This window comes from Paroedura picta, chromosome 13 (genome assembly GCF_049243985.1).
Source record: "Paroedura picta isolate Pp20150507F chromosome 13, Ppicta_v3.0, whole genome shotgun sequence".
Taxonomy (NCBI): Eukaryota; Metazoa; Chordata; class Lepidosauria; order Squamata; family Gekkonidae; genus Paroedura; species Paroedura picta.
In genome coordinates, this window is record NC_135381.1 from 46,272,542 (window position 1) to 46,408,582 (window position 136,041).

The window sequence follows — 136,041 nt, forward strand, 5'->3', positions numbered from 1 at the left end:
AGGCGAGGATTTTTACAAAATTAGACCTGAGGGAAGCTTACTACCAGGTCCGCATTAAGAAGGGTCACGAGTACCTGACGGCGTTCAACACCCCCCTGGGCCAATTTGAGTACACCACTATGCCGTTCGGCCTCGCTGGCACTCCGGACGTGTTCATGAATATGATAAACGAAATTATGCATGATTTGCTGTACCAGGGGGTGTTGGTGTACATTGATGACATTTTGGTGTATTCAGACAAACCTGCTGAACACGTGAAACTAGTCCAGGAGGTGCTTGGTCGGTTGCGGAAGCACCAGTTGTTTGCCAAACTGTCGAAATGCGAGTTCCACCGAGAGGCGGTGGAGTTCCTGGGGTTCAGAGTCTCCAAGGCAGGGATTGAGATGGACCCGGGGAAAGTCAGGGACCTGTTGGCCTGGGAGGCGCCCAAGACGCGGAGACAACTCCAGAGTTTCTTGGGGCTCGCTAACTTTTACAGGACATTCATCCCCAACTTTGCCAAAGTGGCCCTTCCCCTAACAGACTTGTTAAAGACCAAGGAGGGGGGGAAAGCGGCGAGTCGGCCGAGCGCCCCACTCCGGTGGTCCCCGCTCTGCCAGGAGGCGTTTGAGAAACTGAAGCGCCTGTTTACGTCTGAACCGGTGCTAGCCCACGCTGACCCAGCCAAGCAATTTACGGTGCAAGTAGACTCTTCAGATGTAGCCATGGGGGCCGTGATCCTCCAGGAAGGGGAGGACAGGAAATTGCACCCGCTTGCCTATTTATCAAAAAAACTTTCTGTTCCCGAATGCAACTGGGCGATCTGGGAAAAGGAAGCGGCAGCGGTGAAACTAGCCCTCGCTACCTGGAGGCATTGGCTGGAGGGGTCTGCGGTGCCGTTTGTGGTGTGGACGGATCACAAAAACCTGCAAGCACTCAAACAACCCCGCTCCTTGTCCGCGAAACAGATGCGGTGGGCGGAGTTTTTCTCCCGGTTCGACTTCTCCCTCAAGCATCTGCCCGGCAAACTGAACTTTTTAGCGGACACCCTTTCGCGCTTGCCACAGTACAATAGCAAGCGAGACCCATTGGTGGACACGGTGTTCACGCCCGCTCAATTGGGGTTGGCTGCCGTCACTCGCAGCCAAACGAAAGGGGGCAGTTCGTTGCCTGGTGGGTGGGTCCAGAAGGAAGTTCTACAGGACAAGGGATTTGCCTCGCTTCAGCCCGCCCTGGTCGACAAGGGGGGCCTGTTTTTCAAAGACGAGCGCCTTTATGTCCCCGCAGCGGCAAGGGGGGAGGTTTTGAAGTTGTGCCACGATGCAAGGACCGCAGGGCACTTTGGTTTTGTAAAAACTCTGCACTTGGTCAGGAGACACTACTGGTGGCCATCCCTGAGGGGGGATGTGGAAAAATATGTGCAAGGGTTCCCCATCTGCCTCTCGTCCAAACCACTGGGGGGCAGAAAGAAGGGGTTGCTGCAGCCCCTGCCCACCCCCTCTTGTCCCTGGTCCAACGTGACAATGGACTTTATAACGGACTTGCCTCTCAGCCAAGGGAAAAACGTGATTTGGGTCGTGGTGGATGCTTTTTCGAAACAGGCTCATTTCATCCCCTGCGTGGGTTTGCCTTCAGCATCCAAACTTGCCTCCATGTTCATTGCACACGTTTTTAGACTACATGGTATCCCTAGGAGATTGCTCTCAGATCGGGGCCCCCAGTTCGTTGCCAAGTTCTGGCGGGAGTTTCAGCGATTGCTGGGGGTGGAACAGGCCCTTACCTCAGGCTACCATCCAGAATCCAATGGGCAGACTGAACGGGTGAATCAAATCCTGGAACAATATGTGCGCTGCTTTATCAACCACCAGCAGAACGATTGGGTCTCCCTCCTGCCTTTGGCCGAGTTTGCCTATAATAACGGGGTCCATGCTTCCACTGGGGTGTCCCTGTTCAAGGTGGTCTATGGGACGGATCTACTCGCGGCTCCCACCTGGGAGCTGGTTTCCCCCCAGGCCCCTGAGGTGACCAAATGGGCTAAGGACATTCGTGAAGCCTGGCCATCGATTGTCTCCAGCCTGGAAGAGGCTAAACGTTCTTATAAATCCCACGCGGACAAACGCCGTGCTCCTGCTCCAGCATGGGTGGTGGGTGACCAGGTCTACCTCTCTACAAAAAACTTGCGTTGTCAGCAAAAGTCCCGCAAACTGGGACCCAAATTCGTGGAGCCTTTCCCTGTTACCAAAGTGATCAATGCTGTGACTGTTGAATTGGGGCTACCAAAAACTTACAGGAATGTACATCCGGTTTTTCATTCCAGCTTGCTGCGACGAGCCCCCCTGCCGGACGCCTGGCACCCTCCGCACTCAACACCTGTCCCAGTCTTTATTGACAAAGACACCCACTACGAGGTCAACCAAATCTTGGACTCTCGCATGCATAAAGGGCGGCTTCAATACCTAGTGGACTGGAAGGATTTCCCCTCGGGGGAACGGGAGTGGGTGGAGGCTAATTATGTAAAGGCCCCTCGCCTGCTTCGTGCTTTCCATCGTGACTTCCCGCTGTGCCCTCGACCAGTTGATGCAGGGTGAGGGGTGGGGGCTAATTTTAATGCGGAGGAATGTCAGGATTGCTGTTGTATCCTGCCATGAGTTAGCATAACTCTCTCCATGATTGTTTGTTTAACCTTTTTCCCTTGCTTTGTACTTTAGGCCACAGGCCCATATATTATGCTTGCATGCTTGCTTGAAACGGAAACTATGTTGTGCGCCCTGTTATCTCAGAGAGCTGTGAATTATTTGTCTTTTGAACCTCTTGGTCGAGTCTGCCTTTTGTAACCATAATACCTTATCTTGTCTCCGGAGAAGACCAAGGACGTGCGAATTGTAACACTGTTTTTTATGGCACCTGTTGACTCTTTTCCCCCTCCCTTGGGAACTTTCAAGTTTTAGGCGGGAGAACTGCCTTGATAAAGAAAGGCAAATCTGTTCTCAGGCAGATTTGACTTTTCCAGTTTAGGTGTATGAAGTAACTCCTCAATAAACGCTTTCTTTACAAAGAAGCTTGTTGTGAGTTCTTGCAACGCTTGACACATAGTCCCGTTGTATACAGCACTGGTCAGACCACACCTGGAGTACTGTGTGCAGTTCTGGAGGCCTCACTTCAAGAAGGACGTAGATAAAATTGAAAGGGTACAGAGGAGAGTGACGAAGATGATCTGGGGCCAAGGGACCAAGCCCTATGAAGATAGGTTGAGGGACCTGGGAATGTTCAGCCTGGAGAAAAGGAGGTTGAGAGGGGACATGATAGCCCTCTTTAAGTATTTGAAAGGTTGTCATTTGGAGGAGGGCAGGATGTTCACATTGGCTGCAGAGGAAGGGACACGCAGTAATGGGTTTAATGGGCCATACAGGCCATCTAGTCCAACCCCCTGCTCAACGCAGGATCAGCCCAAAGCATCCTAAAGCATCCAAGAAAAGTGTGCATCCAACCTTTGCTTGAAGACTACCAGTGAGGGGGAGCCCACCACCTCCTTAGGCAGCCTATTCCACTGCTGAACTACTCTGACCGCGAATTTTTCCCCTCTGATATCTAGCCTATATCGTTGTACTTGAAGCTTAAACCCATTCTATGATTCTATAACTTCTGGGGTTCCTTGAAGCCTGGGAAATGTTTCTGGGGCTTCTCAACAGTAACAATGTGGAGAAAGGCTGGCCTATGTAAATGCTCCTTCTGGCAAATTTTCAGCATCTAGCAATGTTTTGACGTTTCAGAAATGTACAGCATGCATGCAGGCCCCCCATCCAGGAAGTATTTCAGAGAAGCCTGAGAAAAGCACTCCCCACCCAGAACTGACATGATGAAGTTATTAGTGATGACCTTCAAGCTGCATCCAAGCGCTCTTTTGATATTTCTTCTCGCTCTTTCAGAAATGAAGTCTTTATTGGGCTCAGCATCTGGTTGCCTGCAACAGACAGACACATCAAGATGAGTTTGTTCAGGCAGGGCCAAAACCTCTTCAGTAGCAAAAGTAGCATCTTCTCTAAGCACAGAGAAGCATTAATTGGAAAGCAAAATCAAGCACGGCAGAAAGAACCCTGTTCCTGTGGGCTCTGTTCCGGTCAATGGATGAAAACAGAAATCCATGAGAGGGAACGAAAAACACACAACCGCCTGGTTTTCAAAGTGAGGATTGTGCCACCGGTGGCAGCAGAGCCATTAGCTATAATTTTATGGGTGAAACCATTTACTAAGCAATGAGAATGTGGCCACAGAGGGCCAAATTGCATGATGTCTCCTACTCGCAATAGCAGGATAGTAAATTGCGCCATTTCTCCCCTCCACACTTTAAAGTCTTCCTGCCACTGCATCTCACCTTTCCCCCTCCTCACTAGCAGCGAATAAAGCACAGAAGAGAGCAACGTTCTCTTTTACTCAACGCTCTTCGGCCTGTCAATCAATCTTTTGAGAGGACTGCCCTGTACCTGTGAGCCAAAGGCCACATATATAGTATTTAAATCCTACCAGGAAGAATTGTGTTATTTTATTTTAGATCCTATTGAAGGACTTCACTAGCAAACATTAAGTTGAAAAACAACCACTGATGAAAACTCACTTGAAAACAGTTATAATCTGGAGGCCGTTTTTGTTGTTCAATTAAAAGAAGAGATTAGACACACTTGTTGCACATTGTGAAATTGTTTATTATAGCCTATGGGAGGTTCTTTTTTCTGTTATTATATTCATTTTGAACCGTCCTTTTTTCCGTAGTGTACTGTCAATCAATCGAGGCAATCAGTCGGCGGTTTGAGGGTTTAAAAAAAAATGGAAACCTATGCGTGGCAATGTGTATTTGTTGCTATGCACACACATTGCCACAGAAGGTAAAACACACACACACACAAATATCTAAACACAACTGGAGATGCCTGGAAATGAACCTGGGACTTTTCACACACCAAGCAAATGCTTTACCCTTGAACTTCACCTACATCCCAGGGTATCTGTTGTGAGGAATGGAAAGGAAGGCAATCATACGCCCTTTGAGACCTGCTGAGTGACCTTGGACCAGTCACAGTTCTTTCAGAGCTCTCTGAGCCTCACCTACCCCACAGGGTATCTGTTGTGGGGAGAGGAAGGGAAGGCGCTTTGAGACTCCTTCAGGTAGTGAAAAGCGGAATATAAAAACCAACTTTTCTTCTTCTGCCCTATGAACATCCTACAACTGAGCAAAAGGTTTATATCTCAAAACCAACTGGGTTTCTCAAATTCATCAGAGGGCCTGTGTGGGTCTCCTCAGGTTCAAGAAAGGGGTCTTGGGCCAGTCATTCTCCCTCAGCCTGAACTACTTCACAGGCTGTTGTAAGAATAAAACAGGTGAGGCCAAACATGCAGCAGCCAACTTAATAACAGGAGGGATGACACTGAGGGCCGTTCCACATTCCTCCAAAATAGCACAATGGTTACTAATTGAAATCGCTACAGTTTTGCCGTTATGCACAACGTCGTTGACAATCTGCAACACTCCTGAAACCGATCCGCAAAAAGCGCTTTGTTGTAGCACTTTCAGGGAAATCCCAAAAAGTGGATTCACCCTCCGGAAAGCGCTACACTCCTGCAACCAATCTGCAACACTAGCGGAAAAGTTCTGTGCGTTACCATTGTTGTGGTTTCTGCAAAGTCCCTCCCCCTGGCTCTCTCCTCTGATCTTCCGGCGAATCGATCGCCATTTTTTTTTTCTCTGAGCGAGCGGAGATCAACGCACCGGCAAGCCTTCATTTACCCAGCGAGGCTTCCCTGGCTGCAGTCCTTCCCCAGAGCTGTTTTAAGTCACCAAACACCAAGCACCACACAGCCCCAGAGACATCTGTTTATCCTGCTTGTTCTCAAAAGGCCAAAGAGCACATAGCTCTAAACATGTTGTCAACTACCTCAAGCCCTATGGGGAGAGGTGGGTAAATAATAATAACAACAAGAAGAAAGTATCAGCTTACGAGAGGTCATTACAGTGAAACAATCCCAAAATACCCACTAGAAAACAGCTAATAAGTTTCCATAGCATTTACAGGTTCCTAAATGTGGCCAAATAGCCTCCAAACAAGTTTGCTTGGATCTTCTGTTTAGTACCTCTTGAGAATAACTGGGCTTGGATTTTTAACCCAGTGCAAGTTTTGACCTCTGTGTAATATATGTTGATTAGAGAAGAGGAGTTGGGTATTTTGTAGCCTGCTTTCCACTTCCCAAAGGAGTCCCAATGTGACTCACAACCACCTTTCCCTTTTTCTCCCTACATCAGAAACCCTGTAAAGTAGGTATGCCTGAGAGAGCTCTGAGAGAACTGCTCTGTAAGAATATCTCTAAGACAACAGTGACCAGCTCAAGGTCACCTAGCTTGCCACATGTGGAGGAGGAGGACTGGGGAATCAAATCTACTTCTGCAGATTAGAGACTGCTGCTCTTAATCACTACACCATGCTTGTGATCCTAAATACTACACTTTTTCAGCCTGTGGGCACCTTTGGGATGCTGAAGCCCAAAATGGCTGCCATAGGAGGAGGAGCTAACCACAAAATATCCCCTCATGTTCCAGCTGTCGGCAGCCCTGCCCTGAAATACTCTCAGAAAACGTTTCAGAGAGTTTAAAAAATATCCTTGTTACAAACCATTCATCATTCTGGTTACGCAGCATACATGATATGGTTGGGGAGCTCAGCTGTGTCCACACCCACCTGGGGCCCCTCACCTTCCCACCCCCTCCAGGTTCATCACTGGCCATTTTGGGAAAGGGGAATGAATTGACATGACCATATATGATCATAAAGGTAAAAGTAAAGGTATCTCCTGTGCAAGCACCAGGTCATGTCTGACCCTTGGGGTGACGCCCTCCAGCGTTTTCTTGTTAGACTCAATATGGGGTGGTTTGCCAGTGCCTTCCCCAGTCATTACTGTTTTACCCCCCAGCAAGCTGGGTACTCATTTTAATGACCTCAGAAGGATGGAAGGCTGAGTCAACCTTGAGCCGGCTGCTGGGATTTAACTCCCAGCATCATGGGCAGAGCTTCAGACTGCATTTCTCCTGCCTTACCACTCTGCGCCACAAGAAGCTCTGTGATATGATCATATCACCAGCTAAAAGGGCAGTCAAGACCACCCCCCTGGGGTTTCATAAAACCCTGACTGAGAAACCTGCTGTAGGTGGTACCTTAGTTAGGACAGAAATCCATTTGAAAGGTGGGCTAACTGAATCATGAAACCCTGAAGACAGAGGCAGGAAAGCCCAGGAGATCAGAAATGCAGTTACGTGGAGCAGACCTAGCGATTACACTCGCAAACAGAAAGAAGACTAAGTATTTATTTGATAAAAGATTCAATTGGAAAGCAGCTGAGCTTAACAAATCTGCCAATAACAACCTCAGGCAGCAGGAAGCTTTCTGCAGCCTCCTTCAGTGAACCAAACACAGTGGCGGTTTAATATCGGAGGTTCATAACGCACAAAACACATCAGCTGCCTCATCTGCTGCGGGTGAGTTGGATGAGTTGAGTGATACGGGAACTCACCGTAATCCTAGCTGAACCCAAAGCAGAATCAAATGAGGCCTCCCTGAGAGCGAATTCACCCTTTAGGGTAGAATGGGGATTTGAAGCCAAGATGCTCAAGTGTCAGTCCCACAGTGGAATCCCTCAGCTGCAAAGAGAAGGAGCAGCTTGGCCCTGGCCAGTTTCCCTTGACTTGGGAAGGGTGACATTCTGCCCCACCTTGGCCATGCTCCCTGCAGGGACTCTTTAAGTACACAAAGCCAGAGCCACGAATTTGGGCAGGTGGGGGAGATTGGCCAGCTCAGGGTTGGGAGCTATTTGGAGGTTTTCAGGGTGGAGCCTGGAAGTTGGCAACCAAGCGTGGGCGGTATAACCCTGGCCATGAGCTTGGCTGCAGTCAGTATCACTGCCTTTCATCCTCCTGGTTGTTCCCAGGGGTTCCAACTCCACGTTGAGCAATTCCCAGGTAATTGAGGGTTCTGGGGAGGGTGGCCTTTGAGGAGAGGAAGGAATTCAGCACAGGTGAGACCTCATGAAGGCCCCAAGTGGAGGGTGGGCACCCAGAAGGCTCAGATGCTTCATGGCTGCAGGGAGTCTTGAACTAGCAATCCCACTCAGCCCAGCCCAAAGACAGAAGGGTAGGTGGGGCAGCTGGACATGCCTGCCAAGGAAGACCTCCTCCCTGCCATGCAGACCGGGCAAAACAAAAAATGAAGACCAGTCAGCTGAAGAAGCCAAAGAGGGAAAAGCCAAAGGGAAAACAGGGCCAGAAATACTTCCTGAGCCACCCTCCCGCAAACATCTAGGTGGGCAGGCAGCAGAAGAACAGCTGGTTCTTTGTGCCCGGCTTTTCATTACCTGAAGGAGTCTCAGAGCAGCTTATAAACACCTTTTCCTTCGTCTCCCCACAACAGACCCCCTGTGAGGCAGGTAGGGTTGAAAGAGCTCAGAGAGAACTGGGGCTGGCCCGAGGTCACCCAACTGGCTGCTTGTGGAGGAGGAGCGGGGAATCAAACCCGATTCTCCAGATTAGAGGCTGCCACTCTTAACCACTACACTAAACTATTATTCCTTAATAAATAATGTTATTTAATTATTAAAGTATGTATAGGACCCTGCCCTACAGACTGGCACACTGTCTTCCACAATCAGTGGCACTTTCCAATAGTGTAGGCTTGTGCCAAAGCCAGACACTGTTAAAATCTGCCAAGACCTTGCTGGACCAGACTCCAACTTGGTGAACGCCTCACCCCACCACCCAGCTTGTCCTTCACTGCGGTTAGGAATGACAGCCTGAGACCTGTATTGCTCTCCTCCATCTCCTCCTCACCCCCTTGGATTGCTGATTAAGTGATTAAGTGAGCGGCAGAGCTGTGTTTGCCTAGGGGCTCCTAGGCAATCTCTTGTCTACTGCATACTCACTCTTGGCCCCTCTGCCAGGGGAAATCTCTCCCCCCCCCCAAACTAATAGCTAAACCCATTAACATGATTCTTTTTAAACATGGAGCTTCCATATCCATACCATAGTAGTAATAAATGTGGGGAGGGCATGAAAGGAAGGTAAAGGTTCAAGGTGGTGATGTCACTTCCAGTGACATGTCATTTCCGGGGGGCATGACAGGGAGGCATGGCTAGAAGACATCGCCAGTGGTCCTCAAAGCTTGAGAATTCATTTCAGGGGCTCCTCCATAGGCAAAATATATAAAAAAAGGCTGCTCTCTTTCCTTCCTTTCCCCAGACAGGTACCTTGTGGGGTAGATGGGGTTGAGAGAACTCTGAGGGAACCGTGTCTGGACCAAACCCACTCAGCAGACTTCATGTGAAGGAGGAGTAGAGAATCAAAACTTCTGGTTCTCCAGGGCAGAGTCTGCACTTATTCTGTTTATTCCACTGTCAATCCTGTTGAATTCAGATCGCTTTGAACTCAGGTCTCTTTCTTTCTTTTCTTGAAGGGAGGGGGAGAGGAGCCAGGCAGGGAGCCTCTTTCTTTTCTCGGTGGGGGGGGGGGAGATGATGGGAAAAGGCAGAGGAGGGAGAAAAAATCCAGGACCGACAGAAGATGAGAGAAATTAGGGGCTTCTCCTTTAAGGCTAGTTTGTCACATAACCACCTGTGGCCAATCACGGGTCTTCTACCACAGAGGAGAGCCCAGATTCAAAACAGCCTTTAAATATTGAGGGTTAAAAGCACTCTAAGATATCGTCACTCCAGATCGATTCTTCTTGCTACAGAAGGAAAATTTAAATCGTCCCAAATCCAAATGGAAATCGCATTCTGTGTAGAGGGCAGGGACTGAATCGATCAGGGGTTGGAATAAAAGCTCCGTGCAGTTTACACCCAGGTTAGCCTGCCGCTTCCATGCCCTGCTGGAAGGTGGGCAGTTTAGTTGAAAGGACTTCTGCAAACAGCCCAGCCAGATCTGGTTGTGGTCCATCAACTGTTCCTGTGATAGGACGGGAAGAATTCACAGAAAAGCTCTCACAGTCACAGTCCTGCTGAGGCAGCTTGCCACTAAGGAGGGACAAGGTGGCAGGCAGGTCTACCCTTGGACAGATGGTTGATCGTCTCCATGCGAAAATTATGGATAATTTATGGATAATAGCAAGGGGGTAGCTAGTGGTTTGAATTACACTGTACCAATGATTAAATTATATATATATATATATATATATATATATATATATATATATATATATATATATATATATATATATATATATATATATATATATATATATATATATATATATATATATATATATATATATATATATATATATATATATATATATATATATATATATATATATATATATATATATATATATATATATATACTGACCCACTGAGTGGTACCCAGGGTGGTTTACACAATATAAAATCCAATAAACCAAAATAATTAGCAATCAAGATTAAAATAGTTTAAAGCAATTTAAAACTTACAATTATCACTGTCGCATCAGCAAACAACAATGACTCGTAGCCAGTTAGATATTAAATTGGATATTAAATTGGGGTGACCAGGAACCCTCTCTTTTCTCTCCTGCTTGACCATGATGTGGGCCCTCCTGAGGCTTCTGTTAGCTGTTCAAGTCTTCTCAGAGGATGTGCTCGGGGCTTCTTCATGTCTTGTGTGTTTTGTCCCCCACAATCCCCCTGCATGAGAACTGTCTATTTAGAGAACCACCCCGGCATAAACACGCTAATAGTAACTGTGTGCATCTTCCCAGCTTGTGGAAGGTACATGAGCTGTCCTCATGCTGCTTCTTGAGTCTGCAAACTTCTGCTGCTTGACTCATGGGCAGGAAAAACAAGTCCATGCCTCACTGGCTGTCATGCTCCGAGAGGCAGAGGTGCATCTCCCACCCCTCTTCAAAATAAATGTCTCACTCAGAGTCCAGAAGCTGGTGGGGGGCTTTCAAGATGACCAAACAAAGCATCATTTCTCAGAATTAACAACATAGTTATTTTATGGCCAATTTTGTGGGTTTCTTGGTACAGTGCAACAGACCTGATACATCAGAAAGATTCACACTTGCTATTTAAAGTTGTTAATGCAGGCCCATTCCACACAGGAGGAAAAGGCTGAGAGGGTAGTCATGGAGGGTAGTCCACGCTTCCACATGACAGAGCCACTGGGACTGCCGCGGATCGGGCCCTAAGTTGGCCTGGGCTATTTCAGTTTTGAGTCCACCATCATAACCGAGTTTACAAATTTACAATACAGGTAGGGAGTGGGCTTTGAGAGATATAATTCCATGCATTGATAATGTTGTAATGCCCGCCATATGGAGAACTTCACCCTCCCTACATAGAGAACTATCTTGACAAGGAGGAGGAGACATGATTTAATTTGGGATTGTCATACCTACAGTTGGAGGGAAGGACAGAGCTCTAAAGATGAGTACCTACAGGTTACTAGGCACTGTAGATCAATCATCAGAAAGGCCAAAGCTGAGAGTGAGCTAAGATTGGCCAGGGAAGCCCATTGTAACAAGAAAAGATTTTTCAGTTATGTGAGGAGCAAACGTAAAGTAAAGGAGGCAATAGGCCCACTGTTGGGTGCAGATGGACAAACTCTAACGGAAGATGCAGAGAAAGCAGAAAGGCTTAGTACCTATTTTACATCTGTTTTTTCCCACAGGTCAAAGTGTTTAGGCACATCTAGAGATGGCCATAGCTAAAGGACAGTGTCTGGGTGGCAGGTTAACATGGATAGAGAGGTTGTCGAGAGGCATTTAGCTGCACTGGATGAGTTCAAATCCCCTGGGCCGGATGAAATGCACCCGAGAGTACTCAAAGAACTTTCCAGGGAACTTGCACAGCCCTTGTCCATCATCTTCGGAACCTCTTTAAGGACTGGAGATGTCCCGGAGGACTGGAAGAGAGCAAATGTTATTCCGATCTTCAAAAAAGGAAGGAAGGATGACCCGGGAAACTACAGACCAGTGAGTCTGACCTCTGTTGTGGGGAAGATAATGGAGCAGATATTAAAGGGAGCGATCTGCAAACATCTGGAGGACAATTTGGTGATCCAAGGAAGTCAGCATGGATTTGTCTCCAACAGGTCCTGCCAGACCAACCTGGTTTCCTTTTTTGACCAAGTAACAGGTTTGCTGGATCGGGGAAATTCGGTTGATGTCATTTACTTGGATTTTAGTAAAGCTTTTGACAAGGTTCCCCATGATGTTCTGATGGATAAATTGAAGGACTGCAATCTGGATTTTCAGATAGTCAGGTGGATAGGGAATTGGTTAGAGAACCGCACTCAAAGAGTTGTTGTCAATGGTGTTTCATCAGACTGGAGAGAGGTGAGTAGCGGGGTACCTAAGGGCTCGGTGCTTGGCCCGGTACTTTTTAACATATTTCTTAATGATCTAGATGAGGGGGTGGAGGGACTACTCATCAAGTTTGCAGATGACACCAAATTGGGAGGACTGGCAAATACTCCGGAAGATAGAGACAGAGTTCAACGAGATCTGAACACAATGGAAAAATGGGCAAATGAGAACAAGATGCAATTTAATAAAGATAAGTGTAAAGTTCTGCATCTGGGTCACAAAAATGAAAAGCATGCCTACTGGATGGGGGATACGCTTCTAGGTAACACTGTGTGTGAACGAGACCTTGGGGTACTTGTGGATTGTAAACTAAACATGAGCAGGCAGTGTGATGCAGCGGTAAAAAAGGCAAATGCCATTTTGGGCTGTATCAACAGAGGCATCACATCAAGATCCCAAGATGTCATAGTCCCATTGTATACGGCACTGGTCAGACCACACCTTGAGTACTGTGTGCAGTTCTGGAGGCCTCACTTCAAGAAGGACATAGATAAAATTGAAAGGGTACAGAGGAGAGCGACAAGGATGATCTGGGGCCAAGGTACCAAGCCCTATGAAGATAGCTTGAGGGACTTGGGAATGTTCAGCCTGGAGAAAAGGAGGTTGAGAGGGGACATTATAGCCCTCTAAGTATTTGAAAGGTTGTCACTTGGAGGAGGGCAGGATGCTGTTTCTGTTGGCTGCAGAGGAGAGGACACGCAGTAATGGGTTTAAACTTCAAGGACAACGATATAGGCTAGATATCAGGAAAAAGTTTTTCACAGTCAGAGTAGTTCAGCAGTGGAATAGGCTGCCTAAGGAGGTGGTGAGCTCCCCCTCACTGGAAGTCTTCAAGCAAAGGCTGGATACACACTTTTCTTGGATGCTTTAGGATGCTTAGGGCTAATCCTGCGTTGAGCAGGGGGTTGGACTAGATGGCCTGTATGGCCCCTTCCAACTCTATGATTCTATGATTCTATGATTGGGGAAGGCACTGGCAAACCACCCCCGTATTGAGTCTGCCATGAAAACGCTAGAGGGCGTCACCCCAAGGGTCAGACATGACTCAGTGCTTGCACAGGGGATACCTTTACCTTTACCCCTACAGTAACCTGTGATTTTGGCTTGCTGTAGGGATTAGTCAGGATATGCACAAGTGTTTGCACACAGCCACTGAGTCAACGCATCAGCATAATTGTGTCTGTGTCAAGGCATCAGCATAATTGACATTTGCTAAATGAGTCTTCCTCAGTTCAATCAATTTTACTTTCCAGTGGATGTTTAAACCATCACAGTTTGTCTCTTTCAGCCTATTTTCTTGAAATATCAGTATTTTTATCCTGTGGAAATTTAGAGAGGGAGACGTTAAAAATTACACTGAACAGAAAGGGTTAACTAAAATGAAATGTGAAGTCCCTTGAGAGGCATGAAAGTAAGACCACCCTCATCAGGAGATCTCCTAAATCTGACTAGGGAAGCGGGCAAACTTCCAGGGTAACCATAGATCAACTGCTTCTTAATGGCACTGTATACCCAGAGACCTTTTCTGGACTTTCAAGAGCGGCAGCTTCTAATTTGGCGATTCCCAGTTCCGCTGCATGCAGCCAGCAAGGTGACCTTGGGCATATCACAGCCCTGATACAGCTGTTCTCACAGAGCAGTTCTGTCAGAGTTCTCTCAGCCCCATCTAACACACAGAATGTCTGTTTTGGGGAGAGGAAGGGAAGGAGGTTGGAAGCCACTTTGAGACTCCTTCGGGTAGTGAAAAGTGGGGTATAAAAACAGCTCTTCTTCTTTGATGGAACTGTGGCTTTGCTTCTGTTCAGTGAAAACATGGACCAATTTAATGTCCTGTATCTAATTACCTGAATTCTAACCCTTAAAACTATAAGCTATCTTAAGATGGATGGCAGAAAGCATTTATGTTGGTAATTAATGAAGGTTCCTCCCCCCACTGCTAAAAGGGCAGCCGTACTTCCTTTGCAGCGCAGGAATGGGAACCTGTGTGTCCTAGATCCCCCCTCAGCACTTTAGCCCACTGCATCACACTGTCTCTCCACATGCCCTGGAATTCCCTGTGTCCTCCTCCCCATTGCACATACACTACCCTGCAAATCTCTGGAGCTGCACCACCCCTCCCCCCAATCTTCTGACAAATCTGGGTAAATGTAAAGGTATAATTGGGAGAGAAGACAAGGCAGGGAGGAAAGTCAGAGGACATGCAGACGGGGGGGGGGGGGACCTCTTGTTCTGCTGCCCTTACTCATCTCTAGCGGCTCCCTGCGTTGAACTCAGTGGGAAACGTTCTTGAGTCGATAGCAGCTCCAACAAGAAATTGCTGGGCTGGAGTGCCTGGAGATAATTTCCCAATGTGCAGAAGTAGAATGCAGACCCCAGATAGCCCCATCACATACAAAGGAGTATGCATTGAATCCCCACTTGGCTTAGCATATTGGACACCTGCTGAATAATGAATCACAAACATACAAAAAGGCAAAAGGGAACCCAGCAAAATTGATTTCCTGCCCATGCAGTAAGGGTGACTAATGGAGTCCTACGTAGTTTAATTTCCATGTAAAACTTATTTTTATCAAATGGCTCAGAATTAGTGTTCTCACATCCTTCTGAACAGTCAGGGGAGGTTAGGACATAATTGTTTTTGAGGCCAAAATTTGAGTGTTTGTTTCTGCATTATTTGTTCCTTTCCCCCCTTGCAACCTAATTATGTAGCAACACAGTTGCCCAGTTGTTCCTATGGTCATAATGGGATTAGGAGTCACATACAGCTTGTTTCCCATGTGTGCTCCATAGCATCTGCTTCCATATTTATGATCTGACCAGGTCTCCCTCCAGGAAGTTCCTTCATTACTGGAGAAAATTCAATCAAATGCCAAAGGGCTTTATTTTAATATTGGCTTGAGTGATAAATGAATGAGAAAATGGTGGAGACCTATGATGGCAAGCACATTGGTGCATAACACAGCACTCAGCTAGCAAATACCATGATCTCTGCTGAATGCCGTCTGGGCAAACAGCAGCAGTTCCTGTCCGCCTGCTCTTTCACAATTACTCAATCTGGTCTGCATTTACTGGACCCGAGGCCTGCGGGATCCGGGGCTGACCTGGGTATTTAATCCGAGGTCTCTCCATTCCTGCATCAGCAAAAGAGCCCAACTTGCAAGATGTGAGCTATTGGCTAAGATGGCAAAGTTGCACAGACACCGTTTGGGATTGCATGCAGTCAATAACCTCCAAATAAATCTGTTGCAAAAATAAGTTCACATTTATCAAGGTGGATTCTAGCCACATCCATGAAGATAGTTTTGGAGGTAGCCAGTTTTGGAGGTAGTCTGCAGTAAAGAAGCGATTATTATTTATAATATTACTAGCTTCAAAGCCCGTTCCTAAGAACGGGCCCTGAAAGGATCCCCTCCCCTGGCCAGGCAGCTTAAGGTGGCCTTAGGCGGCAGCTGGCCAGCTTGTTAGCAGGAGAGACAGAGCTCCTTAGCAGGCAGTCAGCAGGCCCAGCCTAGCAGGCCAAGAGGCCCTTGTTAGCAAGCCCTCCACCACGACCCTTTTCCCAGGGCCTCTCCCCTTACCTGCTGCTGGCTCCAGGTACTGAGGCATCTAAGAGCAAAGAGGCTAGAGTTCAGGGCCGGAGGGCAGGAGCTGCAGGGGCAGGGCCAGTCAGGGCAAAGATGGTTGCACCCTGATTGGCCCTTTTCCAACTTGGACAGCTGGTCACCTCCCACCCCCTAGGCTGTTTCAGAAATATATAGAGGAATAACAATGGATAAGGATTAGTACTATCATCATTATTATTAGTATTTTATTATTATTACTAGAAATGAAGCCCATTTTAGCCAGGCATAAAATGGGCGCTAGGCCCCCGTTGCCCGGGGAAGCCTTCACAGAGTGAAGGCTTCCCAGGGGCTGGGGCAGCGCGGCAAGTCACGGGCAAGCAGGGGCGTTCTGTCGGCAGCTGGAACAGGCTGGGCGTGTCACAGAGGCGGCCAGGCTGTTCCCGGGGGCGGGAGAACAGGAGGGAGCCCGCACCGAGTGAGGAAGGATGCGGGGACTTCAGGGAGGGCTGGGAGTAGGTTCAGGGCGGCAGTGAGACGGCAATCGTTGGGGGCAGAAGGGGAGCGGCGAGATGGGGACGCCGCACCTACCGGGCAGGAGGTCCGGGCATCGGGCAGCGTAGAAGAGCGTTGGCGCTGGGGGAGCAGCGTTCGGCAGCGGCAACGTGCGCCTAATGGCGGTGGCGGCAGGCGACCTCCAGGAGGCAGCGGCCATGTGCGGGGAAGGAGGCGATGCTGGAGGAGCAGCGGTCAGCAGCGGCAACGGGCGGGAAGCGGCGGTGGGGAGGGAAAGCTCCGGTCGGCATCAGTGAGCGGCGGCGGCGGCAAAGAGCGGTGATGGCCATTTCTGGCATCAAAGTCCCTGCTCCTTTCCCTGCATCAAGGCGTTGTGTATGGCGGCCAAGGAGGCAATGGGGAGGCGTGCTTCGCGCACCTCCCCATTGCCTCTTTGGTCCAGGATTGACAACCGGAGGAGCGAATCAGGAGCTACTTTGCGGCTCCTGATTTGCCCCTCCGAGTTTTTATCCTGGACAGAGCCCGCCCTAACTCTTCCCAACTTTCCCTTACTCTTTTATTTAATAATCGTGGAGCGGTTTACAGATTACGATCATGATTATTGTTTGCCTGCCCTTCTTCTTTGGACTCAGAGCAGGGTACATCATGATAAAAATGTATGGAATAATAACATACACAAATGTGTACAATAAATGAAACAATTCCACAAATAGTTGCCTGTTCTAGATTTCAGTGGTAAGGGAGGAAATATGGGGAAGAGGAGTCTTATCAAAAATGAGAGGCCAGCTGAGCTCAGCTTGGTGGAAGAGTTGTTTTACAGAGCAGAATCGTTCAAGGTCCCTCAGGGCTCTGATCAAGCTTGGATTTTAGTGCAGGAACATCTTAGAAACCAGCAGGAGTTTTAAGAGCCACAGCTCCTTTTTTCTTGTGTCCTTTTGTCTGACCAAGCTGTGACTCTCGAAAGCTTACACCAGGCTTTCTCAACCAGAGTTTTGTGAAACCCTGGGGTTTCTTCACAGCCCTGGAAGGGTTTTCTGAATGGGTTAATAAGTATTTTATATATTTTTAAATGCCATCTCCATCTCAAGATCAGCCTCAGGGCATTGATCAGGTGGGTGATAGGACACCCCCACTTTTAAGTAACCCCAGAGACTGTCCCCAGGTGCAACCTGTGTGCAGGCCCTCCCTTGGCCTTGACTCTGGTTCCTGACCCACCCCTGCTTCAGGAAAGCTCTGCCCGACTGACCTCTGTTTCTGACTTTTGCTTATGGCTTCTTGAACTACCACTCTGGTATTTTGAACTTTGTTTTGGCTCTTACCCTGTCTCCCCAGTTCCCAATTTCAGCTGACTATTCGACTATCTGTTTGTCTCTCCCTTGGGCTTTGTTTTGACCCATCAATGCTAAGACCCAGACTGCGTTGAGCAGGGGGTTGGACTAGATGGCCTGTATGGCCCCTTCCAACTCTATAATTCTATAATTCTATGATTCTATTACTTTCTCCTTTCTTAGATTTATTGTCTGTGTGCCATCTTGTTCTATTCTGTCCTTTGATGGCGTTAGCTTATTTGTCTACTTCCGTGTGCTTTATCGTTCTCCTGCACAGAACAGGGTTTTGTTTTTAACATCTCTGTGTGTGTATTTTTTCCTTTCCCTAGAGGGTTAAGCTCCAGCCAAGTGACATCTCAAGCTGCTCTGATTAACTCTCTCTGTCTCTGACTAGCTGATTGACCGCAAACCAGCACAGCTGCCCTTTGCAACAAGCCAAGAGCAGAAGGTCTCTCATCCCTGCTCTTGTGGCAGCCACAACCAGTGTGTTTCAGGGAGGGATCATTTCCCAGTTCCTGATTTCAGCTCCCATCCAGAGGTCCTTGACTTGAAAAATGCCAGGACACTTCAAGTGATCCAAATCACCGAAGCACTCCCAAGAAGGCCCACCCCTTCTGTTGAAAACACGCAAAGCAAATCCATGCTGTGGTCTTAAAGTTGTCATTGCCTCCCTCCAGGAACTCTGCCCTTGTCATGACTGGGGTGGCAGCGACCTAAAACAGACTACGGCCCCTGGGATCCTTTGGGGGCAAGCCAGGATAGTAAAGATCAACATTGAGCCAAAGGCTACACTTCTAATGGCCTCCAAGGACACTTCACACATGACATTGCCCTTTGGAACAACAAGTGTGTTAAGTGCTGTCTAAACCACCAAAACATCCTATCATTGCTTGAGTCTCCCAAACCGAAAGCTTCCTTTATGGATGCTTTAGGCTGATCCTGGATGGAGCAGGAGGCTAGACTAATGGCCTGTTTGGCCCCTTCGGACTCTGTGATTCTATGAGTCTATCCACATGGACCCACACCGGAATATGGACAATCTGGGTACGCAACTGCACACTTAGCTCCTTCTGACAATTAACAGCAAGCATCTTTCCACTGGCAATCCAACATGAGTAGCTTAACATGGCGGAGCTCAAACAGTTCCGCAGGGCCTGCAAAAAGGAGCTCTTCCGCCAGGCATTTGGTTGAGACCAGGCATAACCAATAACCAACAGCGACTGAAGGGCCCCTGCTCCCCCCTCCCCCTCAGAGCTCCACCAGAGCACTCTGGACCTGTTTGCACTGCTGCATTGTTGCACTGTTTATACTGTTATATTGTTATACTGTTATATTGTTACAACTATTAGTTATTAATATTATTGTATGGTTATTCATATGTTATAGACTGTTTCATGTATTGTTCTTATGTTCTATGTAAACCACCCTGAGCCTCGGGGGAGGGCAGTATATAAATATAATAAATTAAAAAAAATGAATATTGAATTAAAACAATAGTGTGATATACTGAAATGTGCATAGGGGTGTTTCTTTCCCCATTTGGGAGTCCTTTCTGTTTTGAAAATTGCTATTCATGTTCTTTATTGTATTACTCTTATTCACTTTCTTCATTCTTTATTCATTTCAGTTGGTTCCAATGGGAAATACATTTCCCAATGTAACTTTAGATTGCTTGTTTTCCACCCAGCTAGGATGAAAGTCATAGGGACTATATTACTTATCCAAGAGTGTCCCCCCGCCAAATTTCAGGAAAAGGTCCTTGTTTTATAGGCAATTAAAATTCTCAGCTGCAGAACCAATTGAATCCCAAGAAAGCCGGAAGTGTGATTGAATAATATATAATTCTAGGGTCAAAAATCCTGTGTTTTAACAGAAGAATTATAAATTAATCTGTTCCAAATAACACGGAAGTTGTAAAATAAACCAAAGCTTAAATTCCTCATCCTGTAAGCGGCAAACTCTTTGTCAGATTTGGGTGCAGCATTTGGACTCCTTTATCTTTTCGCTATATCTCCAGTGTGTGGGGAATTTCTGCCAGATGCCTTTGCTCCAACAAGACCCAACACAAAAATGATAAGGCTACTTATACACAGGTTATTTGCCCTGTTTTCAGTGCTGTTGGGAAGCAGATCTAACACGATTGCTAAACCGATATAACATTTTAATTATGTGCTTAACAGATTCTCTGAATTTTCCCTTTTGTTGTTTAAAAAAATGTCTCCATCCCCCTTTGTTGGCAGAGATCTAAGGGGAAAGGCACATTTCTGCAACGGAGGAGGATAGAGAAATACCATTCTAAAAACCCACCCAAAAGCTGGAAATTCAGAGAACCCCCAAGGGAGACTGGAGCTGCTATGCAGAAGCAGGCAATGGCACCCCCCCCCCCACTCATCCTTTGCCTTTAAAACCCTCCCGCGTCCTGCGGCTGCCATGAGTTGGTTGCAGCTGGAGGGCGCACAGTGCCTTTGTTCATGTTTTACAAAGGGGATGGTTGCTACCTGAGGACTGGGACAGGGAAACTGCACGGCACTCAGACATGGGGAAGCCCCCTTGCTGTGTCCTGTGTCGGCACCCGCAGCAGCACTTATTTATTTATATTTATAACTGGATTTGTATGGCCGCCACTCCCAAAGCTGGCTTGTGGTGCAAAACCATGCATGCCTATCTACTTGTGGAAACCGGCTGGTTCGTGACTTGGGTCCCATGGGCCCCCTAGCCCCACCCCAGTTGCCCCATTCAGGGGACCCAGTCCTGATCTCTCTGATTAATCATCCCAGCCATTCAGTGGGACAATGGACCCCGGCCATGAGACATGCTAGCTAGTGGGCAAGGCTCTTCTGACATTCCCTTTGGTTCCTACGTGAAGCAAAATAGGCACAAATCAGGCATTAAGACCTCCCTGGATATTTTGCAACAGACTCCAACTTCTCCAGCAAGAATTCCTTGGAAGCCAAACTCCAGGATAAAGTTGCTCTGCTAGCATGAAAGCACCAATGTGAAGCTATCAGTCATGGACACAACAGGAAAATTAGCTCTTTAATTAGTACGTTTCTTGGGAATTTTTATTTGTCACATGAACATCAAAATTATGCAGACTAGTAAACAGATTACAGATCATGGTCCAATTTGCATAATTTTCCAGCTTTGAGGGAGTAAGATAGTATCTCCTCTTTTGCCCCTACAACTGTGGGAAACCTAACTAGGGATATCATGCTTCTGGAGGACCCACACAAGTCAATTATAATTAGACAGTTGGATCTTTAACTTTATTTAGGATACTGAAAGCATAAATCTTATGTGGGTATCCAGTAGGCCTAAGAATTAGGCAGGTGACCCTTCCTTTATTCAAAATAAATAATAAATACTGCTTCTGGTACTCAGCAAGAATATTATCCAAGCTGGGCTCATGTTGGCAGGATGTGGTTTTACATCCTTGTAAAGAAGTCAGTTTCGGGCCAAACCAACCTTTCCCCATGCTTCTTCCCCTTAATTAACGCGAGGAAATGTTGGCAGTCACATTCTCTTTAGACATTTGATCCCTGTTCTACTAGTGAAGCTCTCCTGCTTCAGTTGTTTATGTACATAATTTGCTTTGCCAATTTGTAACCATTTCAGAGTAAGTGTCTTGATCACATTCACTATACAGATCCTTCAAGGAGCTCAGGGGACATCCTTGCTTCCCCACTTCCTCTTCGAGGGCAGGTGAGGCTGAGAGGGAACAACTGGTCCAGGGTCGCCCAATATGCTTTGTGTCTGAGCAGGAATCAGAATGCATGTTTTCCTAACTCTAGTATAACACACTAACCAGAGTCCACGCTGTCTGTATCAACCTTGCAACCACAACCTAATGAGTTTGAGACTGGGGGTGGGTCTTTTTTCCTCATGCAGGAGTTTTATTTAATTTTTTTACTTTTGAAAATCACATGTTTTTAAAATGGTGTATTTTTAAAACATGAGCTGTTCAAAAGCAAAACAAATAAAATCTACTTGGGGAAAAAAGGCTCACAGCCAGCCTTGAACTTATATAGCTATGGTTTCAAGGCAAGTGCTTTATAACTGAGCTATCTTGGTGCTGGCTGGCTGTAGCCCTATTCAGAATATTCACTGACTTTTTGCAAGCATCCCCCCCCCAAGTATGTACAGGAGATTGGGAGAAGAGACAGCAGCCGAAGATAACCATGGGTTTGTCTTTAACTCCTGATAGGAGTGATTATTGCATTATTTAAGGGGCCAGGAAAGGCATAAAAATACTTACACAGCACAGAAGTTTAGACCCAATCCAGTCAAAGCTGAAATGGAGGAAAAGAACAAAGTTTGACTCCAGGGTCAATACTCACCTGTGCAGATGAGGGGAAAAATCCTGACTAGAAATGTATCAAGTGTAGAAGGCTTTCGTTTATCTTAACCCAACCAGCTTTAAAAGCCCAGTGCAGATAAGCCCCTGGTCAGCAGGGCCTGTAGCACGAGGGCCAGTTTAAGGATTCACGGGTCCTTAGTAAAGCACTGTCCCTAGCACTGCACCAGGAACAGTGGGTCACCCTTCCTTGTGATAGCTGGAACTCTGGAAGCAACTGGCAGCTTTACTTTGCTGAAAACATTTCTCAAACCTTGGAGGGACACACAAGTGCAATGCCCCAATACCTGAAGGCATCATCATACTTATGTGTCTTGTGGTTCACACACATGCTCAATGAGTGACTTGTTTGCTCAGTGATCAACAGAGCATGTGTATCAACATTTTTTTGTTCTAGTGGTCCACAAGCTGCGCAAGTATGAAGACCCCCAATGGGAAGACTGTACAGATCCACAGGGCCCCTGGAACCATGGTACATGTGCCACTATGATAAACTGCTCCTGCAGGTCACCTCACCTAAGAGGATAAGGTATTCAGTAGTCTTGAGATTTTGCTCTCCTACCCCCCCCCCCCTTTGCCTCAAGAGACGCTCCACGATGTTTCCATGCGTATGGCTTTAAAGCCCTCTTCTAAATGCTGTTCTTTTTTGTTGCCATCAGCTGGAATCCTTCATCCAGGATGGACCGCCTGTTCCGCCTCAGCCTCCTCTGCCTCTGGAGGTAAATGATCCCTCCCAGGAGGCCGCTGGCGACGAGGAGCAGCACAACCCCTGTGATGGTGAGGAGGAGGAGGGCGGCCTCCACCTGCCCGGGGGCCACTTTCGTGCCAAACAAAAGGATCTGGCTGGAGTTGTCTTCAGAGTCAAGAGGAATTTCTGGGAACAAAAGTTGGCAGGAGAGAGAGGGAAATTTTAGGAAGCAGCATGGAGTACCGGGGGGGGGGGGGTTGTGGAGGAGCAAAAGGCCTCCTGGCACTTTAAGAGGAATGATTAGGAGAGAGCCTGTTACACTCCAGCCTGCTCAGGGATTACCTGACCGCTTCAGATGCCAGGCTGGGGGGGGGGGGAAGGCATGCCCACAGGTTCTAAACCTAAGCCATTAAAAGGCGGCTAAGATACAGGTCTCCTTGATGAAGCCCGTTTTCCAAATACAGGAAGTGCTTGACAAACAAGAATAACATTTCTAGGACCTCCCCCTCCCAAAAAAACCCAGACCTTTAGTGGTGAGGGTGGAATAGAAATATACCTAATAACAGCTAACAACCCAAGTTTATTGATTTCAGAATATGAAATGTAGGACTTGGGTAAAACGGGATATTTCTCTGGGATATTTCTGAAATTTAAAATTAAAGAAGCCTTAATGTTACTCAGGCCATTATTGCTAATCTTCTAATACTTAGCAATGGAACTCTAATTTGAATCACCCTTTAAGGGCTCCTAACAGATTTTTCCAGCTGGGAAATCAAAAAAACAGAAAGCGGAAATGGGTTTTAAAATGTACACAGACTTCAGCATTTCTTTGAAAAAAATACTTAAATGTTCTTCTGATGAATTGAATTGGGGCAATAAGACTGGATGACACGCAGGCCGCAGTCTCAGGTATGTTTAATTGGGATTGTGCCCCAATGAACACAGCAAGGCTTGTTTCTGAGGAACAGTGCCATCCTAAACAGAGTTACGCCCTTCTGAATCCACTGACTTTAAAGCGCTTAAAAGAGTATAAATCTGTTTAGGATTGCACAGTCAGTCTGCACTGGAGCTGGCTCTGAGTAATTGTAGGTAAAATATGGTGTTTGCTTTCTATTCCCCATTGAATCTCGTTAAATAATAGACTTCTGAAATAGTCGTATAGCAATGTTTATTTCTCTAACTGCTGTCTGATGGATTCTCAGTTTGCAGCTCTGCACTTTTACACGGAGCTTTATGAGCTTCAGCAAGTGGAAAGGTTTGTGAAGAGGGCATGGAGGTCACCTGAGGCAGAGGCTGCAATAGGATGTGCTCAGCAAGCCCCTAATTTGGGTGACAGTCTGGAGCAGGGGTAGTCAAACTGTGGCCCTCCAGATGTCCATGGACTACAATTCCCATGAGCTCCTGCCAGCATTCTGTTCTGGAGTCTGCAAAGCCCTTTTCTAGCATCAGTCCGGAAGTGTCATCGCAGCTGCATGGACGGGCTGGGATAATTTTTTTAAAGTGTATTTCATTTGTTATTCTGGACCAAAGAACGGTCGCATAAGAGATTCCCCTCAACCCCATAACCCCTCCCCCCAAAAATGTCCAGTGTCTTCCATTAGGTTAACTTATCCCCTCCCTTATCTTCCCAGTGGGGGACTCAAAGTGGCTTTCATCACTGAACTCTCCTCCGTTTTACCCTCACAACAACACTGTGAAGTAGGCTATGCTGAGAGGGAGAGGGAGAGAGAGAGAGAGGGTGCTGGGCCAACTTCCGTTGACCCTGTCTGACCCCCTGGCTGCTACAGCACAGTAGCCCATTCTGACGCTCGGAAGAGAAACATTCTTCACCATCAGGGACCCTTGAGACGCACATGGACTTGTGAGGAAAAGGAAGTCTCCAGTTCTTACCTGCACTGGAATCCGCATCCAAGAGCTTTGGACCTGCCAAGAAATAAGTTTACAGAATGAGCAGCAGCTTCCTGGAAAGCAAGAAAGGAGGAGGTTTAAAAGATGCCCCTTGGCCCCGCTGCAGGAGAGCCAGGTCTGGAGCCAGACAGGGATGTGCTCGGGGGCCCTTGGGTGCTTCTATGAGACTTGGACTGGGGCAGATCTCCCTACCGGGGACTCTGATGGAATGAGCAGGAAGGGGTGGCACACAGTGTTGTGGAGCGTGTCCAGGCCCTAGCCCTCCCCCTGCACCTCCCAAGGTGCTGACTCCAGCTCTGCCTCCCTCCAGAAGCTCAAGCGCCTGCCCACCTCTTTAAGAGGAGCAGGCCCACTTGCTTGGTGGCGGATTCCCTGCCTTGATTTACCCCGGGGACACGCATTCCTGAGGGCAGATGGGGCACACTGCTCTGCCATCTGGGCCTTTGCCCCTTCTCAGCCCCATCCTCTTCATGCTCTCTGTTCTGCTCATTCCTGGGCAGCAGAGTCTGTGTGTGTGTGTGTGTGTGTGTGTGTGTGCGTGTAGGAGCTTTTGTAGTCTCTGACACAGGGATGGTGTCAGCATAACCTGGGGTGGGGTATTGGTCAGGGCCCAGAGCTCCTGGCGGGGCCCATTGCTGCCGAACCCTGAACATACACCCTCCTGCAATCTGTCTGTTTGCCCTTCTCCATCTGTTTGCCTGTGGTGGTCTGCCACTCACCCACCCACTTGCCCAGCATCACTGGATAAGGACGGCGGAACACTGTAGTGATGCTGCAGGTTGCCACGGCTCTGAGCCGCATGTGCCAGCCACTGCCACTGAGGAAAGGGCATGCAGACACATCATGCAAGTGAGCTTGGGCAGTGGGAGGGTTCCGGAGAAGGATAGGGTGGGGGACACACGGGGGGGGGGGGAGGCACGGCTGGATCTGGAACTGGCCCTGCCCTGAGGGCCTGCATGGCAGAGTCACGAGCAAGCAGCTGAGCCCAGCAAGCTCTGTAGAGTTGGCATCTGTGTGAGTCGCCCAGCTTCTGGCAGTTGGATCGAGCCCCTTGCATGACAGAGGCAGCCACCCTACCTGGCCTGGGCAAGACAGTGAAGAGGGTCTCCATGCCGGCGTGGATGTGGTCAGCCACATGGCAGTGTAGCAGCCACGTACCAGGGTTGCCCACCACCATTTCCACCATTTCAAAGGTCCCAGGAAAGAGGTCCGCAACGTCTGCCCGGTAGCTCTTTCCTCTCTGCCACAAGGAGAAGGAGGAGAGGGAGTGTTAGTTTGGAGCACATCTGTGCAAACGCAGGGAACTGACGGCCTGAATCGCATTGAAGGGTGCCTGGTATTTGCTTGCTCATGGTGGGAGGCCTCCAAGTAATGAGGCCCTGGTCACAGAGCTCTTGGCAATTCCTAGAGCTAACCAGAAGTGACCAACGGTGGTTCCAGAAATTGCCAGAAGCTCTATGGTTAGAACTTGCTATAACTTGATGAGGCTCACTTTTGCCTTTTGAATCTTCTCCCTGGATGCTGCCCCCCCCCCCAACCTCCCACCATTTGCCAGGGCCTGTCAGGCAACACTGTGGTCAGGACCTCTCATGGGTCCAGCTTGGATCCATAAATGGGCTCCTTTTCTGACCAGGATGAACCAGTAACTCCCTCAGGGGAGAGCAGCGTCTCAGGGGACACCTGGGACCACTGTACTTCACCCACACCCGGAGCCCCTAGATCCTGAGATCTTCTTGGTCAAAGGAGCCCAAAGCCGTAGCTCCAGATGGTACTGCCAGCTGGCAGGGGCTCATGGGAATTGTAGTCCATGGACATCTGGAGAGCCCCATTCGGCCACCCCTGCCACAGAGCTTGGAGTCTGTCACCTTGGGCTGAAGGCTCATCCAAGGTCTTGTGCTTGTCAACTGCAATGAAAAGCTCTGCCATCCCCATGAGGCATACACAGACGTGTGATCAACTAGCAGAGAGTCTTACTCGATACAGGAATGTCTCCGCATGAAAGTGAACGGTGTGGACATCGATTTCCTGGCCCATCCCCAGCAGGTACCAGTTGACCCAGTCTCCTTCGTACATGGTCAGCCCGGGCAAGTTTGCATAGAGTTTACCATTGATGGCTGTGAAAGGAAGAAAGGAAATTCAGTCTGTTTATGGCAGGGTTTGTGTGGTACTCCAGAGGACAGGAGATGAGCATTTGTGTGGGCTAAAGTCTTAGCAGTGATGGAGAAAGCTTGGCTGGCTAAATGCGCAAAGAAGGCGGACACACTGCCCAGTGCCCAACCCCTGCAGCAAAAGCCAGAGATGATGGTGGGATTCCAATGCTTCCAGTCACATAAGTACAATATAACAAATTGCCTTCGTGCAACGAAAAAAAAGCTAGAGAATTCAGAGGGATAAGCAGACTGGGTTCCTGACATGGCAGCTTTGGTGTTCACCATCACTTCCCTGCTGTCTGCAGAAATGTGGTGGGGCCGAAGAGTTTTGCAAATCCTAGAGTGTTTCAGGACTTTTCGTTTTCACCAGAGGCGATGCCAACACGGTGCCAGTATCTGCCCCCTGAATGCTTGCAGGGCAAGCCTAAGAGGAAAGCAGCTTCGTGGTTTTAACGGAACTAGCAGATTTGGTGAGAACATCCATTGCTTGGCGGCGCCCTTCCCCCCATTCATCTCCATCTCCTCTGGAAAGCAGCCTTGCTTGTTTAGTTATTGAGGCTGTTTTGGCTGTTTGAAGACTTCCCTCATTTCACAGGCTCTCAGAGGGGGGAGCTGGTGGAGAGGTTATAAGCCTGTGCCTGGTTTACTCTGCCTCAGTTACGTCAAGGAATTGTCGGGTTAACTTGCTTGCTTTCAATAAACTCCATCTCTTACACCAAGTCCAGGAGTTGTGTTTTTGAGCAAACTGAAGAAATCTCACAGATATCTGAAATATTTTTGGTCTGCCACACATACCTCTTCAGAGACACCAGGGTGTTGGGGTGGCATGGAGATGCACCCAGTTATGTCTCTTCTGGTAGGCTCCTGCCAGTTGGATCTTGTCACATTTGGGGTGCAGTCAAGAAAGGGGTTTTTACTGCAAGACGGATCAGATTTGTTTTGTTTGCCTTTCTCTGCAGCCTGGCTCGGTTGTCTGAGTCACCTCTGTCCCCTCGCTTTGTACATCTGCTTGTGTCTGCTGCCAGCCCACTCTGTGCTCCCAGCTCTTGATCTGAGAAGGGTTGGCCGTGCTTTCCAGCAGGGCTCTGAGCTCAACCACCGCTTTGTTTGTCTGAGTGCTGTTATTTTATTCAGAAACTGGAAGCCCAGCTGCAGCTGAGAAGCCAATTTGAACATTCTCTGAATTTCTCACCAATTACTTTCAGGAATTAACCATGTGTCAATCACCGACGGTAGGAGTTCATTTCCTACTCAGCAACAATTAGAGTCAAGCTTTGCTGGCAAATGAGCAAATGAAGTGTAGGCGGAGGCAGCAGCATGCTCCCAGGGAAAGGGACTGCTGGGACAAGGCGCTTCCCGAGGCAGATGTGGACGCTGCAGCTCCATGCCTACTCTTGTGTCGGATGGGTGTCCTGAGAGGGGCAAGAGAGCTGCTGGGGGAGGAGGGAGATATGCCCTGACTCCCAAGCCAGCACTCGGTCTGAGGACGCAGTTAACCACCTAGGGGAGCCTTTCGCAACTTTCTTACCACTGAGAAACCCTGGAAACATTCTTCAGTCTTCAAGAAACCCCAGAAGCGATGCAATCGTGCAGAATAAGGGAAGCAGAGCTGTGTCCATGCCCATCCTGGGACCCTCTCCTCCCCAACCCCTCCAGGCCCATCCTTGGCCATTTGGGGAGGGGTGCCAGGTTGCCATGACACACAGACAAAAGGCTGCCTCATGCTGCACCGGAGTAATGGTCCATCAAGGTCAGCGTTGTTTACCCAGACTGGTAGCCGCTTTCCAGGACTTCAGGCAGACATTTCAGGCCTTTCCTGTCAACTACTACCTGGCCTTTCATAACTTGATTAGATCTGTAAATACAATAGGCCCTAGCCTCTCCTTTTCCCCCACCCCAGGGCAGCCCTCCTGCCAGCTCTCCCCCCTGACCCAAAAAGGCCTGCCGCAGCCTCTCCAAGGCTTGGTGGGCGTTTTCGGGCCAGGGAACTCCCTTCTCTCCCCCCCCCCCCCACTGGCCTCCGCTCCTGGCAGCATTTTAATGCTTACGCTTTTCCCCAGCTCTGGTTAGCTTTCTGGTTGGTTCCATGTCTCTGCAATCCATACTCTGTTACATTGTTTATTATTTATTTGTTTGTTTGTTAATTTATATTTATATACCGCCCTCCCTGAAGGCTGTGTTTTGATGCCCCATTCCTGTCGACTGCATTTATGTGATCTGCCTGGAGACCCAGTGAGAAAATCGCTAAACCAGTAAGCCTGACTTGTGTCCAGCCATCCTTGCATTGTGTGCTGCCCCAGCGCCTGAGGTTTCAAGAGGCAACTGCGCCCACACCTGCAAGCCTATTCCACAGTCATTAGGGGCAGAAACTTGACCTTTCAAAAAACAACTCACAATGCTGAATTCCATTTGTGGCCACATAGCCTTGTATTTAGCAGATGGGGGTAAAATAAGGATTCTCTTTTTAGCCATTGCTTTACTTTTAGTACTTAAGTGTCAGATTTCTTTCTGTAACATCTTTATACCCATTCTGGAGTCCTTTCAAAAAGAAACCTAAAGGAATAAATATGAGCATTTTCTTCCCCCAGCAAGGAACGAAAGCAAACACTGTTTTTTTTTTTTCCAGCCAGCCCTGTCTGGGGACAATTCTAGGATATTCTTTGCCAAGAATAAGGGCACCAGTGTGTGGATCTGAGACCAGAGACCAAAACGGGGCCAAGTACCGTGCATCTTGTTGCTTTCCACGAATTCCTCATCCTGCCGTTGCACATGGGATGAGTCTCCCTGAGCAGCATGACTCTTCACGTTCTCTTGCAGATACCAGGACTGGTTTTCATCAAAAACCAAGAAGAGGAGGGCGAACTCCTTGTTTACACCATTAATTCTCCCATCGAAATCCAGCATCCCTTTACGGCAGACTTTCAAAGGCCCAATGAGGCCACTAAAGAGATCCTGAGGGAAAAGAGCAGGGAGTGAAGGACTGGAGGAGACACCGTTTCCTGGAAGAGTGATGAAGGTGGGCGTCCCGAGGCTATGCAAGGGGGTCGACCCCCATCTCCATTGCCCCAGGCCACAGCTACAGATTCCCACTGAAAATCCTGTCAGAATCCTGTCAGAATGGCTCTACATTCTTCAAGGACTAATTTGCTGGTCATTCCTGGCCCCATGGAGGTGCGCTTGGCCTCAACCAGGGCCAGGGTCTTTTTGGTCCTGGCCCCGACCTGGTGGAATGAGTTCCTGGAGGAGCTGCAGGCCCTGTTTGGTGCAGTGGTTAGGAGAGCCAGTTTGGTGCAGTGGTTAGGAGTACGGACTTCTAATCTGGCATGCCAGGTTCGATTTTGCGCTCCTCCACATGCAACCAGCTGGGTGACCTTGGGCTCGCCACAGCACTGATAAAACTGTTCTGACCGGGCAGTGATATCAGGGCTCTCTCAGCCTCACCCACCTCACAGGGTGTCTGTTGTGGGGAGAGAATGGGAAGGCGACTGTAAGCCGCTTTGAGCCTCCTTCGGATAGGGAAAAGCGGCATATAAGAACTAACTCTTCTTCTTCTTTCGGCATTCTGCAGGGCCTGCAAAACGGAGCTCTTCCGCCAGGTTTATGGTTGAGGCTGGTGCGGTGAGAAAGAGCTGACGGGCCCCCCAGCATTCGGAGCGTGGCATCCACCATATGATCTGTGCTCCCTCCTCCCACTCCTACATTCGATTTCTGAGGGGCTAGTGGGGTAATGACCGCCATGTTTTTTAATTGTTAGGAGTCTGTTTTTAGGAGTTTGTATCACTGTATGTCCAGATAGTTTTAATAGACTGTGTAACCCGCCATGAGTCTACTACAACAGTGACGGGCAATAAACAAGCAAGCAAACAAATAAATACTTTGTCTGCCACCCCCCATGAGTCAATATTCCATATTTCCTCCATATAGAGCCAAACATGCCTCATGCAAAAGGGGAGGGGAGCAGACAGGTGGAATCCTCTTTAAAAGGGTTCACAGACTTTCACGTGCTTTTTCCCCTCCCTTTCTTTATTATGTGGTCAGAAGTTTGTGAGCTAAGATCTTCTGGTTCCATAATAGCAACTAGTATCAACACAGGCTTGATTTGACCATCTTGATGGTCAATTCAACTTTGGCTGAAGCCCACCCACCCCACCCACCCAAATCTAACCTTTACTGGATCGACTTTGGAATAATAGGCCCAAGAAACACAGGCAGAATCATTTGGTCCTGGACCAGATCTTTCAGGAACGTCCCAGCGGTATGTTGCAATTTCCCCTAAGAATTAACAGAAAAAAGCATTTTACTATTTCTGTAAAGAATTTCCTCTCAGACTCCGAAGAGCTGAAGGGCTCATATGGTGTTCTCTTCTTAATGTTTGACTATGTATCTTATATTAGTGCAGCTAGATATGAAATTCCTGCCTTGGGCATTTCCCAAACAAGACTTTACAACAACCAGTCAGTTGAAGCTGCAGCTGGGTTCCACTGTGCCTACTTAGGCGAATGTTGTGAGACTAGAGCAGGTGCGCATGGGACAGCCCCACCTCCTGAAAGACCTGCTACTGTGTTGTTGACACATACCGTGTGCATTGCACAAAGGGCAGGAGAGCAAGGGTATGACCTTGTTACAACCACTAGCAACGGGCTGTTGTTGACTTAGTTGTGGGCGCTCAGCATTGATGGGCATCCGATGATGGAGTTCAGAGGGAAAATGGCGGAGGAGACTCACCGGGCATTGCCACTTCTGGCTCGGTCATGCTCTTCTCCACTATTCCATGGGCATGAATGGAATAAGGCCGCGTGGCGTTGTTCTTGAACACAATGTTGAGGATGTCCCCCACTTCCGCCCAAATGAAAGGCCCTGGAGATTGGAAGGCAGTGCTTTAGCTCACAAAGGCAATAGAGACAGCCTGAAAACCACCCAGGAATGGACCAGAATGACAGCAAAACTCCACGTGCAAAGGGAAAACCAAAAAAAAAAAAGGAAAAAATATCAATGCAATCGCAAAGCCAGATTTGCACACAGCATTACTGGGAAGCCTGAAGGGAGAATTGGGTGTTCCTTGATAGAACGACAACTCCACAACCCAAACTCAGTTGCAAATCCTTTGCCAGTGGTGGTACCTGTTCATATTTTTCTGAGGCTGAAATCCTAGATGAATTTACTTGGAAGAAACTCCATAGGCCCTGGCCAGGTTCCATGGAGCCTGTAAAACGGAGCTCTTCTGCCAGGTCTATGGTTGAGGACGGTAAAAAAAGTTGAGAAAGGGAACTCTTAAGGTGTGCAAGATCAAGGACTTAGGGTCAGTCTATACTCTGCCTGTAGATCTGGTGGTCACTGCGTCTCCCAGAAATGGCCCCACAGGGGAGTCTGATGAAGTAAAAATGGCACCAGGGAAAGATGAGGCCACATCTGTCCTGGTCCTGCAGGTGTGAATTGGGGAGGCACAATAGTCCCATTGAATGTCACCATCCTGCAGGAGTTTTCTGCCATGTGCTGACTAGCTCTATGAAGACACCCTCATTTCATGGATGCCTCAGAGGGCTTCCTGATCCTTAGCAATTTTCCATGCACAGAGATTTGCTGCTGCAGGCCAGCACTTTCTGCATTCCTCTGCAAGGTTGTCCAGACACTTCTCATTGTTACTGTGTGAGTTCTTACACAGACACCACAAAGGTTGCCTGCCTTCAACACAAGGAAATTTCCAAGGAAGCTCCTGGTAGGAACTGCGGAAACCAAATTCCCATTCAAGTTTGACACTATCATAATCACCTGCTTCAGGAGTTTCATGTGCACACTTCTCACTTTGCCAGTTAATCAGCATTTGACATTGGCCAATCATTCTGCAATCATTTTCCACCTTACAAAAGAACAGAACTTACTTTCTTTGGGCATTACGGCATCTTCAGGCCTCATTTCGTAACAGCCCCCCAACTCATTTCTGCCCTTCCTCTCCTTGTGGCGGGAATATCAGCAACCAATCAATGGTGACTTACCTCATACCTCACCTCCCAGCGGGCTGACCTGTGGGAGGCCCGGGGTTTTCAAACCCTATATATGTCCCAACACGCAGCCCCACTGTGTGCTGTGCTCTCTACACACCCAACGCGTTGCTTTGAGCTTAGGTGCTGGTCATCTAAGTCTCCTTTCCTTGCTCGCCTGGAAACCATCCTTGCTTCAGGATCAGTTGCAGTATAATTTCTTTCCCCACTTGCTAGCATTCCCCCTTTAGAAGTTTGTGTGTCATATTGTATGTGTGCCTGTGTGTTTAATAAATAGCTCATATTCAGAGAATCAAGGTCTGGTTTAATTCAAGGTGTCTAAGGAGTTCCCATCTCCTGTATACAAACGGTGTGACGATCCTGGTTGCTCCTCCTCTTGCAAGCTAAATTCCCCTTCTAAATTTATAATTCCCCAGCAATTCGAGTAACAACTGAGGAAAATTTCACGTACCTGTTGAGGTGTTCCCTGACCGATGAAACCTTGTGACAATAAATTTGTTAAAGTGCCACAAGAATCTGTCTTGTTTTGGCTACAACAGGCTAATAAAATCCCCCCTCTGGAGTTTCCAAGTCTGGACTCTGGACTGCATTGCTGGTTATCTAGGTATCCTTAGATCCTAATGGAACCATTTAAAGGGCTAAAAACTGCAATTGGCGTAAGGCCTAAGGCCTGGTTTACACAGGCTACATAATGAGGAAGAAAAGCGGCCAAGGGGCTAGAATGTACCATGTCAGACAACAGGTGTGTGTGGGGGTTCAGTTTAATGACTTTTCCATAAATAACAACAAAAAATTACTGGGCTTGAATTTTGTTCATGATGTGTTCACTGTACTTCCAGACATTACTGTGGGAAATGATTCAAAATGGCATCGCCCACAGTCTGTTTTGCCCCCTCAAAATTCTAACAGGCCAGACTCATATACTAGAGAAGCCCCACGGAGCCAGAAAGAAAGCAGCTGGCCATTCTTACCCAAAATGCCTAAATGTTCTTCACCGCTGCTCCTCTTCCTCGGGGTCCTAAACGTCCCATCCGTGTATTCCCTGTAAATGGCTTTCTTGTACTTTGAGCCAAGGAGTCCGTCCCCACGACTGAGAAATATGTTGCCATAGCTGTGAACATCAAAGGTCCTCGTTGCATTACTAATGTCTTGTGGATATTAATAAAACAACACACATCTGCACGCAAGAGAGGTCATGGCGATGAGTGGATTTCTCCTCTGAGGACCTGAGCTTCCACAAAGGAAAGGCTGCAGGGAATGTGAGAAGAAAATGTGAGAGATCTTGGGCTGAGGACTGGCCTTTTATGCCTCGCTATCTGAGATCCTGCAAGGCAAAGGATTGAACTTGGTCAACTGCTAAACTGATAAATATCTGTAACCGTTCCCGCGGAGCGGTCTAAATAAAACACTAAGGTTAAGTTGGGAGGAGAAAGAGGAGGGCCGAGTCCGGGATAAAAACTCGGAGGAGCCAATCAGGAGCGGCAAAGCGGCTCCCCATTGGCCACTTGGTCCACCCTAGACTGGCCACTCAGAGGGTTTGCCGACAGGAAAGGAGCAGGGCCGCCGCGTCAAAGACGCTCCTTTCTTGCCGCCTTTCTCCCTTCCTTCCTTTCTCCCTTCTATCCATCCCTTCACCCACCCCTTGCCCTCCTTTCTCACTCCCATCCCTCCTTCCCTCTTCTACCTTCCTTTTGTTCCTTATTCCTCCCTATCCACTAGCGCCTGCTGTATTTTACCTACAGCGGGCTTAATTTCTAGTATATATAAAATTACATAATGGATAAAATTAAACAATCTAGGCATAGACCAGCATCTACTCTTTCTACTAAAACAGCTCCATCATAACAACCACTGCCAAGTCAAATATTTTGCTGAGGGAAATTTAACACCAAAAATCCAAATAAACATAGGAGTGAAACAAGGCTGCATCCTTGCCCCTCAGTTATTTAACCTTTTCTTAAGTGACTTACCCCTCTATTTTAACAAAGTTAATGGCCATCCCCCCATTCTTGGCAAAAGACCCACTCCACTTCTTTTATATGCAGATGACACAGTTATCTTATCTAGAACTCGAGTTGGCCTAATACGCTATCTCCGGTCATTCGGAGATTACTGTAGTGACAATCAACTAAAAATAAACCTTGAAAAAATGACGATCATGGTATTTGCAAAGACCCGATATAAGTTTCCCTGGATAATAAATGGTAAACATATAGAACAGGTCAATCACTACAAGTATTTAGGCATAAACTTTACTTATAATAACAGTTGGGCCAACCATAGAGAAAAAACAATCAAATATGCAAAAGGCCAGTTGTCCCTTTTAGCCAAGTTTTATCATCAAAAAGGCAACAAAAACCTTCAAGCAGCCATTAAAATCTACAATGCCAAAATAATTCCTCAGATACTTTATGGAATCCCAATATGGATGGATGCATTTAATAATAAATTAGAGAACATCCAATCTTTCTTTTTCAGAAATCTGCTAGGAGTCCCAAACTGTGTGGCCAATCATACACTTGTAGCAGAACTTGGCCAACAGAGTCTAGAAGCCCGGGCTCAGTCCTTTAAATACTGGTTAAAAATTCATTTCCATGCTCAAACGGGTAGTTTGTTAATTAACCTTTTGAGTGACCCTTATTCTTTCAGCTGGCTGGGCAAAATGTCAAAAAAACTTCAAATTATGGGTCTGGACATCTCATCCTTTAGCATGCAAGACGAACGGACGATACTAAAGCTAATATCATAGAGACTAGAAGATCAGGATACACAGATTCTGGGCTCCTCTAACAACAGTGTATGTTCTCCCCGCTTCTGGGATATTCCGTTATCTTACAAATCCATGCCCATGTATCTCCAAATTTTGGAGACACACCAGTTAAGAAGAGCATTTCTAGTAGCTCGCTTAAACATCTTTCCTTCAAATGTCACCTGAGGTAGATTTTTGAAGATCCCTCCTCAGGAGAGATACTGTTTACATGGATGTAGTGTCCCTGACACGTTGCACCATATACTTCTGGTGTGTCCTAAGTTTGAAGTATTTCGTCGCCCGTTAGCTAAACATCTGAAGAAATTGAAATTGAGCTGTGTTAATGAGAAACACTGTATTAAAATGATATTAAATGTGAGGGACAGAGCAAATATTATAAAAGTAGCAAAGTTTTTACTGGCAATTTTATATGAATATCTTTTACGATAGATTTTACATCTGAAACTGTTTGAAAATTTCATTTTATGCTTTGCAATTGTATGCCAATAAAGGTATTCTGATTCTGATTCTACATAATCTGTACACCGCCCGTGGCGCCGCGGGCGCCACGGACTAAATAAAACAGTAAGGGGTTCTGGGGCGGGATGTGTCCGGGATGAGGAAGGGTCCGGATTGGACCCTTCCTCATGACAGACAACCGGAGGGACCAAACGGCAGGCGCGAAGCGCCTGCCGATTGGTCCCTCCGATTCCCAGCCCCAGCAACTGCGAGCCGTGCTCAGCGCGGCTCGCAGTTGCTCCCGGCCTGACGTGGTGAGAGGCGCGAAGCGTCTCTCACCGCGTCAGGCCGGCCCCAAGGAAGCCCCCGCCGCAAACACAACACAAGACTCCAGCCGCCGAGAAGCTGCAGAAAAAAAAAAAACACCCCCGGAGGAGCCTTTCGCCGCTAGCGCGACGAGAGGCAGCAGAAAAAAAAACCCCTGTAGGAGCCTTTCGCAGATCCAACCAGCAGAAAAAAAAACCCCTGTAGGAGCTCCAAGCCGCCGCGCCGACGAGAGGCAGCAGAAAAAAATTAACCCTGTAGGAGCCTTTCACAGCTCCAAGCAGCAGGAAAAAAAACCCCTGTAGGAGCTCCAAGCCGGCACGCCCACGAGAGCTAGCAGAAAAAAAAAACCCTGCAGGAGCCTTTCACAGCTCCAAGCAGCAGAAAAAAAAACCCTGTAGGAGCCTTTCCCAGCTCCAAGCAGCAGAAAAAAAAACCCTGTAGGAGCCTTTCGCAGATCCAAGCAGCAGAAAACAAAACCCTGAAGGAGCCTTTTGCAGATCCAAGCAGCAGAAAACAAAACCCTGAAGGAGCCTTTTGCAGATCCAAGCAGCAGAAAACAAAACCCTGAAGGAGCCTTTTGCAGATCCAAGCAGCAGAAAAAAAAACCCTGTAGGAGCCTTTTGCAGATCCAAGCAGCAGAAAACAAAACCCTGAAGGAGCCTTTTGCAGATCCAAGCAGCAGAAAAAAAAACCCTGAAGGAGCCTTTCCCAGCTCCAAGCAGCAGGAAAAAAAACCCCTGTAGGAGCTCCAAGCCGGCACGCCCACGAGAGCTAGCAGAAAAAAAAAACCCTGCAGGAGCCTTTCACAGCAGCAGAAAAAAAAAACCCTGTAGGAGCCTTTCACAGCTCCACGCAGCAGAAAAAAAAAGCACCTCCTGGTGTCCCCTGGGTCCTAGCGCCCATTGCATTCCTGGTTGCAATGGGCTTTCTTGCTAGTTATATTATAATACTATATGACATGTAAAAATTAATCACAATAAATTCTACTGTGTTTGTTGTTGTTTCACAATTTAACCTTGACAATATGCATCAGTAAGTGGGGCTTTGAACTTTTCCTGTTCCCACTGAAATGTCTCCTCCATCTCATTTCTTGCCTAAATGGTTCCTCTAGATTTTCTCACACTCTTCCAGGAAGCAGTTTGCTTCCCATCTGTTGAATCTTCTCACAAGCAGGAGTAACCCAACTATTAGCCACCTAAAAATAATGACTAAAAGTCCCCACTTTTGGTCCACAGGGATACTCTTACCAAAAATAATTTTTTGCCTGGCAATATATGGAAACGAGGCAACCAAAGCTCATTCACTTCCAAATCGACCTTGTTACCTTTCCTCACCAGAGCCGTTGTGCCTTTCCAGCTCCCAACTGCGGTCTGGGGCGTAGTCCCAATCCACCTCCTCTGCCATGATATAGACAGTCCTTGCTCTCTCATATCGCCCACCAAGAAAAAGGTCCTTCTTCCCACACTGCTGAACTGAATAATGTCCCCTCATCCCCGATTGGTAATGGTTGCTTGTTTGACAGTAGACCTCAGAAGTCCCTAGAAGGCAGTATGAAGAGGAACTCCATGGGATCACTGAGAGCCTTGACCAGATGTAAGACAGGACTGATATTTAAAGAAATCAAGTTATCTCCATCTACTGTGGAAGCCCAGCTGCCAAATGATTTTGCAGTTTGCATGACAAATGCACATTCTCTCAAATCAAAGAAGGGGCTATTCTCAACCCACCTGTGAGGTTTCAAGCCAGAGATTTTTTTAAATTTCTGCATGTGGAGTATTCTGCACATATTTTTGATTCTGCATGGCATTCCCCACTCATAGCAGCCACTATGTCTTTTCAGTGCAACATTTAAAACTACCTTTAAAATGACTTATCTTTTACAACAGTTATGAAAACACTTGGTTTTGCATGCATAAACACTTGTGTGTTTTTGACCTCCTCCCCTGTGTCACTGTTTACCAGTAGGGGAAAGGCCAGCCTCTAGTCCCTCATCTACCAATGGGAGCTTGAGGTAACCTTTGTTTGGTGCAGACCCTCCCACCTCTGCTATGACAACATTACACCAGCAGAAATTAATCTATCCATTCCCTCAGAGGCATTTGCAAACATTTCAATCCACTCTATATGACGAACAGCATACCTCTGAGAGGGAAAGGCTGTAGTGTTTTCAAAAAACTGTGCACCTACAGAAATATCTCGTTGAGGTCCCTTGCCCATGACCTACAATTCCCATAAAGCCCTGCCAGTAAATGTGCCAAAGTGGCAGGCATGTCACATTGCAGCTGATCATGGCCTGCCAATGAGCATCTAGCACAATGAGGTGTCTTTCAAATGGATTATCCTTGCAGAAAAACACGACTGTTTTAAAAAATGATGATTTAATGCAGTCAGCGTGCTGTCTTCAGTGAAAACCTTTACATACATAATAGCTCTTTATTTGTTTGTTTTCTTAGATTTTTATACTGTCCTCCTATATGGCAGAGGAGGCACTTGATGGCACTTGCAAACGCCACTGATCATAAAACAAACTCAGCTCTGTTAAGAAAACCACAGATATCAGTACTGCATGGATGGTTTGAGTACTCACCTCCATTGTCTGTCTGCATGACTGCTGTGGCAAAAGTGTGAGGGAAGAGACTGGCTGTGTCTCGCCTCATCCCATCTATCAAGACAGTATTTCCTTGGAAGACCACTCCATGTACGTCAGCTTCAGAGCCCAACCCCAGGAGGTGCCAGGAAACCTTTTCTCCTTTACATACATCAAGACTAGGCAAGTTACTGAACATGAATCCATTGATAGCTTCAGGGAGGGAAGGGGAAAAAAACACACATCACATTAATACAAACTTAATGTTTAACCTGTCTCTTTTGAGGGTAAAGGGAAAGAGGGAACTGAATCTTTTACTGTATTTGTCACACTGATATCCTGCTTTTCTTCTGCAGAATATATAGAGCAGGGATTCCCAACCACGGGTCTGCAGACCCACAGGAATCAGTGGCTTTCTCCTCTTGCCTTAATGGACTTGCTAGGGAATTGGCCACTTCCATAGTTCCCCTCCTCTCTTACCAAGCATGAGTGAGTTCTCATGTAGTTTCTGTTCATTGGAGGGGGAGCAGCTTGCCTGCCTACTCCTGCCTTAAACCATCTCTTGTCTCTCCTCCCCAGTCCTCCTTGAACCTGCCTGTTAACATGGGTGGTGATGCCACGTCCGGGAAGGTGGGGGTAGGCATGGCCAGCTGGTATCACTTTTGGGGCTCCTTGAAGCTTGAAAAATTATTTCAGGGACTCCCCCATGGTCAAAAGGCTGAAAAAGGCTGGTATAGAGACAGTCTGGGTCCCTGGACTTCAAGGTAAGAGCCAGACCTAGATCTGCAGAGTTGCACAACTTCCTTCAGACAACACCCTCAGAGCAGATGTGCCCTAACTGTTTCTACCCACTCAGAAAATAGGCAAGTGTTTGAATGTTATTTGCTCTTGTTTGAAGTGTTGGGGGAGGGGAGAAATCTTTCCTTGAAACACTTCAGATAGGATGCTCATGCAACCTAGCTGGTTGTGATATTATCACCTAATTTAAGGAAAATTCTGAGTTGCATCTGGGTGTCTCAGTTTCCCAAAACCTGATCGATATGCTTGAAATGATAGATACTTTTTGACTGGAACTTAGTCTCTGGATTGCAAGGTGACAATTTTGGTCAGAACAGGATGAGTTCTGCATTATAGGAACCCCTATAAGTTAAGATACCTACAAATCCACTGTAATGTTCCCTTACTCTCCAGGAACAGATGTCGACATACCATGCATCCTGTTGGACTCTTGGAAGCCGGGATCATCCAAAGCCTCTTCTTTCCTCAAGTAATATTTTAGATTTACATCCAGATACCAGCTAAGGTTTTCATCAAACACACCAAACAAAAGATAAAACTCTCTGTCAACTCCTTTCTAGAAAAATAATAACACATGGGATTCACTGAATTTCTGAAACATCCAGATTTCAACATGTTAACAACCCATGGGCTATAATTCACCCTGACAGCACCGTAGCACTCAACGGTGGGGAGAGAGAAGCAGGTTGTGGCTCTGGAGCCACATGCAGGTTGATGGGGACTTCAAGGAAAAAATGCAGACTCCTTTAGAGAATGCTAACACATCTCACCTAGAGTTCAGCTGCCTGTTCAACTGGGGGGGGGGGGAGTGCATTGCCCAAACTGAACTACTGAATAAAAATATGTTTCCTTCATTTTAAAACAACTACAGCTGCTCTCTGTGCATTGAGTTAGCCTCATAATTATGTTTTAACAGCTGTGGAAGGTTCCAGGAAAGCATCAGAGGTGGCGAGTGGTTCTAGAATTGTTGCTCCAAATCCGGTCACATGCTCCACTAAGTTCTGCCCAGAGAGAGCATTTTTTAAAGACTCTTCTTGTCCTGACATGAATGCCCAGGTGAGCGCCCTGCCCCGCCCTTTGATGTTAAGAATGGTTGGCCCTGGTTAGCAACCACCAAGGAAGGCCAGGGTCACTCCACAGGTGCAGGCCACGTTAAGCCATGTCTTTTGCCTTGAAAACCGCAGGAGGGGCTCCCATAAGTCCACTGCAACAATGATACTTTCCATCATGACCTCACATTATGCTAGGTGGTTATTAAACCCACACGCTCCTATTGCAGTTATAAGATTCACTGTGAAATTCACTCTGAACGATGGTGGAATAACTCAAGGAGGTTATTTAGTGTTCACAAAAACTGCCCAGCTGGCTATAAGCCCTGAAGGTTTTTGAAAGCGAATTCAGATTATGTTAAGGGGTTCACAGATAGCTAAGCTATGGGCAGGCACGTCATCTCAGGGATAGGGAAATCAGAAATCCCCCATTCACTGATCTGAAGCTCCAGCTAATTAGGAAAGCTGGTTATAGCCTTGCTCCCACCAAGGCCTCACAGATGGGGCATGAGAGCGGTGGTCCTTCTGCATGTTGCTCAAGATGGCCTGCATGCAAATCCCCCCTGATTGCATGCATTTCTGCATGGGGCAGTCCTGAATTAGACCCTGCTTGAAAAGATGAAATCTGGGGCCATTCCGCACCAGGATCTATGTGGCACATTGGTTACGGGATGAAAAAACGCCATTTTAAATAGTGGAATTCGTCGTTATGCATACCTGGCTTTGTAGTGGAATCCAGTTGCGTTTCTATCGTTTCCCACAGGTTTCCGGTCTCAGCAAAAATCGCTAGCCAGGAAGCGCTATTGCTGAGCTGTGTTCCGCCCCTGGCCGTCAAGCAGCCAATGGGCGGCCGTTATCATGCTCCCAAACAGCCTCTTTCCCTTTAAGGAAGTTTAAAAAAAAAACAAACACACACACACCTGTTGCAACGAATATGCGTTGATTCGTTGCAACGGAGAGACCCATCCAGCTAGCAGGTGGTGTTTGAGCTGCCGTTTCATCGTTGCCACACTCCCCCCGAGTGAACCCCCCCCCCCTCACGGGCGCGATTTTCGGCCGAAAACAGTGTGAAAAATAAAGGGAAAATAAACCAGCAAATAGGCCTCTGTGTTGCTTGTGCTTGGTGACTTTAAACAGAGGGACTGCAGCCGGGGAAGCCTCACTGGGTAAACGAAGGCTTGCCGGTGCGTTGATCTCCGCTCGCTCGGAGAAAAAAAATGGCGATTGCTTTGCCGGAAGATCAGAGGAGAGAGCTAGGGGGAGGGACTTTGCAGAAACTGCAACAATGGTAATGCACAGAACTTTCCCGTTAGTGTTACAGATTGGTTGCAAGAGTGTAGCGCTTTCCGGAGGGTGAATCCACTTTTTGGGATTTCCCTGAAAGCGCTACAACAAAGCGCTTTTTGCGGATCGGTTTCAGGAGTGTTGCAGATTGTCAACGACGTTGTGCATAACAGCAAAACAGTAGCGATTTCAATTTGTAACCATTGTGCTATTTTGGACGAGTGCGGAATGGCCCCTGGTTTTCTGGGGATTCCTTTGCTGCGGGGCAAGTGAGGGGGCAATTCAGGTATGCGCCTGAAGAAGCAGATTTTAGTGCAGAACCGGACGAAAAAGTCAACTCTTTAAAAATGCAAATCAGAAACATATCGCTAGTGCAGAAACAGACACTGCCTTGCGGCAATGAGAGGGGGGTCTTTATAACCTAGGGATGCTACCCTCCAGGTGATCCCTGGAGATCTCCCAGCATTACAACTAATCTCCAGTTGACAGAGATCAGATCCTCTGGAGAAAAATCAGAGTCCAGTAGCACCTTTAAGATCAACAAAGATTAATTCAAGGCCTGAGCTTTCGAGTGCAAGGCTCACACCATGAATAAATCTTTGTTGGTCTTAAAGGTGCCTGACTGGACTCTGATTTTATTGTGCTGCTTCAGACCAACACGGCTACTCATTTGAATCTATCCTTCTGGAGAAAAGGGCGGCTTTGGCAGGTGGACAACGGCATTCCATCTGTTGACCTCTCTCCCTTCCCCAAACTCCAGTCTCTTGAGCCACCCGCACCCAAATCTCCAGGTATTTTCCAATGCAGAATAGGCAAGGCTATTGTAAACCCTGCGATTGGAGAGTGAGACCCAAAAGCAGAAGCAGCCCCATATTTCATAGGCAAAGCTCATAAGGAGACATCCACCCACCATGTGCTAAGTCCCTTGCCCAACTGCCCGGCAGGCGGAGACATTGAGGCTGGAGGGGGTGCTCCAGGGCAGCCAAGTGCCTCTGCCTTGCCTCAGCAAGTGCCCATCTCCTCGTGCTCCTGCTGAGACAGTGTCCTGGCCTAGAATGCTGACAGACGGTACCTGCTTGCTCTCTTCGGTCAGGGCTCCGGGCTGACAGACCAGCAAAGGGCCCACCAAGCCAGAGCTGGCGTCTCTGGTGGCATCTACTGCAGATGAGTACATCGCAGTCAGGCACGGAGGGTCTGTGGCTGTAGGCCCCACGTGTTGTGGGACTGTCCAGCGGTACGTGAAACTCTCCAGAGGTTTCACAGCAGCCCCATTATGGGAGAAGCCTGTGGAAACGCAAACAGAAAGAGTACAGCTCAGACTTGTATTGTAAAGATGGAACAAGCCTTTCTGAGGGAAGACGGCAGAAACACTCGGTTCACAAGCCCTAAGATAATTCGGGTCACAGCATGGTGCTTGGGTCACAATCTGGCTCCCCAGACTGGTTTCCAGGGATGGCCAAACTATGGATCTCCAGATGTCCATGGACTACAATTCCAGGGGCTCATGGGAATTGTAGTCCATGGACATCTGGAGAACCATAGTTTAGCCACTCCTGGACTGGACTATGACCTCCTTAGCAATCCTCATATGAGAGCAAAAGACTGGAGCAGTGGTCCCCAACCATTGTGAGTCTGTGGGCACCTTTGGAATTCTGGCACAGCGTACTGGGTGAGGCCACAAGATGGCTGCCACAGGAGGTAAAACCAACCACAAAATGGCTGCCACAGGAAGCAAGGCCAGCTACAAAAAATCTACCACAGGAAGCAAGGCCAGCCACAAACTGGCTGAAGCAGCTTACCTCAGCAGATTCTTGCACTGTGGTAGCAGTTGCTGCAAAATCAATTAAAAAAAAATCCACACAGTCAAGTCAGAAATCTTTCTGGGCAAAATCCCCACCTAAATGTATATCATGTTCTCCCACTATTTAAAGTAAAAAGAATACACAAAAACATTTAATCCTTCACCTCAATCATTCCCCTTCTCTATGCACGAGGTCTTTGTACATAGTATCTTTAATGTTGATTCATGTACCTAACCAAGAGAGCTTTGACTCTTAAAAGCTCCTTTTTCCAAAATATTGTTGGTCTTTACATTGCTACGAGGCTCAACTCAAGCTCTTAGAATCTGACCAACAGAGCTACCCTCTGTGGAAACTGTGGAAGAAGAAGAAGAAGAAGAGTTGGTTCTTATATGCAGCTTTTCTCTACCCAAAGGAGTCTCAAAGTGGCTTCCAATCACCTTCCCTTCCTCTCCCCACAACAGACACCCTGTGAGGGAGGTGGGGCTGAGAGAGCCTTTTGCAGAAGAAGAATAGTTGGTTATTTGTGCTCGGTCAGAACAGCTTTTTCAGTGCTGTGGTGAGCCCAAGGTCACTCAGCTGGCTGCATGTGCAAGAGGACCGGAGAATCAAACCTGGCTTGCCAGATTAGAAGTCCGCACTCCTAAGTACTACACCAAGCTGGCTCTCCATAAAGGTATTGTGATACTTAGCTTCTTATTTTCAGCCATTTTCCTAATACTGAGTTTTTCATCCCAAGTATTCCTCTTGTATAATTATGTTTAGAGAAGGAGAATCATTTCTATGTGACGGGGATTTTCACAACAGATCCTATCATAAGCACACACCCACCGTCATGGTAGGGGGTTCCCTCCCACTTCTTTCCATAAAATACGCCGTGGGGCTGGATGCTGAAAGGCCAGGAGGCTTTGTTTGCAAAGGTGACCTGGATGGTGTCTCCTACTTCAGCTTTGATGACAGGTCCTGGAGGAGAGAGAAAAGGAGACTGAGAGGGCTAGGATATGGTTTGGTGTCCAAAATGACCAAGGAAGACTGTTCAACTCAAGAGTGCATTCACTTGAAAGGCCACGCCTTGAATAAATCTTTGTTGGTCTTAAAGGTGCCACTGGACTCCATTTTTGCTGTTCAACTCAAGGCCACTGAATGATTTCCAGAAGGCTCAGAGTTAAGAAGAGTTGTTTTTTATACTCTGCTTTTCACTGCCCAAAGGAGTCTCAAAGTGGCTCACAATTGCATTCCCTTCCTTTCTCCAAATAAGTTAGGTGGGGCTGAGAGAGGTCTGACAGAACTGCTCTGTGAGAACAGCACTATCAGGACTGTGATGAGCCTAAGGTCACCCAGCTGGCTGCACATGTAGGAGTGGGAAATCAAGCCTGGTTCACCAGATTAGATTCTGCCCCTTTTAACCACTACACCAGGAGGAGAGACTTGGAAAGAAACTAAGTTGCCCAAATCTTCGATGTATTTTGTTCTTAGCCAGCTTGATGTAGTGCAGGAGTGGCCAAACTGTGGCTCTCCAGATGTCCACGGACTACATTTTGGCCACTCCTACACTACATCAAGCTGGCTAAGAACAAGAGACATCGAAGATTTGGGCAACTTAGTTCCTTTCCAAGTCTCTCCTCCTTATTTGGGGTTTATTTATTTATTTATCATACTTCTATACTGCCCTCCCCGGAGGCTCAGGGCGGTTTACATTATAACAGAGAACCATACATAAAAGGGTTGGAAGGGCTGAAATGAAAGAGAGATCACAGTACAAAATTATCAATTAAAAGGGGGGGGGAGGAAGCCGTGCCTACACAAAAGTAGCACTTTACTAATCCGGTGTGGAGGACAAATAGAAATAAACAAATCTTGGGGGTTTCAGTAAGCAGCAGATTTGGAGGGATGACCCCTTATTAAGTGTTTAATCTCTGGCAGAAAAAACAGAACAGCAGCAAAGACTCCAGGGAGAAAAATAATTTAAAAAAATATATAGTTTCTTCCCACCCTAGGTGCTAATTTAACTTTCCAACCAGTGCAGTTGACATATAAATGGCATCAACAGTACCAAGGAAACCCTGCCATTTTCAAAAAAAGAAAGAAAAGGGGGTTGAAATGCAAGAGGGCCACTGAATTCCTTGAGGTTAGGGAATATAATAAGGCACAGAAGACTGAAAGCAAAACTGTATCACTTTTCCCCACTTCTCAGGGTCAGCTTGACCCTGCATTTTGGTCAAGGTTTGTAAACGCTTGATTCTAGCTCACACCATGTGAGCCTGAGTCTTAAAAAAAAAAAAAAAATCACCCACCCCCCAAAACATATCACTATGGTAATAAATGTGTGCATGTAAAAATTCTTGCTAACATATTAAATTAAATCCCTACACACTTTTAGTTTATAATGACTTCCCTTAGGCACCTCAACTCTTGTTCATGACAGCTACTGATAATCCTTTTGAAAGCACTGTTTTGCAGTATTACCAAGTATGCCAAGGTGCTTTTCTTCTTCTGGCCGTTCTTTCTCCACCCGAAAAGTTTCATCTGCGTACTCCACAAATCTGGCCTTCCAGTACGTTCCCCCAATCCGAGTGGAATTCTGCTTAAAGAAAAGCTCTGAAAAGCTGAGCAGGGACAATTACAAGTCTTACGATGCACGAACAGCCTTTTGCAACAGCTGAATTTTTAAAAATTTGCAGCTATTTAAAGTGGTTTATGATGTGCTGATGGAGATCCAGCTATGTCAAAGCTCAAAGCATTCTGCACCCTGAGTTGACAAACAAATGCAGTCAATGCTTAAAATGACAATTCTTAAAATTATCAGTATTATATCAAAATTATTAGAAAAAAGAAGAAAAAACCAGACCTACACCCAATTGGCTGAGCACATCTAACCTGAAATCAGAACTCTAAATGTTGACCATTGTCAGTATTTTCATTTGATCTGTTGCTCTTGTACAGAAAATCACCCTTGGAAGAGCTTTGACAGCAGTTATTCCAAGCCTCTCCCTTCCCTTCCCCCCTTCTTTTTCAGTAATTTTCCCTATAAAAATGTGGAATATGATTATTAAGTAATTAATTTATATTTATATACCACCCTCCCCTGAGGCTCAGGGTGGGTACATAAAATGTAGAAACGGTACATAGAACTTAGTTTACATAACAACTTTCATATAGCAGTAATAATATTAACATTAAGCTGTAGCCCAGGTGCAAACTATAACAATGTGAAGAGGTCCAGAGCAGAACACATGGGTGGACTTTTTAGGAGGGAAGGGAGCAGGGGCCCGCTAGATGTTGTTGGTCACTTGGTCTCAACCCAATGCCTGGTGGAAGAGCTCCCTTTTGCAGGCCCTGCGGAACTGTTTTAGCTCCATCAGCGCCCTGATCTCCTCCGGGAGCTCATTCCACCAGGTGGAAGCCAGGACAAAGAAGGCTCTGGCCCTGATCGAGCCTAGGCAGGCTTCTTTAGGGCCAGGGACCATGAGCCGGTTGGTGGTGGCAGAGTGTAGAGCTCTTTGAGGGGCATAGGCAGGGTGGCGGTCCCTCAGGTTTTCCTCTTCATTCCCTCTAAGGAAGTGACATCAGACACATGAACACTCATGCTGGAATAAATACTAGTTCAAGATGCCACTGGACTCCTGTTTTCTTTGAGTCAGAAACTGGAGCTCTGCAAGAGCTTGGGGAGAAATTAGGAAACAGAAGAGCCTTTGGTACTTTGGTGGTGGGAGGTATGGAAATCTCACCTGTCGGGCTTGGTGAACTCACTTCATCCTACTCCCTCTGAGGTAATTTCCACTTGGCCTTCACAGAACGGTTCAAACAGCTCAGACAACTCCAGGGGAGAATAAAGGGCTAAAAACCCCTCACACCACAATGCTATCTGCTTTCTCCACCACTTATTTATCCTGCCTTCATCTCAGGGGTCCAAGGTAGCGTACGATAACCTTTTCCTCCGTGTGGTCCTTGGAACTACCTTATTCATGTGCACATGGGTCCAAATTATAGTAACTACTTTGCTAGATTAGACCAACGCTCACCTAGGGTGGTTGTTATCTTGATTTTTGTTCTCTGCAGGTGGCATTCAGAGGTAGAGTGCCTCTGAACATGAAGGTTCTATTGAGCTGCCACAGCCAATCCTATACTGAGTTGCTTTTCAATGTTGCATCTTGCATGTTGCTCATGCTGCATCTTGTGGAATTCACAGTATTGTAAATTCCAGAAAAGAAGTACGCATCTAATGGAGAAGTACTCAAACCTGAGTCCCGATCCCTTCCCTCAATAGTTTTGATTGGGCTTCCCTGAATAATTGCATTCCGGGGAAGGGAGAAAGTGCTTTCTCCGTACTGTAGCGGAGCAGCGGGGCCACGCACAGATATCCCCTGCCACCCTGTGTCTAGCCGGGGATTTGCTCCTCAGAAGCACTGCTCCCGTCTCCATGAACTTGACTCTGGCAGAGGCCGGTGAGAGACATATGGGGGTTTCCATGAGAACTGAAAATGGTGAAACAGAGCCAGCATTGCTTCAGGTGCTTATGAGCTTTTCTTGGGTCACTGTCGTGTCTGTTCAAACAGGCTTTACTGTTTTTAAGAGTTTGTTTGTTTGTTTTAATTTCTGCAACAGAAATTTGCAATAGTAGGAAGAATATGCACACTGTGGTTAACAGGGCCTCATAAATTCCACTCCCAACACTACAGCCCACCTCTCGACAGAGTAAGTGGGGGGGTCCATGAAGCCCTGGCCAGCAGCGGGTGTGGGTAGGAACTCTTTGAAGCAATCCCTGGGGCTTCGAGGGAAGCAGCAAAACAGCTAAGGAGGGGCGGCAGTGCAAGCAAGGAACAGCAGTGTAATTTCTTTTAATTAGGAACAACCAAAATACGACAAAGTAGGAAGCAAGCCTGCATGTTCCCCAGAATTCTTCAGCAGACTGGAGAATAAGGAATAAAATAAATTTTAAAAAGGGTTTTTTGAGGGGGGACAGAGTTCTTGATGGAGAAGCCTCAGTCTGTTGCATGGGGATGCCAGGCTGCAGCTCAGTACAGTTGTCAATTATGGGTTTGGAAATCCCTGGAGCTTTGGGGCAGGAGTCTGGAAAGTGTGAGTTGGGGGGGGGGACCCCACATAGTAGAATGCCTCAGCCCACCCTCCAAAGCAGCCATGTTCTCCAGGAGAGCTGACCTATGCCATCTGGCGTTAAAATTCCAGGCAATTTCCAGATCCTACCTGGAGGTTGGCAAACTTACTCTGGAGATGGATTGATGCCCAGCTCACTGGGAAATGGGATCATTTTGCATTCTAGTTACTTATTTACAAGTTACTTATTTACTAGTCACTTATCCCCTCCCTTTATTTATTTATTTATTTATTTAGATTTCTATACCGCCCATTTCTTTGCAGCTCTGGGTGGTTTACATTGAACATTATATAATACAAATTACATGGAACGGTATATAGTAATAACAGTATGTAACATCAACTTTCAAATAAGGCATCAGAACATTGCAAAACCACATTATAAATAACAATTAACAGTAACATTGGGGGTTGATTTCATGGGTTGATTCTTTCAGTCATGGGTTGGTTATTTCAGTCTGGGGGTTCAGCAGCTGTTCTACGTCAGTCGGCCTCAAGCAAATGCCCGGTGGAGGAGCTCCCTCTCGCAGGCCCTGCAGAATTGTGGGAGTTCAGGCAGGGCCCTGATCTCCTCGGGGAGCTTGTTCCACCAGGTGGGGGACAGGACCGAGAAGGCTCTGGCCCTGGTTGAGGTCCAACGTGCTTCTCTGGGGTCAGGGATCCGCAGCCAGTTGGAGGTGGCGGAACGTAGGGCTCTTTTGGGGGTATAGGCAGGGAGGAGGTCTCTCAGATACACTGGGCCCAAACCATGTACGGCCTTAAAGGTGATTACCAGAACCTTGAGCTTGATCCGGAATTCAACTGGGAGCCAGTCAAGTTGTTGGAGTGCCGGCCGGATATGAGATCTCTACGATGTTTTCGTGAGAATCCAGGCCGCAGCATTCTGCATCAGTTGTAGTTTCCGGATCAAGAATAAGGGTAGGCCTGCATAGAGTGAGTTGCAGAAGTCCAGCCTAGAGGTGACCATCACATGAATCACTGTGGCTAGGTGTTCTGGGTCCAGGTAGGGCGCTAGTAGCTTGGCTTGGCGGAGGTGGTAGAATGCCAGCCTTTGTGACCTGGGCTTCCATTGTAAGGGACGCATCCAGGATCACGCCCAGGTTCCTGGCGGAGTGCGTTGGTGAGAGGTGCACACTGTCTAGGGTGTGCAGACACACTTCCTCCCATGGTCCCTTCCTACCCAACCACAAGACCTCCATCTTTGCAGGGTTGAGGTTCAGGCAACTCTGCTTGATCCATTTTGTCACTGCTTCCAGACATCTGGCTAAGGATTCGGAGGGGGGGGGAGTCTGGGCGGTCATCCATCAGGAGGAAGAGCTGGGTGTCATCTGCATATTGGTGGCAACCCAGCCCAAACCTCCGCACCAGCTGAGCCAGAGGGCACATAAAGATGTTAAATAAGATAGGAGAGAGGACTGCTCCTTGTGGGACTCCACATGTGAGCTGGTGTTGGTTAGATATTCTCTCTCCTATCACTACCCTCTGTCCACGGCCCCGGAGGAAGGAATTCCGCCATTTGGGGGCAGTTCCCTGTATTCCGGTGTCAGCGAGGCAGTGATCTAGGAGCTCATGGTCTACTGTGTCAGATGCTGCCGATAGGTCTAATAGTATGAGCTGCGCTGACCTGCCCTGGTCTAGCTGGCGTCGGAGGTCATCCATCAGGGCGACTAGCGCTCTCTCCACCCCACGTCCAGCCCGACTGAAATGGGTCAAGGGCTGAAGTTTCCTCCAGGAATGCTGATATTTGGTCCACAGCAGCCCTTTGTTTGTTTGTTTGCTTGTTATATTTATATACCACCCTCCCCAGAGGCTCAGGGCGGTTACATGGAACATAAGAACAGTACATGAAACAGTCTATAACATATGAATAACCGTGCAATAATATTAATAACTAATAGTTGTAACTATATAACAATATAGCAGTATAAGCAGTATAAGCAATATAAACAGTGCAACAATGTTTCCCAACGCAGAGCTGCAGCCCTAGATTTGAATGGTGCCAAACCCAAACTTGATGCTTTGTGAGTTTCAGATCCTGGTATTCTATTGAAAACTGCATCTCTCTCCTGCTAAGTCCCATTCAATAATATGGGAAATGGTCCCAAACAAAGGCTCAAACTTCCAAACTCCCCCTCATCAATTCCCCCCTTCCTTACCTGTGTGGCTCCCGTAGGCTTTTCCCAGTGCTCTGGTCTAATCCGGAAGGTGCATAATTCCACTGAACTTCCTTTGCTGCAATGTAATATTTCCGTAGTTTGCCTCTCAGGGCAGGCTCTGGGTCTTGAGGGGAACAGCTCCTGACCTCGTAGAAAGCCTCCATCCCTGCTGTAGAAAGCACAGAGGAGACTCACACTCGTGACTAGGAGTTGGCCCAAGAGGCAGACATACCAAGCGGGGCATTGTCAAGGCAGGGTGGAAAACAGAGATGTGGGAAGGGGTCGCTTAGGCTTAAAGGCACAAGGAGGAGGTTGGAAGCCCCCCCCCCCCCCTCACACACAAAGGCTGCAATTTGGTCAAGGCCAGGCAAACCTCCCTGGGGCCAGGGACCACTAACACATTAGTACCTGCAAAGTGAAGAGCTCTGCGGGGAGCATAAGCAGATAAGTTGTCCCTCAGATAGGCAGGGCCCAAGCCAGGTATGAACTTAAAGGTCAGAACCAAAACCCTGAACTTGATCTGGGCCATAACTAGTAATCAATGCAGCTGCCTCACCACAGGCTGGATGTGGGTCCTCCAACATGAACCAGTGAGGACCCTAACAGCTGCATTCTGCACCAGCTGGAGTTTCCGGGTCAAGGGAAAGGGTGGGCCAGCATAGAGCCAGTTGAAGAAGTCCAGCCAAGAGGTGACCATCAAAGGGATCACTGTGGCCAGGCAGTCTACAGGTAGGTAGGGCGCTAGTAGTGCCTGGTGAAGATAGTAAAATGCCATGTGTAAAATGCCCTATGTCCTGTGCCTCCATCTATAGGGAGGCATGCAGCATCATGCCCAAATTCCTTGCCATAGGCAAGATGTTAAGCTGCGCCCCTGCAAAGGTGGGCAGAGGCACTTCCTGTCCCGCCCGTTTCCTGCTCAGCCACAGAACCTCCATCTTGGAAGGGTTCAGTTTCAGGCAGTTCTGCTCTAACCACCCAGCTTCCAAATATTTGGCAGGGGGGATCCCTCTGAGGGGGGGATCTGTGTGGCTGTCCATGAGGATATAGAGTTGGGTGTCATCTGCATATTGATAGCAACCCAGCCCATAACTCCAGACCAGACTACCCTAGAGGGTGAATAAAGAAGTTAAATAACGTGAGGGAGAGTATTGGTGTAGTGGTTAGGAGAGAGCCAGTTTGGTGTAGTGGTTAGGAGTGCAGACTTCTAATCTGGCATGCTGGGTTCGATTCTGCGCTCCCCCACATGCAACCAACTGGGTGACCTTGGGCTCACCATGGCACTGATAAAAGTGTTCTGACCGAGCAGTGATATCAGGGCTCTCTCAGCCTCACCCACCCCACAGGGTGTCTGTTGTGGGGAGAGGAATGGGAAGGCGACTGTAAGCCGCTTTGAGCCTCCTTCGGGTAGGGAAAAGCGGCATATAAGAACCAACTCTTCTTCTTCTTCTTCTATTGCGCCCTGTGGCACCCCACAAAGGAGTTCATATGGACGTGACAAAGCCTCCCCCACTGCCACCCTCTGCATCTGGTTCCAGAAAAAGGAGCACAGCCATTGAAGGGCTGCCCCCTGAATCCCAGTCCCAGTGAGGTGGTGGGCCAATACCTCATGGTTGACCACGTCAAACGCAGCCATCAGATCAAGTAGTATGAGTATGGCCATTCCAGTCCAGCTGGCACCGGGGGTCATCCGCCAAGGTGATCAACACTGTCTTCACCCTGTGGCCAGGATGGAAGCCCGACTAACACAGATCGAACACGGAAGTATCTCCCAAGTATGCCAGGAGCGGGACTGCTGCGGCCCTTTCAACTACCTTTCCCAGGAACGCAAGATGCAAAACCGGGTGGTAGCTAGCCGCGTCCCACGGATCCAGCAATGTTTTTTTCATCAAGGGATGAATCACTGCCTCCTTTAGCACCTCTGGGAATTCCCCTAAACCAGGGAGAGGTTGACAATCTCTCCCGGAGGGCCTCCAATCCGCCAGTCAATCCTTTTTCTTCATCAGTTCTCACCACTAGCATGTGCCAGTCAAAAACCCGGAGAAGCTTTCTGACCCCCAAAACTATTAGATGAAGAGAGTTGGCTAAGACAGTCGGCTTTCTCTCTAACCTGGAAAGACAGTGGGGTACTGGAGAGACAATGTTTCAGGAGCCTGTCAAAGGTTGCCAATCTCTCATATCATTGTGGAACAAATTGAGTATACAGAGCACACAGTAAAACCCTGGCATTGCAAGCTTTGATTGCTGGCAACGTGTTTGTGTGCCTCTGTGTAAAGTTGACTGCAACTCCACCGTGCTTTGAACACGGCTGCAATTTGTATGGAGGAGAAGTCCTTAGACAGAAATTCTGGGAAGTGTTTTAGTCTTATGCAACTAAATTGAAAAACAAACAAACCTTTTTGGTATTATCACCAAAGCCCTAGCACAGTTGCTCAGTAATGCTAATTTCCTGCTCTTACTTGAAAATGTGCATGGTTTTCTCCTTGTGATTCCCTCATTTGATCCTCCACACTGGTCGTGATCTTGGCAGTTTTTAAAAGCCTCTCCCTTGCCAATTGCACTATTTTATCCAAATGGATCAATCTCAAATGCATCTTAAATTTGCAAACTGTCTATGTGGCTCAGCTGCCATTTTAATGTGGGTCTTCCAAAGACTGCCTAGATGGTTCCCCTCAAAAAACTTTGTTCACTAAAGCATCAAAGGGAAAATTTCCCCCAAAGCTTTAGACGTTCCATCTCAATGTCTCTGTCTTTATATCTCATGACAGTTTCATTCCACACTGATAATCGCCTCTCCTTTATTTCATTGGCATGGAGCGCTGAACTCTTTTCCCCCCTTTCTACCCTTGAGACGCTGCCATTTGCCTCTCTGATCTCCTTTTCAAGTCAATGCCAGCAGCTCCTTTTAAACTTTTACTACATTGTTAAAAAACTATTTAGTGATCTGAAGCTAGTGATAATTTGAAATTGTTAGACTCATGCTGCTTGTGCAATAATTTAAATTTAAATATTTAAAACAAGGAAGGGAAAAGTAATCAATGGAGCTTGTACACTGATGAAGGGGGAGGATGGTGAAAGAGGCAGTGTGGGAAGAATGACCTTGAGGTGGACGGGGGAGTGACCAAGGGATGGCAAAGAGGTGACATGGAAGAGGAAAACCAAGGAGATTACACAGCAGAGGGCAATTCCATTTTGTCTACATTAACCAGCAGGACAATTTAGGTGCTCAACCGGAAGGAGGAAAGTGTGGCAGCGAGTGGGTGAAAGCCACCTGGCTCCCCCTGTTCCCCCAAGAGTCAGCTCACATGGCTGAATGGCTGTAGAGCGTTTATGTAGGTGGTTCTGTTAGCGCTTCTACTGAGATCCGAGCTTGCGGTCCAAGGTAGGATCGACATGGGCACTGTAAGTGACCAATGCCTGCTAGATCCCCATCTCGGGTTTAAACACAAACTGACCAATAGAGCGCATTGGCAGGAAGTTCATGCATGTCTATATGTCTGGGCTCTTGAGGGGCTTCTCGGTTCAGTTTTGTCTCTTGAACCACCGTGCTGAGATCACAATAAAGAGCTGATTACACTCCTGGTGCGCCTGGCTTCCTTCGAACCCACGGATTGGACAATAGCCTTGGTAGCTCCATCTTTGTTACAGGCTAGTGTTTGCCTTGAATTTTGAATAGGGCCACTCCCAAGAGAACTTTCCCTCTCTCTCATGCTTGTTATCAGCCCTTATTTTCAAGGCTTGGGTTATTTCTTCTCACCACTGGATGCCAAGTGCCAGAAGGCCTGACTCATCCTAGTGCTTCCGAACGTTCTAGCTCCTCTTCACTAATGATTTCTTCATCTAGAGTAGAAGAGGCCTAGTTTTAATGATGCCTGCTGTCTCAGATTCTGGCAGGCTTTGCTGGGTGTGTGCCCACACTTGAGTCCCAGCAGACACGAGCTTAGCTTGCTATTTCTCTAAGCTGAATCGCTGCCTATGAAGATCTCCTTGTAAGCAAACCTGGACATCACATGTAGTTTCCTTGGTCTTTCTCGGAGCCCCAAGCAATGGCCGAGTAGTTTCTCTGTGCAGCAGGTAGAAGGAAGAGCACATTGCCTGAATGGAAGAGACTTTTAACGGCCCAGGCTGCGTGAAGAGGAGACGGAGCAGTAGCTGTTCTGCCTGCGAGTTAATGTGATTTTAAGGGCAGCCTGCAAAACCGTTGGAGTCGGAGAGGCGGGTGCTCTCAATCCTTCAGCCATAGACAAGGTTGATCAGGCAGCAGCGGAAGAATATGAAGGTGGGGGGGGGGCGATTTCTTGAGGGTGGAAGGCAAAAACTCTATCATCTTGCCACTTCTGTGAGTGAAGACAGCTTAATCAATAAACATATTGGCCTAAGTGCCAGTGAGAGAATGCATTTTCAAACAGTTATTACAGCAGGACAGGGCTAAGAGCACAACTAGACACGATAGCATTGCTATTTCAGAGCCTCAGGGATAACCAGTTGGAGGGGCCTAGCGGAGAGACAACCCAGTTCTTTGTGCCAGCATCACAGGATCCAGGGCCGGAAACCCCGTCCAGACCTAAAGGCTCACAAGAGAAAGTACAGGTGAGCCAGCTTGACAGCTCGCCAGCAAAATGCAAGGTTGTCGGTGTGCTGTAGACCAGTGGTCCCCAACCCACGGGCTGCGAAGGCCTCGGCGCTGGGCTGCGGCTCCCTCTTCCCGCCCCCACCACAGCGAGAAGCTCACCAGGCTGCGAGCAAATCGCCCGCTGAAGCGGCTGATCAGCTTGCGGCCCGGCAAGCTTCTTGCTTTGGGAGGGGGTGGGAAGAGAAGCTTGCCGGGCCGCAAGCTAATCGGCCACTTTGGCGGCCGATTTCCTTGCGGCCTGGAGTGGTGGGGAGAGGGAGCCGCGGCCGCCGGCAGCGCAAACGCGCATGCGCAGACTTGCCGCGCGTGCGCGTTTGCGTCTGGTGGGGGCGCAAACACGCATGCACGGCAAGTCTGCGCATGCTCATTTGCGCCGGGGCTGCCGCGCATGTGCGGGGTCCCGGGTCACCCTCTCCCCGCACCCCAGCGCAGCGGTCCGCAGCCTGACAAAGGTTGCGGACCACTGCTGTAGACCTTCCACTGGATGAGGACTGAGTCCAGCTGCAGGTAGTTTGGGCTGCACTACAACCGTCACCCAGAGATGTATATAAGGTGACGCCTTAGAGCCAGGGCTTCTCCAGTGGGTGCAATGGGAGCATCCCCTGCCCATCTGCCTGCACGCTCAATTCCTCCGCTTCCTTGAGAGACTGTCGGTTTGCTTCCCGGTTCCTGACCTTGACTTGGCTTCTAGACCTGCTTCTGTGATGACTTGGTAACCTTGACCTTACTCTAGCCTTGCTCCCAACTTGCTCCTGCCTCATTCAGCCCTGCTGTTGGACTGCCTACACCAGCTATGACCCTGGACTGCTTACAGACAAATTATTTGCCCCACCTTCCTACCCGGACTGCTCTTCTCTCAGTTCAACCCCGGTCTGGCTCTGGCTGTGTTTTGGTTTTGGCCTCCTGGTCAAGGGTGTAGCTCCTTCAACCTTGAGTGCGGCCTGCTAGGGCAACATAGTCCCACTTTGCAGGCCCAACTGAAGCACTTTTAATGTAAAAAGCTAGTGGCCCTGGATTTGGCTGGGGACGGGGGTGGGATTCCATAATGTCCTAAGGGCCAACCTAGAGGCCATGTTTACATAACTTTGGAGCAGCATGTGGTCAGAACAGTCCACTATACTGTTCCAACTCCAAGCCTGTGTAAATATCTTCCTGGCGGGGCCTGTTTCAGCTTCCCAAAATGCTGGGGGGGGCAACTCTCTACCCCCTATGCCATTTTCCAAGGAGAAAAGGGCCACTCCTGACCTCTAAAATGACTCCTCTCTCATTGATGAGAGACTGCAGGGAATGCCGGAGTTGCAGGGAAACCCAGACACCATTAGACAAAGGAACATCACCCCTAGCTGGAGTCAGTGGCCCATCTAGGTGGACGTTGGTGAAGCTGTGAGATCTTGGGAAGACATCTGTCAAGCGGAAAGCCACTGATTAAATGTTTTCTTGGTGTTTGAGCTGTCTATTGTTAATAAGTTGTATTTACAGTACATTACCTTTATTGGCATAATAAAAATTTTGTAGTCACAATAAGATTGAATAATAGATACCAGTTATTGCCAAGTTCCGGTAACTTACACAAATATAGTGGAATAAAAAGGTTTTAAAATTTCCCTCCTGTAAATGATGTGAGCAGAATATACAAGTTGCATTGATAAAATGAATATGACATTTTCAAAAACAAGAATGGCCCCTAAAAAGGTAGGGAAAAATGTAACTACTCAGTGGAAAATACTCTGTTTGGCACGCAGAAGGTCTCGTGTTCAACTCCCACCATCTCCAGTTGAAAGGAACAGTCGGGAGGTGAAAGACCTGAGATCCCAGCGAGCCACGGCCAGTCTGAGCAGAGAAGTCTGGCTCTGGTGGGGTTTGCCATTTTATTTTGGCTTGAACTGAATTTTCAGAATCAGAAGGCCTCTATTGGCATACGGAACTCAGTTAAAAGAAAACTATTACACTGCCTTGAAGCATGAGAAAAGCCAATTAATTAACAGGGGGTATTTCTAAATTTATTTATTTATTTATTATTTGATTTATTTCCCGCCACTCCCTGGGTAGGCTCGTAGCGGATGACAGTTGTCTTAAAAACCCCAATTAAAACCCCATTAAAAGACATTAAAATCATAACATAACATGGAGGCAGCCAATCACAATCTACTCCCATCTACCAAGGCGATAGAGAATGGGGGGAGGTGATGTATACTTCAGACCCCCTCAGGGGAGGGCAACACTCTACCTCGCAGACCCCAGCCTCAACCATAGACCTGGCGGAAGAGCTCCATTTTACCGGCCCTGCGGAAAGCCGACAAGTCCCGCAGGGCCTGCAGCTCACCCAGGAGCTCATTCCACCAGGTGGGGCCAGGACAGAGAGAGCCCAGGCCCTGGCTGAGGCTAGGCGCGCTTCTCTAGGGCCGGGAACGACCAAGAGATTTTCCCCCGCAGAGCGTAGCTCTCTGCGGGGGACATAGGGTGATAGGCAGTCCCTCAAGTATGTGAGTACCAACTTACATAAAGTCTTAAAGGTTAATACCAAAACCTTGAACCGGATCCGGGCAGCAATTGGCAACCAGTGCAGCTGCCTCAGCACAGGCTGGATGTGGGCCCTCCAAGATGTACCAGTGAGGACCCAAGCAGCTGCATTTTGCACTAGCTGAAGTTTCCGGATCAAGGACAAGGGAAGGCCCGCGTAGAGCGAGTTACAGAAATCTAGTCTGGAGGTGACTGTCGCATGGATCACTGTGGCTAAGTGATCAGAGGACAGGAAGGGCGCTAGTAGCCGGGCTTGGTGAAGATGGAAAAATGCCTGGCCTCCGTAGTCAGGGAGGCGTCAAGGGTCACGCCCAAATTCCTGGCCTGGGATGCAATGTTAAGTTGCGCCCCTGCCAGGGTGGGCAAACGCACTTCCTGATCCCGCCCCTTGCCTTCCAGCACCTCCGTCTTGGAAGGGTCGAGTTTCAGGCGACTCTGCTCGAACCCTTCTGTCCCTGCTGCCAAACATCTCGCAAAGGGTTCTGGGGGGGAGTCCGGGCGGCCGCCCATGAGGAGATAGAGCTGTTAGGTAAATAGGTAGGTAGGTAGGTAGGTAGATGGGGCTTGCAAGGCATTGGAATGGTTTGATTCTCTTTAAGGCACCTTAAAATTGTTTTCATGGGGGAGAAAGATGATGTTGAGTCTATGTTACTACTTATTAAAGACCTTTTGGATTAAAGATTTAAAACAACCAGAAGAAAGAATTCATCAAATGGTTAGAGAAAGAAATGAACAGCTAATGACTCTCCAAAAGCACGATAAACACTGAGTCCACTGATAAGAAAACGGCAAGTTCAGTGTAAAAAATCTGGAACGCAAGTGTATGACGGTAACATTGAATTGTTAAATGTTGAGCTCAGAAAGGACAAAAACATAATTTGAAATTGATAGCATGAGACAATAAAATTAGCATGAGGCAACTAAATTCAACTTTTCTGTTTTTACAACAACCTAAAAGAAATCAAAAGAAATGCTGGTCTAATCAGAAACATCTCAATGACTTTGCTATAAAATATGTGGGCTGGCTGATAAGAGAGGAAGGATTCAGGGAATCTATAAAGGGCACCACAGAAGAGATGACTACATGCTGGTGGGTCGCTTCAAGAAAACCCCATTAGCTGAAAGACTATAATAGCTGAAAGACTGTAATTCCGGGGAGATAGAGTCAATCGAACACGTCCTCTTAAGGTGCCCTACTTTTAGCTCTGCGAGAAATAAATTCATCCTCCCATTACTCAGGAATTCCTCTACCAGCTCAAACAAAAGAAAAGTCAAATTTCTCCTGTGGAATAGGAGGGGCCATATTATTAAGCAAGTTGCCAAATTTTGTGCTCATGTGCTTAGCACACGGGAAAGACAATTTAAACTTAAGTAAAGGTGTTTTAGAGGAATTTTACTATGCATTTTTTATAATGTACCTATCAATTATGCGATTTAAAAATTTTTAAATTTTGTATTAGTTCCCTGATTATGTAATTTCTGCTGTGAATTTTTTTCTTTTTTGCCATCTGTTTTATCTGGCCGCAGTGCTGGGTTAAATAAATTTGATTTCATTACAGGGACGATTAAAGGAAGGGAACTCTTGAAAGAGAACACTGAGATTAAAGAAAAGGCTTCATTTGAGAGGACAAGAATAGAAGGTTGACCATTTATGCAAGCAGACTGACCAGGCAGCTATCACAAAGGAGGTAGGTACGATATGAAGAAAAGCTTTTACCCAATGTTTTGAAAGCACAAACAATACATGGAAATACTACAAAGATATTTACAAGCTGCAGGAATGCCAAAGGAAATTCCAGATCCAAATAAGGAAATGGTGAATCCTCAGTGGACCCCAAGCATCCACCCAGGGCTGTACTTTCCTTACAGCCTTTTATAGTTCTAGGAGTAGTCCCTCTGCAATTAAACTATGAAGAAATCCATTAGCTGTGACTTTTAACTTCTACACTGCCAAACCACCCTGTATTGAGTCTGCCAAGAAAACGCTGGAGGGCGTCACCCCAAGGGTCAGACACGACTCGGTGCTTGCACAGGGGATATCTTTACCTTTACCTTTTTATTAACTTCTAGAGGCCTCCAGGCACTTGTGCGGTAAAGTTTTTGTTGGGGTCCACTGAGGAAGCATCCATGAGAGGGATGCAGGACTTACCGGTTCCTCATTTGGATTTGGGATTTCCTGTGGCCTTCCTACAGCTTCTTAATATCTGTGCGGTATTTCTATGAATTGCTTGTGCTTTCAAAGCATTGCATAAAAGCTTAGTTAGAATCATAGAATCATAGAGTTGGAAGGGGCCATGCAGGCCATCTAGTCCAACCCCCTGCTCAACGCAGGATCAGCCCTAAGCATCCTAAAGCATCCAAGATCCCTTAGATCCCTAAGCATCCTAAAGCATCCACTTCATATCATACTGATTCTTGTTGTGTTGTCTTTACATGGTGGAGTTTGTTCTTTTGTATAACTGTCACACACTGTGTATCCCATTTTGTTTTTTGTTGTTGTTTTTTGGGGGGGTCACAGAGGAGGTGGCATTTTTAAAAATACCAAATTTCAAAAGTAAAATTTTAAAATACTAGAAAGTCAAACTCTGGACTTTTTTCAAAATGTGAATTGAAGCTGAACATTCTTTCAACGCTCCTTCAAAGGTGGTTATGGTGTTGTCCATCATTTCCTGGGAAAGTAACATGTGAAGTCCTTGTCCAAGGTGGCTGCAGTGGACAATCACGACCCCCGAGGCCCAGGTGCCATGCCTCCTTACCTTGCAGGTGCTTGTGAACCTGGCAGTCCAGCAGCCATTTCCCAATGTTATGAGGGGTCATTTCAGCTGTGACAAAAGTGGCTGGGAAGAGGCTGACCACATCGGTTCTGTGGCCTCGGACAGTCAGGGTCTGTCCATGGAAGAAGGCAGTGTGGACGTCCATCTCATTGCCCATCCCAAAGAGGTGCCAAGAGACACGATCCCCAGAGCACATGGTCATCACGGGCAGGTTACCAAACACGTAACCATTAATAGCTGTAGAATCAAAGGTCAAGATGGCATTCATTCAATAGTAGAAGGGTGTTGATTTTATAGACATGAGTTTTGCTATATTTGTAACTGTTGCTAGCTGCTCTTGAGCTTGGGAGAGGAGAAGTGATAGATTTTGAAATGGACTAGGGTAAGTGTTCAGGTGAAGGCCCGTATCCACTGCCTCCTCCATTCTATCCTGTTCCCAATATGGAAGAGATCCCTTTCCATCATGGATCACATTCTGGATCACCGCTTTACCCTTTGAAGGCAGAAGCTGAAGGCAGCTGGGTGTGGGTGCTGGTGGCTTTGACAATGACCTTAGCGAGAAAGATGGGCTAAAATGAAGACAATAATGAGAATAACTATTGCTGCCGGTGGAATAGTCAACACTCACATCCTGCCATCAAATGCAAGAGTAATTCAAGAAGTTAAAAGGGGTTGAGTCCAGTGGCGGCTTTAAGATCCAACAAAATTCGATTCAAGGTGCGAGCTTTCCTGTGCACACACAGTTCTCGGATACAATGAAATGGGAATTATGAATCTACAGATATAGCTAGAGAATTCGTACACAGCATAATGAAGATGTTTAATGGACACAAGGACCTTAGAGGAATAACAAGCTAAGTTAATAAGATCATCATTCACGTGGGTTCAACCTTGGGAGGGGGGGGGACATTATTAAAAGAAAATTAAAGCCTTGAATAAAACTTGGTTGGTCTTAAAGGTGCTCTTGGACTCAAGCTTTGTTCTACTGCTTCAGAATAAAATGGCTGCCCACCTAAATCTATCAATTAGATGTTTTACTCAATTTTTCTGGCCACTGGCAGTGATTTTATAACCTGACTTCAACTCTGAGGTAAACTGTGAACCAGTTCACACATTCCAGTGCTACAGTCTTCATGAATATACTGTGTGGGGATTGGCTATTTGGACATACTCAGAGAAGAGAAATTATGATGTGGACACTCGAGTCTAATTAAAAATGAAATAATGAATATCGACTCTTCAGTATGTTGCTGATATGTTAATATGAAACCGTTTTGGTTGAATATAAGATGAATCAATGAGGAAAAAATATTTTTGACAGCATTACAATTGAGCATTTCTCATAACTGAGTTTATCAGATTTATGGATATCAGTCCTTTCTCCTTGGGCTATCAGATGGAGGGGGGACAAGGGGGCACTTACCATGCATCCGATTGCTCTCCCTGAACTCCTCATCTTCCTCATCAATGGATTCTGGTTCTCCACAGAAAGTCACAATATTTTCCCTCAGGTGCCAGCTTTGGTTCTCATCAACCACACTGAACATCAGGAAGAAACTGAGATCCATGTTGTGGCGTCTTTGAGAAACACTTTTCAGAGTTCCTGTGCCAGGAAAGAACACGCATGAGCGAAGGCAGGAATCTGCTGAATGGAGACCAACATGAAGCAGTAGAACAGGTTTAGAGTCCAGTCAGGCACCTTTAAGGCCAACAAAGTTTTATTCCAGGTATACCTTGAATAAAACTTTGTTGGTCTTAAAGGTGCTAGTGGACTCAAACTTTTATTATGACTATAAAACAGAAGTGAGAAAATTAACTTCTGAATGCTTGCGGGGAGACCAGCTAATGGACCATTCTTGGTGACCAGGAATATCTTACTATGGCGGCCATGTTTCTCTTGGCCTCATTCACCTGTTACCTTTAGGCGTAGCACTGCTGCAGTGTAGACCCCTTTGGAAGATGCTGTGATGTGGGAGAAGCCTGAACAATGGCCCTATCCCAAGTCAACACTGTCTTTCTTACTGAGGGGAGCAACATTGGTGTGGGAGGAGCTGCAGCATGTGCCAGAGCTTCTGGCATGACTGGTACACTTGAAGAAGGAACTTCAGCCTTCTCCCCACACATTCCTGACCTGGAACAGTCCAGGAAGGGGGTGCATTCGCCCACTAGTGCATGTGTGTATTTCCAGGGCAGCTGCAATTCTGGAAAACAGCATAGGAAGGAATGCTGAAGTTCCTTCTACACATGCATTGAGGCCATGGAAGAAAAGTTTTGTTACTTATCATATCATTTGAATGATTATTTCAGATGTTAGCCCAGTTTTATCAGATTTCAGAAGCTAAACAGGGTCAACCTTAGATGGGAGATCACCAAGGAAGTCCACAGCCATGACACAGAGGTAAGCAAAACACCTCCAAACGCTGCTTGCCTTGAAAACATTACAGGTGGCCAGAGGTTGGCTGGGACTCAACAATACTTTCTACCACCAAGCTAATTTCTAGGTAGGCTACAAAACCTAGGGAAGCCTTACCTTCTTTACATATAAGTAATGGCCCAATTAGGCCAGTGGCAATATCTTTTGGCGCGTCAATGTGAGAATGATAGATCCAAGTCAAGCATGTTGGATCGTCAGCTGTTGGGCCATGATCCTCAGGGACAGTCCAAGTATAGGTGTGGTTCCCTCCAGGCAGGACAGCATCATCTTTCTTGAGATCCTGCGAGGACATGTCTGGATAGTGAGACCCTGCAAAATGTAAGCATGTGGTTGGGAAGTTTTGTTATCTGAACGGTAGAGAAGCAGCTTCCTTGGTGCTGTTTTGCTGATAGAAGGGTCTTAAATAAAACTTCTGCAGAATCAGTATATATTGGGAGTCTGGGACAGAAAATAGGGCCTGACCATGGATCATGGCCTGCCTGATACTCAGCTTCCTGAGTTTCACAGGTGCCTGCCTAGGTACTGCAGAATCAGCTGACAATGAGGGCTGACCTATGGATGGGACCACTTCCAACAATAGGGAGATGCAGAGCTGCTAACCAGAAGCAAACACTCCTTTTCTCCAACAGACTAGAAAAGAATGACAATTCGCATTTCCAAAGGGAAGTCTTTAGATAAGATGGATACTGTAGGGTGACTGTGTATTACATGAAAAGCCAAGTTAAAATTCACTTTCCAAAAGTTATTCATTTCATCGTTCAGTGAGAATGACCATAAACTACAAGATGGGCTTGGTCTAATAGGGTCCCTTGGGCAGGTTTCCTGGCAGGATCTGCACAAGAGTGGTTACAAATTACATGCTCAGAGGGACAAGGGCAACCAAGGAACTCTCTGCTTACTTTTACATCCTTTTAGTTAGTTAGGAGAAGGCACATATTCCAGTACAAAGAGAAAAGAGTGCCCTCAAGTGTCCACAGGATACAAAGCTGCCTTTACTCTACATTGTCATGCAGCACTTTTGTGTACCTTCGGAGTTTTTCTCATAAAAGACACCATGAGGATGAATGGTGAATGGCCGAGAGGCAAAGTTTTTCAGGTGTACTGTGATGGTATCACCCACTTCAGCCTGGATAACAGGACCAAGGAATCCCAGCCAGGCAGGCTGTGGTACTTCTCTCGTGTAGGTGGGATCGGAATACTGCCTATAGACAGACTTCCTGTACGTGCTGCCGACTCTGTTCTTTGCAGCCTGGAGGAATTTAGAGGCCGCTCTGTGGGGAGGAAAGACAATAGAGGTAAAATACAAGATTTCTATCCTCATGTATTCTCAATTCAATGTTTAATCCTGTACACTTGATAATGAAACACTCCAGCTGCGGCAGGAGTCAGAGTCTGCCACAAAATGGTTGTCGCCAAAGCAGCATTTTCTTAAAATCTGTACAGCTAATCCAATCTCCAGCGGCCAACCAGGAGGCTTGCTGGGTCAAAGCCCCATCTGGCCCCACCCATCTCCCACAAACACTTTGCAGGTGTCAGGAAAGTAGGCTTGCCAGCCTCCAGGCATGGCCTGGAGATCTCCTGGGAGTACAACTGGTACCCAGATTTCACTGCAGAGATCAATTTCCCTGGAGAAAATGGTAGCTCTGGAGGGAGGACTTGATGGCATCATGCTGCGCTGAGCTCCCTCCCTCAATCTCCACCCCCTCAGGCACCACCCCAGGGTTCAAAGAACAAGCACAGGAGAAATGTTTCAGAGATGAGAAAACAAAAAACCTAACTGGAATGTTTAAAACGTTGAATGTCTGTGTGAACTAGACAAGAAGTTATAAAAATATGCTCTCCTTCATTTTTATTCATTTGTTTTTTGCATTTATACCTCCTGGAGACTCAGGAGACTTTACTGGACATTCCCCTTCACTGCAGAGCAGCTCTTTAAAAACAGCTTGACTGTTGGGCCCCAAGATCATCTCTGCAAAGGGTGCTTTGAATACTGCAAGAATGCCATGAATTGGATTAACAGGTGACGGTATTACATATGGAAGTAAAGTACTTTCCACATTCCCCGTGGCATAGGTCTCTCAAGGCACTACGAATGTTCTGCTATCTATCACAGCACAAAAATGCCTGAGATATAAAAAGTTACACATTTAGTCAGCCAACATGAGGTCCATGTATCATCCAGATCCCAAGCAACCTCCTCTTTTTGAAGAGATGTGGCACCTACAGGTTGTTTGTAATGCTCTGTCCCTTGACTTCGTCCTTTTGCAGTGGAGCGTAATTCCATTCCACCTCGCGTATCCCCAGATAGTAGACTCTGGTGGTGGTGCCTCCTGCCAGAACAAGCAAGAGGAAATGCATGGGGATTATGGTGCACTGAAAGGATCCCATCTCACCTCCCGGAAGGTCTTCTGGAGATCTTTGAAAAAAAGGAAACAACGATCTTAGCGTGAGTCGTAAGAACCAGAAGGACCAACAGGGCAGCACCCCAATCCTTCGACTGTCATGAAGGGCTCAGCAGGACCTGCTATGGAGGCACAGTAGGGTTGCCAGTCTCCAGGTGGTGACTGGAGAATTCCTGGAATTACAACTGGTCTCCAGGTAGAAGAGATCAATTCATGTGGAGAAAGTGATTGATTTGCAAGGTGTATTCTGTGGTATTATACCCCGCTGAGGTCTTTCTCCATATCTAACTCTGCCCTCCACAGGCTCCACCCCCAAAAGCTCCTGGAATTTCACTGTCCGGAGCTGGCAACCTTAAAGCCAAGAAAAATTGGCCCAGTGGCACAGTGCATCCTTGCTCAGGTAGGGGATGTGTCAAGATCAGGAGGGACCTGAAAAGGATGGTGGCAAACTTCCATGTGCAGGGATACCTCTTCAGATACAATGAAATGGGAATTACCACCAGGCTCGAGAAGTGGGCTAAACTGAATAAAATGAAGTTCAATAGGGACAAATGTAAAGTTCTGCATTTAGGTAGGAAAAACCAAGTACACCAATATAGGATGGGGGAGACTTGTCTTGGCAGTAGCATGTGCGAAAAGGATCTAGGAGTCTTAGTAGACCATACACTGAACATGAGTCAGCAGTGTGACTCAGTGGCTAAAAAGGCAAATGGGATTTGGGGCTGTATCAAACGGAGTATTCTTCACATAGTTAGAGCTTTATATAGTCCCCCTTCAAGGATCGCTGCCTTGTTGTGGCAAGGGAGCTTGCGTAGTTCAGTGAAGCTATGAGCTATACCGTGCAGGGCCACCCAAGACAGACAGGTCATAGCTGAGAGCTCAGACAAAAGGTGATCCACTGGAGAAGGAAATGGCAAACCACTCCAGTATCTTTGCCATGAAAACTCTATGGACAGTTCCAATAGGCATAACGATATGACGCCGGAAGATGAGCCCCTCAGGTCGGAAGGTGTCCAATATGCTACTGGGGATGAGCAGACGGCTAGTACGAGTAGCGCCAGAATGAATGAAGCGACTGGGCCAAAGCCGAAAGGACGCTCAGTTGTGGAAGTAACTGGTGGCGAAAAGACAGTCCAATGCTGTAAAGATTTTTATTCCATAGGAACCTGGAACGTCAGATCCATGAATCAAGGTAAGCTGGACGTGGTCAAACAAGAAATGACAAGACTGAACATCGACATTTTAGGAATCAGTGAACTAAAATGGACAGGAATGGGTGAATTTAATTCAGATGACCATCAGGTATACTACTGTGGACAAGAATCTCGCAGAAGAAATGGAGTAGCCTTCATAATCAATAAGAGAGTAGGAAAAGCAGTCTTGGGATACAATCCCCAAAATGACAGAATGATCTCAGTTCGAATCCAAGGCAAACCATTCAACATCACAGTGATCCAGGTCTATGCCCCAACCACTGCTGCTGAAGAGGATGAAGTTGATCAGTTCTATGAAGCCCTACAACACCTTCTAGAAGCAACGCCAAAAAATGATGTGCTTATCATCATGGGGGATTGGAATGCTAAAGTAGGAAGCCAAAAGATAACCAGGATAACAGGCAAGTTTGGCCTTGGAGTACAAAATGAAGCAGGGCACAGGCTGGTAGAATTTTGTCAAGAGAATACAATGGTTATAGCAAACACTCTTTTCCAACAACCCAAGAGACGACTCTACACATGGACATCACCAGACGGTCAACACAGAAATCAGATTGACTATGTGCTCTGCAGCCAAAGATGGAAAAGTTCTATCCAGTCAATAAAAACAAGACCAGGAGCTGACTGTGGTTCAGATCATGAGCTTCTTGTTGCAAAATTTAGGCTTAAATTGAAGAAAGTAGGGAAAAGCACTAGGCCACTCAGGTATGAACTAAATCATATCCCCGACGAATACACAGTAGAGGTGACAAATAGATTTAAGGAATTAGATCTGATAGATAGAGTGCCTGAAGAACTATGGACTGAGGTTCGCAACATTGTACAAGAGGTAGCAACTAAAACCATCCCAAAGAAAAAGAAATGCAAGAAATCAAAATGGCTGCCTGAGGAAGCTTTACAAATAGCTAAGGAGAGAAGGGAAGTGAAAGGCAAGGGAGAAAGAGAAAGATACACCCAAATGAATGCAGAATTCCAGAGAAAAGCTAGAAGAGATAAGAATGCCTTCTTAAATGAACAGTGCAAACAAATAGAAGAAAACAATAGAATGGGGAGGACCAGAGATCTTTTCAAGAAAATTGGAGATATGAAGAGAACGTTTCATGCAAAGTTGGGTATGATAAGGGGCCAAAATGGTAGGGACCTCACAGAAGCAGAAGAGATTAAACAAAGGTGGCAAAATTATACAGAACAACTATACAAGAGCGAGCTTAACATCCCTGATGACCACAGTGGGGTAGTTACTGACCTGGAGCCAGACATCCTGGAATGTGAAGTCAAATGGGCCTTAGGAAGTCTGAGCAACAATAAAGCTAGTGGTGGTGACAGCATTCCAGTTGAACTATTCAAAATCTTAAAGGACGATGCAGTAAAAGTGCTACACTCAATATGCCAGCAAATTTGGAAAACTCAACAATGGCCACAGGATTGGAAAAGGTCAGTTTACATTCCAATCCCAAAGAAGGGCAATGCCAAAGAATGCTCAAACTACCGCACCATTGCACTAATTTCTCATGCTAGCAAAGTTATGCTCAAAATCCTACAAGCTAGGCTCCAGCAATATGTGGACCGAGAACTTCCAGAAGTACAGGCAGGATTTCGAAGAGGCAGAGGAACTAGAGATCAAATTGCCAACATACGCTGGATCATGGAGAAAGCTAGGGAGTACCAGAAGAACGTCTACTTCTGCTTCATTGACTATGCTAAAGCCTTTGATTGTGTGGAGCACAACAAATTGTGGCAAGTTCTTAAAGAGATGGGAATACCAGAGCATCTTATTTGTCTCTTGAGAAATTTATATGCAGGTCAAGAAGCAACAATGAGAACTGAACATGGAATCACTGACTGGTTCAAAATTGAGAAAGGAGTTCGGCAAGGCTGTATACTGTCGCCTTGCCTATTTAACTTATATGCAGAGCACATCATGAGAAATGCGGGATTAGAGGAGTCACAAATTGGGATCAAGATTGCAGGGAGAAATATCAACAACCTCAGATATGCAGATGATACCACTCTAATGGCAGAAAGTGAAGAGGAACTAAAGAGCCTGTTGATGCGGGTGAAGGAGGAGAGTGCAAAAGTTGTCTTGGAACTCAACATCAAGAAAACAAAGATCATGGCATCCGGCCCTCACCCTGCCAACAAAAGTGCGTTTAGTCAAGGCTATGGTATTCCCAGTTGCAATGTATGGCTGCGAAAGTGGACCATAAGGAAGGCCGAACGTCAAAGAATTGAGGCTTTTGAACTCTGGTGCTGGAGAAGACTCCTGCGAGTCCCTTGGACTGCAAGGCGAACAAACCGGTCAGTCCTAGAGGAGATCAACCCTGACTGCTCTTTAGAAGGCCAGATCCTGAAGATGAAACTCAAATACTTTGGCCACCTCATGAGAAGGAAGGACTCCCTGGAGAAGAGCCTAATGCTGGGAGCGATCGAGGGCAAAAGAAGAAGGGGACGACAGAGAATGAGGTGGCTGGATGGAGTCATTGAAGCAGTAGGTGCAAACTTAAATGGACTCCGGGGAATGGTAGAGGACAGGAAGGCCTGGAGGATCATTGTCCATGGGGTCGCGATGGGTCGGACACGACTTCGCACATAACAACAACAAACGGAGTATCGTGTCCAGATCACGGGAGGTGATGGTACCGCTTTACTCTGCTCTAGTTCGGCCTCACTTGGAGTCCTGTGTTCAGTTTTGGGCACCCCAATTGAAGAGGGATGTTGACAAACTGGAACGTGTCCAGAGGAGGGCAACAAACATGGTGAGAGAGTTGGAGACCAAGACGTATGAAGAAAGGTTGGGGGAGCTTGGTCTGTTTAGCCTGGAGAGGAGACGACTGAGAGGGGATCTGATAACCATCTTCAAGTATTTAAAAGAGGGCCACATGGAGGATGGAGCAGAATTCTCTCTTGCCCTAGAGGGACAGACCAGAATGAATGGGATGAAATTAATTGAAAAGAAATTCCATCTAAACATCCAGAAGAAATTCCTGACAGTTAGAGCGGTTTCTCAGTGGAATAGGCTTCCTCGGGAGGTGGTGGGTTCTCCATCTTTGGAAATTTTTAAACAGAGGCTAGATAGCCATCTGATGGAGAGGCTGATTCTGTGAAGGCTTAAGGGTATGGTAGGTTACAGTAGATGAGAGATAGGGATGTGAGTGTCCTGCATAGTGCAGGGGGTTGGACTAGATGACCCATGAGGGCCCTTCAACTCTATTATTCTATGATTCAGGCATAGGGTGAGCAGTAAATTGGCATCTTTAACTGCTCCTAGCAGAGCGGAAGAAATAAAACAGTAAGGGCCCCGAGGGCAGGCCCTGTCCGGGATGAGGAAGGTGTGGTGGTATATCCTGGGTGTGGTGGTATATAAATACAATTATAAATAAAATAAATAAATAATGAAGATAGATTCCAGGACCACGCAGTAATAATGAGTTTAGGTTAAATTCCCAGCTGAAAACATATCAGTCTCAGTTAATTATCCTCAGCATTCAACAATTAAGAATACATCTGCCCATTAATCTCCAATTCTGACATATATATTTCCTTCACTCTGTATGCTAATCTACTGCTCACCCACTCTCTATATGTATGGACTGGTAATTCCCATTTAACTGTAGCTAAGGAAGTGTCCCTGCACACAAAAGCTTATATCCAGAATAATACTTTGTTAGTCTATAAAGTGCCCTTAGAATCAGACTTGGTTCTGCTGCTTCAGACCAACGTGGCTCCCCGCTTGAAGCCTTGCAACCCGTTTGCTTCAAGGCCAGTCAGGCCATTGGCCAAAGTCTAGCAGCCCCATCCCCAACACTCCGTTCCCAGACGCAGCTGGAGACTAGAAATCGGCCATTTGCCATTGAGCTTTCCTCTACAGTCAAACACTCAAGTGGCAGGTTTCCAGCCTGGAATGATAAAGGCGGGCCTCACTTGCCCTCCTGACTGCGCGCTCTGTTCAGAGAAATATCTCCTTTCCAAAGTTCATCCAGGACAATCCAGGGTTGTTCATAGACAAAGGAGGCTGCCTTATACTGAATCTGACCCTTGGAACATTAAATTCAGTACTGTCTACTCTGGCTGGCTGGGACTCTCCAGGGCCCCACGGTGAGGTCCTTCACATTGTGTTGAGTGGGGCTGACTCCCAAGGCTACAGGCAGAGGACTGCCATCTTAACAGGAAACAAGCTGAAGAAAGACCATTCCTGGTCCATCCCGTGATGAAACCCCATCCCATCAAAGTGGGTCACATTGCCACAGGAGAAATCACACCTACCACAAGTTATTAATGAGACATGCTTAAAATACCATCATTCTTAGCCTTCCGCTCAACCCCCCCACCCGTTTAGATTCTCCCCACCACTAACCCCACCGTTTGCACATCCATGGAGAAGAAAGTCCCAATTGGACTTCCACAGTTCAGTGTGCCTAGCACCGTAGCTGGTGCAGAAAACATCCAATTAATTCAGGGCACAGATGTCCCTCTTACTTTGCTGAGGAAGAAAGATGGTGATCAGCAGGAAGGGCTTGAGAAATATCACATTTTCTTCTAGCACCTGAAGCACCAACGAACCCTCAGCAGATCAGCAGCAGCTGAGCAGGGTCAAAGTCTGGCCCATAAAACAGGGTGATGCCTGAGCTGGAGGGCCGGTCCGCCAGGGACAGTCAGTGCCTTGGGAGTGTGCGATTGGCTGCTTTTCCTGCAGAACTATCAGATCAGCAGAGAGACCCAGCAGCCTCCATTCACTTATCATTCTGGGTTTCAGGGGCAAGGGATAAGCAGGGTGTATGGCGCTCCTAATGAGGCCTGGCCACAGGGAATGTACTCGGTGACAATGTGGATCAGAACAAAGTGCAAACAATTAGGACCCCATCAAGTAAAGAGGCTCTGACCTCAGTGGCCCAGTTTAGAACAAGTTGGTTCTTAGATGCCACTTTTCTCTACCAGGAGTCTCAAATCAGCTTCCATTCGCCTTCCCTTTCCTCTCCCCACAACAAACACCCTGTGAGGGAGGGGAGGGGAGGCTGAGGAGCCCTGAGATTCCTGCTCCATCAGAACAGCTTTATAACTGCCACGGTAAGCCGAAGGTCACCTAGTTGGCTGCATGTGGGGCAGGTTTGGGGAATCAAACCTGGCTGCTAGATTAGAAGTATGCACTCCTAACCATGACACCAAGCTGGCTCTTCGCTGGATTTCTTCAGATCTTGGAAGCTAAGCAGGATTAACTCTGGTTAGTAAATGGATGGTAGACCATGAGGGAAAGGCAAAGCATCTTTGAGCTTCTGGCCTTACCTGCTAGCTTGCACTCAGAAGATCTCAGAAGCTAAGAGGGGAGCAGGAGGGGTACCCGGCCAAGCTGTTGGAGGGAAGGCTGAAGCCCAAAATGTCACAGCACATCTTGGATGATGGCTGGAGAGAGAGTGACCTTGGGTCACTTACACACATCCACAGCCTAAACTACCTCACTGGGCTGGTTTGAGGATACAATGGAGAGGAGGAGAGTAATGTAAGCCACAGGGTAGGAAGGTGGGGGGGGGGGTAAAGGATAGAACAATCCATAGCCAGGCAGAGTGGAAATCCCAGGGTTGCTGTATGGAGCTCGGGGGGTCTTTTGACCCATGGTTGGAAGACAGAGGTCGGCTTGGAAAAGGAACAGCGTTGCACCCGAACCTTTCGCGATGCGTACCAAAGCCAGAACTCTGGGCCATTCTGCACTCGTTCAAAATTGCACAATGGTTGCAAATTGAAATCGCTACTGATTTGCTGTTATGCACAACGTCGCTGACAATCTGCAACACTCCTGAAACCGATCCGCAAAAAGCGCTTCGTTGTAGTGCTTCCAGGGAAATCCCAAAAAGTGGATTCACCCTCCGGAAAGCGCTACACTCTTGCAACCAATCTGCAACACTAGCGGGAAAGTTCTGTGCGTTACCATTGTTGTGGTTTCTGCAAAATCCCTCCCCCTGGCTCTCTCCTCTGATCTTCCGGCAAAGCGATCACCATTTTTTTTTCTCGGAGCGAGCGGAGATCAACGCACCGGCGAGCCTTCGTTTACCCAGCGAGGCTTCCCTGGCTGCAGTCCTTCCCCAGAGCTGTTTTAAATCACCAAGCACCAAGCAACATACAGCTCCGTTTGCTGGTTTATTTTCCCTTTATTTTTAACTCTATTTTCGGCCAAAAATCGCACCCGTGTGTGTGTGGGGGGGGGTATTTTTTTTTCACTCGGGGGGAGCATGGCAACAATGAAACGCCAGCTCAAACATTGCAATGAATCAATGCAGATTCGTTGCAACCTGTGTGTGTTTTTTTAAACCTTCCTTAAGGGGAAAGGGGCTTTTCAGGAGCATAATAACGGCCACCCATTGGCTGCTTGACGGCCAGGGGTGGGACAAAGCTCGGCAATATCGCTTCCTGGCTAGCGATTTTTGCCGAGACCGGAAACCTGTGGGAAACGATAGAAACGCAACTGGATTCCACTACAAATGCAACACGATGAATTCCACTATTTAAAATGGCGTTTTTTCCTTCCGCAACCAATTTGCTACATAGATCCTGGTGCGAAATGGCCCTCTCTATTCGCCTCGTTTCCCCAGTTGGACTAACAAAGGTAGATACTAGATTCAAGTGGCTGGCTGTGTTGGTCTGAAGGAGCACGAGGCAAATAGCGTCCTTCAGACCCACGAAGATTTATTCAAGGCGTGAGCTTTCGAGTGCGAGCACTCTGTGCATGCTCTGGAAAGCTCACGCCTTGAATAAATCTTCGTGGGTCTGAAGGGCGCTCTTGGACTCTTTGTCTGTAGAACCAGACGCCGTGGCACTCGACAGCAGCAGAGCCACGCAATTCAGCCGGACTCCACCGGGACCTGAAGCGGCCTCCGACGCAAACCCACCTCCCCTTCTGGAGCCACTGCGGCTGCACGGAGCCCAAAGGGTTAAAGGACTCGAGCGGCTCTGCGACGGGCGAAAGGAATTTTTCACCGCGCGTCTTTTAGGGGTTATACGGGAGTGACGAAACCGAGGCGCCGCCGCTCATTGGCTATCCTCAGCCTCCCAGCCTTGCCCCCGGTCTGACGTCACGCTGGCCGGGCGAAGCGGGAGGTGGGCGGGGCTCGCAGGGCGTTTTTCCGTGTCGCGCTGCGTCGCGTCGGAACGAGCCGGGGATGAAGAAGGCGGAAGCCGCGGGGGTCGCGCCTAGCGACGGGGGGGCCACAACGACCCCCGTGCCGGGCTTCCTGGCCAAGCTCTGGGCGCTCGTGGAGGACCCCGCGAGCGACGACGTGATCTGCTGGAGCCGGGTGAGGGGCCCGTGGGGCGCATGCGCAGAGCCCCTTGGTGGCTTCGACTGCTGCGGGGGTGGGGGAAGAAGGCGCACGCGCACACCGGGCTGCAGTGACAGGAGCGCCTGCGTGCAGTGACGCCCCCTGCCGACGCGGCAGGGGAAGGACTCCAGCAGAGACGCGACAGGCAGCCTCTTAGGAAGGTGGAGCAAAGCCTGAGGCCAGGGGCGCCTGTAAGACCAACCAAGTTGTATTCAAGGTGTGAGCTTTCGTGTGCACGCACTCTTCCTCAGAGACCATGCACAGGGGACACTCTGTGGGTCTTCAAGGCGCCCCCAGATTCAGACTCTATTCTGCTGCTTCTACCAACACAGCAGCCCACCTGGATCTATCTGGAGAAGGCTGCCACCGCTGCAATGGGATTCACTGAGTCAGCGGACTGGCCAGCCCCATTCCTGTGAGAGTTGGTTGCAAAGAGTCATGCAGAAACACAGTGAGCACCCTCCCTAGAATAATCTAAGGAGCACTCATGATCAATGTCCATTTATTTATCTAATAACTATACCCAAGAAGTGAGCTTGGGTAGTTTGCATTTATAAAAATAAAAGAGTTCAAACCACTAGCTGGTCCTCCCATTCTCCCTAAATACCCTTTGCTGGGTTGACCAGACTGGATGCTCTAAAGCCGGAGTAGTCAACCTGTGGTCCTCTAGATCAGTGGTCCGCAACCTTTTTCAGGTTGCGGACCGGCAGTGGCGGGGAGGACGATCGCCTGGCCGCGCATGTGCGGGAGTGTCACGCATGTGCATTTGCGGACGCGCATGCGGAAGCAGGGAGCTTTGGCCCGGCACCAGTCCACAGCCCGGCGGTTGGGGACCACCACTCTATATGTCCATAGTCTACAATTTGCTGGCAGGGGCTCATGGGAATTGTAGTCCATGAACATATGGAGGACCACAGGTTGACTACCCCTGGTCTAAAGTGTGTGTGTGGGTGGGGGAAGCCAAAGATTAAGAGGCGGGCCCATATAGTTTTTAGACCACTGTGGCCTCTACAGTAGGCCTGGCAGAAGAGTGCTGTTTTGCAGAAAATTTGCCATTTTCTGTGTAGGAATGCATCTTTGTGCTTCCATTAGTATATTGTGCTATCATTAGTGTATGGGGTGAGCGGTGCAAAAGATTCGACAGTCACCTTCAGATTAGACTTCAGATTAGACTCTTGTAACTTGCTATATGTAGGGCAGACTTCAAAAATGCTGTGCAAACTCCCAGCTAATCCAGAATGCAGCAGCTCAGTCCTTGCAGCAACCCAGTGGAGAGCACATATTAAACTAAATATTGCAGCCAGATTCAAGTTCAAGGCTATGATACTTACTTTGGACATGGCACAGGCTAGCTGCAAATATCCATTCAGGATCATCATTTTAAGACTCTTACATCATGTTAGAGTTGGATGGAAATTACATTATGCATTACTAACATCACATTATTATTGTTATCATCATCGTCACAAAGGAACTTCAAGAACAGACTAGAAAGGGAGATTGCAGAAATGCAAGTTATTACAATACTCAAAACACTGGCATACCAAGGACTCAACAAGGACATAGGCTTTTTAAAATCTCACTATGCACGCTAACCTCATTCAACTCTTATATCCACATTACTTACAATCATCTCTTTTTAATTTATTTCATTTGGACAATGTGACTGTAATGTGATGTTAGTAATATGTAATGTAATTTTGAATTTAACACTCTATTCTCAGGACAAGATAACTGGCCAGCACAGCTTGTCACTTGCAGGGATGCTTCCATGCTTGGGTGGAGATGGGTGGGGCAAGCAACTAGTCTCTTTTAATTATTTCTTTTCACAGCTGGGAAAGTGTCTGCCATTGATTACTCACATGGACAGTTTTATTTCTCCAGTGTTTTTGTGAACTACAACTGAACTCAAAAGGACTTATTAGCAGAATTCATATGGCATAATATGGCATAACTCGGAGACTGTGAGACGGTTTGCTAATTTGCCACTGATTACCTTTTCTATATATCTGTACTCTCTTGATTCTTGTTCCATTTTCTCTGAGGAAGACTGCTTGCACTCAAAAGCTCACACCTTGAATAAACCTTTGTTGGTGTTATAGGTGCTACTGGACTCAAATTGTTGTTGTGCTACTTCAGACCAACACGGCTACCCACTTGAATTTTGTTTTGTTAGTTCTCTGGCTTCCGATCCCTGATTTGTAATTTTTTCCAAAACTGTGTGTTGCAAATTCCAGGATGCCAAAGAGTTTTCCAATGTGGTTGTGGATTTCCAATGACTTGTCTTGAAGCTACGAAGCATGATAAATGTTACTGGTCTTCTGGGTAGAGTAGGGGCCAAGACCCTACTGTTGTATACAACAGGTGCAAAATTGGGGGGTGGAAAATCTCTGTGGATGGCCTCCCCCTCCCCCCAGGACCTGGGAAGGCTGCAGGCAGCTGTTGGGGAACTCACCATCAGGGGCAGCTCTCACACAGCAGGGATCTGCAGCTTCCAAGCCTCAGAGGGAAGTAGAAGGAGAAGGGGGTGGTCAGGGGTGGGGAATGGAAGGTGATTGGCTGGCTGCTGGACAGAGAGGCAAGCCGGTTGGAGGAGGAGTCACTCAGGGGCAGGACAGCCACCCTGTGTGGGTGTGAGTGGCTCTTAAGCCATGAGTCCAGCTCCTCCTCCAAGCCCTTATCAGAAATATTAAGTGGATCAGATCAGATGCTGGAAGTGCACATGCCTGAAATATCAGGATTTAGAATATGGAAGGGCTCCGTGGCAGAGCCTCTGCTTTGAATGCCAGAGGTCCCAGGTTCAGTCCTCAGCACCTGCCGTTAAAAGGACCAGGTGAATGTGAGACCCTGACAGACTGCTGCCCCTCTGAGTAGACAGTGCTGACCTCAGTAGACCGATGTGCTGGTTAAGGACCTATGAGGCGTGTCCCTTGTGTTGCTTTTAGAGGGAAATTGAGAGATGCTTTGCATGCTCGGAAGGTTATTTATTTGGCACGTTCTCCTGGGGAGGATTGGGCCTGTCTGGTGGAGGGATATCTGTGCAATCCAGGGATCCTCGGAGTTTAAATTAACAGGCCTGCTTGACATGCCTGGATTGATCCAGTAGTTTGCCCAGGACATTCAGTACATTCCTGCCTCAGATATATCAGGGTATCATTTTCTTGTGTACGTTGCTTGTATATGTTATAATTCCAGAGGGGGCAGTGCCACCTGATTACTATTTGACTGGTTAATTCCTGGATTTGATCCTTGGTATACTTGTGATCCTTGTGCTGGTGATCCTTGTGCAGGAGTGCTGGTTGGTGCATGATTTGCAGATGTTTGCTACGTCGTTGGTTCTGCAGGCAAGCAAGAGGGCCCTCTTTCCAGGAGCAGCTTCCGTTGCGGTAACAAGGCCCAACTGCCCAGCAGCAGTGTCCTCCCTACATGATGTTGCACCCCCAGCATCTTCTGTACGGTCACTTTGCATAGCACTTGCCCTTGGTGTTTTTTTGTTTTGTTTTTGCCCCCCCCCCCCAGTCACACACACTGGCAGTTGTATTCCCTTGTTAAAAGACCAAGAAACTATAGCTTTTATTGTTGCTGTTGGGAAATGATAAATAGGAACAAATTGTTGTGCTTATCTCATGTGGACTTGGCCTTAGTCTGTATTGAGGCTCTTACATCTACAATTAGTAAGTTTTCTGGGGGTGGGGCAGTATGGCTTTTACCTCCATTGGTGTTCAGTCATGAACAGCTAACTCTTTATGCTTTCTTGGTTAGGCCTGCTTGTACTTTGCAGAGGGATTGAAAATGCTAGCTTTCAGTTGGCTTTCTGGCACAGTTACCAGTCAGGTTCTACTTTCTCCTTTCCTTCTCTTTGGCTGGATAATTCTACAGGCCATGAATGTCCAGTCATCCCGCATCCCCGAGTCTTGAGAGTCCCAGTTGCACCCTGCAAATCATTAAGGTCAGCAGATGCCTATATATGTGCCTTCTCTGCTGTGGCCCCAACCTGGTAGAATGGCCTTCCTGAGGGGGCCGGGGGGCTCCCAAGCTCTTGTCGTTTTGAGCAGGGGTAGTCAACCTGTGGTCCTCCAGATGTTCATGGACTACAATTCTCATGAGCCCCTGACAGCAAACGCTGGTTTTGAGGACTGTGTGAAGCAGAATCGTTCAGGAGGGCATTTCTGTAAAGGGAACTGGGCCCAATTGTAGCAGTCTGGCCAAGATAATTGTGATTTTATTTCTACCTATATAATACCGTGTTCTGCATTCGTTAATGTGTCATGAAATACTTATCCTTTGCTCAGCCAACCACTTTTCTTCAAATTTCAGGTGTCTTGTTACATTGCTTATTAGCTGTATCATATGACTGGTTGCATTGACGGGTGCAACCCACCTTGAGCATAGGTGAAAAGATAACAAGTCTTAGATTTATTTATTTCTTAGAATTTTATACCACTCTCCCGTATGGCTCAGGGAGGTTTACATGGAATGTCTGGGGGGTATTACACGGAACATGTATTGTTTCATGTATCGTTGATTAGTTTAATGTAAACCGCCCTGAGCCTTGGGGGAGGGCGGTATATAAAAACAAATAAACAAACAAATAAATAAATAAACAAACAAACATCGTAGATATAACAGTCATAGCATAACATCTGCAACAATTTCAATAGATTGACAGAATATTACAACTGGTTCAATCGAACAACCATTTTGATAATGACAACCACTTTAACAGAACCCCAAGGGAGGTCAGATTCATTCAGGTCATGGGGGTATGTCTGGAGGGGCGGTGGGGACCCACAGATGTTGTTGGGTTGGATTAGCCTCAGTCAGATGCTTTTACGGGACAGGCGTGATGAGCTTCTTCACAGCTTCATTTCCAGTTCTGTATTTTCAGCTGTGATGGCCCTGATTTCCCCCAAATGATTGTGTATCCTCTGAATAAAACCTCTGCCTGCTGGCTCTGTGTTGAAAGGGGGAGGTTGATTCCTTGTCTTCCCCGGAGCCTTTGGGGAGACTCAGAGCTATGCTGGCCATGGTCCAGTTTCCTGGGACAGTGACCAATTTTAGAAGTGATTTATACGTCAGACCTAAAAATTACACGGTTGGGGGGGGACGGGACCTGAAGGTGGTTTAACAAACAGCTTGTGATTTTGGACAACTGATTTAGTTTTTCAGCTCACTGCGGTTCTTGCAGGTATTTGCTAGCTAGCTTGTTCAAAAGGAATGTTCCAGCTTGGCTGAATGTGCCTTCCTGCCTACCTTAGTCATGCTTGGCCTACAAAGACACTCGTCATTAAACTTCTCTGCCTAGTTGCCAAAATTCTTGCTCTATTTTACTATTATTATTTTTATTATTATATTTATATACTGCCCTCCTCGAAGGCTCAGTCTCCAAGTGATTAGCTAATGAGCAGTTGGTGCCCTCCAGGTAAGTCCCCCAGAGCAGAGGCTGTGGAACCCAAAGAAGCAGGCCACGTAGCTGCTTTCAACGAGAGACTCCCCCCCCCCTTAATAGCTTCTTTGTTATCTGGCAAGGCTGTCTTTCCATCCTTCAGCTCTTGTCAGTAATCACCACAACCGCACTTAGCGGTTACTTTCTGTTCTGTGTTAATACTTGTACATTCAGCTTGCTGGAACAATGTGTGATTCTTTCCATTCCTAATTCAAGGTTCCACTCTGTAAAAAGATGTTCTTGTTTTCAGTAGACGGTGCTGTTTTTCTCCAGGCATTCTAATTATTTAGATTCCAAATTGATCCTATCCTTAAAATACTCCGGAAGCACTGGATCAATTGTGGTGGCTTGTCATTTTCACCCTCTTTAGGGGATTTGTTAGACTTGTATTGCATGCCTGATGGAGTCTGGTTCCCTGTTCCTGTTTCTGTCCTGTGCTTCTCAAGTGCTTCTTATTTTGGCAGTCGGCTGATTTCGCGATCCCTGCCCTGCCCATTAATGGGGCACCTGCTGGCTGAGGTGGGGCAAACAAGCAGGTATTGTTGGATCAGACGTGAGGCCACTGGCTGAGGCAAAGCGAGCCATGTGGATGCCCAGGATTTATCTGTCCAGCCGCTGCTTGAAGACCACCAGTGAGGGGGAGCTCCGCACCTCCTTAGGCAGCCCCTTCCACTGCTGAATTAGGCTCCTAGAATCCCAGAGTGGGAAGGGGCCATGCAGGACATCTAGGGAGAGACTCCCCCCACCTTTTTTTCCTTCCTTTTAGTGGGGTTATGGAAATTGGGTTAGTTGCATGAACCTGGCCGCCATTCTTGTCTTGCCTTGTTGTGATTGGTGTACTGTTTTATTGTTCTTGTTACTGTTTTTAGGGGATTGATTTTATGTGACCCGCCTCAAGCCTCCAGGGGGAGGCGGGATATAAATTAAAGGGTAATAATAATAATAATAATAATAATAATAATAATAATAATAATAATAATAATAATAATAATAGTCCAGCCCCCTGCTCAAGGCAGGGTCAGCCTCAAGCATCCAGGATAAGGATCTGTCCAGCCACTGCTTGAATACCACCAGTAAAGGGAACTCCCCACCTCCTTAGGCAGCCCATTCCACGACTAAACTAGACTCATAGAATCCTAGAGTGGGAAAGGGCCATACAGGCCATCTAGTCCACCCCCTGCTTAGGGCAGGATCAGCCTCAAGCATCCAGAAGAAGGATCTGTCTGCCGCTGCTTGAAGACTTCCAGTGAGGGGGAGCTCTCCATCTCCTGAGGCAGCCCCTTCCACTGCTGAAATAGACTCCTAGAATCCTAGAGTGGGAAGGGGCCATGGAGGCCACCTAGTCCCACCTCCTGCTCAATGCAGGATCAACCTCAAGCATCCAGGAGAAGGATCTGTCCAGCCACTGCTTGAAGGCAAGTAGTGGGGGGGGGGGGACGAGCTCCCCACCTCCTTAGGCAGCCCATCCCACTGCTGAACTACTCTGACTGTGAATATTCCCCCCCCCCCTGATATCTAGCCAGTACCGTTCTCATGTACAGTATTTGCTGGCGTATAAGACTACTTTTTCTCCCTGAAAAACATGCCTCCAAGTGGGGGGGGGGGTCGTCCTATACGCCAGGTGCACTTCAGTACTGTAATGTAATGTAACAAACTCTATATTTAGAGTGGAAATGTTGGGGGGTCGTCTTATACGCCCAGTCGTCTTATACGCCGGCAAAGCCATTGCCGTGAGCTTGTAGGGAAGCCCTCGGTTCTCAGTGACTTGTGCTTTTTGTAAGTTGGGGGCCATTTCTTCAGAGGGATCTCCTTGGGGAAGGAGATACTAGGTGCCAATAAGCAACTAGGTCCATCCTTCAGGACCTGCCCTGGCCATCAGGCTGAGTTCCGACATTCCTAATAATTAGCTGTTTACTTTCTTCTTCATATTATCATTATTTAAAATACTGCATAAGCACAAGTTCCAGGACTTAGTTTAAATTCAAGGATTTGTTGCCTTTTATTCTACTCCTTCTGATCACTTTCCAGTCCTGTGTTTAGTTTCTCTTCTAGCCCTTGACCCAGCCAAAATAAACACTTAATTTTTTAAATGATTTGCTTCAGTTCCATCTTGTTAAATTAAACTGCTTAACCTACTTTTACCCAGCTGTTATGCAAACAAAAAAAAGGGTTTAACACATAACTCTGAGATCCTTAGAAATAATGCTGGAGAGATGTTTAAATTATATCTCTAACAAAAGAATGTAGAAGTCGTGTGATGAGGTGGCTGAACCCGTGGCATCAGTGGCCTGAGCTGGTCTCTGTGGAGGCTTCACACTAAATAAGTAAACTTGGCTGCTTTAGGATTCGCAGGCGTACTATTAATGCCCTGTCTGATAGTGTTGGCTTTATGCAAAGCAAGGGACACTGCCATTTTTAATTTACTTATTTTTATTTTATTTTTGGACTTATATACTGCCGCTCTCAAAGACTCGTGGCAGTTTACAATAACAAAAACAATACAACCCCTAAAAACCCCCAACACTGGAGCTGCCCTTACTTTCCTTCGTAAATTTTTTGGCAAGAGTCCAGTTGACGCTCTAAGTTCTGGCATGCCTTTTTAACAATTGGGCCGTGTTGGTTTGTGTCACTTGTCCTCCTTTTCTCTTACAAGAGCCCTTCTTAATAAACTGAAATGTGCCATGATGCATGGGCAGTGTGTCGATGGCTCAGATTTGTTTATCTTGCGTTCCTTAGCGTGTTGCTTCTCCCTCTCCTCCAGAATGGGCAGAACTTCAGCATCCGGGATGAGCAGAGGTTTGCAAAAGAGTTGCTTCCCAAGTACTTCAAACACAACAACCTGTCCAGCTTCATCCGTCAGCTCAATATCTGTAAGTATCGTTATAGTACCCATTCTAGCAAGTCATTCAATTTCAGGACTTCAGTGTCCTGCAATTGCAGTTGTTGGTTCTGTGTGTATGTGTGGTGTCACTGTCAACCCTTGTGCAACCAATTGCTTGTAGGCTCTGATAAGGTAATTGTGTTTGTTCTATTTTTTTCTTCCCAGCTGAATATGAAATTGCTACCATTATCGTATAAATAGATTTATAACAGTTATGTAAAGGTAAAGGTATCCCCTGTGCAAGCACCGAGTCATGTCTGAACCTTGGGGTGACGCCCTCTAGCGCAGGGGTAGTCAACCTGTGGTCCTCCAGATGTCCATGGACTACAATTCCCATGAGCCCCTGCCAGCATTTGCTGGCAGGGGCTCATGGGAATTGTAGTCCATGAACGTCTGGAGGACCACACGTTGACTACCCCTGCTCTAGCGTTTTCATGGCAGACTCAATACAGGGTGGTTTGCCTGTGCCTTCCCCAGTCAGTTACTCAACTGCAAATCAAACTGTCATTTAACCAAACCACCAAACAAAATAGTTTAACAATTGGAAACCTGCCCGCAAATCTGTTCCACATAATATATTTCTGGTAAGGCCTTGAAGGAGGAGTGTGTCTCATGGCTTAAGTGCTCACACTCACACTCAGGGTGGCAGTCCCGCCCCTGAGTGCCTCCTCCTCCAACTGGCTTGCCTGTCTGTCCAGCAACCAGCCAATCGCCTTCCGCCCCCCACCTCTTTCCCCTCCTCTTTCCACTTCCCTCTGAGGCTCAGAGGCTGCAGATCCCTGCTGCGTGAGAGTTGCCCCTGCCAGTGAGTTCCCTTCCGGGGGGGGGGGGGGGAGAGTCCAGCCTGCAGCCTTTCCAGGTCTAGGGGAGGAGGGAGAGGCCATCCGCAGAGTTCGCCCCACTCCCCGGTTTAGCGCCTGTTGTAATCCTGAATGCAACGGGCTTGGCCCCTAGTCACTAATAATTAAATAAGATTCATAAGATTTATTCCTTACAGGAATATCTGTTAAACATCTTCATTATGCTGTGTACTAATTCATGACCCACCCTTTGTCTGTATCTGTGGACTTGTAATTCCCTTTTCATTGAATCTCAGGAACTGTGCTTTCAAGCTTACCTCTTGAATAAAACTCTGTCTTAGTGCCACTTGGCTCAAACATTGTTTTGCTGCTTCAGACCAACATGGCTACCCACCTGAGCCTAGCAGTTAGCAGTGCTCGTAAGATGCTTCTGCCTGACCAAAGCCTTTCCTCTCTCATTTCTAAAAACACTTGTGACCTACATAGAGCAAACAGCATGAGTGAATAAGCACCCAATGTTTGTGTTAAATAGTCCCCTCATTTGCCTGCAGATGTCTTTCACATTCCACACTAAGAATACTTCATGGTTTTTGCCAATCTGATGCTAGATGCAAGATCCAAATTAGGATTGTTAACTAGTAGGAAATAAGTCGAAAAGGAGGGATCAGTGAGGGGGGAAATGTTTGCCAGCTACTTTATCTAGGTAGTCTTTTGAAAACATTTGATCCTTTTGAAAACATTGCCTGTTCTTGATTGAACTGATAATTTCCTGTCTTTAAAAGTGTGTTCATTTTCCGTCTTGTAGTGCAGTCGCACATTAGGACTGCGCACGCGCAGGCCTGCCGCTCGGAACTTCCCTAGCTAAAAGTCTCCAAAGAGGGTGCTCCGCACCGCTACCACCCATGCGCCGGGTTTCCCGCGCACCGATCACGAGGACACGGGGCGGAGTGCCCACCCTCCTCAGTTCTCTTTTCGCCGCTGCGATTAGTGGACGTCCTTTGCTAGTCTCCTCATCTTTTTCTTACTGTGTCAGCGATTTTTTCTTCAGAATGGCTTCTAAGGCTATTTTTAAGAAGTGCAGCCAGTGTGCTGTGAAGATGCCGGTGACGGATGAGCACGACCGTTGCCTTATTTGTCTGGGTGAGGGCCACTCCGTACCTTCGTGTACAATTTGTCAGAAGTTTACTCCGAAGGCCCGCTCTGACAGGGCTGCGAGGCTCAAGGCGGCGCTGTGGGAGAAGGCCCTTTCGGCAGACCCTCCTGTACGGACCCAGTCTGAGCCGACTCCATCTCGGGCACCATCGAAGGTGCCATCCGTCCTTGGATCCAGACCTTCCTCCGTCCGTTCTGCCATGGAGCCGTCAAGAGGCTCCCCAAAACCTCCTAAGAGACCCCCAGTGGCGTCTGAGGTTCCTAACGTAGCTTCGGCACCGGCTTTACCGCCTTCGGAATGGGCCGCCTCGGCCAATCCCCCTGTTAAAAATGCAAAAAAGTCTAAGCATAAGGACAAGCCTTCGGTTCCGAAACACGGATCCATGGGTTCCATTCGTCGGTCCTCTACGCCTCTGTTGCGAGAGCCTTTAACACAATCCTATTCCTTGGATGTGCAGGACAATGGATCCTCGGTTGCGTTGCCTCGATCAGTTTCTGCTCCCCCGGCTCAATGGAGACCGTTGACCCAGGTCCCTGTGGGGCATTCACCGGTATATGTCAGCCAATGGGACTGGCCTATGGCCGAGGAGGAGGATCCTGTTTTGGACTTCCCTGACAGGGCTTCGGCCATGATGTTGGCTGTTCCGTCGGGTTCGTTTGGGCCCCAGTCCATTCCGATTCCCACCAGCCCAGACTCTGCGTCGGATCCGTCCCCCGATGAAGCCTTGGCAGACCCTACCTCAGCTTCGCCTACTGAGGACTACAGAATGTATGGAGAGCAGCTCCTAAGAATGGCCAAGGCCCTTGACCTGGACGTTTCGACGTTGGATGCAAGGCCCAAGGACAAGATCCTGAGCAGACTCTATTCTAATACCCCGTCGAATATTGCCCTGCTTATTATCCAGGGTTTCGAAGATCTGACGGTCCCTATCTGGGACAAACCTGCTTCGGTACAACCAGCACCGAAGAAAATTGAATCCTTGTACAGGGTGACGCCCGACTCTTCGGAATATCTTTCCATCCATCCGTCTGCCACATCTTCCATTATAGACGATATGCAGCTGAAACGCAAACCTGGCCAGCATTCCTCCCCGGTAGATAGAGAGAGCGGGCACTTGGATACTTTGCGACGGAAGGTCTACTCTTCCTCGGCGCTCAGTTTTCGTATAGCCAATTACCAGGCCATCATAGGCGCCTATCAGCTTTGCCTGTGGGAGAGTTTCTCGAAGTATATCGAGCTGATTCCCGAAGAGCAACAAAGTCTCGCCCGCATGATCCAAGCCGAGGCGATCAAAACTTCCAAACAGGGTATCAACTCAGGCAAGCATGCGGCAGATATTGCGGCCAGATCCATGGCCTCTGCTATTGTCCTTCGTCGCCATTCCTGGCTCCGAAATACATCTCTTCCTCTTGAAACCAGAATCAAGGTTGAAGACGTGCCGTTCGAGAAGTCCTCGCTGTTTGCTAAGACAACGGATGATTTCCTATTCTCCTTGAGGAAGACCCGGCAGTCTGCGAGATACTTAAATTCTTTCCCTCCTCCGCCTTCTCAAAATTTTTACCAGCAGCGCTTCCAACGTCAGGCCTCGTTTTCTACGCCCTACTACCCTCAATGCTCCTCTGGTCCTCCATCCCAGTATCCGCCCCGCTCCGGTCCACCCCAGTTCCAAGCCCGTAAACATCCTCAGCGTCAACGCCGTTCGAACCAATCTTTTGGTCGAAGCCACCCCCACCCCCAACAAAAGTTCTGACTATGCCAGCAGCCCAACCCCGTAGTCCATTTTTTTGGGGATCGTTTGGCCGAATTCCGTGAGGCCTGGTTCAGTATTACCCAGGATACCTGGGTTTTGTCTGTCATTGTTGAGGGTTATCGCTTGGAGTTTCAGTCCTCACCAGTCTGTGTCTTTGGTGCCTCTGCCCCAGACAACCCCTTCCCAGAGCTTAGTGTCCAGCTCTCTGACCTCTTGTCCAAGGGAGCTGTAGAGTTGGTGCCAACAGGTGCCCAAGAGTTGGTTTTTTTCTCCCGTTTTTTCTTGGTGGATAAGAGGGACGGCGGGGTCCGCCCGATCCTAGACCTTCGGCAGCTAAATAAATGCTTATACATTTCCAAATTTCGTATGGTCTCGTTACCTTCCATTATCGAATCCCTACAACGTAATGCTTGGTTTGCAGTCTTGGACCTCAAGGACGCATACTTCCATATTGGTATTCATAGGTCCTACAGGAAATACCTTCGGTTCTGACACGGATCCGATATTTATCAGTACACCGTTTTACCTTTTGGATTAGCTACCGCTCCGCGGGTTTTCACAAAGTGTATGGCAGTAGTAATCACTTTTCTCAGGCTGAGAGGCATTACAATATTTCCATAACTGGATGATTGGCTTTTAGTGGGTCCTGACGCTTCGAAGCTCACGGACCAGGTCCGATTTACCTTATTGGTCTGTGCCTGACTGGGTTTGGCTGTGAACAGAGAGAAGTCCCGCCTTGTTCCGTCGCAGGAGGTAAAGTTCATAGGAGCATTCCTAAATTCATCTACTGCTACCGCCTCCTTGCCAGTCCATAGAATACGGCCCTTGTCTTCCATTCTGGGTTCCTTTGGACGGAACCGATGGCAACCTGCATACAGATTTCAACAGGCTCTCGGCCTTATGGCCTCAGTAACAGCTGTGGTCCCCTATGCCAGGTGGCACATGAGGGGTCTTCAATCCTGGTTTCTCAGGCGTTTTAACCCATTAAGACACTCACAGTTCCAACACTTTTAGGTTCTGAGGTCAGTTGTCTGATCCCTTCATTGGTGGTCCTCGGAAAATAACCTGTTGAGGGGTGTACCCTTTGGCTCCTGGACGCATAACTTAGTTCTTACTACTGATGCATCTTTAGAGGGTTGGGGGGCATACTGTGGCGAGTTGTCAACTCAGGGTCGTTGGTCCCCTTGGGAATGTACGTTACACATTAACTTACTGGAAATTCGAGCTGTGGTTTTGGCCTTGACTGCTTTTTCAGATTTATGCCGGAGCAAGCGGATTCTCCTTCGCACGGACAATACTGCAACCCTATTCTACATCAACAAACAAGGGGGCACCGGGTCCTTAGCCCTATGTGCCGAGGCCCTGAGAGTGTGGCAGATTCTTTTCAACATTCAGGCAGACATGAGGGTGATACACATAGTGGGCTTCATGAATACCAGGGCAGACAGATTGAGCAGAGTGTTTTCTCAGGAATACGATTGGACACTAGACGACCTGGTCCTGAGCCGTTTATTTTCCCTATATGGGGAATCCCCCAGATCGACCTGTTTGCCAGGGTGCATTCTGCGAAGGCCCACGAGTTTTGCTCCCCAGGGGGGATAGATAGACCCGCAGTCTCTGGGGGATGCGTTCCAGATCACATGGACAGGGGTTCTGCATTACGCGTTTCCCCCGCTGCCTCTTATCCCGAGGGTGTTGGCGAAGATGTCGGCGGACAATACGGATGTGATATTGATTGCCCCTTTTTGGCCCCGTCAACCATGGTTTACCAAGCTGAATTTGATGGCCAACGGCATTTGGATCCGACTCCCGTTGGATCCTGCCCTCCTGACTTCCAGTTCCCAACCATGCCCAGATTTATCCAGGCTTCACCTCATGGCATGGCGGATTATACCACTAACGAACCCCTCCCGCCTAGCGTGAGGGAGGTGTTGTTGCAGTCCCGGAAAAGCTCTACTAGGCGTAGTTACACGAATAAGTGGGCTAGATTTGAACGTTGGTGTCTATCACGACATCTTTGCCCATTTACTTGTCCCTTACCACAGGTCCTGTTGTACTTATGGGAATTAGCTAACTCGGGTCTGGCAGTTACCTCGGTCAGGACTGACTTGGCGGCGTTGGCTTCTTACCACGCCGATAGTGCAAAGCACTTCATTATTTGCCCACAAATTATCTAAACGTTTTCTCCGGGGTCTTACGAATTTGTCCCCCCCCCCCCCCCCCGTCAACCACCAATCCCGCAATGGTCTTTGGAAGTGGTCCTTCAGGCCTTGATGAGTCCTCCCTTTGAACCCATGGGGTCCATTTCATTGGCTTTGCTATCCATAAAGGTAGCTTTTTTAGTCGGGATTACCTCTGCGAGAAGAGTCAGTGAACTAGCCTCGCTTAGGATAGATTCCCTCCCTCCAGGGTTGTCCTCCATCCACATTGGCAGTTTCTACCCAAGGTAGTCTCACAGTTTCATCTTTCACAAGAGATTTCTCTTCTGGTTTTTTTCCCGAACCCGCAATCACCGGGAGAACAGGAACTACACAATTTAGATGTCAAACGTGCGATTCTTTATTATTTGGATAGGACAAGGGACTTTAGGAAGTCGTTGTCCCTGTTCATTTGTTATTGGGGGCCTAAGAAGGGATGCAGGGCGTCTTCCCAGACCCTCTCTCGTTGGCTGGTGTCCGTGATTCGTGCCTCATATAAGGCTGCAGCACTTCCATGCCCATTACACCTGCGGGCGCATTCGTTGAGATCTCAGGCCACCTCTGCTGCATTCCTCAGGCAGGCTCCTCTTCGTGACATCTGCAGAGCAGCGACGTGGTCTAATGAAAGCACCTTCATCAGGCATTATGCAATCGATCTGCAAGACCAGAGGCTCGGTTTGGAACTTGGGTTCTGCATTCACTTTTTTCTTAGAGGACTCACCCACCTCCACAGGTATTTAGCTCGTGAAAATCCCAATGTGGGACTGCACTACAAGACGGAAAATGAAAACAGAGTTGCTTACCGTTTACGGTAACTGTTGTTCTTTGACGTCTTGTGTGCAGGCACACATTCCCTCCCGCCTGCCCCGCTGAGTCTTGGAGTTTATCGGATTCGTTCCGAAGAGCGGCGGCAGAGAACTGAGGAGGGTGGGAGCTCCGCCCCGTGTCCTTGTGATCAGTGCGCGGGAAACCCGGCGCATGCATGGTAGCGGTGCGGAGCGCCCTCTTTGGAGACTTTTAGCTAGGGAAGTTCCGAGCGGCAGGCCTGCGTGTGCGCAGTCCCAATGTGTGCCTGCACACAAGACCTCAATGAACAACAGTTACCGTAAACGGTAAGCAACTCTGTTTTCTCAGCTAATTATTGAGGGACCTTTGAGGGACAAACAAATTTACTAAATTGTTGTTAAAAATGTATCCAATATTCGGCAAAATTAAAAGGGTGAATTTGGAAGGGGGCTTTACTTAGAATCCTGTGGTATTCTTGAGTGGACTGTTGTATCAGCAGGAAGCCTCGGAGACAGTGGCATGCAGAGTGAGGGTCGGGTTGTGTGCTTCGGCGAGGTTTGGCTGCTTCGATGACCAGCAAAGCTCAAAGCTGCGCTTAGGAGGCCAGCGCCGCGTTGCAGAGAGGGGGGCGGTGGTGGTGCACCAGCCAGTGGCCGTCCTCTCTGTGCTACTGTGCTTGGCCACCTTGGGCTTCGATGACTGCCGAAGCGCACAACCCTAAGAGGCATGTGCTTTAATAAAACCCACCTGGGACAAATTCCTGATCTAGCGTGCTGCTAAATTAATCTCAAACAAGGGAAGATTTACATGTCTCACCTGCTATAACATCACAGAAGAATGCTAAGTTTTCAAATGCCTTCACAGATGGCTTCAGGAAGGTTATTGCCCTGGAAAATGGCATGCTGACTTCCGTGAAGAACTCGGCCATTGAGTTCCAGCACCCGTTTTTCAAGCGAGAGAAGTTCAGCTTGCTGGCCAACATTAAACGCAAGGTAGCACTGCCTCCCCCCCCTGCACCCCAGTGAGAATGTCTTGTGTCATGTGGGACTGCTGTGAAGGACATTGTGGTTTCTTGTCTGATGATCGAGTGCATGTTGTCAGCTCTTGCGTGGGTGGGGGGAGGGAGCAGGGAGGTGCTGCCGGCTGTGCCTCTCACCCACCTGAGTAAAGTTTTGGCCTCTCTCTGGCTATTCTGGCCCTCTAGAGCAGGAATCTCCAGCCTTTTGGAGCTGGCGGGTACCTTTGGAATTTTGACACAGTGTGGTATGGATAAAAAATCTGTACAGCCCATCAGAATCTGCAGTGGGCAGTCAGAAGACCTGCTGGGCAGTAGCCCCAACTGGCCTTGTCGACTTTTTAAAAACACTTGATGGGGGGGCCTTGGTGCCCCTGGGGGGCAGTATTGGGAGACCCTCCTCTGGGAGGTGCTTTGCATACCAGGCTAAGTAACTTTTTAGATATTCTTTATTGGAAAACCTTTTATTTGGAATTAAACAATACTTCAATGCCTGCATATTTCAAACAAATTATATAAAAATGTACGCACTTTTTCTTGGTTCTCTCTGCCTTGCAGCTTAGACTAGCTCTCTCTAAGTCATGCTGAGGCAGAAATGGGTGGACTTCCGTGCAACTGTTTATAGGATTGAGGCACTAAAGTGGATTTAATTCCTTTCTGTAAGTAAAGTAGGATTTGAACCTTGTGTGCTTAGCCAGACAAGTCAAATAAAACCCCTTAGCTCCCCCTGCTGGTGCTCTGTGGCCCTTCCTGTTTTTTCACATGGGCATACAGTTATGTCTGATTTCAGGCCTAGTTGGGATTTTCATGTGTCTGACGGGGGTATTTGTCTACACATTGTTAATGGACCCTGAGCTGCAGTCACTCTACCAAAGATCCTCATCAAAGCTATTTGTCTGGTTTCTGAGCAGAAGTCTGGGGTTCTCATCTAACTGCTCTTTGAGATCTTGGCACACGTTCATAAAGTTGCAGTCAGGCACATGCAGTCTCTCCCGATCTCGTCAGCAGAATCTCTGACCTTCATAAGGGTTGAAAGATCCCGTCTTTGGTGGAAGCACTGATGGGGACAGCTCCTGTGTCCTGCTGGTGCAGGATTGATGTGGCCAATCACACAGGTTGTAACAGGGCTGTGACTAGCCCAAGGTCACCCAGTTGGCTGCATAAATATTTAGCCTATTTCAGTTACTACGTTATCCTGGTAATTCATATAGCTTTTCTGTTAGATAAGCCAATTCTGTGGTACCCTAGTTGCTTGGCAAGAGGCAAAGAAACAGGAACTTCCTGGTCACCTAGTACTGACTAGGAAGTCCCCAGACTAACCAGAACCCCACCCCCGATATATTCCATCACTGCAATAATCAGAATAATCTCACTGTGTTTTATTATGATAAAATTAGAGTCCAATCAGGCACCTTTGAGACCAACCAAGATTTATTCAAGGCGTGAGCTTTCGAGTGCTTGCACTCTGTTTTAGACTGACAAAGAGTGCTTGCCCTCGAAGGCTCCCGCCTTGAATAAATCTTGGTTGGTCTCAAAGGTGCCTGATTGGACTCTATTTTTGTCGTGCTGCTTCAGACCAACATGGTGATCCACTTGAATCTGTGTTTTATTATGTTGTGTTAAACATCCTTTTTGTTTGTTTCTTTTGTAAACCACCCCAAGCCCAGGAAGGGTGGACCAGAAATTAAATTATAAATAGATAAGTAATGACCCTTCTTGCCATGGTGGGTAGTCGTCAGGTAATGCACTTTCCATTCCTTGGCTGACTTTCTTTGTCCTCTCGTGGAGAAGCGTTCCTCTGACTGCATGCGATGCTAACAAGAACAGGGTGTGTTTCCCATGAGCCTGTGCAACTGTGCCTTGGTCCTGCCACAGGTGTCTGCCGTGAGAGCGGAGGATCTCAAGGCCTGCCCGGATGACCTGCACAAAGTGTTGTCCGAAGTACAGGAGATGAGAGAGCAGCAGAATGACATGGACCTCAAGCTGGTCAACCTGAGAAGGTGCTGATCAATTGCATCTTTTCTTTTTTAGTAATATGTTTTATTAATTTGCCATTAGGGGGAAAAACATGGAGTAATAGAAGGAAGAAAATAAGAATAAATATCATTAGATAGCAGCATGCTTTAAGAAAAAGTCCCAGCATTCGTAAAATTCTTCTGGTGGTCTTCATGAAATTGGTGAGCTTCATACTCGCATACTCGCTTCTTTTCTCTGATCATGTCCACCCCAGGTAATTTTTGTTGTTTCCATTGCGAGGCAATTAGGAGTCCAGCTGCTGTCACGTGAAAGAAGGATTACATGGGAAATATAGGCAAATTCACAGGAACAGTACCTAACACCGTATGTTTGGGATCTAATGGAAACTTACATTCAAGTATTCTCTACAAATTCTCATGCACTCAATTGTGTCTTGAGGAGAGAGCCAGTCAGGATGCTTCAGGGAGGTCATTGCCCTCAACAGTTAGATAATGGTCAAAACCTAACAGTTCTGTGTGTGGATCTAATAATCATGCATTGCGATTGTGGAATATTTGTGTTTCCAAGAGCAAAATGAGTCAGGGGGGGAGGGGGAGGAGAGCAGAGTTGAGTCACAGCAGAGAAAGTGATGAGAAGCGAAAGTGAGATTCTGTTGGGGGCATCTTTTGTGCCCTTTAAAAAGTGTGGTCCTTTCTTCCTGCTTTGATAGTAGATATTCATTCAGGGAAAAGATGGCTCCCATGCAGCTGCTGTGCATCCTTGTTCCATCCAGGTCAGTCTTGTCTGCTCTCCAGACTCTCAGGCGAAGGATGCTTTTAACTGGAGATGCTGCCAGGGACTGGAGCTGGGGCCTTCGGCTCACCACACAGAAGCCTGCCCTTCAACCCTGGCCCCTCCTCGGGGGGGGGGTGTTTATTGGCAGGGATTTGAATTGGGAAAATGTTCCCTGCCCTAAATAGAGCCCGGTCTGGTTTCACATGTTTATTTTTAGTTGGTAAACAATGTTTCAAAAGTTTTGGGTGTTAATTAGATATACTTCAGCAGGAAGAATTAGCTTTGAACAAAAATACTTGATTGGGAAAGCATAGCATGCCCTTCCTTAAATTGTTTCACTATAAGGGGGAATCATGGCAAATAGATGGGGAAGAAATGGAGATAGTGACAGATTTCATTTTCCTGGGCTCCAAGATCACTGCAGATGGGGACTGCAGCAAAGAAATTAAAAGACGCTTGCTCCTGGGGAGGAAAGCTATGGCAAATCTAGACAGCATCCTAAAAAGCAGAGACATCACCCAGCCAACAAAAGTGCGTTTAGTCAAGGCTATGTCTTCCCAGTTGCAATGTATGGCTGCGAAAGTTGGACCATAAGGAAGGCCGAGCGTCAAAGAATTGAGGCTTTTGAACTCTGGTGCTGGAGAAGACTCTTGCGAGTCCCTTGGACTGCAAGGCGAACCGGTCAGTCCTAGAGGAGATCAGCCCTGACTGCTCTTTAGAAGGCCAGATCCTGAAGATGAAACTCAAATACTTTGGCCACCTCATGAGAAGGAAGGACTCCCTGGAGAAGAGCCTAATGCTAGGAGCGATCGAGGGCAAAAGAAGAAGGGGACGACAGAGAATGAGGTGGCTGGATGGAGTCACTGAAGCAGTAGGTGCAAACTTAAATGGACTCCAGGGAATGGTAGAGGACAGGAAGGCCTGGAGGATCATTGTCTATGGGGTCGCGATGGGTCGGACACGACTTCGCACATAACAACAACAAATAAGGGGGAAACAGAAGGGACTGCAAACTGTTGACAGGATGATTTTAGCATAACCAAAGAATTGGCTGTCTACTCCTCTGTCTCTGCGGTCTTCTGGCTCTCCTCTGCAGAGGTCTGAGGAGTCCCTCTTCACTTCTTTTAACTTGCTAGTTCCTCAGAAAGAGTGCAGACTGTCACATATCTTCCACTCCATGAGAGCAGGAGGCATATAAACAAGAATTTCATCTCTGCTTTTTGTTTGATGGGCTGTGGAGCCCATTATGTAAGTTAATATATAGGTTTTTGGTTAATGTATTTTATAGTTTATCCCCTCTGCCTTATAAATCACGCAAACAGGGCTGAACTCAAGCGATTCTCAGGGAAATATTAATTACCGCTTTTGAACTGCAAAGCTTACCAGATGTGGTGGTGGCAGTAGTATTCATTGATAGTCTTGGAGAGAGCCAGCTTGATGTAGTAGTTAGGAGTGCGGACTTCTAATCTGGCAACCTGGGTTTGATTCTGCGCTCCCCCACATGCATCCAGCTGGGTGACCTTGGGCTCCTCATAGCCTTGATAAAACTGTTTTGACCAGCCAGTGATATCAGGGCTCTCTCAGCCTCACCCCACCTCACAGGGTGTCTGTGGTAGGGAGAGGAAAGGGAAGGTGAATGGAAGCTGCTTTGAAACTCCTTTGGGTAGAGAAAAGCAGCATATAATAACCAACTCTTCTTCTTCTTCAGTCATATCAGAGCTCTCCCATCCCTCTTTCTCGCAGGGTGTCTGTGGTGGGGAGAGGAAGGGAAGGTGGTTGGAAGCTGCTTTGAGACTCCTTTGGGTAGAGAAAAAGTAGGGCATAAAAATGATATGTTCTCCAATCTTTTGGTGCCTTTTCATGCAGGGAGAACCAAGCCCTGTGGAAGGAAGTGGCAACTCTCCGGCAGAAGCATAGCCAGCAGCAGCAGCTCCTATCCAAGGTACCAGATGCAGCATGCTCTTCCTCCAGGTGGCTCTCGAGCAAGCATGTCTGGGGCAGGGAGGCACATGCCTCGGAGGGGAGAGGAAGGAGCCCTCTGTCTGGACTTTGCAAGACGGAGCTCTTCCACCAAGCATTTGGTTGAGGCTGGGCCAGGGAATCAGAGTTGCCATCTGCGGATCCCACTTGCCGTGCTTTTTACGTTCTGCACCCAGATCAGGTTCCCGGCTCCCATCTTTTTTGGATGCCAGCATAGGCCCTGGGGGGCAACCGACGAGGCTGAGTATTAAGGGTTTTTTTTTAGGAGGCCAGACTGTGATGCTTGATCTATCAGCTGCATTTGATGTGGCTGATTACGAGTTATTGGCCCACCACCTCGCTGGAGCCAGGATTTGGGGAACAGCCCTTCAACGGGGTAACTGGACACAGAGGGTGGCAGTGGGGGAGACGCTTTCATGCTCGTGCAGACTCATTTGTGAGGACCCACTGGGCGTGGTACTCCTCCACACTATGCACCATCTAGGACAGCTGGTCCGGAACTATGGGCTGGGCTGTCAAGGCCGTCTGCGCCTTGGGCCCTACCTAACTGAGGGACTGCTTGCCTGCTTATGCCCCCTGCAGGGCCCTTCGCTCTCTGAGGATTAATCTGCTGGTTGTCTCTGGCGCCAGAGAAATACTCCTGGCCTCAACCCAGGCCAGCTCCTTTTTGGTCCTGTCCCTGATCTGGTGGAATGAGCTGCCAGGAGAGCTGAGGGCCCTGATAGAGCTACCAAAATTCCACAGGGCCAATAAAACAGAGCTCTTCTGTCAGGTCTTAGGTTGAAGCGGGGTCTCTTAAGAGCCCCCCCTATCTTGAGTCTAAGGAGGAAGGCAGACTAGAAAATAAATAAATAGATGAAATCCGTGCCCCCCCCCCCAAACAAATCTAACTGGCATCAGCAAGGGCCTTTTCAGCCCCAGGTCCAGATTGGTGGAATGTTCTGCCTGAGGCGATCAGGGCCCCGTGGAACATTAAACAGTCCTGCACTCTGCACGGGTGTCTGGCACCCACGAGAGCCCCAGTGGGAGGTCTCCTCCCTCTGGCTTTCCGAAAGGTTCTGAAAAGAGCAGGTGTCTCCCCCTCGGTGTGTTGCCCCTGAGCATGGGTGGCCCCCCCTGAGTGTTCTACTGGCCTGGAAGGGGGCACGTTAAGTGGGCTGCATGAGAGGGATGCGGCATGTGGGGCACTCCTGACCTCTCCTCTCTCTTCAGATCCTTGAGTTTATACTGAACTTGATGAGGAGGAACTGCACCGTGGGGCTCAAGCGGAAACGGTAGCTGTCCCCTCTTCTGCCGATTGCCTGGGATGCCCATTGGGCCTTGCTGGAGTGCGTGCTGAGGAAGGCTGCTGGGGGTGGGGGTGGGGGGGATGTCTGTGTGTGGCCTGGTCTTGTTTTCTGCAGCAACTACTTTCTTTGTGAGCAATTGAGCACAAAGCATTGTTTTTTTTTCTCTGTGTGATGTTTATTTTAATTGTCTCTTGCATTTTTACTTTGCCCTTCCTCCAGGGAGCTCGAGGGGTGGGGGTGTCTTCCTTTTATCTTCTCAACAATCCTGCGAGGTGGATGAAACTGCAAGGGAGGGATTTTCTCACAAAGCAAGCTTCATAGGGAAAGGGGGATTTGAATGCTGGTCTCCAAGCTTCTGGTTCCATCACTGCAGTAGCTCTTAATTTTCACAGCTCAGGTGCCAGGCTGCATTCCCAGTCTTCATTGAGCTATAGCAGGGGTGGGCAAACTGTGACCCTCCAGATGTCCATTTGCTGGCAGGGGCTCATGGGAATTGTAGTCTATGGACATCTGGAGGGCCACAGTTAGCCCAACCCTGTGGTATAGGATCCCCTGCCATATCTCTAGACTGTGCTGAAAGGCTCTCTCCTGTATCCTGGGGCGGGTGGTTGGATTCTATCAAAAGTTAAAACTATAACAAACTGCGGGGCTCAAGGTATATTAAAAGAATCTGGTTTGGATTATTCAGGAATCATGACTATTATTAAAACTAGTCCTCCTCATTACTAGCAGCTAGTTTACCAGGGCAGCATCACAAATCATGCCCAGCTGGACTTTATTGACAGCTTATTTTAGAAAAATAACTTCTCATATAGGGTTGTGAGTGTCCTGCATAGTGCAGGAGGTTGGACTCGATGACCCTTGAGGTCCCTTCCAACTCTATTATTCTATGGCAGTTAACATGTTCCAGTTAGGATATTTATGTCTGGAGGAATGAGTGTAAATGGTACACAAAAAAGGGAGTGTGGATCCCCCCTTACTTTCTGCTGCTGCCAACAGAAGGAAGACGGGCCCCGTTAAGCACTGCATCAGGAGGACTGTTGAGCCGGGGGGGGGGGGGAGTTTTTTTGCCATCAAGGGGTGTTTGTAATTCAGAGGTTTTAATGACTATTTTTATGGGATTTTATTGGGGGGAGAGCTTTATTGACTGTCACAAGACATTTTGGGAATAGCGGTATAGAAACTGAAATACAAATAAATAAATATAAATAAGAAATCAAGAGGATTTACAGTGCAGTACTGATGTAACTTGCCTGGGAGTAAACCCTGTTGAGGAAACCTCGGTCAACCTGCTTAGGCTTCTGATGTGTCTCCCTCATCACTAAGAGAGGCCACTAAATTTAGGAATTTCATGTATGAGAAATGTCTGGAACATCGTATGAGAAATGTCTGGAACATCGTTCCTTTCTGGACTCATTAAGCCTGTGATGAGAGGTGGTGTTCGTCTCCCAGTAGATCGCTGTCCGATGGTTCAGGTGCCTCACCGGCAAAATACGGTCGTCCGTATATTCGCATGCCTGTTGAAGACTGCGAAACGGTAAGTTCTTTTGCTTCTTTCTGGGAAGGCTTTGTCTGATTCTTTTAGGGGGTGAGGACCAGAATCTCTGGATCATTGAGGTGAGATACTCTTTGATGATGTGCCTTAAGGTGGCCAATAGATACTGGGTCAGGAAAGGAACAGGAGTAATGCCAATAAATATAGTACAACTAGGGGCAATGCCTATTGCATTCAAGAATACAACAGGCGCTAAATTTGGGTGGGGGGGTGGAAGAATTCTGCAGATGGCCTTTTCCTCCCCCTGGGACCTGGAATGGCTGCAAGCTGAACCCCCCCCCCCCCGGAAGGGAACTCACCAGCAGGGGCAGATCTCACATGGCAGGGATCTGCAGCCTAAGATGGAAGTTGAAGGAGAAGGGGGTGTCAGGGGTGGGGGATGGAAGGTGATAGGTTGTCCATTGGACAGCCAAGATAGCCGGTTGGAGGAGGAGGCACTCAGAGGCGGGACAGCTGCCCTGAGTGGGTGTTAACTGCTGAGTGGCACGTAAGCCATGAGACCAGCTGCTCCTCCAAGCCCTTACCAGAAATATTAAGTGGAACAGATGTTTGTAAAATGGTGTGAAGAAAAATTGTAGCAAGAGTGGGGTCCGCATGTTGTCCTTTGGCTGTGGTTGTGTCTCTCTGTAGGCAGCCATTTCTGAGCACCAGGCGGGCTGCGAAGATGTGCTCATAATACGTGACATCACCAACGCTCCTGAGGAGGAGGAGGAGGACCCCGGGGACTGCCCAGAGTTGCCACTTGCTCTCACGCACATGGCCCACGGGAACTGGTAAGGATGTACAAGTGACAGTGTTTCCATCCGGCCCTGTACTGTGCTTCACTTTTCAGAAGCTGTGAGCTGAGTACTTTGCTGGCAGGGGGGAAACAGTAATCACTGGCTGCGATAGGCCTGAAATGAAAGGAAGTTCTTTAAATGAAGTCAAGTCAAGTCTTTATTATTACGGTACTAGACAAGTAGTCCAATTACAAGGTACATAAAAACACCTGGCATTAACAAGATAGAAGAATCATTGATAAATATTATAAAAGATAAAAACATTCCAGCTATAAGAATCATTCTGGTTTTAAAACTCACAAGCATTATCTCAAGCAATTGAGACTATCTCTACCTAAGTTGCTCCGAATCCAACCAGCTCTTCCTTGTTTTGATTGCTCTCCAAGCAAATCTGGCCACAACAGAAGTTATTTCTGTGTTTTTGTCTGACAACATGTCTGTGATTGCCTCTGAGTTGGGCTTATTCTGTAGGGAAGGTATAAGTTCTCCCCTGAATTGATCGTATAGCCTACATTGGAGTAATACATATTCAGATGTCTCCATGCTCTCATCCTGGAAGATGCATAAACGATCACAGATGGGTTTTTTTTTGAATAAGCCTTCCCTAAAAGTGGATGGGAGCATGTTATATCGTAAGAGAGTAAATGATCTCCTATGTTCTGGGAAGACAAGATTAGATAAATAAGGTAATGGCCTCAAATTATTAAGTGGAGGCATTGGAAAAAGTGGATTTTTTACTTGATTGAAATCCTGTTGGCGAAGGATATCTAGGATTCTTTGTTTTATTGTTTCCTTTGCTTGGTTGAAACGCAGAGACAGTATTAACTGTTTGAATAGACCATATGAGCAAAGTTTTTTCTTAAGAGTGGATATCCATGGCACAACCAATGATTCAGACATCATTAGGTAAAGCAAACCCTTTGTGGAAAAAAGCAATTTTAACCAGTACATGGACGTACATATCCATATTCTGGTCTGAGTACATTCCTGTTTCCACCCGGATTGAAGCATTGGAAATGCTGGTTGGTACTTGGAGCAGGGATCTTAAAAATTTAGCCCGGGTCTTTTCTAGGCTGGAAATATTGGCATTTATACACAATGGTGCTAGAGGTTTTGCCTTGAACAGCTTAAGGGCTGCGGGAACATTACGTCCACCTTTGTGCCAGAAGAATTTCTGAATGGCACCTGAGCTTCTCTGGGCATTTGAGGAAATATATGACATATATGGGAGTTTCTATGGCCATTTGATTGGAATAGTACTCCCAGATATTTGTAAAATCTGACCTGTTCTACGGGTGATGAATTGAGATGCCATGTATATGTTTTAGGTTTGTTACCAAAAACCATAATCTTTGTTTTTGAATGATTGACCTCTAGCTGGTTCAATCGGCAGTAAGTACCCAGTAGAACCAAGGCCCTTTTCATTCCATTTGGCGTTCTTGATAACAGCTTTAAATGAAGGATTTTCCTTAAACAAGGAGGGCCATGGCATTTAAGCTGAAGGGGGAAAGCTTAAAATGTTATCCATCTCATGTTTCCTTCCTTCCTTCCCTCCTTCCTTCCCTCCCTCCCTTCCCAATTCCATTACTGCTCTAGTATTTAAGGAAGGCCATTGCCTGTAGTTCTTTCTTGATCAGAGCACAGCTTCTCAGCCTTGCACCCTTTGCCTGTGCTGTGTGTTCTCAGGGGTGACCAGCTGTCCACTGCAGAAGGCATCCCTCCGTACAAAGCATCACAGCCCTTGGGGCTGGAACTGCCAAAGGTCAGCTCTCCAATTCAGCCAGTGGACAACCCGGTGGGGGACAGCGTGGAAGAGAGCAATGCCCTGGAACTGCATTCCGCACAACCCAATGCAACTGAAGACCCTGCTGCAGTGATAGCTTCCATCCTGGATGAAAACCAGACAGTGGCACAGAGCGGTCCTGTGCTGGAGAGGTATGGCCAGTTTCCAAGAGGGATCAGACCGGGTCTGAAAGAGACGCATGTTGAAAGAGGGTTTTTTTTCTCCTGGCCAGGATTTTCAGATGAAAATCAGTTGTTGGCAACCAGCTAAAAGCTCAGGTTTCCTTGCATCCCCTCCCTTGCTCACTGTTTGCCTCCCTTTTAGAAATTGTTTCTTAGAGCCACTCGTGAACATCTCCCCCTCTTGAGTGACAGCAGTTCTTACATCCTGTTGCAGTGGATTTCGCTAGTTAATTATTCTTGAGGTGAAAAGTGCTTCTTTCTGCCTGCTGCATCTACTGCTCACCAGCAGTTGGTGGGACAAATTCTGGTTTGTCATCTGCTGGAAACCCTGAAGCATCCGGCAGACTTGAATGGACATCCCCAGGCATGCTAGGAAAAGTTTACAGCAGAAAGGAAAAGAGGAAGACCTCATGCGAGAAGCACAATTGGGGAGGGCCTTCCGTGGGCCAGACCTGAGCAAGGCAGCGACTGACAGGACATTTTGCAGGATGTTAATTTGTACGGTTGCTATAAGATGGGAGCAGCTTTTCAGCACTTCACAAACGCATAGATATTATAAAAAATAAGGGATTTCCACACCCTTTAAAAATAGTCTCGTTATATTCCAGCTCCTGCACATGACATCACCAACCTCCAGCGTCTGGGCAGTAGCTGGCCGGCTACATCCCTCATTTTAAAGCTTTGTTTGGTGAATCCCAAAGACTGGATTCACCAACCTATCTAGTGCTACTTACCAGAGAGCAACCAGCAGGCCACCAGCAAAAAAAAGTATGGAGGCGAAGAAGCCATATCTCCACTTCCAATGTCCCGCCCTTGAACCCGCCTCCTTCTCCCTTTCAACGAAGAACTGTTGATTTTAAAAAAAATTAGCAGGCATTGCGGATCTTTAAAAGCATGGAGAAAGGGGATTGGCTGCCTGGCTTGGGTGACAGGCGGAAGAGAGTCACATATAAATCGCGTTGCCGTTTCCAGCAGCACTTGTGGAGGGAGAGAGGTGCGAAATGGCAGCAGACAAGAGCGAGACAGCCTAGAGGCCAGGAGGGACCAGGAGGCGCAATTATCTTTAGTGTTATGCCACTCAGCTGGCGTATTGCTATTTTTAATGTGTGGAAATGTCTGTAGAATTCACCTAGAATCTGAGAAAGAATGTAGCTACTCTTTTCATTTATGCCCCTTTTTCTCCAGGGGGAACCTAGAGCAGCTTCCATCCTCAGGGTCCCTTAAGATGCAAGGAATCTGTTCCAAGTCATCCTAATTCTGCACGTGGTTTAGGAACACACAAATAGTCCTGCTGGGAGAAGATTTTCTGTCCATCTAGCGTTCCATGTGAGGCTCCCAGCAGGTCTGCAGGGGCTGCATCTGAAGTTCCCGGCTCCTGCCCAGCCTGGTCGTGGTTCTGCAGGGTGGAGCCACTTGTTCATTTGCTTTGGGAAACGCGTGGGCAGAGAGAGCCGGACTCCTCGAGTTCTGTCACCAGCCCTGGTGCTCAGTTGCTGCTTCTGCTTTGGACTGACTTTTTCCAAGCAGATCTGCTCCACAGGTGTCTTTCCCAGTCCCACTAACCTCTGTTGCTCTCAGAACGAATGAATGGCAGCTCTGAGGGTCTAGCCAACTTCTACAGTCTCAGTTGCCACCCAGTGCTCTATTTTGAGTAACCAAAAGGAGTAAAATGTTCCAAGAGGAAATGTCTTTCTTGAGCAAGTGGAGTGTAGCAGACAGAGTTGCGGATCCAGGTGCTTGGGGACCAGGCTTCGAATCTCCTCTTCTGTCATTGATATTCCCTAGATGACCTTGAGCCCATCACAAACTCAGCCTGGCCTACTTCACAAGGTTATGAGAAAATGCATGAGGGGATAATGAAGTTCTGGAAAGGCACTTGGAGTCTCAACTGGGAGGAAAGTGGAATATACATAAACATGCAGATGGGCCTCTTGCAGAGGCCTTAGAACTTAGTTCTGAAAGAGACATTCCTATTCTCCTGTGGTTGTAGTGGTTAGGAGTGCGGATTTCCAATCTGGCTAGCCAGGTTTGATTCCCCGCTCCTCCTTTGACTTTGGCCTCACCACGGCACTGATAAAACTGTTCTGACCGAGCAGTGATATCAGGGCTCTCTCAGCCTCACCCACCTCTCAGGGTGTCTGTTGTGGGGAGAGGAAAGGGAAGGCGACTGTAAGCCACTTTGAGACTCCTTTGGGTAGAGAAAAGCGACATATAAGAACCAACTCTTCTTCTCCTTCAGTAATATCAGGACTCTCTCAGCCTCACCCACCTCACAGGGTGTCTGTTGTGGGGAGAGGAAAGGGAAGGCAACTGTAAGCCACTTTGAGACTCCTTTGGGTAGAGAAAAGCGGCATATAAGAACCAACTCTTCTTCTCCTTCAGTAATATCAGGACTCTCTCAGCCTCACCCACCTCACAGGGTGTCTGTTGTGGGGAGAGGAAAGGGAAGGCAACTGTAAGCCACTTTGAGACTCCTTTGGGTAGAAAAAAGCGGCATATAAGAACCAGCTCTTCTTCTCCTTCAGTAATATCAGGACTCTCTCAGCCTCACCCACCTCACAGGGTGTCTGTTGTGGGGAGAGGAAAGGGAAAGTGAATTTAAGCTGCTTTGAGACTCCTTCAGGTAGAGAAAAGTGGCATATAAGAACCAACTCTTCTTCTTCAGTAATCTCAGGGCTCTCTCAGCCTCCCCTCCCTCACAGGGTGTCTGTTGTGGGGAGAGGAAAGAGAAGGCAATTGGAAGCCACTTTGAGCCTCCTTCAGGTAGGGAAAAGCGGCCTATAAGAACCAGCTGTTCTTCTCATTCTGTACTGTGGCCAGTCTGCCTGGGGAGTGTTTCTCATCTCTGGCCTGTGGTAGCAGCTACATTTTCATTTTCCATTCCCACTCTGACTTCCTGGGTTTCCTGCCTTCTGCCCAGGGAGGAGATGCAGGACTTCTTGAACTGCATTGATGCAAGTCTTGAGGAACTTCAAGCGATGCTGTCCGGAAAAAAGTTCAACTGTGGCTTGGAATCCCTCTCTGACGTGAGTACTTCTGGGGCTTGCACGGGAAGCCTCGCATTCACTGCTGCCCTGCTTCCTGAGTGTGTAAGCAGCCCCTGTTAGCCTTGCCAGTTGCCGATGTCGGGTTTCCGAGGGAGCCAAAGCAGCTTTTGGGATACGGTGGCCTGTGCAGTGGCCGCAGCCTGGGGGAACCAGGTAGCTGCACACTGTTATTCACAGTATTCTTATGCTGCCTCCAGAGCTGCATTTATATGATGGGACCGATAGCATATTAAAGAGCGCAGAATTACACAGCTCCAGCAGTCTGATACAGAATTGCCCACAGATCAGAATGAGAAGTTCAGGAATTGGTAGCCTGAGGACTAAACAGTTCAGCAGATGAGGCAGCAAGAGCTGAGCAGCCCATCTCCGGCACTTCCGGACATTAAGAATCAGCACTTTGAACTACGGCCAGAAGCAAATTGGCAAGATGTTGGAATAACAGGGAAGGATGGGAAGAATTGAAGAAAGGCTTGTGCAGGAGTAGCCAGAAGGAGAAGGGGGAGGGGTCTCCTGGAGCTGCCCCTACTCAGTCTCCAGGTCCTCAGGGAGAGAACTGACGGGGGAGAGGTTCTCTTCCAATCTGTTACTCATCTCAGAATCCTGGTGTAAATCAGGGCTGTAGATTGTGGGAACTAACCAAGCGAAACAGGCCTTGGTTCCAAGGAAGAGGAAAGAGCTTTATGTGGAAAAACGAACAAGAGAGAGGATTGCTTCAGGAAATCCAAGCAGAGTTCAGCGGCAGAGGGAAGGGAACCTGAAACGCAGCAGAGAAACAAACAACTCCTATCACGAAGCTAGCTCAAGGCTGTTCCTGACCTTCAGCTCCTGTGGGCTCAGCCGTCTATGATTTTGGCTCCTGCACCCATCCTGCCTGGCTCTTGTCTTGTGTGGGTGGTGCTCTGTGCAGTGCATGCTACGTTGGAAAATGTGGTTGCCAACCCTGTAAACCTCTCACAGGGTCTTTTGCCTTGCATGACATAGTCCAAGGTTTTTGTGCTCCAGTGTTTCCTTGTTTGTGACTTTTGCCACCCATGCATACCTGGGCAAGCCGGTCCCATGGCTGGATAAATGGGGAGGGTTAAGGAAAGACCTGGCAGCTTAGCTTGTAAAATCCTATGGAAGAGCTCTCAAACAAACGGTCGTTGAGTATTATATATGTCTTCCTCTGAGGGCTGGCTTTATCCCTAATCCAGGTCGGCCTTGGTCCTTACTCAAAGTCTCCAAGCAGCCCCTGCAGCCCTTATCTCATCCTCTAGCATGGCAAGGGTTACTGGGTCGGCATTTGACCCTTAGGCTTATATCCTTTTACCTCTGGCGCCAGCCTGCACCAAACACTGCTCTGTCAAGGATGTTATTAGAGTGACCCGGAATCGTAGCCTAAACATGGCGGGGCTCTCTGCAGGCCACTCTTATCTGGATTCTAGAGCTGACAAAGCCCCCTTGAGGAGGGGCAAGTGTTTCTTGCCAGTTGTCTGCAAGCAGTTTTGGCAAAAGAACGTTGGTCTCTATTACCTCCGGGTTGGCCTCTGGGTGCAGAGATGCTGCTGGTTTGAGCTGAGTGTCTCTGCAGAGTAATGTTTACAAAGTAAAGAAATTATGCCAAAATTGGGGAAATGACTGGGAGTATGATAGGCATCCAATGACTGATGTTGTTCTCTTTTGGCCTCGCTGCTGTATTTGGAACCAGTTTTACTGTTGAACTATATCTCTGAAAACATGTTGCTCAATTAATAGGCAGGCAGGTACCATTTTAATCTCTGGATATTGAACAGCCTGGCTGAATGTTTCCTGCCTGCCTTTCCTGCATTTCACTTTCTTGACTTCTTCTTTAGCCTTACAGTCCTGAACTTGTATTGGAAGGCAGCTTGACAGAAGTCCCCACCCATTTGGAGGATGTAAGTGGTGCTGAGCTCTTGTGAGGGGAGGGAGGAAGGAGCCCCTTCTCAATCTGGGGTGCTGCGCGGGCGGTAGAAACAGCAGCCATGGGTCACTGTGGAGCCGAGGGCCGCCTCGCCCTTCCGCCCTCTTCTCCTGCAGCTGGCACCAGTCACCCAAATGTTCTCAGCAGCTTCCTTTCTGTTGAACTCTGAATGGCTTTCTGTACATTTGGGTGGCTGGAAACTGCAGAGCCAGCTCAAAGAATGGCTAGACAAGGTTCAGGAGTGTGCAGAATTAGATAAGTTAACAATATTAATGAGGGCTCCAATGCCAGGCAGATTTATAGTAAACTGGGAGCCTTTTGTGAGCAGGAAGGTAAATGGTGGTGCTGAATTGGTTATGCTGAATGAACTAGTTAAGACAAGGATGAAGTATATCTTAGAAGGAGCGAGTAAAATGCAATGCAAAATGGTGTAAACGAGGAGAAAATAGATTGAATCATGTATTTTATTGTTTTAAACTGTGGGTATATAACATCAATAATGGTTAATGGAAAATATAATTTTACTTTATGTCTTCTAATAATGGTTTTTAAGCATGTGGGATTGGGAATAATAAGGAACGCAACATGTAGTCAGTCGGAGGGGCTTATTATATTTTTCCTTTTTTCCTTTTTTGGGGGGGGGGGCTTTAGTACGTGGGTTGGTATTTTTATAGAGGCTATTTTTTGTAGTTGTTGGTGTGTGTATAATTAAACACTAAATTTAAAAAAGGAACTGTGTAGCCATCTAGGTAGATTATAGGGCTAGGAGTGAATTGAGCCCTGGCAGGACAGGATCCGTCCTCTTGGGCTCTGCTCCCTTGGCTGGGTGGAGGTGGATTTCCCTTTCTCCATGAAGCTCTGGTTAGCGTTTCAGGAAGGATTCCAGGTCCTCTTTTCCTTGCCACGACCGCCCGATGAGGTAAGTTAACATGCCCAAACTGAGCTTTGTGGCTAAGCGGGCATTTGAGCCGGGGTAAAAAACCCAAGTAAAATTCCCATTAGTTTCTGGGGCAGAGGGGTCAGTACACTCTTGAATCCAAGAGACTTGGAAGCCCTTGGTGTGATGGCTGGAACGAGCTTTTATAGCAGTGCTTCATTCCAAGAAATCCTTAAGTGCCCACTTAACCAGTTTCTACTTCTCTCTAGATGGACTACATGCCAGAAAATACAGACACTGTTGAGACAGACAAACAGCAAACATCAGGGAAGAAAGGTGAGCTGTTGGGGAAACCCTGAATGGCTTTGACAGTCTGATTCCAAGGTAGCTGAAATAGTCTGAAAAACCAAAGCAGCGATCTCAGTTCCAAAAGCTGGGGAGCCATTTGGGAAGAGAGTGTGCCACAGGTGACGATTCCACAAGCACCTGGCTGGTTTGGCTGACTATTAAAGGAGAAGAACAGTTTTTTCTCAGCTTGCAGATGGCCAATGGCAGGCCTGGAGGGGGTGGGGAGGGGAGGGGCCCGGGTGCGCATTTATATAGCTCTGCTTCCCAGCCATCTTCTGCACCATCCCGCCACTTCTGGGGTTTCTCAAAGCCTGAAGAAGGTTTCAGGGGATTATCAGTGGTAAAAAGTCAAGAAAGGCTGTGATAAGCAGTCCCCCCTTGCGAGTCGTGTGGCCCTGGCTCCGTACGAGTCTTGGCATTTTGCTTTCCTAACGCAGGGCTTTTTCCCTCCCACAGACATGCAGCTGATCCAGTACAGGGGGAACCCCTTGCTTTCCTTCCTAGAAGATGCCCCTTCAAGCAAGGTTGTGGGCCAGATGGAGAGCGCCAACGATGTTCTCCTGGCTTCACTGGAAGACAGACCTCCCTCCCCTCTTCCTTCCGGCGGGGAGGCAGACAGTCAGCAGTTTCCAGCTCCAGCTCCTGACGGACCTGGCCCAGAGCCCCAAGATCCAGCCCTTCTCCCCGAAGACATGAACGGGGAATATAAGCTATTTCCACTCCTGCTTCTAAGCCCTGTTGCAAACTTCATAGAAGAAGCCTCTGAGATCAAGCCGCTTGAGCCGGACAAAGACCAGCTCTAGAGTGTCCGCGAGGGGCGGCCGGAGAAGGCAGCCTCTCCCCACCTACAGCCTGGATGCCGGGGGAGGGGGTGTTCTACCAAAAGAGCTCCTGGGCATGCAGCCTCCGGAGCCAGGCTGGTGCTGCAGTGCAATATTTTTTAAGATAGACAAGAGCAGCTAGTGATCGACTTCCAGCCTGCTTTTATGTTTTTTTTTTCTGTCAGCTGGGCAGCCAGTTTGTTGGGCTTTGTTAGGTTATTATTTTTTTATTTGCAAAATTTTCTTTCCCTACCATTAGCAACAGTCCAATTTTTGTATTGGGCCAAATTATACCTTTTTCACTCCTATATATGGCTCTCGGTATCTGCGTAAGCAAGCTCTGTTTCCTGTGGAAAACCATGTATTTTTAACTCTGATCCATAAAATTATGCAGAAAGTGGGTTTCTCATTTGTATTGCATGCCAAAAACCTGTTCTTGGTTGGGCAGTTGGGCAGGGAGGATTGCAAAAAAAGACTAGCTGAGGCCACCTCTTAGATAAGGAAACGGGGACCCACCCTGGTCTTTCCACCATGCCGAGGTTGAGCATGCTGGCCCATGTCTCTCACTGCAGCTGTACCCATGTCCATCCTGTCTCAACAACTGGGAACACATGAGCAATATGGAACGAGACCTCCATTGTCATCGGGTTCCAGTAAGGGGATGAGGTCAGTGAGGTGGGGATCAGCCTTCACTGGCGCTGCCTCCCCACAGCTGCTCAGTTCCTGGGGGCGGGGGGGGGGGCTCATTTCCCCTCCCTCTTCTTTCCCAAGGTGTCTTTTAACAGCCAAGCAAGTGGCTCATCTCCTAACAGGGCTTCTCTAAGACTTGGCTGCAACTGTGTTTCCAACAGACTGAAAACGGCTGTTCAAGCAATTCGCACCAAAACCTGAACCAGAGGCCCAGTAACAACCCCCAGGGAAAGAAAACAGTTTCACATAGGGTTGTGCAAGCTGGGCCAGATTCAGAACATTTCAAGTTTGGATCAACCCAATTTGGACCATTTCGGTTTTGGAATTGATCAATTTGGATCCATTCAGATTCAGCTGAATCACCCGAATTGCCGAATCGCCAATGCAAGTCAATGGCACAATTGACTTGCATTGGAAATCTCTGCTTCCGCGCCTTTCCCGGGGCTGGGGGGAGGGGTGTAAGTTACACCCCTCAAACTTCTCCGGTAGCTCAGGGAGGGTCTTCCCTGACTTTAGTCTGACGTTGGTTCCCATCTTAGGATATAATGGAGCAGATGCGGGCACCCTCTTTGGAAGCCCCTAGGATTTGGACCCCTTGGTCCAAGCTTCTTGAAACCTGGATGGGAGTCTGGGAAGACCCTCCCTGAGCTTCCCTGGAAGTTTGAGGGGTGTAACTTACACCCCCTTCCCCCCAGCCCCCGGGAAATGCGGGGAAGCAGGGATTTCCAATGCAAGTCAATGGCCAATACCCTGTTCCCTGCCTTTCTTGACAGCTACTGTTTTCTGCCATATTTCCCCTAAAAGCAGCCAGGTTGGGCAAATCCTGAAGGGACCTGAGAATGGGACATCAGAATAATGAATGCCAGGAGGTAGCTGGGGGATGGCTCCTGCCGCAGGCTGTGAGAAAGGGAACCTTCTTCTGCTGTGTGCCAACTCAGCTCTCGGGCTGTATGAGAATCTGAAAATCTGCAGATTCTTTTAGCAGTTGGTTCCTCTTTTCAAGGAGAAACTAAAGTTTCCAGCCTCTGGAACATTCTTTGGTTACCCCGTGAGTTTTATCCCACCCTTTCTTCAAGGTAGCTGCCATGGATCGTGCCCCCCTGGCCCACTTTGTCCTCGTAAGAAGAAGTGACCAGCCTGGGCTCCCTGGAGAACTTCATGGCAGGGAAGGGATTCAGGTCGACACCTGAGGCTCTACCTGGGGCACCAGACCGTCTTCCCTTAGCTTCAACTCAGCTTTCTCTAACCAACACAGGCCTGTGGATTTGGCTTGTCAATTCAGTCAGCAGGCCTGAAGCAGTTCCACCCTTGATCCTGCAAACTTCTTGTCTCCCCCTTTATCCTGGTCAAGGGTGGGGTCTAAATGTGAAAATTAATAAAGTAACCTCATCTGTCCAAGAGCAGCCCCCATGTCCTCATTCTGAGCTTTGCTGGGTGCTCAAGGCCAGCTCTCTGGCCGAGTCCCTGAACTGTGGGTCTTGTGGGCAGAGCTGCCAGTCACTTCCTTGCCTTTTCCTCCTGTGTAACCAGGCTTGGAGTGAGCCCCAGTTCCACAGATGAAGCCAAGTCCTCCTTTGCTTTGGCCCCAGAGGCTGCTGCCGCTGACCTTCCTGTGTCTGTGGGGAAGGTCGTCCTCTCCTGCGAGGAGCCTGCTTGGGCAAGTTTCCTGTCAGACGCAGGCAGGATGGCTTCGCAGGAGGAACTTGCGCCACAGAGAGTCAAACAAAGTCCAGAAGACGCTGATGGGGCCAGTGCTGAGGTTCCCACTGTCTTCCCCCCACCCCTGGTGCAAGCCCAGCGCTGCACAGGGGTCACACAGGACGCTGCATGAGCAGCCACAGGATGGCACAGAGGACTTGGGCTTTGAGCTGCACCACCTTAATGACTGTTGATAGTGGCAGGGGGCACTGCAGGCAGTCCTGCAAAGCGGAGCCCCCCAGCTGAGGCTAGGAAAAGGGCAATGAAGGTTTTGTGAATAGAAGCCATTAGAAACAGCCTTGTTGGATACTGAGGCTGTGTCGTTCCTGGAGGTTTGAGGGGAGGACTCAAGGATGGCATTTGAGGAGAGGAGCAACCTCAGTGAGCTTGCAGTAGTCCCCTCCCCCAGTTAACTTATGCATACTTGGAGAAAATGCAGACCGTGTAGCTTGTCCGTGAGCTGCTGCAGACCAGCAAGTGTCCTGGAGTTTTCATGCTCTAGTTAAGGGCATCTCCAGGGCACCCAACTGGCCTAGATCAGGCCTTCTGCACTCAGGAGCAACGGAAGCAGTAAGTGCAGTTGAGGCCCGTGGCTGCAAGTTGCACGCAGCCAGGGGAATTCTCTGCCGCAAGATTATCCAGTGGGGTTAACAAGGGCTGGTTCAGTCCATTAGAGATCCAAGCAGCCATGCAGAAACTATATGGAGTGAATTTGGACCCATATCTGGCTGGTGATAAGGAAGAAGGATGCCAGACCAAAGTGCCCCCTGCTTTTTGAAAGGAGGTTCTGAGCAGCTGGCGAGAGGGAGCCCTGAGGCTGGGCTGGACTTTGCCATTCCGTAAAGGACAGAATCAAGGGAGCCCATGAAGTCTTGGGAAGGCTGGTGCTAGCCTCTGCTGTTTGTGGAATTGGAGGGGAGGAGCATCCTGGCTCACAGGTAGGTGGGGTAGGGGGCCTGGTTGATGCTGGTCGGTTTTGGGTTCTCACACAGTGGCGCCAAACACAAACCAACGCTTTGCAGCAGCATTGCGAAAGGCTGCTGTGCTGGAGGTGCAGGAGATTTGCAGATTATTGGCAAGATGCCGTGGGAAGCTGTGGAGGCATCCTCTTTCTGCCGGCCTCGAGTCCAGAGCTGGGGAAACAGCCTGATAGGACAGCAATCTCCCAAAGAGTTGCGCCCTTGACTTAGAAGGTCAAGGGTGTCTGCTTATGATTGCCGTTGCCCAATCCTTGCTTGGTAATAGCTGAGTAAGCAGAGCTGGGAGCTGTGGTGGGTGTTTCAGTATTTCCATGACCCAAAAGCAAGCTGTGCAAAGCAAAAATGTCACGTTATTTACACACACACACATTGCAGCCTGGGCCAGAGTTGCTGGCCAGAGGTCTCCTTCCAGAGAGGGAATGCTCTGCCAAAGTCGAACTCCACTCAAATACTTGGAGATCTCCATCCAAGTACTAGTCAGGTGAGCCCCACTTAACTCCCAGGATCTGACCGAATCAGGCTGGCCTGTGCTGCAGTTGACCTTCAACTAAACAAAATCAGCAATGGAATGGCCGATGAAGGCAGCTGAATATTTCTACCTCCTAAACTAGTCTCTTCATGACCAGAACTTAAGAAATATTAGAGTTGTTTTGTAGTTTCGTTATGCTAAGAAATCCAAGGTGGTTTTTATCATCCAATGAAATCAAAAGTGAATATCTTTGGCTAATTAAGTTATGGAACAGTTCTAACATTTCTATTTACAACTAAGCTCTGTTCATTTTGGGATCATAAGAGATGGCTCTTCTACTAAGACTTTTCAAGTTCTGAATATTTACTTTGATTCTGCAGATCTGCTTTTCATCCATTTTGAAAGAAGACGAATAAGTAATTGAAAATATATTTAGCTTATGTTTGCCTCTCCTGGAAACAGGCTTTCTTCCACCTGGAGGTTAGAACCCCACCTGCCAGCCCAATCAAAGAATTGCCTGCTAGTAGACACTGAAAAGGTAGATGACCATTTTGGCCCCTATCCCCCCCCCCCTTTTACCGTGGCATAAGTCAGACCAGAGATTGTGAAACTGCCCCCCCCCCAGCTCTGGCTGCTTAAGAAAAGGGTCAGCTTCTCTTTTGGCAATTGACCACTTATTTGTGTTTGTCATCTTTAGACTTTAGACTTTCATTGGAATCAACTTGAATGAGAAGAAGACAAGGTGCAAAGTGGCTTACAAACACCTTTCTCTTTCTCTCCCCACAACAGATCCCCTGTGAGTTAGGTGGGGCTGTGAGAGTGCTCTGAGAGAACTGAGAACGCTTTGAGAGAACTGCTCAGTTAGAACAGCCCCGACAGAACTGTGACTAGCACAAGGTCACCCAGATGGCTGCGCACGGAGAACTGGGGAAACAAATCTGGTTCTCCAGAATAGAAGCCACTGCCCTTTAACCACTATACCACACTGGCCCTCTCATCAGGGGAGGGGGAGTCTTTTCTTTCCATGCTGTTCTTTGCTTACAAGCCACACTTGCTTCTTCCTCCTGGGACTGTGGATATGGGCTGTGGTGGATGATTAAACATAGCACATGCAGCGTGCAGAACTTCCTGTGTTGGTCTGAAGCAGCAGAACAAGGTCTGAGTTCAGCAACACCTCCTGCTTTTGTACGTGGACTTGTGATTCCTGTTTCACTGTGACTGAGGAAATGAGCATGCTCACAAGAGCTCATGCCTTGAATGAAATCTTGTTGGTCTTCAAGGTACCCCTGGATTCAAACTATGTTCTATTGTTCGCTAGAGGAAATATCATTATTATGAGTGTACCTTATGAGCCAGAATTTCTGAGATTAGCACTATATAAATTAAATTATAAATAAATACATATATAGATACACTCATGCAAATTTCCAGGATCCTTGAAGGGGCAGGAAGGCCTGTGAGGGGGGAATATGGCAGCTCCTGCCTTCCCCTGAATCTCGCTTCTCAGAGAGGACAGAGGGCAACAAAAACCACTCCAAATTTTAATACAGACCAATCCTCTGAAGTAGTCCTAATGTCCGGAAACCAGCATCTGCACAAATATAAACACCTCGGCACAAGTGGCCGGGTTCCTGGGAACACGGCCTTAAAGGGACCGCTTCCATCAACCTTGTGCAAATCCGTGGGGCAGGTGAACATCTAAAGATGGGGGGGGGGGAGGTGAGCAGTATAGTGCTGGCAGCATCGGCCCTTCTGCTTCCCCCAGGGTGGCCACCCTGCAGCTGGAAGCTGGAGATCTCCTGGCATTACAACTGATCTCCAAACTACAGAAATCACATCTTTGTTTGTTTGTTTGTTTGTTTGTTTGTTTGTTTGTTTGTTCGTTTATTTATTTATTTATTTATATTGGGAGGTGGACTGTGTGTCATTATGCCCTGCTGTGTGGTTCCAGTCCCGTCAGGTTGGGGCCAGGGCCCAGTAGGGTTTGTGAGGCCAGAGGTTTCTTTGGTGGTCTTCTTCTCCAGGGATACCCAGAGCCCACCCTGCCGTGCTTCAGAGACGAGGCTACCCTCGGCCACCTCGGTCAAGACTTGAATGAGACATGCATCCAGGTTATTTTTTGGGAGGGGGGGGAATACTTCCCTTTTTGCTGTGCTCCCCAATGTTGACAAAGACAGTTTCTTAGCAGCCCCCGCTTCCCTTTTCAGAGCCACCCTGTTGCAATGGTGGAAGAAAGTCAGGCATAACCCTTCCTTTGAGCATTACGTCTGTTGCTCAGAGTAAGCGACTCTTACATGAACCAGCCTCGGAAAAGCTCGCGCATCGTGTATCTTTGTTGTCAGCATCTTTTACAGATGCACACAGACATTTTTTTCTCCCAGCTGGGCTGGGCTGCCTTCATGGTGCTGAGAGGCCCTGGGTAATGCATTCGCTGGAGAGGGGTTGATATGTGCAATGCAAACTGGGAATTCTCTGAGCAGGTCCAGACATGCCAACCCTCTAGTCTGGTAGTCTGTATCAGTGAACCCTGACATGCTGTGTGGTGTCAGAAGTGAAGAAAACAACTTGAATGTGGAGAGCAGCAAGAAACATGTCATACAGCAGCGTCTAAGTCTTGATCTTGGGGTTGTCAACTCTGTGGAGAAAAGTCTGGAGATCCTGGGGTACAGATGAGGGAGGGTAGGGGTTGGGAAAAGAAGGGGCCTCTGTGGAGTACACGGCCCCCAAAGCTGATGTTTTCTTCCTTTCCTTATTTTATTTGTATTTATTCACTGCCTTCCCTTGTGGCTCAGGTCAGTTTACAGAAAACATTAGATTAATAGTGTTCAAGATGAGTTTGGGATTTGTGTCAACAATCTAAGCATCAACAAATGCAGCATCACATATCAAGTTCAGGTAACTATATCGGCCATCTGAAAGTTTTAGGATAATAAGATAATAAAATCACATGTTCAGGTAAACTTTTTGTCCACAATCCTAAAGAGTTGGGGGGGGGGGATAGATGCTATTGCTGACAAATGCTGGGCAGGAGAGCTTTATTTTGCAGGCCCTGTGGAACTGGGAGAGCTCGGACAAGGCCCAGATCTCTTCTGGGAGTTCATTCCACCAGGTGGGGGCAGGGCAGAGAAGGATCTGGCCCTGGTCCAGGCCAACTGTGCTTCCTTAGGGCCAGGGATCGCTAGCTGATTGGTATTAGCTGAGGTGGTCTCCCAGGTATGCTGGACCCAAACTGCGTATGGCCTTAAAAGTAATTACCAAGACCTTAAACCTGATCTGGGATTCAACTGGTAACCGTTGCAGTATGGATCAAATGTGGGCTGTCTACGGTATTTTTATGAGGACCATGGCTGCTTCATTCCGGACCAGTTGTAGCTTCCGGATCAGGGATAAAAGTACGTCTGCATAGAGCAAGTTGCAGGAATCGCCACCCCTCAACACCGCCAGGGAGATGACGCGGACGCCTGCCACAGCAGTTGCATTTTTCAGGTCAAGGACAAGGGTAAAGGTCAAGGTCTCCCCTCCTGTGCAAGCACCGAGTCATGTCTGACCCTTGGGGTGACGCCCTCTGGCGTTTTCATGGCAGACTCAATACGGGGTGGTTTGCCAGTGCCTTCCCCAGTCATGACCGTTTACCCCCCAGCAAGCTGGGTACTCATTTTACCGACCTCGGAAGGATGGAAGGCTGAGTCAACCTTGAGCCGGCTGCTGGGATTGAACTCCCAGCCTCATGGGCAGAGCTTTCAGACTGCATGTCTGCTGCCTTACAACTCTCCGCCACAAGAGGCTCTAAGGACAAGGGTAGACCCACGTAAAGCAAGTTGCATAAGTCGAGCCTGGAAGTGACCGCTGTGTGGATCACTGTGGCCAGGTGTTCTGGGGCCAAGTAGTGTGCTAGTAGGTGCAGGTGGAAGAATGCGTGACCTGGGCCTACATGGAGAGGGAAGCATGCCCTGTTTGCTGGTGGAGTAAGCCACATCCCATCCAGACTGGGTAATTGCGCTTCCTCACTTGGACCCTTCCTGCCCAGCCACAGGACCTCCGTCTTTGAAGGGTTGAGCTGCAGAAGATTCTGCCTGCTTCCAAACATCTGATTATCTGATCCCTTTGCACTACCGTGCAGGTGCCACAGGGGATGATACTCTCCCTGTCACTTTTTAATATCTATAATATCTAATATCTTTTAATATCTTGCACAGTTGTTCTGGAGTTATGGGCTAGGATGTCATCAGTTTGTGGATGACACCCAGCTTTATCTCCTAATGGACGGACGGCCAGATCTCCCCCCAGGAACATTTGCCAGTTGTTTGGAAGCATTGGATGGATCAGGCAGAACCAGCTGAAACTCAACCCCTCCAAAATAGAGGTCCTGTGGCTGGGTCAAAGAGAGCAGGGTCAGGAAGCGTCCCCCCAGACTGGAGAGGGTGCAACTGACATCTGCACTCCTAGTCAGGAATTTGGGGGTAATTCTGGATACCTCACTATCTATGGAGGCCCAGGTCACGTCAGTAGCCCAAACGGCATTTTTCCATCTTCACCAAGCGCAGCTACTAGTGCCCTTCCTGTCCTCAGAACACCTGGCCACTGTGACCCATGCAACGGTCACTTCCAGGCTCGACTTATGCAACTTGCATGACGTGGGTCTACCCTTGTCCTTGACCTGAAAAATGCAACTGCTGTGGCGGTGCTGTCATCAACTGCTGCTGCCGGTGGTAGTGGCAGAGGGGCGTGTGGCCGACGGCAGGACGGCTGCTCCTGAGCATGTGCATTCCCCCTCAGGTGCACTATAGGGTTCAAAGGTAAAAGGAGATTGGCTGGCTGTAACATTATCCAGTCATGACTGGCTGAAATAAAACAGGAATCAGTCTGTCAGATCCAGAGAAGGGGCCAGATCTATGACCACTGGAGCGGTCTTCTTATTTTAGTTAGCCAAGGAAGATACCAGATTGTTCATGATGATTGTACATTCAGGTCTGTCATAAAAACTGGACTTTCTGTGTCCTTTGCCAACCAATGAGAGCTGCCAGTGGAAAACAGTGAGAGTATCTGCCGTGAAATAATTGGTCTCCCCCCCACTTTACAAACTTTAAGGCATAGTAATATGGAAAATGGCAACTTTTATTACTTTGTGATGACAGAGGTTAAGCTGGTGCCAAAGGCAAATTGCTCACCCTTATGACACACACACACACACATTCCTTTTCTTGCCTAATAGCAAATCAGGGGATACCAAGGGGAATTTTTTTGAAATTTCTACATGGCACAAATGCAGCAGGAAAAGGGTCTTGCAAGCGCTGTGTGAGTCAGTGTGACAGAAAAAAATAGAGATTATTAGTTTAATATTTATCCCCACTCCTAGGATAATGATGCCAAAGGGATGCAAGTCATAGTTCTAAAAAATATTAAAATCATTCAGGCATTCTCTGAATCTTGTTCTCCCCACACCATAATTCTTGTCAGGCAAAGCACTTCTTGTTTTGCAATATTACATCACATCTATTCATTTTTTTCTGGAGCAACAATTTTGTAAGAAAGGACCCCAGATGTGCAGCCATCCTGCAGAGCTACATGTTGGAGCAGATACTGTCAAAATCACTTTACTTGCAATTGTCACAACTAGAGGTCAACGCATTAGAGGTGGTTTCTTGTGGGACACATCAACAAGAAATAGCCTTGGCCGTCTTTGTAACCAATTACAACTTTCAAGCAGTCAACAGTTCAAAAAAATTATCCTGGAAATCAGTTTTAAAAAACAGTACACAAATATACAACCAAGAAAGAAACATTAGGATTGTTATATTTATCGTATGATTAAATTAGTTGTATCCGAGATGTAATCCTTTATTTTAAAAACTGAGTGATGCATTTCACACTATTAAAAATATTTTTTCCTTCTGTAAATTCATAGATCCCTTTATCCGCTGTTGAGTGATAAAATTCCCTTCATTCTACCTGATATTTCCAAATCAACATTTTCAGTATGTTAAAAAAGGTAAAGGTATCCCCTGTGCAAGCACCGAGTCGTGTCTGACCCTTGGGGTGACGCCCTCCAGCGTTTTCATGGCAGACTCAATACAGGGTGGTTTGCCAGTGCCTTCCCCAGTCATTGCCGTTTACCCCCCAGGAAGAGCAAGCTGGGTACTCATTTTACCGACCTCGGAAGGAGGGAAGGCTGAGTCAACCTTGAGCCGGCTGCTGGGATCGAACTCCCAGCCTCATGTACACGAGCTCGGTTGAGGGCCTCATTTCTCTGAAGAGCTCATTCCATCAAGCTGACTTAAAAGACCCTGGCCTAGGTTGAAGCCAAATGAACCTCCTTTGGGCCAGGGATCTCCGGTGAATTTGGGGTGCCCTGTGGGGGCATAAGGAGGCAGGTGGTCCCTCAGATATTCAGAGGGGACTTGCCAATGCTTGCATCTGTGTTGTGGTCTTGGTGGTTGTATTCTTGGTGGTCTCTGATCCAAAAACTGACCTGGATCAACACATAAACTTCTGATCCTCTACTAACATCTTACTGTTTGAACTATATAGCTTAGGTTGGATTCTGAAGCAGATAAACAGTTTATACATATTTCTCCAATAAGTTAACTAAAAACAGCAATGTGATGGTTTAAAAAATTGTTCAAACTGCTGCCCCAACACAGCTGCCCTTCTCACGTTGTCCAGAGAACCCATGAGGGACAGAGTCAAGCCCCACGTCCCACAATCTACCTCTTGTGTATGCGAGGTAGCAGAGGGCTGAGCTTGGCGTCTGGAGCAGGATCCACGCAGCCCCAAAGGATATCCAGTGAACTGCCAGGTTCCCAACCGCAGGGCCCAATGAGTTTAAATCAATCAGGCTCTGCTAATCCCATCAAGGCACAGCCAGGGGCGTGGCCACGTCTGCCCCTGTGTATATATTTGAGGGCTTGTCCAGGCAAGTCCCCAGTCAGCGTGGTTACTTCCCACCTGGAATCACTATAAGAAATAAAAGAGCTGTGATGCACGACTGCGCCTCGCTTATTCCCCATCGAACCCGCTATACAACACTGGCGATGAAGGTGGGATTCTCAGGGGAGCGAAGCTGCTCCTGCTCACATCCGGAGGGAGCCCTCCATCCAAGGGGCACCCTCTGCCAGCAGCACCCGAAGCTGCTCCTGCACGCATCCGGACAGAGCCCTCCATCCAAGGGGCACCCTCTGCCAGCTAGAATCGTGACCCACTGGAGCGGAGGCCAGCCGTCTGAAGGGGGGACCATCCAGCAGCTGGAACTGCTTGAGCCGGGCCGGCAAGCAGAGAGGACGCATGCCGCAGCATGGCTACCTTGGGGCAGATTCAGCCATTTGACTCCAGCCGCCCCAACCGATGGCGAAGCTATGAAAAGCACTTCTGCAACTTCCTCGCGGCCAACGACATCACCGATGCAGCAAAGAGACGGGCAGTGTTCCCGAGCATGACTGTGCCTCGCTTATTCCCTATCAAAGCCATTATACAACACTGCCCATCCATGCATTCAACCTCATGAGTCATGGGCTCAGAGATCTCCCAGTGGTCTCCAACCTTTTTATCACTGGGGACCGGTCAACGCTTGACAATTTTACTGAGGCCCCGGGGAGGGGGTGTAGTCTTTTGCTGAGGGACATCGCTGCTGCCGCCTGAGCCCCTGCTCCGCTTGCTTTCCCGCCGGTGCCCCTGACTTCCCGCTGCCCTCTGGGGGGCTGCTGTCAGCAGCAGCTGCGCAGTGCCATGCGGAGGGGAGCCCCAGCTATGGCGGCCACCAGAGAGGACCAAAGGTGAGCCAGCGGTAGAGTGGCAGGGCAGCCCCCGAGGCAGCAGCCGGGGAGGAGGATGAGGAGGAGCCGCGGCCTGGTACCGACTGATCCATGGACTGGTACCGGTCCCTGGACTGGGGGTTTTGGACCACTGCTCTAGACAACCAAGATCAGTTTCCCCGGAGAAAACAGCAGCTTTGTCAGTTGGTTCTGTCGCCTTGTGCCTGCTGAGGTTGCTCTACCCTTAAATCTTCAGGAATTTCCCAATCCAGAGTTGCCAGCCTAATGTTTCCATCTGGCTTTATTTGTAAAGGTGCCAGGAAGAAACAGGTGGAGGCAAACAGAGGCAGTCCTGCAGGGCAGCTTATCTGCGACCCCACAGGAGATCTCGGGAGCAGTGCTGCAGCTGCCCACCACAGGGCCTGATGGTTTAACTTCCAGCATCTCAGCTGGGTTTCCTTCCACACGGGCACTAATGGGCAACATCTTTATGAGACAAGAGCATCATCAGTCATGTCTCCAGTCCTGCCTTTCCAAGGGACAAACAACTTTTCTGGCACTTACACATTTTCAGCATATTTTTGGTCCCCGAGTCTCCTCCGCTGGAACACGACCTTGGGGAGGGGGTGGAAGGAAAGCAAGAAACAGAAGAGGAGAAATATGTGCTGAAAACACATTCAGTGCTATCAAAGGTTTTAGGATAAACCGATATTATTTGGATTTTCCCGTGATGTCCAGCCACTGAAACCAGTGTCTTTTCCTGCTGCTGATTTCTAAGGAGACCCGCTTTTGTTCTGTGGTTTTATTAATCCATTTGTAAAAGGAGGAAGGGACAGAAGTGAAGTCAGATCCCTGATAATATAGTGAGAGAAGAAAAGGAAGTTGGGCTTACTTCACTCCTGGCCTCTGAGACAGTCACCATCTCTCTGAAGGAGAGCAGAAGACCCTGGGTGACACTCTTGGGAGATGGACCACCAGCCTCTTTGCTTCTGGCTGCTCCTGCTTACCTGCACCGGCTGCGGGAAAGGTGAGTGCTCTGAGCATCCTCTCCACAGATGAGCACTGCCAGGCCCCCTCCGGCCATCATTAGGGGACTGGAGGGAAGCTCCAGGCTGGTAAACCCCTGGAGACGTATGGGTCAAGCCTGGGGAAGGCAGGGCCCTCAGTGGGGTGCAGTGCTTTGCAATCCACCCTCCGGGGTAGCCATCTCCTCCAGGGGAACCGACCTCTGTGATCTAGAGGTCAGTTTTAATTCTGAGGGATCCCCAGGTCCCCCCTGGAGGCTGGCAACCCTAACAGCAGTATTTAATGCCTAGAAAAGGAAATACATCGTTTGGTGTCGTAACTGTAACAATGGGGGTGTTCTGGGTCGGTTCTCCTTCAGTGGAGGTGTTCTTTATAGTCAAGAACTATTCATGTAAAGTACTGGGGATTCTGGCGCGTATCACTGGACCCAGGCCCTCAACCTTTCATCGTGTGCAAAGTGGTGGTTTACTTTATGAAAAGGTGGAAGCATGTGGGGTGTTTTTGCCTGGTGCAGAGAGGTAGGAAGGATCTGGTTTTCAGCATTTAGCAATGATTCCACATTGAGCAAGGACACTGAACTCATGCATCAGAACTGACCAAGTTGCATAATTTTCTGGCTTCTTCACAGATTAGGGTTTGTGTGTGAGGGAGTGTGTATGGTTAGAATGCAGCTATAACCAGAGTTAATCAGAACGATCTCTCATCAAATTCTCTAATTGGCCATTCTCCAGTCCCTTGCATTTCCCTGTGTGCTGAAAGACCAACTTTATCTGATGCCTTTGATGTCCTGCAGTGAGCAAGGTATTGTGGAACTTTTAATAAATCTTTCCCCTGTTGTCAGCATTCTGGGGGATGTTGGTCCCAAACATTGCTAGACGGTCTGTAGTTACTAGAAAAATCCAAGAAATGAGACCATTGCATTGCACTCTCTCCAAAGGGAAGAAAAGGTAAACATAGATAGATAGATAGATAGATAGATAGATAGATAGACAGACAGACAGACAGACAGACAGACAGACAGACAGACAGATAGACAGATAGATAGATATCCCGGCCCCAGGGAAGCACGCCTGGCCTCGACCAGGGCCAGGGCCTTTTCGGTCCTGGCCCCTACCTGGTGGAATGAGCTCCTGGGAGAGCTGCGGGCCCTGCGAGATCTTCCATCATTCCGCAGGGCCTGCAAGACGGAGCTCTTCAGCCAGGTCTATGGTTGAGGACGAGGCTAACATCTATTCCCCCCCCCGGGGACCCGGGACCCGGGACCTGGGATTGAGATTGGGGATTAGTACCATCAGTATCCCCTCTCCACCTGCTTGTAGTAGGAGGGGGAGGTTGATTAGCCTATCTTGCCAGGTTAGCTTGCTAACCGATAATGCTATATTGTAATTGTTGCTGAGGGTTTTTAATGGATTTTATTGGGGTTTTTAAAATGTTGTAACCCGCCACGAGCCGTAAGGGAGTGGCGGCCAATAAATCGAAAGATGATGATGATAATAATAATAATAATAATAATAATAATAATAATAATAATAATAGATAGATAGATAGATAGATAGATAGATAGATAGATAGATAGATAGATAGATAGATAACAAGACTTACCCGACAGCTGCAGAACTGAAACCTGGTTTATCAATTGGGCAAAATTAAGGGCATGAAACTGTCCTCATAAAGAGAAATCACTCAGACCAAACCCAACCCACATCCAGGAAAGAAAACCCTGAACAGTTTGAGATCTCTTTCGGTTCACCCACAGCGTTGACCTCAGATTCCTGGAAGGGGGAATTTACATGGGTAGACTGAAATATAAGCACATGGTCTGTAATGTTTTTTTAAAAAACCTTAAAGGTATAATTGAATTTTCATGTTTTTTAAATAGAGACAGGGGCATATGCAAATACCAAACTGAAATCACTCACTCATAAGTGAAGCACTGTGTTATCTATGTCTGTCTCCTGGAAAGTTTGCACTATTCCAGGGTCACGTAAGCATTTTGTGAGTTTTCAGAACATGGTTGTGCATGATTTCATGAGGGTTTAGTGCACAATGGCTGGTTGTGAAAGAATTTAAGATATCAGGTGGATATGCACCACAGGTGTTCTTTATTTGCAAGAAGTAAATCATTATTAGCAAAAGTGATGATTCTAGATTGCCTGAAGTTGTTTGTGTTTTAGGCTACCCCAGTCTAGGTTCTTCACAGCATGAAAGCGAGCTCTGGGTAAGACAGATTCAAGTCAGGTAATAGCAACCAAGAAGATTTGGGGAGTTGTCACTCCCCAGTTGGGGGCCTGGGGATCACCAGGTTTGGAGCCTCTCCCCCCATTTTATTTATTGATTGATTGCTTAGATTTATATCCTGCCACTCTCTGTGGACTCGTGGTGAGTTATACAAAAACATATTTCAGTGCTCTCAGAAATCAGGGGAACTTACAGATGAGAGGAGGAAAGGACCAGGAAGTAAGCGTGAAGTTCCTTTGTCACTCGGAAGTGATGTGGGGGCATCAGTGGCATGGGGGGGAGGGTGATGCTCTGAATTTTGGGCCACTCTCTGATAAGAAGCTAATTCTACCATAGAGAGTTTACCCAGAAACCAGAGTATTAGCCCCAACTTCCGTGACATGCTCCATCATTTCCAGATGATTCATGGACGTCTTGTTTTCTTCCTGGCTCTTCCCCCCCCCCTCCAGGTGAGGTTCCCACATCCCCTTCCGGCTGGTTCCATGGACCTGGGAACCCTATTCAAGAGTGAAAGCTCCCATTGTGAGATACCTAGGGGGGCGGTGACTCTCAAAGACTCTACCCTCCAAACTCTTATTGGTCTCTAAAGTGCTCCTATCTAGCTATTCTATTGCAGACCAAACTGGCTACGCCTCTGAATCTGCCTTCATATAAGAGAACCTGTGTTCTTTTCCCAGCATGCAGTTTTCTTGTCTTTCAAAGAGTTATCACCTGCTTATAGCTGTCCTGTTGGTCTTGCAGCCCTGCTGGATCTAACTGGTGTACAAGAAATAGAAGGGACTTGGAAGGCATCCGTCCGTTTGCCGTGTGTGTATGGACCCTCTGCTGACTTCAGACAAGTGACCGTCTTATGGAAAGCTTCTCTGGCAGATCATGGCATTAGGACCATCTTTCGCCGGGATCCTGACTCCGGGGATCAGACACTCTTCACAAATTTCAGAAACAGAATCCGTGTTCCCAAAGAACCCCCTGGAGACGTCTCCCTCTTAATTGAGGACCTGGAGATGAACGATCGTGGACAATATACCTGCGAAGTTGTCTGGGTGACAAGAAACAAGAGCAGGATGACAAGAGAGAGGACGACTGTCCTCAGTGTCATCAAAGGTAACCTCCGTGGGCTCTAGGGCATGCAGTGGGTAAAAATGCAGCTAGTTTTGTATAATGATTTATTCAGCCCCTATCCACAAATGGGCTTGGGATGGTTTACGTTGAATAAAACAATCATTAAAACAGTTAAAACAGCATAAAACCCTCTAAAACCCCTTTTCGGTCCTGGCCCCGACCTGGTGTAAGGAGCACCTGGAAGAGCTGCGGGCCCTGCAGTGACTGCCTCAGTTTTGGGCCTGCAAAACTGCTCTTCTGCCAGGCTTTTGGGTGGGGCCAGTGAATGACTGAACCTGATACCATCAAATGGGGCCCTCTTTGAAGTACCCCCACAAGTGGGGGATGGGGAGGTAGAAATCCAGACCCATAGCTGGGGCAATTATGGATTTCTAATCTTTTAAAATTGGTTTTAATTGTAATGGGTACATGGTTGTGAACCACCTCGAGTTGGCAATCCTAAAAGGGGCAGTATATAAATTTAATAATAAAAAAGTTTAAATGAATAGTTAAATTGTCAGCCACTAACAAAGCCCCCTCCCCAGCCATCCTCCATCTGGCCTGTAGTGCTGCTCAGCAGAGGACTGAGAGAGGGAGGCCAAAAGGAGAGGAGGGAGGCCCCTGTGGTGTTAAACTGCTCTGGCCTCATCCTTTCATCATTCAGGTTTCTAAACTTTGTATTGTCCTTTAGTTGCTCTGACCTTGGAAGGTCTTGGAAGCTGAGCAGGGCCACACTGGCCAGTATTTGGGTGGGAGACCTCCAAGAATTTAGATGGAGTTCCTCCGAGGACCACCTGGGGTGGGGATGATGCAGAGGAAGGCAACGGCAAACCATTTCAAAACATCCCTTATCTGGTTGCTAGACAATCTTTCAGATCTCAAAGGACAGTGTCTGGGTGGCAGGTTAACATGGATAGAGAGGTTGTCGAGAGGCATTTAGCTGCACTGGATGAGTTCAAATCCCCTGGGCCGGATGAAATGCACCCGAGAGTGCTCAAAGAACTTTCCAGAGAACTTGCACAGCCCTTGTCCATCATCTTCGGAACCTCTTTAAGGACTGGAGATGTCCCGGAGGACTGGAAGAGAGCAAACGTTATTCCGATCTTCAAAAAAGGGAGGAAGGATGACCCGGGAAACGACAGACCAGTGAGTCTGACCTCTGTTGTGGGGAAGATAATGGAGCAGATATTAAAGGGAGCGATCTGCAAACATCAGGAGGACAATTTGGTGATCCAAGGAAGTCAGCATGGATTTGTCTCCAGCACGTCCTGCCAGACCAACCTGGTTTCCTTTTTTGACCAAGTAACAGGTTTGCTGGATCGGGGAAATTCGGTTGATGTCATTTACTTGGATTTTAGTAAAGCTTTTGACAAGATTCCCCATGATGTTCTGATGGATAAGTTGAAGGACTGCAATCTGGATTTTCAGATAGTTAGGTGGATAGGGAATTGGTTAGAGAACCGCACTCAAAGAGTTGTTGTCAATGGTGTTTCATCAGACTGGAGAGAGGTGAGTAGCGGGGTACCTCAGGGCTCAGTGCTTGGCCCGGTACTTTTTAACATATTTATTAATGATCTAGATGAGGGGGTAGAGGGACTACTCATCAAGTTTGCAGATGACACCAAATTGGGAGGACTGGCAAATACTCCTGAAGATAGGGACAGAGTTCAACGAGATCTGAACACAATGGAAAAATGGGCAAATGAGAACAAGATGCAATTTAATAAAGATAAGTGTAAAGTTCTGCATCTGGGTCAGAAAAATGAAAAGCATGCCTACTGGATGGGGGATACGCTTCTAGGTAACACTGTGTGTGAACGAGACCTTGGGATACTTGTGGATTGTAAACTAAACATGAGCAGGCAATGTGATGCAGCGGTAAAAAAGGCAAATGCCATTTTGGGCTGTATCAACAGAGGCATCACATCAAAATCACAAGATGTCATAGTCCCATTGTATACGGCACTGGTCAGACCACACTTGGAGTACTGTGTGCAGTTCTGGAGGCCTCACTTCAAGAAGGACGTCGATAAAATTGAAAGGGTACAGAGGAGAGTGACGAGGATGATCTGGGGCCAATGAGATGATCTGGGGCCCTATGAAGATAGGTTGATTGACTTGGGAATGTTCAGCCTGGAGAAAAGGAGGTTGAGAGGGGACATGATAGCCCTCTTTAAGTATTTGAAAGGTTGTCACTTGGAGGAGGGCAGGATGCTGTTTCTGCTGGCTGCAGAGGAGAGGACACGCAGTAATGGGTTTAAACTTCAAGTACAACGATTTAGGCTAGATATCAGGAAAACGTTTTTCACAGTCAGAGTAGTTCAGCAGTGGAATAGGCTGCCTAAGGAGGTGGTGAGCTCCCCCTCACTGGCAGTCTTCAAGCAAAGGTTGGATACACACTTTTCTTGGATGCTTTAGGATGCTTAGGGCTAATCCTGCGTTGAGCAGGGGGTTGGACTAGATGGCCTGTATGGCCCCTTCCAACTCTATGATTCTATGATTCTATTATCTCCTGGCTATACTATACTTACCCCTGTTCCACATAATATATTTCTGGTAAGGCCTAGGAGGAACAGCTGGTCTCATGGCTAAAGTGCCACTCAGCTCTTAACACCCACTCAGGGCGGCTGTCCTGCCTCTGAGTGCCTCCTCCTCCAACTGGCTTGCCTGTCTGTCCAGTAGCCAGCCAATCACCTTCCATCCCCCGCCTTCTTCCACTTCCCTCCGAGGCTTGGAGGCTGCAGATCCCTGCTGTGTGAGAGCTGCCCCTGCCGTTGAGTTCCCTGCAGCCTTTCCAGGTCCCGGGGGGAGGGGGAGGCCATCCACAGAGTTCTATCACCCGACACCATAAACTAGTGTCCACTGGATTCCTGACTGCAATGGGCTTGGCCTCTAGTAAACAAATAAATACTGTAATTTCCCTCCGTCCTTCTCCCCCTGGGCCCTTTGGGCTTCAGCTTGCTTGCCCAGCTACTCTAGCTGCTCAATAAGCACTCTCCTTCCTCTGTCCAGTTGCAGTGACCAAACCCACCATCACGGCTGGGACCACGGAATCCATCCTGCCTACAGGGAGGAATACCAGCTTGACCTGCCATGCCTACGGCTCCCCACCTATCCAATACCGATGGTTGAGGGCAACACAAGGAGGAAATGACGTCCCAGTCAGCCAGAACGCTGTACTCCGCTTTGACAGTCTGCAGGTATTGGATGCAGGAACGTACTACTGTGAAGCAGGAAACCGAGTTAGCTCTGCTGTCCAGAGGAGTGATGCTTTTCAGCTAACAGTGGAAGGTAAGGACTCCAGATAACACCACGGAGTGACAGAAAGAGGAAGGGTTTTAGGAAACACCCTTTAAAAATAAATAAAGTTTTACCCTCTGTTCCACGGGGCCTGACAACACCTTTCCTGCTGCTCACTAACAGAAGTTTTAGGAACTGGGTGGAGGTCAGACTGGTTCAGGCCATGGAGGGGATGTCTGAGGAGAACTTGAACTTGATCTGGGCCATAACTAGTAACCAATGCAGCTGCCTCAGCACTGGCTAGATAGGAGTCCTCCAGGAAGGACCAGTGAGGACCCTAGCAGCTGCATTCTGCACCAGCTGGAGTTTCCGGGTCAAGGACAAGGGCGGGCCAGCGTAGAGCCAGTTGAAGAAGTCCAATCTAGAGGTGACCATTAAAGGGATCACTGTGGCCAGGCAGTCTACAGGTAGGTAGGGCGCTAGTAGCCTCACCTGGCCAAGATGGAAAAACGCCATGCATGCTACCCCATGACCTGTGCCTCCATCATAAGGGAGGCGTCCGGGATCACCCCCCAATTCTTTGCCATGGGTGAGATAAGTTGTGCCCCCCGCAAAGGTAGAGAGGCACACTTCCGTTCCTGCCCCTTTTCTGCTCAGCCACAGGCCTTCCGTCTTGGAGGGGTTGAGTTCTCAAACAGGCCACCGAAGAATCTGTTATGAATGGAGGAGGAGCCAAGTTTAATGCCTGGTGTTTTCCCCTTGTAGATCCTTCAGAAATCCCTACTCTGCAGCCAAGCTCTGAGAATGCAAATACTCACATTGCCAAAAGAGGTAAGCCATTTTAAAGGGTGGCTGAATGAGATGCCAGGTGAGGACTGGAATTAAACTGCAATGTGTTTGGGTTTTGCATGCAAAGGAGGAACCAGAGGTGGGCTTCAGAGCCAGCTTGGTGTAGTGGTTAGGAGTGCCAACTTCTAATCAGGTGAGCTGGATTTGATTCCCCGCTCCCCCACATGCAGCCAGCTGGACAACATTGGGCTTGCCACACCACTGATAAAGCTGTTGTAACCAAGTAAGAATATCAGGGCTCTCTCAGCCTCACCCACCTCACAGGTTGTCTGTTATGGAAGCCGCTTTGAGACTCCTTCAGGTAGGGAAAAGCAGCCTATAAGAACCAACTCTTCTTCTTCTTCAGTAATCTCAGGGGAGGCTGGAAGTCTCCTAAGGAAGTAAAGGCTGCCTCTGTAGGTCTCTTGCCTGAAGCCCTTGTGGAGTCGCCAGGATCAGCTGCGACTGGACTGTCCTTTATGGGTGTTTCCTTATCTGACACACGTCCAACTTTGTTACAGAAACGGTGACTGCAGAGTGGAAGTTCAGGGCAGGAAGCACAGCCAGCCCCCTCGGCCCCAGAAGGACCTCCCCAACAAGAGGTGAGGAAAGGAGTTTTCTTGAGACTTTCCAAGACAGGCGAGCGAGACCCACACGCACACCTCACAGGGCTGCCGGGTTAGACATGTTCGTACTTGATTTTAGGGGGGTGCTGTTGAATGTTTGCTAAAAATTACTACCAGTGTATTTAGGGCTCTTCCAGTGCCTGGTGGGATCTATTTAGCTGAAGCCCTTCTATGTCACCTGGTATTCAAGGAACGGATTTCTTCCCTGATCAGGATTTGTCTCTCCAAACCAAGTGACCAGAGCGCAGAGGCAATATATCTTCTCTTCTGCTCCATCTCCCTAATTGTCTTCAAGAAATTGGAGATCGGCATGTTGGGACAAGAGGCAGAACTGGAAACCCTGGGGGGGGGGGGAGAACAATTTATATACAATCCTGAACAAGGGATCTTCACACCATTGGTCAGTTTCGGTTTCAATAATTTCTGTGAAAGAACCCTGGCCTCCTTTTATGGTTGACATGAGGAACGTTATTAAAGGATCGCGGCATTAGCAAGGTTGAGAACCACTGAGCTAGTGGCAGAGATTCCCCCTTCCCCTCCTTGCCGTCTCTCATGCACAAACACAATGATTAGCTGACTCCTTCCTTTGAACACTTATTGATCTATTTTGGGCGTTGGACATTGCCGGAGTTCCCTTCGTGGCTCATCCTGACTCAGAGGGGTGTGGGTATTCGAACAGTGTGACACCCCTGACCCTATGATCCTACCGCAGGCCGAGGAAAGCACTGGATGAGGGTGGCAATTTCTGTAAAGTCCCCACCGTTCATGGGCACCCACCATTTCTCTGCTAACGAATCTTGATCTTCGGCTTGATTTGCAGATCTGGTTCCAACGTCAGTCGTGTCTCAGAGGGACGGTAGCATTTTAGAGCAACATGCTTCCAACTCAGGTATGGGAAGGCATTGCCTTGACCGGCAGCTGGACCAAGGTGGGCCAGCACTGCTGGTGTTGCTTGATCTCATGGCAGCGCTGGACACGGTAGACCATAAGCTTCTTGCTTGCTGCCTCTTCAACACGTGTCTCCCCCTTTCTCCATGGCTGTGGATGGAGAGTCCCCATTGGGGAGGGTCAATCACACTGCTGCCCACCTCCCTTGTGGGGGTCCGCAGCGGGTGTTTCTCTCCCTGATGTTATTCAACATTTTTATGCGCCTTCTCACCCAGCTAGTTCGCTTGGGGCTTGGGTGTCTCCTGTGGACTGTCAGCCGGATGCCCTCCGAGCTCATTGGCCCAGTGTCTGGAAGTGGGGATGGAGAGACTTAGCCGCCTGTCTGAAACTGAACCCTTCAAAGAGGGAGGACCTTTGAGTGGGGAAGAAAAGGCCTTCCCGTGCTGGACAGAGTATAACTTATGGCTGCACAATCGGCCGGAAACCCGGGAGTGAGCTTTGATGCCTCCCTAATAATGGAGGCTCAAGTCGCAAAGGTAGCACAGCGGGCATTTTCCCACTTACACCAAGCGAAGCTCCCTGGCCCCTGAACACCCAGCCATTGTGATCCACACTAGGGTAACACTAGGATCCATCCTGTGAGGGAGGGGAGGCTGAGAGAGCCCTGGTATGACTGAAGAAGAAGAAGAGTTGGTTCTTAGATGCCGCTTTTCTCTACCAGGAGGAGTCTCCAATCACCTTCCCTTTCCTCTCCCTACAACAGACACCGCATGAAGGAGGTGGGGTTGAGAGAGCTCTGAGAGAACTGCTCATTCAGAACAGCTTTACCAGTGTTGTGGCAAGGCCAAGGTCACCCAGCTGGCTGCATGTGGAGGAGGAACGGGGAATAAAACCCAGCTTGCCAGATTAGAAGCTGCCGCTCTTACCCACTACACCAAGGTGGCCGCTGGAGCTTTGATTGGCTGGGCAGATTTTTTAGAATATTGCTTTGACAGCAACTGCCAGCCCAGTGCAGGGATCTGTACTGTGTGGCTGAAGGGGAGCCGTGACACTCACCCAGTGGCTGACTCTGCTTCCTGTGGCAGCCCTGTCGTGTGTATGCCTACCACCCCCTGTCAAAGGTGCCGGCAGGCTCAAATTTGCTAGGGACCCCTGAATGAATGAACGAAATAAAGAAAGAACAGGGCAGAACAGGTGACCACCTCCTGTGGAGAAAGGACATCCTGCAAAGAGGAGGCCCAGGCAATAACGATTCATTCTGCCTGAGCACAGGCAGAACCTGGGGGGCCTGGGATTCTGCTCCCCCCACCCCATTTTATCAACCAGTCCCTGCTAAGCCGTCCACACTGAAGGGGTCCCTCGCTTTCTCTGCAGCTCTTCGGAAAGCCGGACTGCCCCTGTACATCATTGCTGTGATTGTCGTGCTTTGTGTCATGATGCTCCTTGCGGTCCTGACCATCATCTTCTGTCGGAAGAAGCTCAAGCGCGGTGAGTCCTTGGGAAGGGGAGGCCTCTTCTGAAAATCGTGGCGGGGAGGGGGTGAGCCCCAAGAGGCACTGGGGGGCCGGGCTGGAGCCCTTTCGATACGGACACCAGGCAGTAGGCAAAGATGAACATACTGTTTGTTTGACTATTTAAACATTTATATCCCGCCTTCCCCTGTTGTTCAAGGAGGCTCATGGTAATAGTGAGTTAAACTATTATTAAGAGAGGCAAGGATTTTGGGGTGGGGGTAATGATCTCCCTTCCAGTGCAACCCAGAAATGATATCAGCACATCAGGTGGGTGGTCTATGGAGTCTTGTTTGAATGTGAGAGTTTTGGGTGGGTGCTATAGTGTCACCGGGTGTGATAACCTTATTTCTGGCACACACCAGAAGCAATGTCACCAGCACCCAGGGAGGCCTGTTGGGTCTCTCCAGCTGAACAGCTCTCAGGGGAGGAGAAAACGGTCGACATTTAGTCATCTGCGCATGCCCCCGTGAGGATGCTATGGGCTAGCTCAATGCACTTGGTATCCTACCTCCCCTTCCCTCCCAGACTGCAGCACTGCCTTCATGCAGTGGGGGATCTGCCAGTTTGATTGCCCCTGCAGCAGCAGCTAATAGAATCACTCGAGGCAACGGAAGGCCTGCAAAGATAGGCTCAAAGGCCACCCCACATCAGTGGGTCATTTTGGGAGTGAAGGCTACACTGTACAAACAGACCTCTCTCAGGCAGTCACCAGCTGCGCCAATGCCCTGTGGCCCAGGAGAAAACAGATCAGACCGGATCCTCTAGTTGGGCTGTCCTGGACTGAATGTCTGCTGCAGTCTGCATGCCCTTGGTGGGCGGCTACCCTGACGGGTTTCTTTCCACGGCTTCAGCGGCTGCTGCTTGCTATTTTAAAAGTTGAGTGAAAGATTTTCACATAATGCTCTGCTCGTTCTTTTTCAGATCACATCTACAAAATGTCCTAGTAAGTAACTTTTGGGCATTGCGAGGCAGAAATGTTGGGTGAAAAGGTCTTGGTGACATGAATGTTACAGATGGAGTGAAAAGAGCCCCAAATGTTTATGCAGTGGCCCCATGGCAGGAGGGGGGGGGGATGTGAAGGAATAGGAGGGGCAAGCAACCTGCTTTTCTAAAGGGAGTGGGAAGAGAGTTCTGAGTTCTGGTCGGGATGAGTCATACGTCTAAATCATAATTGTCCACCTGACCTGCCTCATCCTCAGTTTGCAGGAATATAAAAACGTGGAACTCTGTTTCCCTGAGGCCAAAGAGAAGTCATGACCGGGTTCCCCCTTTCAAGGGATATTTCAGCTCACTGTGGGGAGGGGAGGGGAGGGGAGGGGAGGGGAGGGGAGGGGAGGGGAGGGGGGGGACTCAGTCCTTCTCTCCACAGACTGGATTCTCTTTTATCAGGGTCAGGGGTTTGATCCCACCCTCTGGGAGAGGCAGAGAGGCACACAAGAGTAATCAGACTTCTCCAGGCTAGAGGGCTTCCCGGGGTGGTGTGCCATGGTCAAGAGCCTCTTCACATCTTCTGGGTGGTTCTAACCTGGGCCTTTTTTCCCAGCAGCCGTCCTGTGACTGTCGGGAGGGAAGAGGCCACCTGTGATGCGGCCGCACCATTCCGGTGTGAATCTGTGCAAGCCACTCCAAGGGTTGAGAACAATTACTCCATGGAACCCACCGAAACCTCTGAATACGTGCGAATGGACACAAAGTTAGACAATGAGTACGAGATACTCATCCGCAAGATGGAGTCGGAATACGAAGTGGTCGGCACGGAGGGTGTGGCCGCATGCAGGCCAAGCTCTTAACAAGAGGGGAGGAGCCCTCTTCTGCCGCTCTTTCCTCGGCCTCACTCCATCACTTCGTTAGCGTTGGTCCCATGGGTTTGCCCAGACATGCCAAGCCAATCAGACTCCCAGCTGCCAGTATTATCATTGGTCCTACGAATGTGAATATTGTGCTTTCCAGGGAGATGTGAAGGAACTCTTTGCTCCATCTTTGAATGGACTGAAGTCTTAGATATTAGTAGTCAGGGGGATTGCCCAGCTGGTCTGCATACATGTTGTACCTACTTGGCTACCTATTTTATATTATTTTATTATGCTTCCTGTGTGTAACTCTGCCATACGATAAAGAAATAATAATGCCATCTGTCAAAAGGGTGACACAATGTAGTGGACTTGGGTCTGGGAGACAATGGTTTGTATTCCGCCCGCTGCCATGAGCCAATCACACACTGTCCGCGTCACCTACCTCACGGGGTTGTTGTGACAATAAAATGAAGCAGGGGAAAATAATGCCAGCCACTTTGGATTCACTTTGGAGTGAAAGGCAGGTTATAAATAAATCAATATGCTTCTTTTGCACCTATGTTTTAAATACATAGAATGGTCAGTCATATTGGAAACTCAGAGACATGATGAGTGTCATACCATGGACAAGAATGCTGGAAGGGAAGGGAGCATGTGAAGGGTGGGCGCTACTCAAACAAGAGCTATTGCATGCTCAATCAATGACTATCCCAGAAAGACGAAAACACTGCAGGAGCTCTAAGAAGCCTATTTGGATGAACAGAGAACTTCAAGAGGAACTAAGAAGGAAAAGGAAAATGTTCAGGAAATGGAGGGAAGGACAGAGCTCTAAAGAAGAGTACCTACAGGTTACTAGGCACTGTAGATCAATCATCAGAAAGGCCAAAGCTGAGAGTGAGCTAAGATTGGCCAGGGAAGCCCATTGTAACAAGAAAAGATTTTTCAGTTACGTGAGGAGCAAACGTAAAGTAAAGGAGGCAATAGGCCCGCTGTTGGGTGCTGATGGACAAACTCTAACGGAAGATGCAGAGAAAGCAGAAAGGCTTAGTGCCTATTTTACATCTCTTTTTCCCCCCAGGTCAAAGGGTTTAGGCACATATCGAAACATTGGCCTACCTGAAGGTTTCTTCTCTTCAGTGGGGCGAAGTCCTCCACACTGGTTAGGTCACGCCTCCAACTGCTCCTTGCAGGGTAATGCAAATTAGCAAGCCTTCTGGGATCGTGGTAGGCTGACCCCTCCAGGCCTGGAATAGCCAAGCTCCAACCAATAATGTTCTTATCCAACCAACTTTATGAATCATTTAACTTCCTTAATTATTGAACTTAAACATGAACAGCAATATTAACATGAAAACCAACTTTTCATAACATATCTGCTTTTCACCAGTTTTGAAACACAACCTATTGAGGAGGGTAAATATATTGGAGGACTTCGCCCCACTGAAGAGAAGAAACCTTCAGGTAGGCCAATGTTTCGTTCTCCTTCAGTGGGGGAAGTCCTCCACACTGGTTATGTAACCAAGCTAAATAGGGTGGGCTTATGTATATACGTCTTACAGATTCAACCTGCCACCTGTTTCAAGACTCGTCTGCCAAAGGTTACCAATTCCTCCTCCTGAGCCTCAATTTTGTAACGCCTCACAAATGTAGTAAAGGAGGACCATGTAGCTGTCCTACAAATCTCCTCAATCGAGGCTCTGGTTCTAAAGGCTGCCGAGGTGGCTGCGGCTCTGGTTGAGTGCGCTGTGATATTCTTTGGACAACTCAACCCTTGTGAATCATAAGCCTGCTTGAGACACAGTCTTATCCAATTGTTCACTGTAGACTTTGATACCTTATTACCTATGTTTGTTGTGCCGTAAGCCACAAATAAGGCCTCTGTTAATCTAAAGGCCTGAGTCCTTTTGATATAACATCTCAGTGCCCTTCTGACATCTAATTTGTGCCAGTTCTTTTCAGTTTCCCCTGAAGGGTTTGGAAAAAATGACGGAATCACTATTTGTTGGTTCAAATGAAACCCTGAATTGACTTTTGGTACAAAGGAAGGATCTGTACATAACAAAACAGACCGTTTACGGAATATACATAGATCTTTGGCAATTGATAGGGCACCCAGTTCAGACACCCTTCTTGCTGTTGTAACTGCATTCAAAAAGGCCACTTTCCAAGACAAGTACTTTAATTCTATCGATTTTAGGGGTTCAAATGTAAGCGCCTGAAGCACCCTTGAGAGGTTCCATGTCGGAAACCTATGTTGGACAGGTGTTGCTAATTGAGCTGCCCCCTTGAGATATTTTTTGATCAGTTTACTGTTTGCAAGGCCTTTTAGACCTTTGAACTCCAACACCGCTGCTAAGGCTGACACCTGACGTCACAGCGTATTAGGCCTTCACCCTTTACTTCTACCTTCATGTAAGAATGCCAAGATATCTTTATGAGACGGCTTCATCGGGTCCAAATTGCGGTTCCGTGCCCATTTCTTAAAGGCCAGCCAGGTATAATTATATATTCTCCTGGTTGCTGGACGCCTAGCATGAAACATTACATCCGCAATCTCTTTGGGAATGCCAGACTCTACTAGCGCTTCCCTACCAATTTCCATGCCGTCATTTTTAACCACTGAGGATCTGGGTGCCAAAGTGGCCCCTGGCTTAACAGATCTGGAGTCACTGGCGCAAGGTCCATGGGTTCTCTACTGATAGTTGTATTAAGTCCGAGAACCATGGTCTCCTTGGCCACCAGGGTGCCAATAGTATTACAGTTGCCTGATCCTCTCTGATTTTGTTCAACCCTTTGTTCAAGTCGAGTTGGGGGAAACATATAGAGAAGCCCCTTCGGCCAGTTCTGGAGAAGAGCATCTATGCCTTCTGACCCTTTTTCCGGAAACCTGGACATGAATCTGTTCACTTTCCTGTTTTGTTTTTTGTTTTTTTGTTTTTTCTGTGGCAAACAGATCCACTATTGGATTTCCAAAGCGAAGGATGATCTGCTGGAACATTTGTTGATTGACCACTCTGTCGGATCCACATCCTTGCGGCTCAGCCAATCCGCCATCACATTCTGGGTGCCTTGAAGATGCTGAGCCTTCACTCCTTGGACATGGCTTTCTGCCCACTGGCATATCATCACTGCCTCCTTGTGTAGCATCAACGCTCTTGTGCCCCCTTGTCGGTTCACATGTGCCTTGGCTGTCACGTTGTCTGTTTTGACTAGGACATACTGGTCCTGGAGTAGATCCTGAAAAGCTACCAGCGCCAATCTGATGGCCCTTTGTCAGGTTTGCCTTCGAGCGCCACCAGTTTAAATCCTTTTTCAGTCTCTCTGAGATGAAGATCATTTTGTGTCTTTTTTTGATGATCTGACATTGAAATGGCAGTAAT

General features: G+C 47.9%; 3 protein-coding genes across 11 annotated transcripts; 2 read left to right on the forward strand and 1 right to left on the reverse strand.

The window, feature by feature from the left end:
• Positions 1-3,094: 3,094 nt before the first annotated feature.
• On the reverse strand, positions 3,095-74,228 carry HEPH (hephaestin). Of its 6 annotated transcripts, none has more exons than XM_077308224.1 (22): positions 71,630-71,755; positions 65,762-65,953; positions 64,564-64,808; positions 63,634-63,846; positions 62,527-62,706; positions 61,086-61,340; positions 51,180-51,345; positions 46,375-46,514; positions 44,740-44,871; positions 43,182-43,393; positions 40,188-40,332; positions 38,979-39,191; positions 37,716-37,929; positions 33,828-33,967; positions 31,583-31,714; positions 31,023-31,129; positions 29,581-29,809; positions 26,682-26,821; positions 25,785-25,947; positions 24,690-24,722; positions 22,013-22,046; positions 3,095-3,940 (listed from the first exon to the last, which is right to left on the reverse strand). In XM_077308224.1, exons 2-22 carry the CDS (start codon positions 65,923-65,925, stop codon positions 3,727-3,729), a joined length of 3,471 nt encoding a protein of 1,156 aa, XP_077164339.1. In that variant the 5' UTR covers positions 65,926-65,953; positions 71,630-71,755; the 3' UTR covers positions 3,095-3,726. The 6 variants fall into 6 exon arrangements, 5 of the variants coding, with proteins under 5 accessions (XP_077164339.1, XP_077164336.1, XP_077164335.1 ...); XM_077308221.1 differs by lacking the exon at positions 71,630-71,755 and adding an exon at positions 74,032-74,228 and having other exon boundaries at positions 3,096-3,940; positions 51,180-51,348; XM_077308220.1 differs by having other exon boundaries at positions 3,097-3,940; positions 51,180-51,348.
• Positions 74,217-108,222, forward strand: LOC143822729 (heat shock factor protein 3-like). Of its 2 annotated transcripts, none has more exons than XM_077308226.1 (13): positions 74,217-74,436; positions 82,668-82,776; positions 90,339-90,466; positions 92,365-92,489; positions 95,107-95,182; positions 96,433-96,494; positions 97,962-98,046; positions 98,695-98,837; positions 100,530-100,778; positions 103,729-103,834; positions 105,688-105,750; positions 106,923-106,989; positions 107,458-108,222. In XM_077308226.1, exons 1-13 carry the CDS (start codon positions 74,302-74,304, stop codon positions 107,802-107,804), a joined length of 1,695 nt encoding a protein of 564 aa, XP_077164341.1. In that variant the 5' UTR covers positions 74,217-74,301; the 3' UTR covers positions 107,805-108,222. The 2 variants fall into 2 exon arrangements, with proteins under 2 accessions (XP_077164341.1, XP_077164342.1); XM_077308227.1 differs by having other exon boundaries at positions 97,965-98,046.
• Positions 108,223-120,127: 11,905 nt separating this feature from the next.
• Positions 120,128-133,216, forward strand: VSIG4 (V-set and immunoglobulin domain containing 4). 3 transcript variants are annotated; one of them, XM_077308230.1, is made up of 10 exons: positions 120,128-120,434; positions 121,165-121,234; positions 123,413-123,775; positions 126,785-127,063; positions 127,778-127,843; positions 128,362-128,442; positions 129,287-129,355; positions 130,729-130,842; positions 131,790-131,811; positions 132,412-133,216. In XM_077308230.1, exons 2-10 carry the CDS (start codon positions 121,207-121,209, stop codon positions 132,656-132,658), a joined length of 1,269 nt encoding a protein of 422 aa, XP_077164345.1. In that variant the 5' UTR covers positions 120,128-120,434; positions 121,165-121,206; the 3' UTR covers positions 132,659-133,216. The 3 variants fall into 3 exon arrangements, with proteins under 3 accessions (XP_077164345.1, XP_077164344.1, XP_077164343.1); XM_077308229.1 differs by lacking the exon at positions 121,165-121,234 and having other exon boundaries at positions 120,131-120,434; positions 132,415-133,216; XM_077308228.1 differs by lacking the exon at positions 121,165-121,234 and having other exon boundaries at positions 120,132-120,434.
• The last annotated feature ends 2,825 nt before the right edge of the window (positions 133,217-136,041 follow it).

Excerpts from the sequence above, each read along its gene's own strand:
- HEPH (XM_077308221.1), bottom strand. The coding sequence starts at position 65,925 with ATGGGATCCTTTCAGTGCACCATAATCCCCATGCATTTCCTCTTGCTT. Across the intron at positions 39,192-40,187 it reads AGAGTCCAACAGGATGCATG|CTATCAATGGATTCATGTTC; the intron begins GTATGTCGACAT and ends CCCTCCCTGAAG. Across the intron at positions 24,723-25,784 it reads CACTGTCTTGCCCAGGCCAG|GTCCAAAGCTCTTGGATGCG; the intron begins GTAGGGTGGCTG and ends ATTTCTTGGCAG.
- LOC143822729 (XM_077308226.1), top strand. The coding sequence starts at position 74,302 with ATGAAGAAGGCGGAAGCCGCGGGGGTCGCGCCTAGCGACGGGGGGGCC. Across the intron at positions 82,777-90,338 it reads CATCCGTCAGCTCAATATCT|ATGGCTTCAGGAAGGTTATT; the intron begins GTAAGTATCGTT and ends ATGCCTTCACAG. Across the intron at positions 106,990-107,457 it reads GCAAACATCAGGGAAGAAAG|ACATGCAGCTGATCCAGTAC; the intron begins GTGAGCTGTTGG and ends TCCCTCCCACAG.
- VSIG4 (XM_077308228.1), top strand. The coding sequence starts at position 120,374 with ATGGACCACCAGCCTCTTTGCTTCTGGCTGCTCCTGCTTACCTGCACC. Across the intron at positions 123,776-126,784 it reads TGTCCTCAGTGTCATCAAAG|TTGCAGTGACCAAACCCACC; the intron begins GTAACCTCCGTG and ends TCCTCTGTCCAG. Across the intron at positions 127,064-127,777 it reads TTTTCAGCTAACAGTGGAAG|ATCCTTCAGAAATCCCTACT; the intron begins GTAAGGACTCCA and ends TTCCCCTTGTAG.